This window comes from Harpia harpyja, chromosome 2 (genome assembly GCF_026419915.1).
Source record: "Harpia harpyja isolate bHarHar1 chromosome 2, bHarHar1 primary haplotype, whole genome shotgun sequence".
NCBI lineage: Eukaryota > Metazoa > Chordata > Aves > Accipitriformes > Accipitridae > Harpia > Harpia harpyja.
In genome coordinates this window covers 70,116,477-70,260,655 of record NC_068941.1, presented here as the reverse complement: position 1 = coordinate 70,260,655, position 144,179 = coordinate 70,116,477, and the positions used below count along the sequence as shown (strand labels likewise).

Sequence of the window (144,179 nt, the reverse complement as noted above, 5' to 3'; positions counted from 1 at the left end):
AATAAGCAAAAAATGAGGAAGCAGACTACTATAAGCCATCTTATTTTTCATTCTCTATTCAACCAACTTCCAAACACAAAATTGTTACGAAATTCAGTTTTATACATCCAGACATGAATAAGGGGCCGGGGGGAGAATCCCATTAGAATAGCTCTTAACTGGATCAAAAGCTTTGAATATTTGAAGATTACTTTTCAAAATTCAGACAGCAGTGGCATTGTGAAATATTCAGTATCAGAGTAATATCACTTTCCCCCTCAACGCACTGATGTGTTTTCCATTGTTCCATACAAAATAGATTGATAGTCCTAAAATCTCAGCCATGTCAACTTTAGATATCTAGTCTTTCACATATCTGAGCCTGTAAGAATGTTCTCTTAATCCTGCATTCCTCATAGCGAGCATGTATTACACCCACAAAGCAAAACAGAAGGAAATCCAAAAGCTATCATACATGCTGCACAGCACAAAGAATGCAATTGTTCTGTAGAGCTATTTAAAAGCTTACACATTATAATTATTTTTTTATTTTAGTGGGAAGAAAAACAACCAACTTTGATGTATTTATACATGACTGATCTACGGTTTTAATTAGCAATATAACCCAGTTATTTTTAAAGTATATATGAGCATTTAAGACTGTTAGAAAGGAGATGCACATTAACTTTAGAGTTTGAGCCAAAAACATGTATTCAGCTTTAAAAAGGCTAGCCAATTTAATTTACATACAGTTGTTAACTGATGCACAATTAGAATGTATAATCGAGGCGATTAGTAAAAAAAACCTCATCAAGTAATAGATTTTCTAATGCCCATAATTTTGTCTTATCCTCTGCAGGTAAGGGGCATTCAGTAGATTCCTTGGTTCCATTAAAAGCTGTTATGCAGACAGAAACATAAAAAACTTGCTTTGATAAGACACAGAGCACTAAATTCCAGGATAAACAAGAGACATTCATTATGTATTACAATAAAAACAGTGAATAAACATAAAAGAATTCATCCCATGTTGTTATATAAAATGTTCACCAAAATAAAGATTTAGAAGTCAAAACCAGGACAATAACACCTACAGTAGACAAGATAAAATAGAAATAGATACCTGGAGGATCCATAAAATCAAAGTGCACCAAATCATCTATACCAAGCTTCTTGAGCTGCAATACTACAGATCCTAAGTTAGACCTCAAAATTTCAGGGTATGTGTTGTCCTGGAGGGGAGGGAAAGAAAGAAAATTCAGAACACTTGTTCTTCCACTTTAAACTACACAAGCATTCAAATTCTGATTTTGTTTGGTAGCATGGCACTTGACTACCCGCATCGACCAGATGTTCTTATACACGCAGTCTAAAAAACGTAATCTTACCTGCATTTCAGTTTTGTAAGCCTTCTCTGTATAAAGCCTGAAGCATTTGCCTGGTCTAGTACGACCAGCACGGCCAGCTCGCTGCTGAGCAGAAGCTTTACTAATCGCAGTCACCAAGAGAGACTCCACTCTGATGCGAGGATTGTATACCTATTTGAAAGTGGAATCAGAGCAGGAAAGAAGGAAAAGAATTAGCACCGCTCATGGGTAAGACAACTATCTAAAAAAAAAACACAAACAAAAAAACCCCCAACACAACAAAAAAAACCCCCTGCTTTAAACTTATTTTCAAACACTGCTTCTGCCTAGGAAATCACAAGTTGTACGTATCTAAAAGAAGAAAAAAAATTGGCTACAAAAGCCTCTGGATCAGTGACAGAATGCTTCAAATACAACTGTCTAGAGAACCACATTTACTTTTTATTCATTTGCTAACAACTACTCTTGCCAGGCTCCCTGTCCTCCTTAAGTGTGTGTATTTTTAGATAAGATTTCCATAGCAGAAGTGTGTCCAATGTGTTCTATAGAGTGCTAAACACACTCTTGATGCTCAAATAATTCCATGAAAAAAAAGTTGTCTTGATACAATTATAAGGTTGAATAATCATGTTCTAGAGGTCAGAAAAATCTAACTTTAAGGTTGAACACAACTGTAAAAATCAGACCGATGACAAAGCAAGACTGTTTTTCAAGAGTACATGCAGACTATCACAGTACAAAATATATGCTGGAATTTACTGTAAAAATTCCATTGCAGTCATACATAAACAGCAGCCTTGCCAGCTCAATAGGGCTCATGGAAAAGAATATACTGTTAAAAAAAAATTACAAGGAGTAATCAGATAGTAGTTTCAGTTGAAGATGTTCTTTGGTCCATGTTTTAACACCATCCAGGTGTGAATAGGTATAAAACATGTACAAAAACTTTATTTCTTACTACAGAAGGTATTCTTCCAGTATAAGAACTACTTGTGGAAAAAAACTCAGCCTAAACACTGATTGAAGCTTGTGTATGAAGATGCATTGACTGTATTTACATTCTGCTGTATCTTTCATTTTGCAAAAGTTTAAAAGGCTGACAATGTGTACGAGTATTAAAGGAAAAGTCTAAGTAGCCAAAGACAGTTATAATTAGCAAAAAAACTAAATGAAGATTAAGAGATTTGTATTTTATTCTTTCTTTAGTTATTGGCTTGACTGTAGCAATTCAGTTCCTCTGAACATCCCATATGTTCCAAGAAGCACAATACAAGCACAATGACTATCTTCAGGGCTGCAAAACTACATGATAAATACTGACAAGAAACAGTACTACCCTAGGTATCATTTCTCTCTTCTCATTTTAGTGATGGAGTTTTCTATGCTAACATGACTTAAAAGAAAAGATGGCTTCTAGCACCATTTTTATTTACTTTCATATGATTTCTTGGTTTTACTTGAGCATTCTCAAGCACAGACACACAGTACAAGACCACCCTTCCTGAAGTATCTTAGGAAATCCATAGTCCAGGCTAACTCTCAAAATTCTCACATTTCAATTTCTTGAAAATAAAATTCTTCTGCACTGCACTGTTTTGGACTGCTCTAGATATCTAAAGTTTGCAGACTGAGTGCAAGCCTACAATAAGTTAGAAACAAAACAAAACCCAAAACAACCAAGGTTAAGATTTCAATTGGGAAAAGACCTATCAATGTTTAAAAAGGGAAGAGTTACCCACACAAACCAGATTCTAGTATCTTTCCTACTGTAAAGAAACAGAAAACGAAATAGTATTTACCTTCTGTTTTGCAAAGCCAGGATCAATCACAAACACAACACCATCTATTGTTAATGATGTCTCAGCAATATTAGTGGACACAACCACCTGCCGGAAAATAAAATAGTAAATATAACTACTTCGCCCTGAAGATGAAGAGCTCTGATTCTGTCTCTGCACCAAGAGTTTTCAGCAAACTTTCCTCCACTTCATCAATAACCACCAGAGCTGTGCTCCAACACTTTTACAAGACAATCTGAAATCAACCAGATTAACTTCTATTGAGATCAGAGCAGTTTTTGTCCACTGTTTCTACTCCCCTATGTCTCTATTAACAATATAACAAATGTTAGTTTTGAGAAAAAGAAACAGAAGAGCAAATATTTTCCTTACAAAACCACAATTCAAAATTTTTCTCACATTGCTGATACAAAATGACAAGTTACACTGGATCCCTTTAACATCATGTGTTAATTCCAGCTTTTTAACTTTTTTTAAAAGCCTAAACAGGGCAAACTGGTTAAATAATATTAAATCAAAGGTTATATAACTGTGCCAGCACAGTATGTTCTTTTACACTGTTTGGAATAAAGCAGTTAACGATACATTCCAGCTAAAATCCTGAACAATATGTATTTAATTTAAACTTTATCTTTTTAAATTACCAGATATTCAAACACTTTTACATATTTTTAAGGTTACATTCTTAAATTTTTATAGACTTTCTGAAGGTTAAGTCTCATGCAAAAAGGTGATATCCAAGTTCTGAGGCTTGATTCACCATCATTTAAATTTTATGTCCAGAGATGCGGTGTAACAGTCTATAGATATCATTAGCTCTCATCCCAATAGCAACCACATTAAATCACATTATTAGCAAGTTTAATCAGCTACCTCAGAAAGACCCAAAACCCATTCAAGCACTTCATCAAAACTACTTACCTTTCACTTCTTAAAATTCAGAGCAGTCTGTCATCATTGTTTTCAGTTTAACAATTAGAATTTGAGAGACCCCTAACAATTTGTTCAGAATTACAATGAAGCCAGTGGCTAGACTAGATTGATAATCCTGCTGATGACTCTTCCTCCTGGCTGATCACTTTGCCAGTCAGCTACTTATTACTCTCAGCTTGTCTCTTCTTAAGTAGACTTAAGGCCTAACTAAGCTTGCCAAAATACTGCTATATATTGAAAGTACTACTTTGGTGGAAAAAATTTGAAATTAATTTGGAATTACGGTGTTCCACCCTGAAACAACATGCTACTCTAGAACTCCTCGAACACAAAAAAAAAATTCCCCATACACCTTCCATTCACAGGTAACCTGCAGATTAGTCAGATAAAAGGCACGAACATCAGTGTAATTAACTGCTGACACAAAAGCACAATACATTTTCCTAAAAAACTTGCAATTCATTAAATATGCAAATTAAACTAGCACTCCCATGTTAAAAGGCTAGTCAATCCACATTCAGTTTGCTGTTACAGAATATACCTTATTTAAAAAGTCTCAGCTTTTTCCAGATCTACTGACATATGGATGCATCCATACACAGAATCTTCAAATACCAATTACAGAGCAGCGTCAAAAGGTTTTGGTCCCACTTTTAATCACCAGTTTCTATCAGGACACTCAATACCGTTAGTATGCTTAGTCCACAAAGGTCCGGCAACTTAATTTGTACTTGAATTTGCATAACTTGTTGTGTATGATTCAAGTACTTTCCAAAGGTAGAAGGAAAAAGTTACTTACACAGTGGATTCTGTTGTACATACAGATCTCATTTGTTAATGTCACATTGCTTAAAAGCCATAATTACTGAATGTAAACATAGACAAAATTTAAGAAAAAACCTGAGGAAGTTATGCTACACCTTTCAAGCCTAAATCAAAGTACAAAGTTACTTGGAAATCAAACAAGTGATATTAATGCTAAGCTACGTAAAATAATAAATTACACCTAATTAGCTTTAACTGCAGTTTTGCAATTACTGAAATGGTTACATTAAAAATGTTTTTAAGTATCAGATTAGGAGTTTGAGACACCAAAGAGTTTTAGAGATTAATTTGAACAAGTTACTTTGAATATTAAAATATACACAGTATCTATTTTTATAAATTTATCTATATTGCACATGTATTAACTAGTAATGCTTAAGACTCCTGAAACAGAAAATAGAACGCAGTTTGGAAAGAAGAGATAAGATAGGAAAGCAGAGTAGAAATGCTCCTTGTTAAGTCAACTTCATCTTCCTCCCCAGTATAAATGAAATACTTTGATTAACAGTAACTAGTAAAAGCATTTTTTGTCTTTAATCTTAAGCTTTCTTGCAATAATTGCTAGTCTTGCCTAGCACATCTAAGAGGACAAAAAAAGTGCTAAGTTACCAAGCTATATCAGTACTAGCTGTTACCATCATTACTACTGCAAGATGCCACGCAACTTCCAGTATCTTCCTTTCTTTCACAAAGTTAAAGCTCAGGAGATACTTATTCAGATACTGCAAGCACTTCACTTAAGTTTTTACGGCCATTAGACCCTTTGAAGTGATTCAGACCTCCTGCTAGCTCACTCTTCTCAGCAGTTCTAAAAACTAGGTTGAACTCCCACAGGACACTGTGTGAGAGCAGACATTTTGTAAGATAGTGGAGGCACAGCAACACATGATCTTACCTTACATATCTTGATCACTATGACTAACAAAAACAACATTTAAACACATTTACAATACACAGACACACTTTCACTCATTGCTAGATTTGTTATGGAGCTAAAAACCAAAATACAGAAGCCAGAACATTTCAGCCAAAGCAGGCAGAGAGGACAAGTGGTCTTTTTTTATTAAAAAAAAAAAAAACAAACAAAAAACAAAAAAACAAAAAACCACAAAACAAAAACACCCACACTACACACACCACAAGATAATGGCTTTATAGGTCTGAATCGGTTGCTTACGTGTTTTGTGCTTGCTTTTGCCTAGAGTTGATATCTTTCCAGAGTGACAATTTTTCTTGTAGTTTAATAGTTGCTACACTGAGAGTGTCTTCTTCTTAGACACTAGTACTGGGCTTTGTCAGTTCAACGTAATGAAAGCTACACACTGCATCTGTTATCCTCTTATCAAGAAAACCAGAAACCACCTATTTTGAAGTGCACAGTTTTAAACATGAATGAAAATTTAATGAAATACACAGCTATCACTTTTTTTATCACTGAACAGCAATTTCATTCATTTAAGTCATTGCTAACACAATCTAGTTGCAGCATTAGTTTCATGATTTCAGATTGAACACTTTCTGCGATCAACTTCAACAGGAAAGAGAGGATCATTTCACTAAATTTATTAAGTGATTTATTATTCCAGAACACTAGAAAGTTGTCACTAATATTCTACATGCATTGTACTGCACAATAAAGCAAATAATCAAGGAACAAACCCTGCGCAGAACAGATAGTATGATTCAGCTTTGACCTCCAAAATCTTAACTTTGCGATCACTACAGTTTCACATAGCATTAGTTTAACTTGAGGAAGCTCTATTAAGACTCCTTTGAAATGTTCAGTTTTAGAGAAATAATCACATAGTTTCTAGCGTGGTTTATGTGAACATCTGGGAATTGAACTATTAATTTTATGAAGAACATTCACTAGTGCCATTTCATGTTTTTCAGTTTCTCAATCCATTTTGCCCAATGAAAGAACCTAGATTCCTTGCTTACTACTACAGAAAACACAAACCTCTAACTTCAACATACTTGTTTTAACTTGCACCTTCTCATAAACCTTAAGAAACAGACAAAAACTGCCTGATAACATCCCTTGAAGTAGGGGGGGGGTGTTTGTTTTTTAAAAAATAGAATGGACTATGTCAGAGTAATTACTTAGAGGGAAAAATCCCATCCTTCCACATAAATCACATGGTTGTCAAATTCAGTATTTAATCTGACTTATCGTATTTCACATAACAAACTTAAATGAATGCCACTCTGTTCAGTCAAATCATTACTGAAAAATTCTGGCCTTAAGAGATGGAAGCCAGAATTTTGAACTGCACTGAGAAACAAGCTCCAAATTATCTAAAAATTTTAGTGTGACAAAATATTAAGGCTTCATCAAAAAAACCTTCTACTTGTTGCTGTCCAAATATACTTTAAACAGCTGAAACTCATACTTAATTGCCCACACAACTGTGAGTAGCTAGTTACTGAACAGCATACTATTTACCTTTCTTCCTATTGCTCCGTTTTGTTTTTTTGGTGGGGGAGGTTCAAAAATCCTTTGCTGTTGCTGTGGAGGAAGGGTGGAATACAATGGAATGATTTTGATGTCACCAACTTCAGGGCCTAAATCATCAATTTCACGTTTTATCCTCTTGCAAGCCTCATCTATCTCCTGCAAAAGAAAAATACTCGTTAAAAGAGAACTCCATGAGAGAGTGCATTTTATTTTAGAGTGCCTTATGACAATTATATTAGGTCTACACCCTGAAGAACAATTAGAATAACTTCTACTTTAAAAAAATAAAATTAAAAAAAAAAAATCAATCATGGTGCTTACTGAGTTTGCAATTGAATTTCCACAATATTTCAAGATGCTTCAGCTTCTATACTCTAATGAACAGCCTAATTTGCATTCAACATCCTTTTTCTTTTAGTCATATTTCCTAATTAATTCTCTACAATTTGTACTAAAATTGAAATCTCTCACCCTGGAATATTAAACTGCACTCATGACCTTTTCAATTTTCACAATCTAGAAGAAATTGATGTGCAAGATATTTAAAATAAGCCAATTAAGCTTTAATGTCACGTATCACTAATGCAATTATATGGAAGATTTGCTTCATTGTACCTAATGAGAACAAACACCTTTACAGTATAAACATAGATGCTCAAAACCAAACCTCTCAATCCAGTGTTTCAGATTTTACTTTAAAATTAAATGAAATCCCGTTTAAGCTTAAGAAAAGTCAGTGAAATACTCTGAAGATGAGAAAGCTTTTTCATGCCTTTTTTACCTCTATTTTCTACAGTATTTGCTAGCCTATTTTCTGACTAGCTTACCATACAAAAAAGCCCAATCATTTATAATTCCATTTAATCTTAAAACAACTACATTTAAGTCAGCTAGGTGACCTATAGTTATGACAAGATTTAATGAAAATTAAAGTGCACAGAACTTCAGGTTAATGAGTAACAATTCATTAACTTCAACTTAAAAATTACAACAGAGTCTCCACTGGTATAACTAACAGGCATGCTTACCAACTACTGATATTCCAGCTGAACCACTGATGGGAGAATGAAGTCATCATGACAAGCAACAGTAGGCAAAAGCAAAAAATGGCTACAGAGGCCAGACCTCCCTTACCACAAATAATTCACCAGCCTGAAGCTGAAGTGATGCTTAAGACCCTCGAACAAATACACAGAACAGGTTAATCTAAAAGCTCTGTAAAATTACTGCTTTAAACTGTAATTAAAAAAGCAAAAGCAGACTCCTTTTTAGAAACCATAAATTCAGATAGATCCTCGAACAAATCTGGGTCTTTTTCATTTGTTCCTAAAGAGACTTTAAGTTTTCAGCACAACTGTATTGAATATGTTTTAAAGAAGCAGAGACAATACAAAATTCATGTTCTGTATTGATCAGCATATATAATTAAGGTAAGCATGGCAAAATGAAGGCTCTTCCTCTTTGATGTCAAAGAGCTCTTTAGTAGTAAGCCTAATGCTTTCTGGTATTATCTTGCCAATTTGAATGAACGGCAGATATTTACAAAAAACCTTTTAAACAAAGGTGCACTTTGCCAACAAATCCAACACACCCTTCATAAAATGCAAGAGGCATACAAGAAACTGAGCTGGAATGCCCCCTACTGGTTTATTAACAGAGAATGAATTTCTTTACACAGATGTCAGTATCTGGTCTTCTGCTGATAAATCCCTTTAAGATTCAGTCATAGCCTCCCAGTGAAAAGGAAAAACCTAACTTAATTGACAGATCATACACAGTAGGTCAGTACGTTAATACTTTAACAGTGGTGCCTATGTAAAAAGACAACATGTTAAAAGTAAATAGTTGACTAACTAGGCAGCGACACTCCCTCTCAAACTCGTACCCATTCAAAGTCTTGACAAGCTAATACTTGGGCCTGTTAAATATTTAATACAAAATTAGATTGTATCTTTCAAAAAAACCCACAACCCACAAGCCAAATGCTAAAAGAAAAATACAGCACAGACCTTAGTTCCTGATCTGAAGGTCACTACATTGTTTCATGGAATTTGAGCAGATTACACTGTGTAACTGGGAAAGCTCTGATGCTGGACAGGATGCTTAACCTTCAACAATAAAGACTAGAGACTCCAGGACAGTTATAAAACTTAAGAGACAGTAAAATACAAGCAGTGATAAAAGAAAGCACTACACTCTTCAGGCCACCTGTTCACAGCCACCTATCATCTTTCAGAAGAGATCAAAGTGTTGTTTCTCCCTAGAGTTTCCCAATGTAGTTTCAAAGTATCCCTACTCAGGACTCATTAAAACAGTTCAACATAGAGATGACAAGTGCATATATAACCATTACTCTCTGCAGATTTGCAGAGGTAACTGCAGACCTCTCATCATAAACTGCTGAAAGAAGGATGCAAGTCACCAAGAGCCACTGCCACTCATCTAAAGACAGTAAAAGAGAATTTTTAGTATCTAAATGTTTTAATTTAAAAAAAAAAGGGGGGGGGGGGGGGGAGTAGTTTCCTTTTATTTACCACACTGGCAGAAAACAGTATCTCTACTTCAGCTGTATCCACAACCACCCTCCAATTCGAGCAGACAACTAAAACTGGTATCCCAAAGTACACAATCTAGAAGGAATATGCGTAGTAAGAATAGTTTGAAAGTATTAAGGATTCATTTAAGTGTTAAAGATTCATTTGTATCACATGAAAACATTTAAGTCTGGAGATACAAGAGATACAGTTGAAGGCACAATCCTAACTTTAATCCTCTCAAGATTCAGCAAGTCTAATTCAATAGTCCCAACTTACTACAGTATGAAAGGCCTTTTTAAAAAAAAAAAACAAACACCCCACACACTTAAATATTTGCACACCATCTACTCCAAATCCATTATAAAACCCCTTGAAGACAGATTATTCCATCAACCCACACGTAAGAAGAGGTTTTTCTTCTTGGAGGGAAAAGCAGGAAGGTAGAGTTAACTTGCCTTGTATTTAGATTATGCCTGCAAAACTCCTCAGAGCCCTGACTATCACACTAACTACTTGAGACAGCGGGTACCAGGGTACTGGAAGCAGGAACAGACACAGGATCAAGTAGCCACAGTTAGAGCCATGACTGCCCAGTGCATCAGCACAAAGACCTGCTTCAGAATTAATCAAAAGAAGAAAGTAGGCCTAACACGCAAAAAGTGTCAGGTTTGGGCAATGCTGAAGTTACTAGATTGAACCTGATCCTAGTTCCTCACAAAACTAAAGACTTCTTAGGAGTATTATTTGAGGAACATTTCTCAGTAAATTGCAGGCAATGAAATTGTCCATCGGTGCACTCATTCTAAAAAGAGCCAACTACCAAAAGGTAAATAGCAAACAGACCACAAAAAGCCAAAAGGTTACATGCTAGCTAAAATGCTCATTTATCTCAAGCTGTAAGTGCCACGTAGACTCAACACATCTATACTTCACAACACCTAGTCATAAGAATTGTCCCAGACAGTCTATTATGTACTTTAAAGTTTCCAGAAACTTCTTGCTTAATCCAATCAAAATGGATTAACAATATACATACAGTATCTATAGCTCAGCTGCAACACTATGGAAACTAGAATCAAGCAGCAGTTAAGAAGTCTATAGTAGTATGCTTTGAGTATTAATGTGGAGCCCTCAACATTCTTCTACACCCTCAACAGCATATGCCATTCTCCTTGGAAAAGCTCCAAAGACTGACAAGAATCAGCACAGAGAAAATACTTCTCTTTATGGATATACTAGTGATCAAGGATGTAATGGGGTGGTGAGTATTTTTCAACCAGGAAAAACAAAGTCATCTAAACATCCAAGTGAGAGAGTCAACAATTTGTATTTTGTACCTACAGCTAATAAAGACAGTTTACAAAAGGAAAAAAAGCAGTAACCAGGAAAATAATTTAATCAAGATTATTATTAAATCAAATTTAAGCTAATTTAAATGGTATTCCTTCCAAGAAATTGGTGTGATTAAGGCTGGTTCTACACACAATCCTGAGCAGGCTGCTTGCTTTCCAAATGACTGGTAGACAACAGGCAGGATTTAGAATACCTGTCAAATTAGGTGGATTTCATTCAGGAGCTTAAGTATCAGAAAGCAAATCTGAGACACCAAAAAGCATCATGATTTCAACAGGAACTTCCCTTGTGCCACAAATTCCAGCAAGACTTAAGTCTGTACAGGAACCGATGCTTAACAGTGTCTTGTTTAGAAAATAAAGCAAGGACAGGGTGCACAGTTTCCCTGACTTATTAGAAACAGTAGTGCAGCCATCTATATTTTCACATAACAGTAAGTAGGTTACTTATGCCTCCTGAATCTGACAGGATTTTTACTCCATCTTAACCCAGTTTTCCAAAGAAAAGGCAGGCTGATGACTAGTGCCAAAACAAAAAACAAAAAACAACCCCAAAACGCACACACACCCTTGGATGCAGTACTTTTTATTCTTCTCACTGACACTGTGTTTCTGTGCAGCTAGAAATGCAAAGATCCACCAGACCACAGGGAAACTCAAAAGTTTGAAGCCCATTGACAAAAGGAGTCAGGAATTCTCAGAATGCCAGAATTGGTGCTTATATTCCATTTTAGCATCCTCTGGATGGGAACATCTCTCTTCATATCAAGCTCAAGAAATTAAAAGCACAGTGCTTTATTTTCCCTTTCTCATGGCAGACCAATACATCTGCAAGTGAAATAACTGGTTATACTAAATGATTCATGCTGACACCGAGCATAACTTTTGCTCCAGTGAAATACAGTGAGAAAACTTCATCTAACCTTGTATAACTACACATACAAGTAGTCAAAAGCCAAAGCAGCAGTCCTGAGTCACACACACTCACTCATGAACAGTGTTAAATACTATAGTAACAGTACACAAAACATGCGCACACTTTGAAAAAGGTTACACGTCTTAAAGTATCGACAAAGAAAAGAGAGCTATAGGTGCTTTTCAGGCCTAAAGAAGGTGTATTTAATGCTTCAGGTTGTGGTCATAATTAAGTATTCCAAAGCACTTTTAACCATTCAGTGAGATAAACGTATTCAATGTCACCTGGAGATATTTCACAGCTAAAATTGTTGGACTGCAAGTGTGGAAACAGACCCGGCTGCATTTACTCTTTGTACAATGAGTATTGAATGCTGCTCTCCGGTCAACAGCCTCTTACTACTTTGCAACACTTAAACAAACCACAGAAAGCACTAGCTGCAGGTTAATTTCTTTAATGCTCAAGATTGTATTTTCACAGTCTGTCCCTTTGTCTTCCATCTCTCTCACACTGCCCAGTAATGCTTCAATCCCTCATCCCAGAACATGCAGAAAAACTACTTCAGCTAGAACAAGACAGAGGGTAGAGTTGAATTCCTATCCTTCCTCTATGTAAAACTAAACCATTTTTTCTTCTATCACCATTAATAGTGCTAAAGTTTCCTTTTTATCCCTCATTGCAGAAAGTATATATAAGATCTTCCACACTGCTCAAAGGACAGCATAGGAAGGGGACAAAAGGAAGGTTTCCCAAGAAGCCCATTTCTTTAACCTGACATAAATGATCTGGGAAGACACAATGAAAAGCTATCAGTACTTGAAACCAAGAGGGACAGAACTGATAGCTTTCCTATGGCTTAACTTCAAGAGTACCACTCACAGGACTAACGCTTAAATCCCACCCAACCTCCCCATTCTCTTTGATTTGTATTAGTAAATACTAACAAGACTGAAAATGTGAACAGGACTTAGTATTACTAAGTAATATTTAGCAATAGTCTTTTTTCTAAAATCTCACTTTTGAAAGCCTTATCATAGAAAATCTAGGTATGGCTTTTAAACATGGTCTGTGCCAGTTTAATTTAGAAACATGTTGGTTCCTCAGGCTCTGTGTCAGAGCATACAGCAAAGAAAGAGAGACTCAGAAATAAATGAACCACAAACCAATACCTCACCAGTTGCCTCCAATACCACAACTCCACGGCTTATGTTTATCATCATCTCACTACTCCAATACTTAATATTCCTAGCTCTGCATCAAAAACTAAAGTTTTGAACATATTAGCAGTTCATCTAAAAGGAGCTGTATAAAATTAACCACAGAAGAGACTAATTTTGCTTCTTATCATGCACAGCACATTTTTTCCTTTATCTGCTGTTGAAAATAGTCTTTATTACACTATTCAAACTGAATGCTCAGTAGAAATTCACTTCCATTTCTTTCCCTGATAGTATTTCTGGAGTAAAAAGGTGCTCATACTGAAAGGTTACTATTTGCAAGAATAGAAACAGAAAAGGATTATAGGAGCAGTTGCATGTATTATTGAATTAGTGCACCACATCTTTAAGAAGCAAGTCTGTGCTGAACAAATACTGTCAAGATTCTTACATAAAGAAGTTCCACTGAATGGTAGTCAAAAAAACCCAAACATAAAAAGAAACTCAGTAAGACTAGCAGAAATGAAGTTCACAGAATCACAGAACAGCAGGTTGGAAAGGACCTCAAGGATCATCTGGTCCAACCTTTCTTTGCAAAAGCAGGGTCTCAACAAGATGGCCCAGTACCCTGTCCAGCCAAATCTTAAGTGTCCATTGTTGGGGAATCCATCACTTCCCCAGGGAGATTATTCCAATGGCTGATTGTTCTCGTTGTGAAAAATTCTCCTCTTGCGTCCAATCAGAATCTCCCCAGGAGTACCCTGCATCCATTACCCCTTCTCTTTGTAATGTGACTCCTTGTAAAAAGGGAGTCTCCATCTTCTTTCTAGCCACCCTTTAAATACTGGAACATGGTGATAAGGGCTCTCCTAAGCCTTCTTTTCTCAAGGCTGAACAAACCCAGTTCTCATATGGCAAGCTTCCCAGTCCTTTGATCATCTTTGTGGCCCTAAGTTACTGCGTTAAATTGTTCCCACTAAGCTAACAATCCAATAACCTGAATTTCCTTCCCTTTTGTTTGTGTGCAGGACCCATCCCTGCTGCCATGGATAACACTTGAAATTACACTGATACTAAACAGCAGTTACCAAACAATCGACCGCAAGTTACCCTGAGCCACCAAAGTACTTGAAGTGCTGGCATTCATTCTGGCTCACAGGCCAAACTGGTATATGTAAACATCCATTTAACTTGCTGGTCAGGCTCCACTCAATCTCAAGATCTAAACTGTATCTCATTATCTTTAGAAAAAGTGTTTCTACAGAAAGATGGGGACTAGTGATGTCATTTTAAGCACATTTAATGGAACAATTCTAGCACTTGGCATGCAAAACAGAATTCAATGATTTTGTAAACATGGTCCTCGGAACATTATTTCAGAAACCCTTTCTTCAGTTGACCCTGTATTAGAAGCACTTACAAAGAATCTCAAGAGCTAAGCAAAACTTCCAAGATTGCTCCAGTTAGAACATTAAACTCTCTTAAATAGGTGATGACAAGTCTTATCTACAGCAGATCAGCTGCTACACCACACACAGTTAGACTTAGCTTCCCTTGGATAACTGAGTCAAGTAGACGTAACTGTGAAACCCTGAAGGAAACTAATGCCAAGAAAAGTATAAGGCAGTTTTATCTTGTGTAAAATGAGTACACGGGGGGGGGAAACTAAATGCATAAATAAAAAGTACTTCCCAAATCAGAAATATTTGGCAGACACCTTAACCTTCCCCCTTCTGAGTTCCTATCACAGACAGGGGCACTGCCAGCCACATCTGGCTTTGATGACCTGAACCTTCTAGAAATTTTGTCTTTGTCCTTAAAACTGCATGGAACCTCAATAATTTCCCTTTCTTGCTCCACTAATGAAAGCAAACTGCTACAAGCTAAAATGAGGAAACAACAATAAAAAGGACTGGTCCCAAGAGCTGCACCATTTCAAGAGATGTTCTGAATACAAATTCAGAGAAACAAAACTTTGTAAAATGATGTATTTGGACAAAAAAAGTCATCCATGGAACAAGTCAACACTTGACCATAACTGAGAACTGCTCTGTCAACAAGTCAAAACTGAACTTGTCTCAGCATGATTCCTGTATTCAGGATCTTTTTGAAATATTGAATATTGACATCATCTTGAATGAAGAGCAAAAAAAAAAAACTTCCTCCCTTTAGCACTTGAACACAATATTGTTACTCTTCTTTCAGTTTATGCTCCCCAACTCCTCAATACTTTACATTCTTTACACTGCAGCCCAGTACACTTACTGCCTTAACCTCACCCAGTCACTACAACCAAGACTAAAAGCGTCATCAATTTTTATTTCAATTTCCTCATAAGAAAGGAATCTGCTACTTTCCTTCACAGTTCCAAAGCTTAACCACCCTCACTGTGATGAAAAAAGCGTACCTTTAACACATATTCTCTTTTACAAAAGATTCTACCAAAAGTGTTTTGCAACTCTTTTCTACACTAACATCAGTTTTACCAATGTAACTTTAAACCTTTTTGGAACACTGACACCAGAGCTTCACAGCCACATTTTTCAGTATATTTATCTACAATCAAGAACAACAGTGCTGATCTGTACTTCAAATCTCCAGATGCAGCCTGGATTCTTCCTCCTAAATGTATACTTCCTCCTAAATGTGTAACGATGCATTTGGCTCTATGGAGAAAAGGGCATTGGGGTGACAGAGAATACACTTTGCATTTGTGCCTAGGTTACTAAAATATGCAAGTCAGATCTCTACAGTTTCTGCATTATCATTTCTGCCTCCCCCACCCCACAAGTTTCATCTGTAAGGATTTTACACCTACTTGCAGATTACTGATCTTAATGGAGTGTGAAATCTAATACTGTTCCAGCAGAACTCCAGTAGACAATAAACCAGCTACCTCCGAGATCTGCAGGTGAGCCAGTCTTGAGAAATTTAAAGTCAAGTTTAACAATTGTGTAGCTACACAACTAGACTACCAAATTTGTAATCTCAGTGACTGAGAACAAGTTTGACAAAACCTATTGTTTAAGAAAGGCATGCTGACAGAAATATAATTATACTTTTTCCTTGTGAACAGAATTCCCTGTCAGTTTCCAATTTTGCCTGTAACTGACCTCAGGCAACCTAGCTTGCATTTATCCAGGTTATCTCAGGTTATCCCTTTTTTGAATATTAGCATGAAACATGAACATTATTTCCATCTTCTGGAATCTCCCTGATATACCAGGGTAGGTTTTTTTGTTTTAAAAAATAAACAGATGAGCTTCTCCTTACAGGGACTGCAGGACAAGTCCAGTTTCAAAATGTTTATCCCTAATAAATGTTGCTTTTAAAATATCCTTTTGTTACTAATGGACTGAAAAGCAGTTCATGCAACAATCATATACTTTTGCCCCTTTCAGGATTCAGGAAGGAAGTTTTTATTGAACACTTATTTCTGCACCATTAACAACAATTTTTTCTTCATCCAGCAACAGGCTTATACAATCAAGACATTTCCAAATGTATTTAAACTTTTTATTTTGGGGCCTGACAACACAGAATCTTCCCTAGTATCTCCAGGTTCCATCACCAACGCTGTCTTAATTAATCTGTACTAATTAACTGCTATCCATCTTATTGCCCATATAGAATTACTTCAGGTTCAGTGGCAAGTGAAAGCAGTAGCCAGTAAGGACCCTCATTCTGCCTTAGACCACTGCAATTACTCCTTATTTGAAGCCTCTTAAACTCAAACCAGTTCACACTTGCATGGTTCCACTTAAAACATCTTCCCTTTATGTAACTTCATTTGGCTTTGTAAATGCGTCTTTCTGACAAGAAAATCAAATCATCATGTGCCCTGTTCATACTGTTTTCCAGAATCCAAAAGAACTACAACGCATTTTTGCCCAGCAAAAAATCAATGGCAAAACTCGAGCTACTAAGTCTACTGAACTCAAACCACATAGTGGTAGTGGTACCTAGAGCACACTCTCCAGTTCTTGAGATTACAGTAGGTCCTATCACTCTAGATTCAACAGTAACACACACATAAACTGTATCATGAGGCTCAAAAAGAGGCCCCAAAACATTATGAATCAAAATGGATATACCACTTCAAAGCTTCTCTACAGAAGCCAAACCAGACTTCAATTTCATGCTAATTAGTTAAATTCAGACTAGCTCCAGGCAGAGCCACTCCAGTGCCCCTGAACAGTATCATCCATGGGTACATGGACTGGAAAACTCTAGACAAAAAAAACCCAGAAGATGGTGGCTTACCAATGCAAGTTAAGTGATTTAGTAAGGCAATACAGGGATATTGTTAGATACATTTATGCATAATTATATCTGTACATAGGAACATGTATTATGTGCATGATTTTATTACAAATTTGTTTATAATACATTACGTTCTGTAAATTAACCCAGTGGAAATCAAAGAACCTGTTCATACAAGAGAACAGAGTACCTCTGTAGCACTGGCTGGTACTAGACCAGTTGGGTCTAGAGCCATTTGCCAAACATAAGTGGTGCTCAGAGTTGGTAGCATCTGAAGGTAGCTGTCCCATGCCACTGCCCTCCCCCACCTCCCATAATTGTTATAACAAGTTTAGAGCAATACATAGTGACTGATGTAGCAAGGACATAATTTATAATTGATTAACAAGAAGGGCAAGTATTTTTCTTCATGAAAGGTTAAAGACCAGCCTGATTTAGCATCCTGGTAGGAAAGCAGAATCTGCTGAAACAGCTGGACAGCAGTGTTCCTTTCTGTTGCCACTGGTTCATTCACCCACTTGCAACAGTTGTTTCACTGATTCTCACATTTACCTGTCAGACTAGTCTGAACTAGAACTCCTAACTAAAACGAAACAGGCAGGTTTCAAAGCCACAATCATTAAAAGTGTTTTTCCCTACCTGTACTTTGACTGACAGCAATACTCCAAACAAAGAACAAAAAACACAAAGGCCAGAGTATCTGCTTTTACAGTGACAGTCATTGTTTTGGTTTTCTAAAGGGAAGAGATGACCTGCTAGAAGACATTTTAATCAAATGTCTTTTAAAACTCATCTAAGAGGCAACACATCTTTATGACCGGCAAATCTACTCAAGAAGCCTGTGTACCTTTAGTATCACAAGTTATTTGTACCATTTCCTCCCCCTTGGCATAGCTAAGACTGTGTATGCTTAGATTAAAGACACTGAATTGCTCCACATCCTTTGAAGGCTATTTCTTCAAAAGGAGTGACTACAAGAAGAATGAATCAGAAAAACATTTTTGCTAGCTGCATTTCTCCCCTTACTAAAAATATTAATTTTAGGTTGACCCAGTCAAGTAAACTTTCACAATGCCTACAGGGGTTTTTTACCTCTTATCCATCTCAGTCTACTAATCAGGACACTCAAAAGAGCTTCAAAGCAACAGATTAGGACTAAAAAAAAAAAAACCACCCAAACAAAACAAAAAAAAACCCCCAGTTTATTTCAAGCAAAGGATTTAAGATTTCCAGAAAATCCTCATTTCCTGATGTAGTTTAGCTTAAGTGCTTTTGTACAATCCTCTTTTGCAAGACACTGAGTCCATTTCTGAGACATAACTCCCTGTATGTGGTACAGAAAGACTACAACCTAATACTCAAAGCTATTCATAAAAAACAAAACCCAAACATTTTTATTAAAACTACTACTGATAGCTAAGTAGCAGAACCAAAGTGTTATTCTTCAGTTAAGTTGTACAATACACATCCAGAAGTGCACAGAACTACATTTTCAGTAAAAACATGGATGCTACCAGGTAGCCAGCACTTTTGAGTTCACATCAGTACAAACCTAGGGTTCATACGCTAGGTTTCTATTTTTGAAGCACATGAGTAAAATGAGAATTTGCATTTTAGAGAGGGCTTGCATAGCATATGCATATTACAAATACATAGAATGACTAAGGACCTGAAGTGCATTACAGGTAGAAAACCTCAGGTCATTCAAATGATAAACTAGAACAGGAAACTAAACATTTCAGTCTACACAAGCCTCTTAAAACAGTTTCTGTACAGAACGATGGATTTAAAAAAAAAAAAGAAAGTACCTCCTGTCCAGTAAGAAAGAGTAAAAGATCTCCTTCTTCTTCTTCACACATGTGAATTTGGATCACTGTTCGAATGGCAGCCTCAAGGTAATCCCTTTCTGGTTCTGGAGTATAGAATATCTCCACAGGATGGGTGCGACCCGGGATAGTTAGAAGAGGACAGTTATCAAAATAAATCTGAAACTTGCCAGCATCTAAAGTAGCACTCATAACTATAACCTGTAGGTTTGGAGGACCAAAAAAAAAAAAGTTACTCCAAAGGTTAACAAGAACTTGTGAAATGTTACACATACAATAGGTAATAGCAAGAAACTGAACTCAGCTGTTGACTCCAATTTAAGCATGCTTTCATCAGCTGAATACAGCACCCTTGTTATGAGGGTCCAAAAAAATTCCTCATCAAATACAGAAAGGTTAAGCTACAATTATGTTGTTTCTAGTATTTTGTTCAACACAAAGTGCATTAACAATTTCCTAGGGTTATCTTTCCAATACAGATTATCATTAGATCAAAAAACAGTTGATCTACTTTAGTTGATTATAAAAATCAACTAACAGTAAGCACACAGATATCTTATTTGGTATGCCTGCAACTAGAAAGATGCTGTGGGCTTCTTCATTACTGACCTTCAAATCAGATCTTTGTCTTACAACTTCCTTCAAAACTCCCATCAAAATATCAGTAGCCAGTGTTCTTTCATGGGCCTCATCAAGAATTATAACACCATAGCGCTCCAGCAAAGGATCATTCATTGCTTCACGAAGTAACATACCATCAGTCATATACCTGAACACAAACAAAAACAATTTCAACACATTTTATTTAATAAGTCTGATACAGAATCCTCTTTGGTATCATTCACTAGGTTGCTTGAACTAAGCTTATAATCAACTTTTTAAAAATAGAAACATCAGTAAACTATTTCCAACAAGGTAACAAGCCCATTTTAAGTCTTCAAATAAAAATTACTGCGAGTGTATGTGAAATGTGGAAGTTGGGAGGGAAGCTTTTAAAAAAAAAAAAAAAAAAAAGGAAGCAGAAACAAGGTTTAGCAACATTTATAACTAATTTGTAGACTATTACTAGCAGACTTCCAGGTTACAGAGACAGGAAAAGAAAGGGAAAAACACCCTCTGAAATCCTAGAAATGGTCTTTCTGCAATTGTTTCTCCCCTCTTCTGTTTGCAGATCATCTGTTCACTTTTTGCTTTTCCTTCTCAGTTAAATTTCTTTTTCCACATTAACTTTACTCCTAGCCTTCAACAACTTGTATGAGCAAAAGAGAAGACATCTTTCAACAGAAAGCACTATTCCTTGAATCACACTATGTAGAATCCTTTTTAACTAAGCGTTCTGAATGTCATCTGCAAATGACATATTGAGTGGGCCTGGTTCCACCTACACAGCACATGAGTCTAGAACAGTTGACAACTAAAACACTATGGATTATATGTCCCAGCGTCAGGTATAGGCCAGTTTTGAAACTTTGTGGTAGTTCTTACTGAAGTAAGCCACTGAACTTCACCAGGATTACCCCGAGTAAGAAGATACCGCAGACAAAGGTCAGCTGAAAGCATAATATGAAGCGAAACTGAATGCTGAAGGGCTGTATTCTCAATAGCACCTTAATCATAAAAATACTTCTTCAGATCACCCTCTTCTTTATGGATCACTTAAAATTAATTTCCATAAGGTGCAGCAATTCCTTTAGGAGGACTGACTCATTTTCAATTCTACACCAGCCCCACACCTCAGGTTTCCCTCAGCTCACACTATAAATCCTGTCTCTCTTCTCCATTCAGACATAGAAAGTGCCTGGCCATAGATTCACTCCCCTCCTCATTACTCCGTTCATAACTTTGCTCACACCCTTTACTACCCTGTGATTCCCCCCACCCCCAAGTAGGCTGTGTTATACCTTTACCTGACAGTTGCCATACTTACTTCAAAATGGTTTTTGCACTACTGCAGTCTTCAAATCGAATTGAGTAACCAACCTCCTGGCCCAGCATGACATCCATCTCATCAGCAACCCGCTGTGCCACACTCATTGCAGCTACTCTCCTAGGCTGGGTACATGCTACTCCCCTCTTTGGTCCAGGTAATGAGCGCATGTAGTCAACACACCACTGAGGGATCTGTCAAGAATAAAATTCAGTTTTAAACACACTTCAAGTGGCCAGATGTAATCTGTAACCTTTGTATTGTATCAAATAAAGTTAGTTATAATTCCACTGAGATGCTGACTGCATGCACAAAAATATCCAAAGCATGAGAGCAGATAGACTAGTTAGTTGGACCCAATGCCACTAAATAAAGCACACTCACATTAAGCATGTACATAACTATCTTTGAAGTTATCAAGGAAATACATAGGTTCACAGTACGCTTAACCACTGTTAAATCAGTACCTTATACAGATATTTAGCAGCAGTCAACATGCTCCAAAACCACCAAAATTAAAGTTAAGACTCAGAATTTTGAGATCTGTAGCACAGTTTGCTGTTTTACAGTAAACAAATTATATTTTGTGGCTTTAAAAAGTAATGCTTGTTAATACATTAAGCAAAAAGAATTTAGTGATATAAAAATTGTCTTAGCTAGGAATCACAACAAATAAAATGAACAAATAATTAGTTATGTTCATTTGGTTAATTATTGTTCTTTTAAAATTTTATCAACCAGATATGAAACCCCTATGGTTGTTCTTTTTTTTCCTATGTTAGCACTCATTTCGTTTGTCAGTCAGCATTTTCTGCTCCTGTTAGGAATCTGGAAACAGTAAGAATCATCCAAAATAAAAAGCTTTATTCAGAAGCCTTTCTAAGGTCAGTAACAGTTTGATGAAGACAGAATATTCTTAACATGTTCTCAGTGTGACATTTTATGAGGAGGCATCTCCAGGCACAACTAGTTCCAAGTCTACAGATCAAAAAATCCACTCCTCCTTAGTAACTGCTTAAAGTAAACTTAAAGTAACTGACATAAAGGAACACTAAAACATACCCACAAGCAGACAAGTGTAGACTGTAATAAGAAACTTTTTTTTTAAGTGGAGAACATACTTCCATTATAACTACAAAAAAAAAAAGCAACAACTATGGCAATATGACAGGAGACTACTAGACTGCTGAGAAGTCGTCAAATTTCTGAAAACACTATTCAAAACTAAAATAATAGCAGTTCTTGAACGCTGATAGCATGAACCTGAAACCCTATCCTGTAACATATACACACTCCCCTAACATGCAGTGTAAAGAAAGGAATTTGCTGCCCAAGTCACTAATAAAAACTCAACTCTAAACATATTAGGTGAAGCTTCTTGACTTTCAATAGAGCAAGTCCTGAAATAAACTTTAAAACAGCAGGTGTGTTGGGCCATGAAATAAAAATAATTTAGGAGTGGTTTTCCAGTAAACAGCAAAACCTACAGCATTTGGTGTCAAATGAAAGAGAAGGGCTACATAGACTTCAACGTGTTAAGCTGATTTAGATAACCACCAGAATACTTTTCATGTCCAGCTTTAAGACATATAACACTAGGAAAATGACTGTGCCATACTACATTTTCTACTTCAGTCATGACCAGGAATATACTGAACACTTCTTATCATCTGGTTCTTATAAAACCCAACAAAGTTAACTTGACTGATTCAAAAAAACCTACGAGTCACCAAAAACCTTGACTTTCCTTAAAAAAAGCCATTTGATCAATATCAAAAGCATGAGGAATAGCTTTAGTTAGCACCCTTTAACCTCAAGGACTTTCTCAATTAAGAGAGATTTCCAAACATAACCTCCGTAAACAGGAGGAGGTAGGGACTACATATACAGTGGCCTCTAAGATCAAAGATAAATGCACTGAGGGCTGTTAAAGACTATCCCAAAGTCAAAGGAAAGCCATGTTTTTCAACGGATGCAGGGCAAGAGAGGGAACAGCACTGTCCTTCTGGCTTTTCTGAGCCACTTCAATTTATTGAAAAATTTCCCTGTTAGAAGTTATATGGTAGAATTCTCAGAATTTTCATAAGTTGAAAAGATGTCAGACTTTTACCCCCATCAATTCTTTTGTGGACTGCAAGAAGAACAGATTAAGCTATACTCTGAATCACCTTGCATCTGAACTTCACCTGCCAAGAAAACTTGCTGACAAAGTGGCATCCCTTACATTACATCAACAAACACCCTACCCTTTACAGTTAAGGCTCTCAAGTGAAAGCAGATGCTACTCTACTATTCCATCTACAGAAGAAATTTAAATTATTATACCAGCACCACATATAATCCCACACTTAAAGCGGAGCACACATTGCAATTATAGCAAGTACTTAACCCCCTTCCAAAAGAAATTCAACACACCCTTCCACCACTGACCATATTCCAAGAGCAATTAAAGAAAACAGTTAACTTAGAAGGTTAAGTTTAAATTACAAATCAAGCCATTGCAAATACTGAAGACTTGAAAATTAATGGTCTTGGCTTCCAATATACTTCTTCAGTGCTTTGGGTTTAAGGCTATGTGGAACGAGACTTTGAGAAAAGTTTTATCTCCTGTTGTTTCCATTGTCAAAGCCAAGCATTTCCAAACCTGGGTGGTCTACAAGACCAAAGGGAAAATGTGCACACAATAATCATGGAATGGACTTAACAGGCAGGAGCTTACTCTCAAAAAGATGGTCTACTACTATATAGCCTTCTACTATCACCATGAAAGGGAAGATAGGAGTTTTGGAAGAACAATTCATTATATATTTCAAACAATGCCAACTTTATACCAATAAAAGCAAGCATAAATAGTTCATGTACACCTTCAGTTTGAGAATTAGAGGGTTTCTTAACCACAGATAATTATTTATCTTGCTCTGATCAGTGAATGTAAAAAGAAAAACAACCACCCCAAACTGGTTTTAAGACAGCACTTGACCACAAAAAGGATGTGACACTATGACATGCAAAACAAGGTTTTCATTAAGTGGCAGCAGGATTATTTTCAGTGATGCGTTCCTACAGAGACACTCCCATTTTTAGGAAAGATGCCTTAGGTTTCTTAAGTCCTTTCAGAAAGTAAGGGGTAAAGTAGTAAGACAATTCAGGAAAAGCTTTATGCCCATGGAATGACATGATAGTAAGATGTATTTGAAGTTTAAGTCAGATACTAAGAACATACACCCTTTAGATCTTCAAATTCTCATATCATACAACAAGGAATTTTGTTTTCACATAGATAAATACCAAATTTTTTTTTACATGAATGTTCAGAGTACTATCTCTTCCAAGTAACTATATAATCAAACTTTTCTGAAGAATTCTATAAAATCCTGGTCTCAGCTTATACATGTTAAAAAAGCAATACAGATAATGCTATAAGGTACCTTCCAAACAAGATACTGGTTCCTACAATCTGCAGCCAGAAGGGCATATAACTTCAAATATTCAGGCACAGCTATAAAAGGTATCCAATGTACTACTATGTCCTTCACATTTTGTCAACATCCAAATTTTATTTAACAACTAAAAATTTATTTTTGTAAGACTAACTGTAAGTTAGCTATAATCCATTTTATAAAGACTAAAATATCCTTCAGTTTTTATTTTCTGCCTAGTTAAAAGGCATCTATCAGATTACAGAACAAAGACCTTTTTTACATCACTTCTCCACACAGATTTTAAACAGCAAACCAAAGGATAGATTAAAGTTTTGAGAAGTTTGTCCTTCTACAAATACAGAGTGGTATTCCTTATATCTTAGATCTTCCCTGTTCACTAGTCCCCAAAATTCTTAAGGGTTAAGGAGGCTCTGCAGATCTGTTACCAGTATTTTCAGTGCTGAGGAAGATTTTTAAAGCCACACATCTACAAAAAAAAAAAAAATGTGATTTTAACTACAGCACTGGAAAGCTGTATGACCTCTGAGAATTTTCAGTACCAAGGAAACACAAGTCTTTTCCTCTCAAGTTTGAATATCACCAAAACGTGATCCAATCATATCATGTCAGAATTCTATCTGACATTTCAATTCCCTTTAAGTTCGTATCTGTAGCAGTAAGTTTCATAAAACACTAACAAGTCTCTACTTCTGTAACATTTTTCCTACTTTCCAGCTGCTATCTACACAAACAGCTAAATAAACTATTTGGAACTATCACCTCAGTTTGTGGATTAGTACACACCTATCTAGCCATTAAAATACCTTTATCTTCCTTTACCAAAAAGGTTAGCTACCAATCATAAAGCCTAATAGAAGCAGGGGCCAGGGAACAGGACTGGACTCCAAAAGGGGAAAATGCTGAAAGATTCTTCTCACTTTTGTATTCATTAAGCAAATAAAACTTTCATCAAATTAGTTTTGCTCACAATTTGTGAGGTGTTCTTACACAATGAATTTCAAGAAACCAAAGCAAGTTTCACCCACACACCTAGCAACAGTCTCAACCTTTAAAACTGCAGCATCATATAGATAAGAACTCACCTGTGTTGTTTTACCAGACCCAGTCTCTCCAACCAGCACAAATGACTGATGCCTTATCAAAATATCCGTAAATCTTTCTTTATATTCCCAGACAGGAAGTTGTAGCCTTTTTTTCAGGATGTCATAATACCGTGGTGTATGTGGTAGATTTGTGAAAGGGTTAATACTGTGTGGGATCATTGCTGGTTTTATAGTTGGTAACCCAGCAGCCGCATAATACGTAGAGTTAGATGTAGGTCGCAAATCTTTTTCCTTGTCCCTTTCTCTGTCACGATCTCTATCTCTGTCACGATCCCTGTCACGATCTTTAGAACGGTCATCACGGTCCCTGTCCCGGTCACGATCTTTCCTAAAATGAGTTAAGAGACATAGCAGAAAATGAGATGCTTGAATATTTAAATGCAGAGCAAGAATTTAAATACAACTTTAAAGGTATCTAGTACAAAGTGGATATAAACCAAATCTTTCAAAAAGCCTTGCAAACAGCTACATGGAAGGATAAGCATCAAAGAGTAAAGGTATATGATGTGTACTGAATATTAAATATACATAGTTACACTCATTGTACACAAGCACTGTGACAGTTCCTCTCATTACAGGCAAGACTGAAGAAAGCTATCACATGAAGAGCACATCATCTTAACCCTCTTCATTTAATGACTATAAAGAATCAGCTGTACATTCTAGACTTTTCTCACAGTTCTTCCTATCCCTACTTGCTGCTGCTGCAGAAATATAAGAGAACACTAAACAGACTTCTTGCCTACCTAGCAAGGGAATTATGCTAACCTGCAAAAACTAACTCAAGATAAGCAAGCCCTGGAAGAAAAGGTTGATTTTAACATCCCACAATTACTTTGTAGCTTTTTTGTTCAAAGTCTTCCATACAATTCTGACACAATCAACTTCGACATACAGGTTGTTGAGTCTGAAACTTAGACTCAAAACCAGCCACTACAGTTCACAGAATTGTTTAGGTTGGAAAAGACCCTTAGGTTAACGGTTGGACTCAATGATCTTAACACTACGAAGTTGTACTATCTTCTCTAGTATCACCTCCTACCACACACATAGAACAACCAGAATTTATGTATTCCCATTTGTTCCAATTATTAAGTCAAAAGAAGTTCATTGCACTGCAAAAGAAAGACAGTATTATTTTCACTGTAGTTATCCACTCAAATTTCAATCTCTGGCCTCAGTCTTAGTGGCGGTTTCTGATTTTGCAAAACCACGTACTTGTTCTTGCACGTAATCCCACTCTCTCTACAAACACTGAAACACTTGCAAAGAAATACCCAGTTTGACCCAAAGAACTATAGCTACACACTTCTATTAAAAATCCCAAACTTACTCTAATTCAGCACTTTGAAATAAGACCTGCTTTAGAAAAACACCTCATCACATTTTCAACAAGTGTAAGTCAAAAGATTACTGGCATCTTTGCCTGCAAAACTGAGGATATCCTCAGCTTCAGCTTCTTTTGTGCATTATGTTAACTGAAATCCCATCAAAAGGCAAAACAATAAACTAAGTCAACACCAGCTTTATAGTAAATGCACATAGAAACATTTTTAGGAATAGTCATTAAGGGAAAACAAAACCTTGCCCTCTTCTTTACCAGCACTCGGGCATGCCTGAAAGAGTAGAGAACATTTCTGAAGAAAACTGTTGGCCAGCACTCCTCTCCACAGTTGTTGTTTTTTTTAACATGCAGCTGGCATTCAAATGTAACTGGTGCTGTAATAAGCAAATTCCTACCTACAGAGAAGGTGAAGTAACCAAGATTGTATTAGTACCAATTCTATAAATTTTAATTCAAAATGCACTGCACATCAGAAACAACCACCACTCTTGTTCTTGTATAAACAAATGTAATCTATGCAGGCTGTATTTTGCCCCACCCCACCCCCCCAATACTTCAACATATTATGGCTTTAGAGCTTGTCACAATAAGTTTTTGGTTTTTAAGAAGGCTTCTTTTAACACAGACCTACTGAAAATAAAGGATTACAAAACATTGTTTACTGTCACTTACCTAACTCACTTGGACATAGATCTTCCTAAAGCTTTGGACACTGAATTGTCTGAAAATTAAGGCCCTTTTAGATCATTTGCTTGGATCTAAGATACTATAGCTTCAACATTACTAACACAGTCAAATACTGTACAAACTACGGCAGGCAAATACTGCAGAACACAACAGGTTCATGTTCTCTGGTATGGGAAAGTTACGCCTGTTAACTGAAGGAACTAGGCTCCGTTATGCTACACTTAACAGTGGAAGAGTCTAACACCATGTATCAGACAGGAATAAAGCTTTGGACTTGTAGTTAATGAGCTATTCATAATCAGATTTTTAAGTATCTGCTGGTATTGGGATAAACAAGCACATGGTCAGACAGTAACATCATTAATAAGAACAGGAAATAGAGGTATAAACGCAATTTAAAAATGGTAAAGCCAGGGTAAAATGCAACAACCTGGTAACAGCACACGCTTCACTGAAGGGAAGAATAAGACACACTATTAATGGGGGGTTTTGGTTTGGTTTTTTTGGTGGGGTTTTTTTGTGTGTGCACACACTTCTGAAGGATTTTTATTCTTCACTGCTATCTAGTCAGAGTGTAAAAAAACCACACCAACAATACAAACTATTCCATAACCATTTACTTAAACAGTATGATGTCAGAAGCTTCTACACCACAGATCATCAAGTGTATCTTCAGGTGTGCTTCAGCCTCACATAAACCAGTGTTACTGCTAAAATGAACAGACCCACACTGTTGCCAACCCTTTCCATGCGCTGATATAAGCATGTCGACAGCCTTGTGCAGAACAAGCCCTCCCTAGACCCCCTCCACCAATGTTAATTCTAACTCGGATCAGTTCTCTGATCTAGTCTCCCAGACACTCACGTGCAGCACAAGGGAGAGAGGGCTGCACTGTTGCCTTCTGTGTCAGTAGCAATTTGTGTGGGCTTAAAGCATAGATAAAAATGCAACCTCAAGAACAAGACAGTGGATTAAATAGACTACAAATACAAACCCGAACGGTAAGTCCTGTTAATGGCCCATTTCTCAGTTTCTTCACTGAACTCTCATAGCTGTTCAATCGTACAAATAAGAAAAAAAACCTATCAAGTTCTATCTACATTTCAGAAATTAAAAACTGCTTAAAGGTTAATCGAGACAGTTGCGTCCCTCTTGCTTTAAAAAAGAAAAAGAGAAGCAGTAGCAACCAGATCTCAGCACAGAAAAACCACAACATAAAACATGCCCTCAAACTTACTCTCTAATACTTATTATTTTATAGCAGCACTTTTTTTTTTTTTTTCCCTAAAAATGTTTCCCAGTCTCCCATTATTACCGAAACTTTGCAGAAACATCCAGACTCCTTTGGTTGACAAGGGAAAGGAAGAATGACAGTTATGCTGCCGTATGAATTTACTAAACTTTCTAAAAATGCAACCTGGCAGTTCTTCATTTATAAACTGTCACATTTAAGTTACTTTTCATTATTGCACAGAGAAAACTGATCTCAAACCCAGAAACGAACAATAAGATAATCATAATTTAATCACATTTATTTTGTGCTTGAATCCCATAAGAGCCTCCATAATCAGAAGGGGGTTGGGTTTTTTTGCTTTGTTTTTCAAGTGAAGTAGTCTCATCTGCTATCTGCTTTCACTTCCTTACGTCCACACATATACACACATGGATACAAAAGAAACACTGTAGCAATCACTATATCAGAGGATGAAAAGCATATAAAAATGAAAATGGAAACAAAGGGCATAAGATAAAACCACTGATCAACACAGTGAAAGTCTAAGGACATCTAATAGAACATCAGTGTTTTTTCTCCATTACTAGACACGGCAATAGTTGATGCAAAAAGGCCAGGGCAGCTAAAGGAGGATTTCTGTTCTATACGTAAAAAAAAGTGCAATTAGTCTGAATGATACATCCCACTAACACAGTAACTGTGATGTTACACAACAACAACAGAAGTATGTTTGGAAAAACATTAACAGTTTTTAAATAGCATGCACGCAATTCACACAAACACTGTAACCAAAAGCCTTCCATACAATCCCCATTTTTCCTAAGTTTTTTACTTCATAGATGGTACTTCAAGACTGGAACAAAACAGATGTCATGCTGATGCTTAAGGTTACACCAACACTTACAAGCCTGTTGGCCTGGCATCGTTGCCATGTAGAGCCACACATACCAATACAGGCCTCAATTAAATAGGAACTAAAAACAGAGGGTAACTTGATACAACTTTCATATTTAGTCAGGTGGTCCAGTCTGAATGCAAGATAAACTACTATTCTGCACGTGAACTGGTAACCATCCAAGGAGCTAATTCAGCTTAATCCAGCTCTGAAAGCAACTAAATTGCATAAAGGCACTCTCAGCAGAGAGGAAGACGTGTACACATACATGCTATTAACAAGAATCTCTCTCTGCATCTTCCTTACAGCCTTCCATAAGCTGTAAAACCAAACTACCCTAAAAGAAATCAAGACAATGTAACACTAGTATGGCTTGTGCTACATGAATTAAGACTTCCAGTAATTTTAGAAATAATGACACTCAATATTATTATCCTTATAGTGACTTGTTCTCAGTCCTATGCCATTTAATGCTTTTATTGGCAGAGGAGGAAGGGACAAAGAAGGAGCACAAGACCACCTCCTGTATAGTTTTCAGGTGTCATAAAGGTCAAAGACTTCTGGTTAAAAAGTTTTACCACTGGTGGGAACTCATTAGAGTATATACAAAATGGTAAGACTAAGAGTTCAGAATGACAGTAGACAATCAGTAAAAACAACGGCAAATAAAACCATACCAAAACTATAAAACCCACCAACAAGGAAATACTGACCTGTGATTATCTTTACAACCAACTGTAACAGTTGTACCACATTTAAATAATGCCCAGTTTTACCATAACCATTTGAAAATTTTACAAAAATTTCTACATACAAAAACGCTGCATATGTACAACTTTTCTACATACACAGAAGAGCTATTTCAAATTCTGGCAAATCAGGCAAAAATGTAATAAAGGAGATAAATAGCTCAATACATTTATTTAAAAAAATAAGGTTACGGTGATCCTACATACAGGAAGCATGTTCAATAATAAACATTCACTTTTGTTTAGCAGAGAAAAATGCATCAAACTCTAGGGGCTAAAAACTGAAACTATACAAGCTCACCTTTAAAAAAAAAAGGCAAGTTTTGCAAAGACTGTTTTTCAGTGAACACTAACTGCTATGGTAGACTTTTAGTTAGTGCAAGTTTTGAGAACAAGATTAAGTGTTTTTCTTAGTAAATACTCTAGTCCAAAACAATGCTGTTGGACTTTAGAAATGGATTAATTCACAGAAGTCTTTTGTGCTCCAGCAAGAAGGGCAGACTACATAAACATAGTATTTATTTGTGTGCCTTTAGACTTCAGAAATTTACTTGAAAGACCCACCTGCCTTTCCCCCCCCGTCCAATTAGAGGGTAAAAGATTATGCAGAGAAGGCTCTAAAACAACTGTGTATAAAACGACAGCACCAGTGTATTGTCTGTATTCCTGCAATTTAATTAACCTTTATGAAAACCTGCTAAAGCTGTGCAATACAGTCCTAAAACTTTAACCTTTGCAAAACTAAGGAAAAAAATATAACCCCTCCCCTGATCCCTACCCCAAAACCCACCTCACCGTCGATTCTTACTTGAAGTCAAGCACATCCCTGCCGGTTACTGAGTGAAAGACGTTAACAAAGGAATAACGCTCCTACCAGGGCAGGCACTAATTATACAGGCGGAACAAACCTCATGCTGACTTCTAGCACCACGTTTGCCAGACCTCTCAAGCCAGAGAGGGGATGAAGGAAACAAACAAAAAACGAAGGAAAAAGAGAAAAAAAAAAAAGGTAAAGAACGAAAAGAGCCGCAGACAAAAGCCGGGCGCGGGGGAGTGGGCCGAGCAGCGCGCCGCCCCCGGTTCCGCCGCGACGGGAGCCCAGCCCAGCTCTCGCCCAAGCGGCTGGGCCGGCGGCTTCCTCCCCCACCTCCCCACCACCGCCACACGAGGCTCTCCCTGCCCGCTCCCTACCACCGCGCTGCCGCCATCCGCCTCCTCCGCCCCCACCGAGGGGCCCGGGCCCGACAAAAAGGCCGATCCCGGGCCTGGGCCTAGCGCTCCAGGGAGCCGCCGAGGCTCCCGGGCCTGCCCAGCCGAGGCGGCGCCGGCGCCGCCTCCGCCGAGGGTTCGGCCGCTGCAACCTCCTCCTTTCACACCGCATGGCAGCCGCCCGCTCGCCGGGGAGGCCCAGCCCCGCGAGGAGAGGCCAGAGCCGAGGATGGGGAGCGGATTGCGCGGGAGCCGCTACGATCCTGCGCCCGCCGCAGGCCGCGCTCCCCGGGCCGGGCCGCCCCTTACCCGTCGGTGGTGCGTTTCTTGCTGGAGCTGTAATCGTCCCCCAGATCTAGGCGGTGGCGCTTGGACATGATGGCGGCGGGCGGGCGGGCTGGGTGGCGAGCAGCCGGGCGATGCGGCGGCCGGTCGGTCGGCGGGCCGGCCGGGGCTGGGTGCGGCGGGCCGCGCTCTCCGCTCCTCCAGCAGCAGCGACGGCAGCGGCGCCGCGAGGCCAGGCACAGCGACTAAAATGGCGGCCGGAAGGAAGCGCCGGGGCTGCGCGAGACGCTGGCGCGCGCGGCGCGGTGGGGCGGGGAAGAGGGTGGAGCGAGCGAGCGAGCGCGCGCGCGCGGGCGGGCGGGTCCGCCTGCCAAAGCCTTCCCTTCGGCGCGCGCCCAACGGTCGGCCCAGCTCCGCGCGCTGCTGCAACGGTGGCGGCGGGGCGGGGGAAGGGGCCGCCATGATGCCGGCGCGGAGGCCCCCAGCGCTTGCGGGACGTGGGCCGCTCGGCGAAAGCGGGGCCGGGCTGCGCAGGGCCCTTCCGCGGCGAGCGGGAGCAGCCCTGTCAGGGGCTGGCAGCCTGGCCGTTACCGATGATGCCCTGCAAGAAAAAAAAAAACCCTTTCCACAGCCCTTTCTGTTCGCCCGGGCACGCGTGCGCTGGAACGGGAGTTACCACAGAGGGAGTTTAAACCAGGACAACTGTCTTGGTAAACCTCTATTTTAAGCCGTCACAGACTTCCCTGGGTATGTTAGCCTTGCCTGCGGAAAAAGGCGATCTTTCACAAGTCATCTGTAGCAGCAGAAATATTAGAAAGCCGGGGACATTAAAGCTACATGCTGTGAAAGCCCATACAGCCTTTACTCCAATGTCAACAGTAAGTATTCATGGCAGCATATTTGATGAGGAAAAAAAATTTTAACTGTCTTTCAAAGACCCAGAAACAAAGTTACTACTTTTTGCCACTTTCTCTTGGAGTTTGTCTACAGTGTCTGTGTAAGATTACCAGTACAAGGGAAGACAGTGTTCATAACACAAACTCCAGTAGACCTGTTTAGTTCTGCTACATCAAAGTCTTCTAGGTGTGAGCAGGGCTACAATGGCATTTAGTAACACAATTCCTGAAATTAAACAAGGCACATGAGTTCAAGTGCCATTTCCTCGCTACGGTTAGGTTTTGCTTGAACAGTTACAGCTGTAAGTAATTATTTTTCACACTTCTAACTGGCATAATTGCCAGCAGAAGTCTGCAAGTTTAAGCCTGGTCCAGAACAGTTGATCCTCAGAGTTGTTTCTTGTGCCCCTGAGCTGTTCCCCATCTACCACCTAGCACCTTTTAAGAACTGGGTTAACCATCCACACAAGCAACATTTGTCCTCTAACTGAAGGCACAGGTGAGCCTGGGCAGGGGAGGATGAAGATAGGCAGACAATGAGATGCCTCTAACAACCATGTCTTCAGGTCAGAAGCACACTTAGTGCTCACTGAGCAACCTCTGCTCTCGCACAACAACTTCCTTCAGCCATTTCTGCTCCCTCCCAGCACTAAGTCTCAGCAGCTGCCTTGCCTTCCAGTGCGGTCACTTGATACTTTAGCACAGCTCATAAAAGCCAGTCTCTAAGAGCTTCTGGAAAGACAAGAGGCACTGTGCTTGATACTTGTGATAGCTATTTGGAGAACATCAACCATTGGACTTTCTGTTCTCTGTTCCTCCCCTTTCCGTTCCCAGACTATTCATGCTCCTTCGCACCACTGTAGTGATTTAAATTCATATCATAGACAAGTAATTTTAAGATAAAAATTAAAAGCACTACCATCATAACGGTATCTCTCTTCATCTAGGCACATTTGTTGAAAAACATGCGCTTTGCAAGGCTTGCTCCCCGTCACTCTTCACAGCCCTTCTGCCAGAGATTACCTGAACCTTTGCTCAGCTACTTGAATGAGCACTTGATCCCTAAGCATTTTGATCAAAGGAATTGGGTTAGTTCAGATGTTTTAAATAACAAATTTTTGTTAACTCTATCTGACAGTGAGAGCAAGGGAGCATTCACATAAATGTCTCAGCTAACAAATACAAAAGAGGTCAGGAAAGATCACCTAGCAGTAGTGACCTGCTCCACAAGTACAGCCAGCTCAGCAAGTGGGTTTTTGTCAATAGCTTCATGTTCCAAAGATTTTCTGGGATTACATCGGTATAACTACTAAAATATTTAATGTAGACAAGTCCTTAGAGTACATTCTTTAATATAAGAGCATTCCTGTCCCTAATTTTAGATAATATAACGAAATGGCACCCACAGCTCAACTGGAGTTCTAGACACTAGTGTAATAAAAATAACATTATTCCACTTAGAGTTATCAACCAAAATAAATATTCCTGGAAAACTGGATTTTGAGCTTTGCCTGTGAAGCTGGAAGTAATTTTTCAAGTTGTATTATCAGAGGTTGCCAGATGATAAATGTTACAGGGCATCTCTCCCTGTCCCAAATACCAAGCTTATTTTTTGTGATGCTGTGGTAGTGTACACAGAGCTGTATTCTCAGAATGCAGCTGAGGGAAGACTTTCTACACATCTCCCCAAGTGGATTTTAAATTATGTCTGTCTGAAACAAAAGCAAATGATTACTGAAATAATGTGTTTGAATAGCACAGATTTAGCTTCTCAGAGAAGGGAGGAAAAAAAAATAGTGGCTAGGTCTCCCTGGAAAGTGGGAAAACAGGGGAAGAAGATAAAAGCATTACATGCATTAGCTGGGACAAGCAGCTACTGCTGTGCAGTTCTCAGAAGGCAACAACTGTCCAACAACAGGAGCCTGGAGAGCTCTGCAGCTATACATTCAGATCTTCATTGCTCCTCCCTATGCACAGCAGCATAAGGCTACTTATGGTCTTGCTCCAGGTTACCACATGGCCAACACCAGGGAATTTTCTGCTTTAGGATGTAGGAAAACAGGAACAGTTATCTCAGCAGGTGTGAGATCTTAGGCTGTACCTCAGCAGCAAATGCAAAAAAGAGAAGAAGATTGTGTGTTAGTTGGGGTGAGCAGCTACTTGAGTGCTATGCCCCAGACTGATATCCCACATACTAGTTCACTCTCTTAACAATACTTTGCAAACTCCTGAACTCATCCTCCACCCAACCGTGCTTTGAGCTATATGACTGCATAATAAATTATCTGGTCCCATCCCGAAGACTTTACAATGTAAGGCCTTCATCCTGCAAGCACACACATGCCTTATTTTACTAATGCAAATAATCCTTTTAACTTCAAAGGGATTACTAAGAGTAGCAAAACTAAGCATGTAGGTAAGTGTTTGCAGGATCACAGCCTAAATATAAGAAGAGACAAGAGAAAAAAAGATTGGTAAGCACAAATTGACATAATGACAAAGTGATAAGCATTACGCCAAAAGCCTAAAGGATGAAAAGAACGTCTAAAATAGGACATGTTTAAGCATATTTTCTGCCTTTTCAAAGGCATTTATTAAATAAGAGGTTTTTGTATTCCCCCCCGCCCCCAAGTCTTTTATATCCATCTACAAAAATGAAAACCTTAGATTACTGAAACAGGAGACATTTATATGAGTTGCCATTTGACTATCATCTACTCTTCTCTCTCCATTTCTTACCCTAGTTTTAAAAAGTATACTCACTGGTGTCAAAATCCTCTTAGTCAATTTCCAGCAAATATTTCTTTGCTTTTGGTATGGGCATAATACTTACTATGCTATTTGGGTTGAAAGGAGCATTAACATTTAGAACTGAATCAATGGCTTAGAGAATAACATTATCTCTAAGACATTAATTTTTTTTTCTGATTGTGCATTGCCTTCTCCCCAAAAGAATAAACATGGGTCTCAGACAAGCCATAATTCAAAGACCTACCCTGGATAAGGTGAGGTTTCTGACAGAGAAGTCTAGTGTTACAGTTTAGGATATTATTGCTTGTAGCTAATTGCTTCATCCCTTTGCTAGAGATTACCAAGTCTATAAAGGGCAGGAAAATGAGATCTATCCCGTCTAGCATCTTAGTTGAAACACACCTTCTTCACTGGCTTAAGCTAAAACAGGGGATGGTGAAGTGAAACCACAAACTGCTACTGCAATGGAAGCCATAATAATGAGCAGAGTTGTAAGACAGAGAGCTAGGAGAGGTTAAATCTGCTAAAGCTTGTGTGTTAGAGCCCTAAAACCTCTGTAGTACATATTTCTTTTATGGCTGGCTGGCTTGTGGTAGACCCTAAGCTACAGTCTACATGCTCCCAAATCTATGGCAACACTTGTACTGCCAATACTTTTTTTTTAATAGTTTGCTTTTTTAAAAAAAAGTCTAACTCCTATTTTTTATAAATCTACAAAACATGATATTAAATAATTTCCTGAAAACTAATTTAAAAATATTAAAACAAAATATTTCTGATAATTAGCATTGCAATCATTGTTTTAAAATTATATATATATATATATATATATATAGGGTAATACCCTTCAAAAATTACGCAGGAGCCTTAAATGCAAATGCTCATCACAGACAAGCTCTCATTCTATCCTCCCCCACCAAGCCCATGTGAATAAATGGATATTATCCTCATGTTCTGTCATATCATCAGAGAAAGAATACTTGAGACAAGAACCCACAATCAGAGTATGTTTAAAAATGTCAGACTTCCACATTTTTCAAATTTAAAAATATGAAGATGAATACATGAACTGATCTCAATTTCTGCAGTGAAGAAAAGAGGCAGCTTCTCTGTAATTACGGAAGCTAAACTTTGCAACACTTCAAATATATATAAATCAACACTTTGAATTGCTCTGGGAAGTACGCTGTAGGAAGCCAGCATGGCAACAGCAGTATTGCCATGACAGCAAACTTCATCAGCCATACAGACACTATCTGAATTTTGTGAATGGTTATTAAACATTATCCCATATAGAACACACCATTGTAACTGAGTCTGCAGGTCAGAAAGGTCTGAATGGTTTAGGTAAAGTTTCATAAAGAAAAAAAAAAAGAGAGAGAGAGAGATTGCAGTTTTTCTATCTACTAGAACATCAACCAGAGTGACAAATCACTTTTTAAAAGAAACCCCATTCTCTAGAAGGAAATACATTGTTGTAGACAACCACCTGCTATTCTGAGTCCCTCAGTCACTTGCTAAGGCCTTATGATCACCTTTAGTTCCCTCACAGAAACCTTGCAAGAGCAGATATTTATTATGTGCTTTGAATATAAATGGAAGAAATGGTGTAAATGCAAAACATCACCCCCAGTAAATTAGGTTGTACATCTAATGTACATTCATTATATGCAGAATTCACACATTGTTCTCGTAACTTCTAGGTCTTTGTGGTTAAAGTGGCATTGTTTTAATACCTTCTGCATTCAGAAACATCTGAAACTACAGGCTAATATGTTGTATGTGAAGGCAGTTTATCTTTTAAGCTCCCTACAATCTAACTACTTTCCATGCCAAGTCTGAAATCTTGTGAGAAGCTCCTTAAATATAAGGTGTTTTTAGCAAATAGTAACTATTTCATGGGGACCTGTTTAAAGTCAGAGAAGACCACAATTTCAAGCTTGTTGTCTGATCTTGTGCTAGAGTATTGGAAGAAGAGTAAATGCAAGTTTTTCAGTTGGCACTTCTTTTGCGAAGGTCTGATTCTTTCTTGCATTTTCATTGCAAATTTTTCACATCGGCAGAAGGAAAAAATATACTACATTGGTATATATTTTTCATTCCTTTTGTACTGAGTACAATCACCTCTTATTCACTATTGCATTAGCTCCTTAAGACTTTTTTTTAAATTCCTGTCTTTAATACAATCTTTAAAACATTCATATTCATGCCTAAGATTAGGCATGCTGGATCTTCACTCTGAGTATCTGTTTAAGTATTAGGAAATTTATTTGCTTAGTTTCTGCTATCTATATAAAGCATACACAGTTTCAACAAGCTAAGATTACAAAAAAAGCTAGTGTGCAGTGAAATAGGTGATCTAATAAGCTCCACCACATGAGCTACTAACATCTAAAGTGGTAAATACTAATCCTTATCTTCATAATAAGTTCCAGGCTACATAACAAAATAATAGCAGTAGAAAATTATACACACTAAAAATCCATCATATCCTAGAAATAGTTTGTAACAAACCATAAACATTAGCAACCATACCTTGCCCAGCTGGGCCCAATTTTTTACCAAATGGCTGCCTTTATTCTTTCCCCAGATGATCAATACTTTTTCTCCCAACCTGCTTTAGAAGTCCACTTGCAGAAAAATCCTCAGCACCCAATGAAAACACTGAAAGTGGATTTAAACTTCTGCAGCTGTGTAACTTTCCTCTTGGCAACTTATTACCATAAAGCCCCAGACTTGTAGAAGTGAGGTTATTTGTTAGTGTGTGTCATTCTATCCCCAGCTCACAGCTGGAGTAACAAAACTAGTATAAGAGTCCTAAAGGAGCTGAAAGGAGACATTGGCTAAGTTTTGGGTTTGGGTTTTTTTTTTGGGGGGGGGGGAATTAATACACTATTATATTACATTGCATACCCTGTAATGATATCCTTCTCTCTAATAAGCAAGACTGTTCCCAAAGGGAAAAGAGAGGGTGCTGGTAGAACTGCCCCTTCTTGTAAAAACAGAAGAACCGATACAATACTCTGGTGAGTGACCTTCTTTGTAGAGATAGAGCAACTTGTCTCTCAGCTGAAAACGAGGAGAATGCTATACTTGCAGCATTTTTTCTTAAATTATAACAGCCATATCTAGGTTAATATAAAGAACTGTCTCATGTGCCCTTAGGCTCATTTTTGTATTTAGAGTAGTGGTGACATTGTGTTCTACACAATTCTACCTTTATAAAGGTGAGCCATATGTATGGCCTCTTTCTTGTCTTATAACTGGGCCTGCCCTAGGCACATGGGATAGTTGATCTATACATGTGCAGGCTGGATTTATTATGTAAGTGCTGCTTTCTGCCCACATCTGGAAAGTACTGGGAAAGAGGATGGTGAGGACCATGCTGTTGCCATAGTCTTGCTCAGACTCTTTGGACCCGTACTGCAAAGCACATAACTTGTTCTGAAGGTGTCAGCTTGCTTTCAGGCTTCATTTTCTTGGGCCCCAACTTGCATCATGTCAGTGAACATTTCCTTGTTGTAGGAGATGCCTCCAGAAGAGAGAATGGCTGAGATACATCTATGCCTGTTAGGTGTTATGCAGACTTCATGGCCTAAATAAAGCAATGCTGGTACAAACTTCTTTTTGTCTTCTATGAATGTGTAATACTACTATATTGTGTATAGCATTGTGTATAGTGTTTTCATCTACTCTATGAATGTGTAATACTACTATTATATCAGTACTGTACTATTACTGTAATACTACTATAATAAGAAGGGAAGCAGAATTAAGGTTATCACAGGTAAAGTGCTTTCTTCTGCGATTTTAACATGTTTTTGAAGTACCTCCTGTTTATGCAATGGTACATTAAATATGTAACACACAGCCCAGTCTCATATTTAACATGCAGCAAGTAGTTCCTCCGGAGTAAATGAGGTTTTTCATGATTGTGCTGCAGCACTACCTAGGCAGTCCCTGACTTTCCCAATCTTAACTGCTCAGTCCTATCTCTGCAGTACCCTCTCCCTCACTATGGCATGGTTGTTTGGGTAATCATGCAGTGCATCAGACTGTGAAACCGATATGGCTAAAAAAATAGCCTAGCAACAGCAACGTAAAAGCAGTTTCTTAGCCTGTTTGGTTTCCCCACAAGGACAACAGATGGAGTAGCACGGGGACACAGACAAGCAACTGGAGACAGGACACTCTGTCAGCTGCTAGATTGCCTGAAAAAATCCATGACATAACAGCCTGACACTCCTCATAGTGAATAAAGTTCAGTACTTGAATATGTCTTTGGAGAATCAGGAGCAAAGAATTGTATATTTTCTTGTAAAAACTATTTTTAATATGCATTTTTCCATACCAGATGACTGATCCTACATTAAAGTGACATCCTGATTGATTTGGATACATTTACATGAATAATATTAGCTGTTCTTAGAAAAACACTTACTCAGCATTTTTTGCAGAAATATTCAGATATTTGACATTAGCTTTATTTTTCCATAGATTCCAGTGGATATTAATTAATACCGTGGAGAATCCTAGAGAATTTTCTTTTCTTTAAAAGAAGGCAGTGCTGCTTAGCACCTTGTGTGGGAGCGTGATGGGGTAAGGACCGAATCAGTACAAATATTCTCTGAAAAGCATTCATATTCTATGAAAAGCATGCACAGTCCTACAGTGAAGCATGTTGGTCTGTGGGAACAGTAAAGTAGGAAAAAACATCTCAAGTCCTCCAAGATGTAGTTGAAACACTGTGGACCCTGTAGAGGATGTTAAATGAAATGAGACTCTCATGTGCTCATCTTTTTAACAGTGTATCTATTTGGAGACTTAAAAATAAATCCAAAATAACCAGAACAAGACTTGGGCAGCTCTGTTGCCTGTCTATTGATAGACATTCATACAACAGAAAGCTGTAATATCCTTCCTACACATCCTTTAACTCTGAAGCTCTCCCATAGGTGTAGTTTTTATAAGCTTTCTGATCTACTTCTGTCAAATAAGCCGCATTAACAGAGAGATGATTTTTGGACTGTTTTAAGTTAACCTTTCTCATTTGGACAGAAATGAGTTAGGGAGCACTTACATAAATTGCTTTCTTGGAAGATTAGGGTAGCAGGAAAGTATTAACAGTCCAGCAGAGGGACATTGCTAGGAAGCTGAGGATAATAATGTTTTTTAATTCCTAGGATGGATCTAGGAGAGGTTTGCTGCTTTGTGCTTTAAGAATACCACTGAACAATAACCAGTACAGATTCTGCAGGTGGTCTGTGGTAGCACTATTTGTAACCACAGCATCTCCCATCTCTATTCTGATTGAGAGTAAATGTCACCCCTGGCCAATGCCGTGGTGATTAATACTATTGAATAAAAGTGTTCTCGGTAGTTAATACTAAGAAACAGCTAAGAGACATGTTCATAATCTGCTTTGTCATATCTTAACAACAAATCGCTTTTCTGTACTAACTCCACAATAGTTGAGATTGGCGTCAGTGCTTTCAAAAACACTGCTGACTTGATCTGAAAATTGTGCTATTTCATAGGGTCAGTATGAAAAACGCTAATTTATTTCAGCATGAAGTTTTCGAGATATAGTTTGACCTATGCACTCTTGCATTCACAAAATCATCCAGTTCTGCTCATGCCTATCATCTGGATGCTCCCTGGAGGAATACTACTTCTTTAGGTTTGTCTCAGTTCCAACATTGTGTTCCCCCAGGGGAAGGAAATAGAGCAGGGTGTATAAAAGATGAGAATGCCAAGGGAAAAAACAGTAGCGCTAAAGGGACAGAAGAGCACAAAAGCTGACAGTTACAAGAGAAAGTGAAGCAGAAACAGAAGAAAGATGAAGACAAATTCAGCCTTCTGAACAGACCCTCTTCTCAGATATTCTAAAGGGATGAAGTTTTAAAGTGAAGATGGAAAAGTCACTGGAAGTAAGACTGCAAGACAAATCACTTATGGAAAAGGAAGGGTATCACCTTCTTTTGGCTTAAAGTCCCTATTAAACATTTAATGTGCAAGCTTGTGTGTCTTCACCAGCACATTGGTATGAAATTGCAAACCTCAAATCTATTTCTTATCCGTTGTTTCCCCCTTTATCCTAATGTCCTAAAATACGTACAGCTTGTGGCTACACGACCCTGCTTGTCCTCAGCAGTCTTCCTCAGCAGTCTTCCTCTGTGTTGCATGCATGCACAGGCTTGCATAGAGTGTGCATGTACTCCCACACACCTACATTTACACTGTTAAATTAAAAATAATTTGCAAGTTACCAATGTTGAGAAATCAACTCTAAACTATGAAGGAGAGAGAAGCAGAGCTAATATTTCACTGGAGGAAAAAGAAGACTATAGAACAAATTAAGAGAGAAGGCTGCAGGTGAAATTTTTTTCAGGGAAAGTGCAAAGTGGCCATATGTTCTAGGCACAATGTCACAGATCTCCCAGGAGATGAGCCTACATGCTATGTAGAATGCAACTGTGATTTTGTCATTGAGGCAAGTGAGAATAAGAAAGAAAGAAGAAACAGGAAGAGAAAAATTCCTAGTGTTAAATACCACATAAGCCTAATTACACTACATTGAGTCAAGATCAGAACTAAGTGTTAGCCTAAATTCTGATCTAGCTGTTGTTCAGTGAATGCAGCTTTCAGAGTTTCATCGTATTTTCTTTCAAGACACCTGTGATGCAATACATCCCGGTCTGCACTGATGCTACTCTTAGTGCCTCTTCCTTCCTGCCCATTTCTCAATGTGGTGTGTACCAAACATGGTTATCAGCACTAGGCTGCTGCACTGTATTTTTTATTTCTTCCGTCAGCTTTCATTTTGATTCAAATAGATCTGCTGCTATTGCCAGCAGCTCTATAAACCAGGTCTGTGCTGGAATATTAACAAGGGCTTCTAATTTTGAAGCAGAGATAAGTAAGGGTTTCTTTATCACTTATTACAGTGTTCTTGTACCTTCAACATTAAGACTCCCTCCCAGTGTGTATTCTATATTTCTGGATAGGTCTTCACTGACAGAAATATGTACATATTATTATGTGGCAAAAAATTGCCACATGATTAAATTTAGCTCTTGAAACTAGCATTACAACCTGCCCTCCCCACCAAATTCCCCAAACCTCCAGCTCTTTCCCATCCCCATCAAAGATCTTATTACAGAAAACAACAGTCAAAAGACTACATTTTTTGCTTGATATTTATTTGAAATGTGCTTAAGTGATGGTCACTTGGCCTGCAAATTGACTTTGTTACCATCTCTTCTTAGTCTGGAGGAGTAGAGTCAATGTATTCATGCTACCAGATAGATTTCCTAAAGGAATGATCTTCCTGAAACCTGTAAGCAGCTCCAGTACAGTCAAGCAGCAAAGTCAAGACTGTACCAAAAGTTGTGTATTCCACAATAGTTCTCTAAGAACCAAAGGTCTTTATGGTTCAAAGTCCTAATACAGGAAAACTACTGCAAGAACTCAGCAGCCAACAGTATTAAATAACACCTGTTTTCTTAAAAGTCAGCTGTCAAGAGGGTGATTCATTCAGACACTGTTGGTGGGGTGCACTGGCCAGGGCATATCTGGAATCTGTGTCCAACTTTGAAGGGGATGTGGAGAAACTGGAGATGTTCCACCTGAGGGCCACTAAGACAGTTGGGGCATCAAGGAGGAGTGGTTGGTTGTTGGCCATCCGTGAGCAATGAGGGAGCTGGGCTTGTTCAGTCTGGCAAAGAGCTAAGCAGCAATCTATTAGCAGTCTACAATGCTTGAAGGGGAGTCACAAAGGTGATGGAGCAAAGCTCTTCTTCATCATAACAGACAACGTAACAAGGGGCAATGGGCACAAATTACAGTTAGGGAGATTTGGACTCGCTAGGAGGACAGTGCAGCACTGGAGTAGGTTCATACTGTTGTTTCCCCAGGGAGGCAGTGAAATCTCCATCCTTGGGGCTTTTCAAGACTTACATGGATAAATCCATGGCTGACCTGATCTAGCACTGGCAAGAGTCCCAAGTCACACAGGAGGTTAGACCAGATGATCTCCAAAGGTCCTTTCTGACCAATATTTTTACGACTCTCTGAACTGAAAGTAAAACAAAAAGTCAGGAGTGCTTCAAGACCAGTTCAGTCATGGCAGAGTGAATTAAGCGACATCATCAAATTATTGCTTGGCTGATGTTGCTGACATTTGAGGTGAAGTAACTATATTCGAATTGCATAATTCAGAATCTTCAATGACAGTTTCAGTAAGAGTCCTAGTAATGTAAGGTACATGGATTTTAAATCACATTACCCTTTCAACTATAGAGATGTAAATTGCTGTGGAGTACTAGTGGATAACTTACATCATAGATGTCCAGGCCAAGTTTCATTTATACATGAACTGCACTATTTCTCAGTTTTATCATGCTGGCACTTTCTTCTTAAAGCTAAACTCACTTTTAAATAAAAGCACCACACAGACTGAAAAATTTATCTCCCTCTAAAAACAAGGCTTTCCAAAGAAATTCTCCAAAAGTGAATGGAAAGGGAAAAGCAGCCAAGGGGAAAAAAAGGAAAACACTGATTAATGAGATTTGTTTGTTCTGGGGTATGATCAAACAGGCCAGCACCACAGTCAATGATAAAAGAAGGCAAAGTGCTGCGCAGACTGTTATATTCATCTGCTTAAAATTCACATGGTCTGAGTGCTAGAATAATTTGCTCCACACCATCTGGCAGACATAAGAGGTACGAATATGTAGTTGGGGGAGGGCATGAGGAAATTTTCTGCATTTCTATAGATGTAGAAATACTGTATTGGAGTTTGCAACTTAAATTGCATGTAACTGTTCAGTACATTAAATGCACAAGTAAGCTTTAAACAATCCAACAAATGCTAATTTTAAAAACACGTAGAAACAAACTTACTACATTAGTATTATCCCACTCTTTGTACTTTGTATTTGGAACCAGAATATAATACAAGCCATGAAATGCAACACAGCAAGTCAGTACAAGTATTACTCACTGGACAGTATGAATTGTATAATGTCATCCATGCCCAAACCAGAGAGGATGATTGTTGTAGCTCTCAGCTAAACCTCTTAGCCTCACTTGTAAGCTCAGGTTTTAAAAAATTCTGCTTGCAACAGTGAAAACCTCCAGTGTTGGTCAAGAAGGGAGATACCACAGAAGCAAATATTCCTAGAAGATTCAAGCTGCTGTGGGATAGAGATATGTAGGATGAACTTGCATATCTCAAGGAAATACCAAAGCCACTTTTCTAAATGTGTTTCTATGTTCTCTCTGCAGAGTGCATAGTATTCTTGTACCTTTTACTTTCATAGTTTGGTATGCAAGCTATGCAGTTTTTGCCAGTTTTGGTTAAGAACCAAACTTGCTATCTGCCAAAATGATGACTGTTTGACAAAGGTATACAAAAACTGCCCTGGATGCAGTCAGGCACATCATAGGTGGTACACAAGTCTTGAATCAGCCATGATGTCCAGGTGAGCCTGAAGGACAGAAGAGTGTCTTGTTTACACCCACAATTTATCCCTCAGTTTTGTTTTTTTTTTTTACACTGTAGAAACTATGTTATTTCTGTGTTTTTAATTATAATGATTGTGTGACTGCATACAAGTTTATTCCCATAGAATAGAATGTCACTTATTGGAGTGAGCAGTTTTCAAAGTTTGTCTTTACCTTTTGTCACTAAAGAATTCTTGGAGAGCACAGAAGCTCATATTGCATGTGGATATGTACCTATTGCTCTCAGACTGATGCTTAAGAACCTGTAGCTAATAAGACATAGAGCAGTAGCTGAGTAGCTGTTTTCTCTAATGTGAAGCTGTGGTAGTGACACCCTGACAGACAGGCTCAGGAGCATTCAGCTAGGACAGTTTCAGATGTTCCTGGTCTGCCGACTTCTCCATTCTGTCTAGGAGGCTACTCAAGTGCCTCTGTCACCCCTCTGCCCCACGTGTATTGTAACTGCTCTTTTGACTATGGCACAGACACACATCCCATCCTACTCTGCCCTTGAAAGTGTAACTACAGAAGAGTGAGGAGGGGAGCAGTCTCAAATGACTAAAACTAAGTCTCCTGAATCCCATAACAGACCCCTTTAAGAATTCCCTCTTCCATAAGTACAAAAGTTTTGACCAATAAAATACACAAATTCAATCATTATATCAATACAAGCTTATTGGCTGAGCTATATATGTGGGAGCTGATGCTGTCACGTTACAATGCCTGAGAAAGAGTTAACCATTATGCACATCTCAGTCCCAAGGGTCTTGCTCTACTACACATCTTGGATGACCAGTGTTTCCGCTTCTCCAGGCTGTTGCAAAGGATATTTAATTACAGTAATACTGCTGTTCCAGTGCTATTACAGTATTGCAAGGCAGTCATAAAGGCTGAGAAAGCATTCTCCTTCTAAGCTTCTGTTGTAGAGTGGCTTATAAAGTTTCCAAAATGTGACCTTTAGAGCTGGAATTTATTGTGCTTGCATTCTGCCCCAAACTAATTTAATTAGGAAGTTCAAAGAAAACCTGTTTACCAAGGTTTTAGTCATCTAGGTGGTAAAGAAGTATTTTTCAATTGCTAAAATAATTATTCAAATGCAGGAGAAATTTGTACAAAATTAGAATTTTTAAATTTATTTTTCACTTTAGGCATGCCACATGCTGAAGAACAATCTCACTGCATGCAACCCCTTTTCAGATTTCTCTGTGTCACTTGCAGTCAGTTTTCTCTCGCAGAACAGTCTCTGATGGTAATTTCCACATGTTGGCTGTTATTGTCTCAACTCAGTGTCTGGATCTTTACTCTTGCTAGAGCTATGACAACAGCAAGTGGTGGCCAAATAGCATTCTTACAGTGAATAGCATTCACTTCAGCTTAGGGTGTGGAAGAATGTCAATATCTTTGCAGGGTCTGCCTGTTTGTTCTTATTAGAAAGCCAGTGTAAGTTTTTCCTGTAGAGAGGGATGAAATTCCAGTGCTTAGTAAACCCCCCCTGTAACAGTTAGATCGACACGGTTATGCAAGAAACTAGTAATTCACATAACTATGCTGTGACTTTCATCACTGATCAAGTAAAATAAAGAGTTCATGGCTTTTTTGTAACATTTTACTGGCTCATGTCAGCACTGTACTGATATGGACTTGTACATTTAGCCAGTAGGAGCACTATTGCCTTCAAAGAAGGGAAAAGAGGAGGGAAAATGGGACTGGGAAGAGACTGAATTCTGCACTGTCATATGGCGTGGCCAGCTTGACACTTGGGGTGAAGGACCAAGAGGCAGATGAAGGATGTGGAACAGTAGCTCCTCATGGTCTGAACATGACAGGGTAGTGCAAATGAGCCTAAACATCACCTCTAGTGATGGACAGAAAGCCAAGGATCACAGGGAGATTTATAGGAGTGGGGTGGCTGGGAACAGATGTCCTGGAAACAAGGAACCCTGAGGGCCATGCACTGTGGAGACAGGATGAAACCTAGTCACTTACCTTATTTTAATCTGCAATTGTTATTAATAGTTTCTAGGCTAATATACTATTTCCATCAGTCTTACTATAGAATAACCCAGGGCCTGAAGAGCCTACTATGGCAAGACTTGCTTGAGACATTTACTTCTTAAATGTGGTTCTTTATCATACTACTGAGCATCTGGGGACTGGTGTACAAGCAGTGCAGGAGAAACACTCTTCTATGGGATCAGATACAGCAGGAGTTTCACCCAGTCCCTCTACGAAAGCAAATGCCAACTGGTAGATAGGCCAGCCAGAATTCTAAGACAACTGCTTGATATCTTTACCTCATGGAAGAGGATGGAGTTTGGAAAAATGAAGAAACAAGTAGGTACGTGTAGATGAAAAAAAGGAATAAGAAAACCAAGGAAAGAAAAAAGAAAGAATAAGGAAAGAATAACAAGGGAGAATTATTTTTCTATCAAGGAAAAATAGAGAATGGAAAAGGCCAAAAAAAGATAAAAGAAACTTTAAAGATGACAAAGTGGGTCAGGGAAAGAAGATGTAGAACCTCAGGCCACTGTGTTTTGTGTAGCTCTGTGTGTATGTTATGCAAATAGACTGTTTTGCATATATAAGAATAATTACAAACATCAGTTTAAAAAAGAAATTAGTATCAATTAGAAGTATTAGATAATAGCTTTTTTGAATTAAATTTTGTGTTTATCTACAAGAAAAGCTTTCCACAGATACAACTATGCCTATATTACCCCACCCCAATCTGAGAAGGATGTATCTCCTGGGGATGACTGATTTGGCCTCCAACGCTCATGCAATGTGCAGCCTCTTTGACGAACCCGCAAATTATTCCATAGTATAATAATAACATAGAATCACAGAATCATAGAATCATTTAGGTTGGAAAAGAACTTCAAGATCATCAAGTCCAACCATTAACCATGCCCCCTAAACCATGCCCTGGAGTACCCTATCCACTCGCTTTTTGAATACCTCCAGGGATGGTGACTCAACCACTTCCCTGGGCAGCCCATTCCAATGTTTGACAACCCTCTCAGTAAAAAAATTTTTCCTAATATCTAACCTAAATCTCCCTTGCCTCAACTTGAGGCCATTTCCTCTTGTCCTATCTCCAGACACCTGACAGAAGAGACCAACACCCACCTCACTACAACCCCCTTTCAGGTAGTTGTAGAGAGCGATAAGGTCTCCCCTCAGCCTCCTCTTTTCTAGACTGAACAACCCCAGATCCCTCAGCCGCTCCTCATAAGACTTGTGCTCAAGGCCCCTCACGATTTAGGGGCAGAAATTTTTCAAATACAGTGTTCCATGGATGGGTCTAATGGCTTGTGTACACAAAAACATTACTCCAGAACAAAGTATGATACAAGTTTAAATAAGGAACAACTCTTCCACAATAATTCCTAGTGTAAAAACAGCAGCTGGGGCTGAAGCAACTCCTTTTTCCAATTCTTAGTTTCATGTTCTTCCAGTGTGTTCAGCATAATGATTCCTATGTTGGTCCCTTTGCACAGAAGCTCTTGGAGATGAAATTTTAACCATTGTTCACTTGAGCTGGTTTTAGCTGGTGACCTTATAGGTGGAAAGCTCAGTGTCCAAAATGTTACACCTACCTCAGCATATGTCCCCAGCATATGTTTCCAAACATAGTTAGTTCATGAGTAAAGAGAGTAGGGAGGACCAGAAAACTGATATGAATTGAGGGAGAAAATTATACGGGATAGAGAAGGAGATGCAAGTAGCAGGTCTCAGCAGTTTCTCTGCTGAAGGTTTGCATGTTTTTCAATTGTACTAAATGATAAGGTACGTCTTGAAACTCACGTTAAATAGATGGAGGTAAATAGTGTCTTATTTCACACTGAAAGCGTATCTGGATTCCAGATATTTAAAGAAAAACCAAAAAGTGGTAAAGTACAGAAGTTACTCACACAGTGATTGCTTGGTATCTGGACTCTAATTATAAGTAGATGAAGAGAACGAACAGTTAAGGATGAAACACACAGTATGTCCTTCTGGTAACAGCACCGTAAGGTACTACATAAACAACTGTCTTAACACCCCCTACTGAGGTCTCATATTGAAGGCCATTGCATGCTTCACACCTAACTTTATATTTCCTGGAATTTACTGGTTTTCCTACAATTTTAACACTACTAGCGTGGAGCTTTGATCTTTGGAACTATTTATAATATATTTATCAAAGATTAAATTATTTTGTATTTGAATAATTTAATAACCAACATGCAGCAGGACTCAAGGTCTGTCTTTGGAATACTTTTTTAAAAGCTATTTTTAAGGGCAGAAGATGTATTTATCTATCCATCTAACGTACCAAGTAAGTATGGTTACACTATTCACAGTTTACTAGTACATTTGAAAGCATTTCATGCTATACAAGGATGTCATCCAGTTTCTTTTCAACAGAAGCCCCCCAAACTTAAATAATGATTTCTCTTTCTTCATCGTTATTAACAAATTTACTGTCTTTAGCTAGTTACAATCTTACAGCGTTGCTGGGATTTCTGTCATTCTTACTATACTTTATAAAATTATCATTCACTGTCATGGATTTTTTTCCTTGTCTTTTGCTTCTCTTATCAATTTGCTGTGCTTGTAAATTCAGTTTATTTGTATTACCACTTCCCATTTGTTATGACTCCCAATGTAATTTATTATATATGCAGCTAATATGTATGATATTTAATTGCTAAATTTATTTTATCACTGAATCAGGATGGCTTGTAGGGAAATATTTCCTTGATTGTGAAACTGATTTCTTTGGTCCAGTCCCGAAATATACACCTGTATGTAGAAGGCCAGTAGTAAATTTTAAAGAAAACCTCATTTACATCAACAAAAATATTACAAATATTTTATCCAAGACTAAATATAAGACAAATATAGTTGCCTTTTGTACGGTGTATCCACATCCTGTTGCATCAGAATGCTACAGTTAGAGAAATAAATTCATGGGTGAAAATATTTAATTGCATGTTAAATACAGTTTGTATTACTCAAAGTGTAAAATATGAAACCAAGTATTAAGAATCATTAGTGGTATGTGATAATTAACGTCTATATGTAACTGAGGATTTCTTATCTGCAAGTTTACTGTAGAGAGCTCATTGGATTTCTAAAACAAATCATCAGGGACTGGACAAATGATATTTACACTCTTTTAATTATCCAGTGAGATTAGTATTTGCAGTCTGCGTAAGTAGGTCACAAACATAGCAATGAAAATTAATTGTGCTACAGAATAGCAATGATTCATATGTTTTCTAGTCATAATTCTAGTAGTATTTTAAATACAAGCCTCCTTAAATAATTTATTTTTAAGACGATCTATTAACAACATTAAAGGATACTTTAAAAACAGAACAAAACACCACTCTCAGTGGAAGTAATTTCTCTCTGCATTTATCCAGTTTTACTTCGTGGTACAATTACTTCCATTTTCAGAGATATGCAAAGTCAGCACTCCATCACATGTGCTGTCTGTCAAAAAGGTATGTCCTCAACTGAATTTTTTTCTTTTTCAAGTATAGTGAATGGGAAGGGATAGTATGTCACCAAGAAAAGATTCTGAGCCTATTTTTTAAAGCTGTTATGCCAATTTAAATAGAAATATGCTGGACTTGACCACATTTATGTCCCCATGCATGTAATTCTTTTTCACCATGCTCCAGAGTTCATTACTTTGCGATGTTCCTGCTCTCAGACACTTCTTAGGACAGTGCTGGCACAACACAATGTTCTGCAAATGTCAGCAAAGATTCCTGCCACATGCTATAGCTGCTGACTTTTTTTTCATTACCCCCCATACACATTAGACTCAAAATCACGCCATTCTAAGGCTTTACCAACCTCCATGGGTTTATTCTTTCATTACACCCATTCGTTTTACTTATTACATTAGTTCCATTTCCACAGTCATAGTTACACTAGTGTATCAGCATTTCCCACTTCAGTTGTTTTCAGTGCATTAAAAATTAGTCATAAATATTGTTTCGTGATCAAATTTGGCATAACTTGCTTTACAGGTCAAGCAAACACATTTTTCTTTCACAGATTAAAAGCAAAATCTGTTTGATCATATTCAAGCCATTTCATTAGTTGAAAAATATTTAGGTTTGTTAATTTGGAAATACTGTGCCAAGTTCTGCTGTTATTTATACCACTGTTAATCCAGAGTAACCCAACTGTATTCAGTAGATTAGTCTGAATTTATACCTGTTTTTATAAAAATAGAAAAAAATTGGCCCCCTTTTAGCTTATATAAATAGTGAGTAGGAAAAAGGGGGGGGGAAGAGAAGAAACAGACTAATTAGAAGAAAAATTTGCCAGCTCATTGAATGGTCAAAATTAGTTCATGTATAATGCTTTGTTGCTGCAATACTTACCCCAGGAAAGAAGGCAATTGCAAATGTAATTCCCACCGATAGTTCTGTATTTCCAGTTCAGCTGGGGATTTTATTTATTTGTATTTGAATTACTGTGTAGCAAGAGGAAACCGGTGTCTCAAGGAGCAAGGCTGCCTTTCCTGAGTAAACATTAGCCTCTTTCACATATGGAAACAGTGGTTAACGTACAAAGAGAGTTTCTGCACTACGTCCAGTTGCAAACCATTTAGATCACTTGAAAACCTTGAAGATAAGTATTCTGAAACCTGATAACCTTTCACTGGTGCTAAAGGCATTTTACAAGATCAAGACCTGCCATCGAGATGTCTTCTCAAACACATCATGTTGGTTTGAGACCTCCTCTGTAGGTTTTTAATGTTGCAAATACTGAAGAGCCAATCCCAGGAAGGTCTCAGTCCACTGCACGTTACTCAAAGGATTTCAGGATTCCACAACTGTATAAATCCTTTAATTAAAATTCCTCCGTGCACGTTTTAAGGTAGGCTATGGTGTTCTTGACGTAGGTGGGTTGGTTAACTATTCTTTCCATCTCCTACTCGAAACCCCAACAGCTTTGCCAGGTGGCAGTAGCCACCTCTGCTACTGAGCTGCATTTCTTGGCACCTTTCTGAATTTCTGCAGTCATATATCTCTCTGACAAGGATATACCTGCTGCCTTCTGTGTGGTGGCTGTGCCACTGATGGATTCCTTCTCCAAAATCCAGCAAGGAAACCCTTCCAACCCAAATGAAGATCAATCGCACCTCACCTGAAGTTTTGATAAATACTTTTGATCATCCAATAATGACTAATTGCTTCAGGAGAGCACAGTAATTCTGATGACACTCATCTATCAAACAAGGGAGAAGAGAAACTTGGACCTTTATAGCAAAGTCAGCCATCCCACTTTAGCAACTATATTTTATTTTATACAGTGTAGGTCAGCAAAGAGAGCCTCTCCTACCCTGTTCAAATTAATAGGTAAGCCTCTCTGAAGCCTGAGAGTGAGCACAGTGTGAATGTTACCACAAACGATACTCTTTGTCTACACAGTCTCTGTCCTTATCAAGTTCATTTGATGTCTGAAGGAGATTATCAACATACATTAATAAGAAATGGCCAACCCACACTGTCCGTTAGAGAAATTGTTTCCACATCTGCTAATGGTGAGCTTCTCAGGCTTTTTGCTGTCTTCTGAAACCCACCTGGCTAAAATAACCATGAGTACTTCATGTTATACTCATGGGAAGATGAATCCTGATGTGTGGAATACAGAGCCAGTAGCTGAACTTCTCTCATATGCTGAAATGACTGTGTCTCAGATACAGGCCCTCTTGCCAGCTGTCCCTGACTTTGGGGGACCTTGCCAAAATAAAGCCAGAGTTCTACCTGCCTTCTGCTGGAAATGTGGGACCTACCTGCTGTTCCAGCTGGTTTTGCCACAGTGCAGGTCACCCTTCAGCTGCAGTATCCAGGCTGACCTGTGGGTGGAAGTCCTGCAGAATAAAAAAGGAGGCACAGAGGCACGTTTCTGAAACACTGAAAAACCAAGAACATTACCAAGACTCAAATATGGTGTCACTCTACAGGACGTTCTGGAGGGACTACCTTGCTGTCCTCTTCCAGTGACACATGGTAACTGTGCTGCTATCCTCTCTCAAGGTGTCAGTGAACCAGAGGGAGTGAATGAGTATCAACTGCACTCTGTGGGCTGTAGAAAATGTCTGGTACAACGTTTTGTTCCCTTAGATGCATGCAGTGGTGGCTGAAGTTAATACATCAGTCCATAAGCTACTGCTTTAGTTCATGCTCTAGATTACTGTTTCATACTGAGCTCTAGCTATGGGAGCTAAGGAGCAAATGTGCTACCTATTCTGTCAGATCCATGCAAAACGATAACTTATTTTAGAAGGCATTGCAGACTGTGGGGCGATAATCTGTTAGTTACCACAGAAAACCTGAGCAGGACTAGAGGATCAGAATCCTTGGACATAAGAAGGAATCAGTGATTGTCTCTTTGGTCAGCTCACCATTGAATTTCACGCTGTATCCTTGCACATCCTTGCACATCCTTCCAGTCAGGAAGTGACTTAGCTGGTAGCTTGTGATGGGTTAACCCTGGCTGGACGCCAGGTGCCCACCAGAGCCGTTCTATCACTCCCCCTCCTTCTCAGCTGGACAGGGGAGAGAAAATATAACACAGAGCTTGTGGGTCGAGATAAGGACAGGAGAGATCACTCACCAATTACCGTCACGGGCAAAACAGACTCAGTTTGGGGAAAAATTAACTCGATTTATTACAAATCAACCGGAGTAGGGTAATGAGAAATAAAACCAAATCTCAGAACACCTTCCCTCCACCCCTCCCTTCTTCCCGGGCACAACTTCACTCCCGGATTCTCTACCAACCCCCCAGCGGCACAGGGGGACGGGGATGGGGTTTACGGTCAGTTCATCACACGTTATTTTCTGCCGCTTCATCCTCCTCAGGGGGAGGACTCATCACACTCTTCCCCTGCTCCAGCGTGGGGTCCCACCCACGGGAGACAGTCCTCCACGAACTTCTCCAACGTGGGTCCTTCCCACGGGCTGCAGTTCTTCACGAACTGCTCCAGCATGGGTCCTTTCCACGGTGTGCAGTCCTTCAGGCACAGACTGCTCCAGCGTGGGCCCCCCACGGGGTCACAAGTCCTGCCAGAAAACCTGCTCCGTGGGCTCCTCTCTCCACAGATCCGCAGGTCCTGCCAGGAGCCTGCTCCAGCGCAGAGTTCCCACGGGGTCACAGCCTCCTTCAGGAACCCACCTGCTCCGGCGTGGGGTCCTCCACGGGCTGCAGGTGGATATCTGCTCCACTGTGGACCTCCATGGACTGCAGGGGGACAGCCTGCCTCACCATGGTCTTCACCACGGGCTGCAGGGGAATCTCTGCTCCGGCGCCTGGAGCATCTCCTCCCCCTCCTTCTTCACTGACCTTGGTGTCCGCAGGGTTGTTTCTCTTACATGTTCTCACTCCTCTCTCCGGCTGCCGAATACCGCCGTCCCAACTTTTTTTCCTTCTTAAAAATGTTATCACAGAGGCGTTACCACTATCACTGATTGGCTCGGCCTTGGCCGGCGGCGGGTCCGTCTTAGAGCCGGCTGGCATGGGCTCTCTCAAACACAGGGGAAGCTTCCAGCAGCTTCTTACAGAAGCCACCCCTGTAACCCCCCCCGCTACCAAAACCTTGCCACACAAACCCAATACATAGCTACAAGATTTCATGCTATACACAGGCATGGGTGAAATGCTCTCATTTTAGGGTGATAGCCATAGAAGTTGGAAGCCTCAGAGACAAACCTACTTTGCTTTGAAGGGAGAAAAGGTTGCACTTGACCTCTTCCTTTGCATAAAAACTGCCTCTGAAGCCAGCTCGCCATAATATCCAACACTCCATCTTCATCTAAGTAATCTCCATGGAGTTTTGAACTGCCGCCTGCACTTAGAAAATCTAAAAGTCAGATTTCAGATGCTGTGGATTGTTGTCACCCTGGAGGTCAAATGCCTAGAAGAGAGGAGCATCTATAGCAAGGATGCTGTAAAGGTGTACGCATACATCACATGCAATGCTATCTTTGTTACATCTTGATAATATATTGGCCACTTTTACTTTAAGCAGTAGGTGATGTGAACTTAACTTGTCCCAAGACAGTTCTCAAATTGAGCTCTATATACATAGGTATATAACTCACTTGTTACCATTAGCACAAGAGAGCATACTGACGAATACGTTCAGATTCCAAGACTTGGGTTTTACTTTCTAAGGTTGCTGGTTCTTATTCTGGCAAATCTTCATGGTATTAAGAACACTGCTCCTCAGAGGGCAATCCATAAAAGCCCCAACCTCATCCTTGTTAACATGGTGTTGATGCTATAGGAAGTATAGCAGGGAACAAAGAAGGAAAAAAATGCATGAATCAACATTACTGTTATAATTCCTATGTAATTCCCATCTTAATGATAGATAAATAAATAGATAATACTGATTGACCTAGCAAGCCAACAACTCTAATGGATTCTTGGTAGAATGCCAATAGCCTCATCTGCTGGCTCAGAGCAACCATGGGGTTGAGTGGCTGTTGCCTTCTTTGCAACCCCTGTTCTCTGGAGAGAGCGCGATGTTACGCACCTGGTTCTTTCCTGACCAATGTAATGATTTCTGATAAGCCAGACAGCAAGGCTGAAGAAACCAGTTAAAGATTTGGGTGAGAACATGGTCTGAGGGCTATTTTTTCTTAGGCTCTCCTTGCTTGCTGATGACAGTTTTAACTTGGAAATCAACAACTTTTACCTACCAATGGTTATCACATTATTAAGTGATTAATTCAGAATACAGGATCTAGACCACCCGGATCCTCAGATATAAGCAAATATCCTTTGTTTATGACAAATAAAATGATAATGAAAACCATTGTCCCTGTATCGTGGTTTAACCCCAGCCAGCAACTAAGCACCACACAGCTGCTCGCTCACTGCCCCCCACCCCAGTGGTGGTAAAAGTGCAAAAGAAACTCTTGGGTTGAGATAAAAACAGTTTAATGATTAAAAAAATACAATAATAATTTAAAAATGTAAGCAAAAGAGGGAAAAAATAATGAAGACAGAGCCGAACAAAACCCAAGAAAGACAAATTATGCAAATGAAAACAATTGCTCACTGCCAACTGACCAATTCCCAGCCAGTCCCCAAGCAGCAGCTCCCCTGCCAACGTCCCCTGCCCCAGTTTTATTGCTGAGCACAACTTCATATGGTGTGGAATATCCCTTTGGTCAGCTGTGTCTCCTCCCAACCCCTTGTGCCCCCCCAGCCTGCTCCCTGGTGGGGTGGGGTGAGAAGCAGAAAAGGCCTGGACTCTGTGTGAGCACTGCTCAGCCTTAACGAAAACATCCCTGTGTTATCAACACTGTTTTCAGCACAAATCCAAAACATAGCCCCATACCAGCTATTGTGAGGAAAATTAACTCTATCCCAGCCAAAACCAGTACACCCTGATGGATTTTTTAGAATCCTTCCCTTCTCCAAACTCCTACCTTATAAGCCTGCTTCATGCACATAAATGCATCAATATTTGTGCATTTCTATTACCATAAACTTGTTACAATGTGAGCTGCAACTACAAAATACAGTTTTTACAATATACAATGTCAATCTTTTTTCTTTTTTATTATAACACAACAGCACATTAGACCTGTGTTAGAGGACTGAAGTGGATGCATTTGGATACATTTCTTTGTGGTGGATGTGTTAGGAATTTGCACTGGCTGGTACTTCACTGCCTTCATTCACTGTAATCAAGTAGATATAGAAACTTTTTCTCTTCCCAAACACCTACAAACAAGAAACAAGACTTTAAACTAAGGGGAGTCTGTGAATGCTCTTTAGGTAAGATAGAAAAGTGGTTAACACTTGGCAGCTAGTTTCTTGGTTTTGTGATGTCTTTTACTAACCTTGTGCCTCCTACTCAAGAGTTTCAATGTGAAAGAGGAGGAGAAACTTTGACTAGTATCCTTCTTAAAGGGGTTACAAGTCTAAGGTACAATGGATACGTTTAGCCATGGCTGATGCTTACTATTCCAGAAGGGAGACATGCAAAGGGAGCTGACTTTAGTGAAGCAGAAGATGACAATGATGCCATTTCTTTATTCATTTGGGGTTTTGGAGGGGGTTGGGGGTTTTGTTTGTTTGGTTTGGTTTGTTTTTTAAAGTGCTGCATTTGTGTGAAAGACAAGCAGAAGTGGATTGGCTGGACCCTACCTCTTTAAAGTGCCAAACTTTTTGTCACTAGCATCATGGTAGTTTGATCCTGTTCTGGAACAGCTCCTTCCTGTTGGAGTAGCAGCTGTAGCTGTGACAAGTCTGTGCTATAATGACCAGCAGATAACAGTGGAAGGAGCTTATGAGAGAAGGAGAAGGATTTCTGAGTCTGTCAGGCTGCTAATACTAACTCCAAACAGCTAGTCTGTGGCAAGATATTATACCAGGAAGACCATGGTTCAGTACAAACCCCTGAAGAGCTGTTCATATCTCCCTCTTCCAAAGGAAAAGGACAATGTATGGACTGTGAGACACCATACCTTACAGTCTCAGTCTGTGAGGCAGTTTGCTTAGCTTTCTAGAGCTGTAAAACAGCTTGCTTGTTCTAATCTTTGCATTGTTCTTCTCAGTCTGTCCTTGTGAAGATGTCAGGCTCTTCCATGACCTTCTGATTCTGGGATTCAGGATCCAAATCCCTTGCCTCCTGTGTATGGAAGGGTTAAAAGATGGAATTTTGGTCCGTGGATGAACACTGAGTAAGAAGCAGATAACTAAAAAATGCAGTCAGCACAGGGAACAGATAGTTTATTGTCTATTGTTTGAAATGCTAACCATGGGGATAAGAAAGTAGAGCAATGTTAGGGGAGGTAGTATGTGCAATAATGGAGGAATACAAGGCACCACACATAATTTTGCTTACCTTACAAAAATCCTGCTGTTGGTTAGAGCATAGTGGACATAACTGATGGATTATGGTAATTTGCCGTGTGCACGGAGCCCATGAACCAATAGAAGGCATGGCTATGGCACGTGCAGCATGCCTGGCCAGCAAGCGCATGTGCCATAGGCTCCCTATGTTGCAATCGAGGCATGTTTTGACACTCATTGGCCACGAGTGTCAACACCTGTTCCTCCACAAATGTATAAAATACTGGGGGTTTCTGAAGAGCAGTGGGCTGCTGTACGGCAAGGTCACCGTTGCCTCCGTGGGGACGCCCATATAAAGCTGGCACCTACCGACTGCTGGACTGGGCTCGCAGCGAAAGATGGCACAAGAATGTATGGAATGTATGGATGGTTCATCTTCTTCTTCACAATCCTTGGGTTGGTATGTTAATACCCTTAACGTAACACACGTGTGTAGTTAATAAAATGCTTGCTTTTTCCCCTATAGTCAGTGTGTGTGTTTACCTTCTCGGGAATCCTCGAAACCACCCTAAAACACCTCCTCTGAAGGCATATCCTCTCTATTTTCTTAGTCTGTTCTGGTTCAAAAAACATAAAAACAACTTCAAAAAACCCACAAAAGAAGCTTTTTTTACCTGTATTTACTCTTCATATTAATATACATATTGTTCTGCCATAGCATAGGCTGTAGCTCGTGCTTCGTGATTTGTGTTTTCTGTGTGCTTGCTTCTAGTGTTTAAAAGACTCCACAATTCTCTATTTTTAATTTTCATGCTTAAACAGTCAGATTGTTTGGTAATAACCTTTCCGTTGAACAACATTTCCTGCAGGTGACAGCTCTGCATGCAGGGTTATAACATTCCTCAGTTTTTTATTTAAAACATTGTTTTAACTGTGTTAATGTCATCTTCAATGGAACCATTGGCTATTCTGGTCTCAGAGGAGAGTGTGCTTGTTATTATGTTCTTCTGATAAATATTTAAACACAACTATCAAGTTACAGCTCCGTATTTCTTACTACAAGTGGTTTGTGGCTACGCACGCGAGTTTACCCATTTTGTAGCTGCCTTTGCAAGTAATGGAACTCTGGCCAACGATGGTAATAATCCAAACTCAAAACATATTTGTCTGCAGTGCAAAGAAACAAATTCATCCCAACCTTAGACCATGGTCTTACAATTTCTGGAATTGTCCTCCCAGATTTTTCACCTATCTTTGATTTTTTTTTTTTTTAAATGTCTGTTGATCTTTTTTCTCTACTTAGGTCCATTTATCCCTGCATAGTACAGTTCTGACCTGTGGTCTAGGTTTTTCCGTATCTAGATATCCTGTGTAGTAGATGTAACATTTCTTGCTTCAAAGACTTAGGAACAATCAGTCCATTCCACTCCAACAAAGCTCCAACAAGGTTATTACAAGGATGTTACATATGTTGTATAGAACAACCAGTATCGAAAGCTGGTGTTACTTTTGGAAAGCCTCATTAGATTATGGCTTCTGGAATGACTGACCACCTCTTCCTGAAGGCTGAAAACCTCCTCTTGAACAGGGGTGCACAGGAAAGGCTGTACTGAGCCAGACTACAAGTCAAACTAGTCAGCATCCTCTGCTGATGATGGCCAGTAGCACATGAGTAAGGAGAAACTGCAAGAACAGGACAAATACAGCATCAAACATTCCTGAGAATACTCTCAAAGCTTTCTGCAATCAACAGCCTGTTTCTTGAGACAACCATAGAGCTTGCATTCTCCACTTTTTATTTTACCACGCACCATTGGAACCATATTCACAACACAATCTGATATAATCTCACAGCAGTGAGCTGTGCAGTCTTCTCTGTGCAGCATACACTCTCCAGGGCATGCAGAGTTTGTTTTTCTGCTGTTTCATTCCCCTTACCTGCAAGATTTTGTGAAACGGCTTTTTTCTTACAGGTATGGCTATGGGTGGAAGAGTGCTGCTTAGCACAGTGTGTGCCCCTACTCTGCACATAATCATTCAGCTCCTCGTGTGTTCAGAGTTTACATTTTACAGACTTTTCTTTGTAGTGCTTATTTTTGCCCAGATATTGCAAGTTTCTATGGGTTTGAGACTGTCTAATACCATCTACTGTGGCAGTCAGATTTCTCTTCAAAACTTGAAGCAAGTCTGATCACACGTTTTGCTAGCTTTTTCTAAAGACAATTTTCCTATGGCTTGGCTCTCTGATGGATGGAAGTGAACGCCTTGGAAGCAAATTTGCAAGGCATGCTCCTATGCCAAGTTCTGCCTCTTTCTCTTACAGACACAGCTAAAGACAAATAAACAATAAATCTCCATCTTGATACTTCAGGGGAATTGCTGCACTCTGAACCTCTTCAAGGGCCATGCATCCTCTCACTCACTGCTTTTTACCTATTCTGCAGCAACTCCTACTCCTGCGTTTAACATCACGTACAAATAAACAAGAACAGGAAAAAATATTCAGGAAGATATATTATACTTCAGAGTACTTTATTTTTTAAATAAAACTACGTAATCTGCCAACTCCAGACATCTCTAATGCTGACCTCTATCAACAACATTGGCTAACATTGGTATTGCTATGCAAAAACAGAAAAAGCAGCTCAGTATTGTGGTGGTGAAGTCAGCAGTACTCACAGTAGGCCAGGAAGAAAAAAGTCCTGTAACATTTATGTGCCTCAGTTTTCTATTCTGCAAAATGTGAATTGCAAAAGTGAGCACTACTTGAAAGGTAAACTATAAGCTTGAGTAATTTATCAATATTAATATGAAAAGGGAAACTGGGTACCAGTGCTACATAATTTACATTGTTATTAAAATTAGATTTCAATTATCGTATTAATTGTTGTGCTTATTCAGATAGCACCTTTAGAAGAACATCTCTGTCACACATGTCAGTATATAAATGCATAGTAAAAAGAGAGTCCAAGCCTTTCTTCCAGACCTGTTACTCACAGTTGGTTAGAGCAAGGATTAAAGAACGGTGCTCCTTGGTCCTCTCTGTCACCAGCTCCTGCTGGCCTGGGTGACAGGCTTTCCCATGAAATTCCTTTCCTCCTCCCTCCTCCTGTGCCCTTACTACAGCTCTCAATATATTTTACTGTTACTATAGTTATTCAAAAGACCAATTCTTAAGGTTCCTGTGATCCAGTTATTATGGTAAGATGTCCACTCATCTACTTACCATGGGAACATGCTGAGAACTCAATCTGCAGGATGAAAACATTTGTTTTGAGGAAGACCCTCCATGGGTGCAGTTAGAGGCAGCGAAGGCAAAAGTCAACTCCCTATGTTCTGTATTCCAATATGTAAAAGTTTAGAGAAAGAGGGTGATACACAGGAGAGAGCTATGATAAATTATCTTTAAGTTCGCACTCTTGCTCTGCATGCTGCATAGCCCTCAGGAGCATAAGTTAATGTTCCAGTAAGATGAAAAAGAGATAGAGTTTTAGGAGCTGGTGCCAGCTATATACACACTGAATATCAATGTCATTTATTTCACCTGACATGCTTACACAAATATGTTAAACTTCAAGAAAATTAACTTTTCATCTTACTCTAGAAAGCTGAATTTAAGCTTTTGAAAGAAACCACAGAGCAATTCTTTATTTGTTAGAAAGCTAGCTGCTTTCTAAAATAAGGCGCTTCTGAGAATAGATGCATTGATCAAAGTTGTTTTGATCAGGGGACTAAAGGCTTTGTTTTTGGCAGGGGTTTTCTGTTTATGTTTGTTCTTTTGGTTGTTTTCTTAGCTTGTTTTCCAACCTCCTTTTCCTTCCCCTCCCTCCCACGCAGGTTTGGTGGGGTTTTTTTAACGCTGATGGGAGATAGCAGATACTCCCCACCTTTTCCTTTCGAACCTGAGCATCAGGACAAGCCCAGCGCTGCTGTGACAGTGCTGCTCAGCCTGGTTCAGCAGGCAACACCAAGCGCTCGCTCTTCAGAGCCCGCTTGCCTTTGCCTTCCCCATGCCACTTGCCAGGACAGTTGCTAAAAGTAGCACTGAGGATTTGCAACGTGGTACTTAAGCCTCAATCTTGGACAGCTGTTTAAAGCAGGAGTAGGATCAGGTCCTTAATTCTTTTGGAACTGGACTGTGGTTTCCAGTCTGATTTAGCACAGTCCACAAAAGCCAGAAAATGGTCGGTGCCTTGCATTCTTCACTAGCCTTGGTCGTGTGACTTACAAAGGAAGCCCCAGCAGCCTTAGTCTCAGTCCCCTGGGCCACCCCATCTCCATCTAGTTGGCATTTTTAAATTTAAGCACTTTTGTTCTCAGAAGCAGGTGAGATGCAAGATTAAACAGTCATTTTACAACCACCTTTCAAATAATTGGAGAAATCTCTGGCAGTTAAGTTAATCCTCCTCTCTCTCCCCCTCACACAAACACTTTGTATGAAAGTGAATTCTGCAATTAGTTGCCTAAATCCTCTAATCCCACCTGTCGTGCTTTGAATCCTGGCAGATGGTTCGGTCGGTGCGGTCTGTGCCTGCACCTCCAGCCTGTGATGCCGGTGGCTCTCCCCGGCTTGATGAACCCCGCTCCTCGGGCTGCCGTGCACAGCATGGCTTGCAGCAAGGGAGGATTTCTGTACAGGTACAGCCTGTAAAGGTCCTGGAGAGCTGCTGCCTGGCCCCACAGGCTGTGGCAAGAAAGAAGTTCTGCTTTTGAGAAACATGCAGTTGGGTTCCCAGACGGAAATTTTGTCCCAAGCTCCCATTGCCCAGGAACAGAAATAGGATCAAAAGCCTCTGGCAGGAACAGTTGCTAGTTGGATGTGGGTTGGCACAGCTGGCATCGGGATGCGTAACTGTCCGGAAAATCAAAGCAGACCTTCCCTGGACGTGATGGAGGGCTGTTGATCAGATGTCTGCCTTCAGACACGAAGCAGTTAATACAAAGTGTTCATAATTAGACTTCATATTAGCTCTCAATTAAGGTGAATGAGGAGTGTTCACACTTCTCTCAGTGCTATTATTTCAGCCTTGCTGGCTGGCAGGCTCCACAAGACAGCAATGTATCCTTGTCATAGGGACCAGCTGTCCCTGCTTAGGTGAAACAGTCCCTTTTTTGTCATTCTGTCCCATTAAAATAATTCATCAACTCCGATACATTTTAGTAGGGGCTAATGGTGTGACCCTGTTTTCCCTTCAAATGTCCCTATTAATTACTTCTACATATTGTTGTCTGCATTATATGGTAAAATATTTTGCAACTTTTCTTTTAATTCTTGAAAATTGAGAGTAAAACAGCTGAAAAAAAATCTGCAATAAATCACACCCCTGTTTCTAACATAAACCTTTTCTGGAGGTGCTAAATCACCATTGGATTATTTTGTCTCTCCAAATACATTGCAGTTAATTGCTTTTTGGGCAGATGTCTATCACCACCCTCCACTGGATGGAGTCCAGACAATCCAGGCATATATCACAGACCCTATGTTGTGAGCACCCTGCCTCCATTTTTTTGGACAGCAGATAAAGAGGCAAAAAGGAAAGTTAGGAATCAGTAACTTCTTTAAAAAAAAAACTGTTGAGCTGAATACCACATGTTGAAAATATTGAAGCTATAGAATAAAGCTACGTAGGTAATTTGTGGAAGGGTACACAATGATACCAAAGCAGATTGTATGGAAGATTAGACAAAATTTTCAGATCACTGAAACATTTTTTTTTTTAGAAGTTAGTGAGCTAAATTTGAAGGGACAAGTTCTTTTCTGTGTCCATCTGGGAGAGATCCACAACACAGAAATTTCTACTTGTTGCTTTGAAGACCAATTACGCTACTTCCAAAGCTTGTGGTTACCTTGTGCAAAGTGACTGTCACAAAGCACGGGTTGAATCTGGCCCCTTAGATTAGAACAGCATCTTTAATTATTGCCATGAAAAGAAAAGGCATGGTTTAAAAATCCATTTGATATTTAAATATCTTCCCATTTAGAAAGATAGGAAGATCTGGAACAATATTTTTTAACCTTTTGAGGCTTTCATATCACAGGGTGAAATGGAGTCACACAATGATCGTTAGGGTCAGGGTCAGCTGCACAGCTTTGTGGCCATTCCTTCTGCCATGACTCAGGTTATGATGTGCCTCACACCAGGCTGGTGTCAGGCCAGTATGAAAGCAGCAGTCTCCTCAGGTGTTTGGAGCTGAGCCATCCTCGCTCCACGGGCAGAGCCTTCAGCAGTTGCCATCAACAGCATCAACCTTGGACGCGCCTCGGATGCGGCTCACACCTTGCTGTCAAACTCACACCCAAGGAAGGCTTAGACATCTCTGCTCTGCAGTGTGGGGGGAGAGACGGCTGACACCCATTCAGACCAGTCTGGTATCATAGCTTCTCTTTGCTGTTTCAGTAACCTTCATCCTCCCTGCATGAGGTGGTCTATACTACTAAGGTCTTAACACTTTGAAAATAAAGCCCATAAAGAACCTACATCTCTAAGTGTCATTAAATACATTTAAAGCATGGTGTTTAATGACTTTTGGAAAAAAAAAAGAAAAAAAAAAGGAAAGAAAGGGGAAAAAAAATCAAACGCAGCATGTGTTTTCATTCTTTATTACTAGAATTTCCTATCACTAATGTGGGGATGAATGAAATGAAAGTCAATATAATCAATATTAAGTTTTGTCATGGATAGGTATTTACATTGCTCTCCTCTTACTACCCTCTCCTCTCTTGGAAAGTGCCTTTCTCAAATATAAGGACCTGAAAGCTTGAGGGTAGGGAGGGTCTACAAAGAGATCTGGACAGGCTGGATCGATGGGCTGAGGCCAATTGTATGAAGTTTAACACGGCCAAGTGCCGGGTCCTGCACTTCGGTCACGGCAACCCCATGCAGCGCTACAGGCTTGGGGAAGAGTGGCTGGAAAGCTGCCCGGCAGAGAAAGACCTGGGGGTGCTGGTTGACAGCCGGCTGAATATGAGCCAGCAGTGTGCCCAGGTGGCCAAGAAGGCCAACGGCATCCTGGCCTGTATCAGGAACAGTGTGGCCAGCAGGAGCAGGGAGGTTGTTGTTCCCCTGTACTCGGCACTGGTGAGGCCGCACCTCGAGTACTGTGTTCAGTTTTGGGCCCCTCACTACAGGAAAGACATTGAGCTGCTTGAGCGTGTCCAGAGAAGGGCAACCAAGTTGGTGAGGGGCCTGGAGCACAAGTCTTATGAGGAGCGGCTGAGGGAGCTGGGGTTGTTCAGTCTAGAAAAGAGGAGGCTGAGGGGAGACCTTATCGCTCTCTACAACTACCTGAAAGGGGGTTGTAGTGAGGTGGGTGTTGGTCTCTTCTGTCAGGTGTCTGGAGATAGGACAAGAGGAAATGGCCTCAAGTTGAGGCAAGGGAGATTTAGGTTAGATATTAGGAAAAATTTTTTTACTGAGAGGGTTGTCAAACATTGGAATGGGCTGCCCAGGGAAGTGGTTGAGTCACCATCCCTGGAGGTATTCAAAAAGCGAGTGGACGGGGTACTCCAGGGCATGGTTTAGGGGGCATGGTTAATGGTTGGACTTGATGATCTTGAAGTTCTTTTCCAACCTAAATGATTCTATGATTCTATGATTCTATGAAAGATACAACCTGTGGGACATTTCCGTCATGTCAGGATTTTCAAGCAGATACACATTAAAAAAAAGGAAGCAGAATGGATTCCTTAGCCCAGGCAGCATTAATCTCTGTTGGACAAGTACCTCGGCTTTCTGTGGCATTCTTGTTGATAAAAGGGAAGCAGACATCAAGGGGCATAAGACTCACAAAGACTAAGCTTGATTTAACTGACTACCAAGGCTTCCCTCAAACCATCTTTCCTCGTAAGGCACCAGTTTCCCATCTCTGGTGGAGAGGACGGCAAATGGGACAGACGTGGCTGGGTTTCCAGCTGATTTCCTCACATCCCATATGTTTCTCGGCAAGAGGGAAGAACTGGCTCATTATTCAGAAAATTGAAAGATGCCCAGATTCATCAGTCAGTTCTTCATGAAAAGCTTTATTATCTCTGCTGCTAAGGGGGTTCAGCTCTAGCGTGATTCTTCTGTTTCTTTCAAGGGGGTTGTTCTCTCATCCTCTCTAACTCCTTTAAATTCAAATGAGTGAGTCCAGTCAGCTTGATAGCAATAAGATAATAGATCTACACCTACGAGAGGACTCTGAAATTTACCTTTCACACGACCTCTTGTGCCATGCCCCTATAAGTGTCTAATGCTAAGAAACTTTGGTGTGAAACTACACAGCTAAGATGCAGGCTCAGTGAACAAGAGCCTGGTTTTCACTCGGTAGATAAACATTCACTGAGGCTCATATCAAATTATCTCAAGTGGTACAAAATCATTAGGATTATACAAAAGAAGCTGAAAATTGAGATGGACTTCCTGAAGCGAATCACACATGTACAGAAAAAGGTAAGGAATTTTTCCTGGCATAATTATTGTCTGTTTGTCTCCAAGCTGTTTCTTCTTGGAAATCACACATGTAAATGTGTGTATCTAGTTATGTAAGCATAGACACATGCAAACATATCATATATGATTCGGATTTGTTCTTCTTTACCACAGTTTTTGTCAACTGTGAGAATGAAGCATTTTTCCATGCTTTGCATTCTTAAAATCCCAAAGGACTTTCGAAGTCGTACATTCATACCAGGGACACTGACCTTGCTCTCACTAAAGAGAACTTTCCCCATTCTCCTCATGGATAGGAAAACTGCCTTTTCCTTGATGATATTCAACTCATACACAGCCTTGTCTATTCCAATTTTTTGATTTATTTTATTTATTTGCAGGGAAAGTAATACCATTGGGGCTGGAGATTTTCTATGGTTTTAGTGAAATGCCACAGAGTCTTTAACTTCCACCTGGACAGCCATCAGAGACAAACAGAAAGGACCTTGGGTTTAATGTCTCATCTAAAGGATATTATAATGTGTTGGCCTCATTATTCACAGCAGAAAAGGCCTTTGTCATGGTCAGATGGCTTTAATGTGTTTCGTATGCTACATAAATTCAAACTTGATGGCTCATTTATTTGTTGGACTGCAGCGTTATTCAACCTAAATGAAGCCTTGGTATTTACTAATAATTTGGGCTCTGGCTGTTGTTTACTTAAGCAAGCAGTGTCCACTATCTCCTCTGTTGTCTGTATTAAGTTTGGATTCTACTAATTCAAGGAATATTATAGAGGGGGGCAAAAAATTGCAGAGAAAATAGTTTTTCATTTGTGGACAATTATTTACCTAAGTCTTGAAAGATTAGTATTCCAATATTGCAATTTCTGACATCAATTTTCTCAGGGTCAGAAACAACTTCTCAGACTTCATCTAAGCCTCAGAGTACCCCCATGAGGAAGTGAGTCATCGTTATCAACATTTTGAAGAAGGGCAAATTGGAGGTAAGAGGAGGTTAGATGGCTTATTCCATGGCAAGAGAAAGACACTGACTAAAATCCATCCAGAATCCAAATCTGCCTTTAAATCTTAGGAGGGTATTTCCTGTTATGATGTGACAATATTCTTTGATGAAGCTACATACAGCAATTATCAAATTTAGATCTAGTCAGAAACATGCGTAAATATCCATAACCAAGGCAAAAGATAGTCAGCCTTCCTGCACAAACATACAACTGGATTTTAATAAACTGAATAACCACAAGAACTCAAATTGATGAATAGCTTCAGAGTGGAACAGGATCTGTATGACTAATTCACAGCTAGGAAATGCATAAATATAGTATAATACCAAACGTTCATTTATACCTCTAATTACACCTTAAAATGATATACATGGACCCAAATTTTCCCTTTCCCTGTGGACACAAGTGAGGAATAACTTTAAAACTTAGAAAAAAATCATGGTTCTGGCACTGAACATGGGCGTTCTTGGGCCAGTTGTCCCAGTCAAGTTTCTAGTATGAAACAGCTGCTGCTTGCTGGATCTCCAGCCAGTTAATAATTTGCCACTCTACCAAATAACTTTTTGAATGATTTATTAAGCGATTAGGAGTCTGCTCACACAAATCAAGTGGACTTTATTATCACAGCAGTGGTAATTCAGCCCTGTAGCAGAAGGAAAGTTATACCTGGAAGTACAAAACAAAGTCCTTATTCAATACCTTTCATTTTCCTCTTGGAATTACAAACCACATTAGCTGTGACTTACCAATCTGTTTTCTGTTTTCCTTTCCAGTACAGGGCTATGCCAGCATCCAGCTTTGCAGGTGTACTGGGTCTGGCTGGGATGGAGTTAATTTTCTTCATAGTAGCTCACATGGTGCTGTAGTTTAGAGTTGCGACCAAAACAGTGTTGATAACACAAGGGTGTTTTCGTTCCTGCTGAGCAGTGCTCACACAGAGTCCGGGCCTTTTCTGCTTCTCACCCCACCCCACCAGGGAGCAGGCTGGGGGGGCACAAGGAGTTGGGAGGGGACACAGCCGGGACAGCTGACCCCCAGCTGACCAAAGGGATATCCCACACCATATGATGTCGTGCTTAGTAATCCATATGTCATACTCAGCAATAAACCTAGGGGCCAAAGCTTTTCCAAAGTTGCCGTTACTCAGGGACCGCTGGGCACTGGTCTGCTGGTGGCAAGTGATTGCTTTTCTGTCACGTTGTCTTTGCCACCCCTCTCCCCCCCCCATTAAACTGTCTTTATCTCAACCCGTGAGTTTTCTCACTTTTACCCTTCCAATTCTCTCTCCCATCCTGTTGGGGGTGAGTGAGCAGCTGGGTGCGCCTGAGCCGCCCACCAGGGTTAACCCACCACAGCAGGGTACAAGTCGTTACGCAAAATGCTAGAAGCTTCTGGAAATTTCTTGACTCACCTGCCTCTTAATTAAAGAGCCTGTGGAAATTACCTCCTCAGTAGCTCTTGTGTGGCCTTAGTTAGACAGGTTCATCACTGTGAGAAAATGGTGGCTCTAAGGTCAGGGTTTTTTGGTTTTGGTTTTTTTTAGCGTTGATGTTCTCTGATTTCTTGCTTCAGGTTCACTAGCTTGAGTTAGTCCCTCACTCACAAAAGCACACCAATGAACATTAAGAGAGTTAGTTATATGTCATCATAATCTCATGCCTTAGGAGCAACAAGTTTGCTTAAGGGCCTAGTGTCATGTACCAGGGATATGCAAGTTATAAAAATCTACAAAAAGTGTTAAGATATTTTCACTGTATTTAAAACTAACATTGAAGCACATACCTCATATGCTGATTTTATTTTGTTGCCTATAATGTGTGCCAGCAGTGGAAAAGGATTCTGAAGTGAACAAGGCATTGGGATATTTAGCAGTTTATGGTAGGTGAGATACTTTCTGCCATGACCACTACACTTTTTCCAGTGAAACCATTATACATCATTTGCAGTGATCCAGCTTTACACATCACAAACATGACGTATCCTTGGTGTGGTTAGAGAACTGGACCTTGCTAAAGTGCAGCTCTGTATCTGCTTCAGGATCAGATGTTTCATAACAAGCACAGCAGAGCTTCCAGTGGAATTACTCAGGCGCACTCCTGTTAACAAAATTTGGTAATCCTCTAATAAAAACATCCAATCTGTATCTGGCTTCTACCACATACTACATAACCTTATAATCCTCAGTTTTAATAACATCTGCAGGTTTTGGGAATAAAGTCTTGCAAGTGACAAAACAGATGATGACTCATGGGAGGGAAACCTGGAGGCTGAAGATGGAAGGAAGGTTTGTAACAAAATAAAAGGAAAAAGAAAAAGGATTTTTCTCTTTGGGTTTGTTTTTTTTTTCCCTGCATCTATTAGAACAATTTCTGATGCATTCAAAGGATTGCTTTTCCTTCAAGAAGGCCACAGTGAAATATTTCTGTGTTTTTATTCTTTTTTTGCAGGCATCCTTCTGACGAGAGAGTAGGAACAACCACCAACCCAAGGATTTTTCTGTGTGCCCTGGAAAACAGCTGGTTATCCTATTTGACTGGAACTGAAAGACTTCACATTCATAAAATACCCCAGCAAGACCCTTATTTTGTACAAATGCATACTAACTCCATGGGGGAAATCTGCACTAGCGTACCTCATTATATCCCATGGAATACTACTAGGAACTCCATGCTTTGAGAGTTGAAAACCTTTCTGTAAGCAGGTGGCATTCTCAGTCTTGCTTATTAATGGATACAATCAGAGCTGGTAAAAGCATAGTCCCGTCATGTGTTTTGCCTCCTATCTATCCTCTGTTATTCTAGACCCAAACACCCAGCTTCAGAGATGCTCGAATCCTTTGTGCTGCTGGGTTGGAACTAATGGGATTCACCTGGTCTCAAATTAGAATCTGCAGAACCATGCTGCATCTCTGCAGAGATCCTAAAACCTGGCACCATTTGGGGAAACTTTGTTCCACTGCACAGTTGGAAAAAAAAAAAAAAGGCAAACGCAAATATAAACAATACTAAGAGTGTCTTCTGATAGAAGTGACCACTCCTACTTGCTCTCCTTCAGGATGGCCCTGAGGTTGGGAATTCATCTTCTCAGGGAAGGAATTCAGGTGAAAATATTTACCTTGGACAGAAACTTCAGAGTGTGCAAAATATTTATGTTAAAATTCTTAAAGGTGAGTCACTTCTTAGAAATTAAAATGGTTTCATTTAATTTTCCTAAAAATGGTTCACCCATACTGTGGCCCATTCAACAGTTCAAGAAAACAATCTTAATGACTTACATTAAAATGTCAAAATGGTTTTAAACAATGTAAAAACTCTTGTGTTCCTAATCCCTGAACAGCTGATCTCCAAAACCATTCTCCACAGGGGAACTTAACTACGTGCACAGGCTTACAAAAGCTGCATGAAACTAAGAGATGTTAAGGTCAGATGAGTGGCTGGAACCTCTGAAATTTCAGATTGTAAATAGGATTTAGGATCCCGTGTTTTCACTGAGGCAACAAAACTGGATATAATTAACACACATTGTTAAACTTCATTAGTCTCCCAGGGTTTCAGTTATGCTTACAAAAATCAACCCACTAGAATAAATATGGCTAAAAAGGTGGGGAGCCACTTTACCATGAAAACAATTTTCACTCTACAAAAAAATGCATGTTGGGTTGTTTTTTTTTCTTTTTCTGCTGTTCCAAAAGATACAAATAGAATGGTTTTTACCACAAACTGCTTTGAAAAGCACTCAGAGGTTTAGGCCCTGAACTACTTGGCACACTTTTCAAAGGAGATGGGTATCCAACAGTAAGCCAGACACTTTTTTTTTTTTTAATAGTAGCATATCACAACATCCACTGTGAAACGCCCGCTTTGAGAAAGCCTCCAGGAACTCAACCTGCTGTCCTGCACCCTGCGGTGTTCAAGGACGAAGAACCTCCTGAGGAGCCTCCCAGATGCCACTGAACGCTGACTTCAGTGAAAGCCCAGGGCTGTTGCTTTTCATAGCTGCTGGTCGGTAATACCTACCTCCACATACAACATTTGCAGCTGGGCCCTTATTAGAGTAGGAACTGCTGTCTGCTGTCAAAGCCAGGTGGGCTTTTGTCTTCATAAAACACGATTGCCCTCAGTTTCTGCAGAGCTCTAGCTTGCTCTTGTGCAAAGCAGAGCCTTTGGTGCCTGCAGGTGTCAGCAAGAATTTAAGTGCTAATGGGAGGCTGCTTGTCTGTGGCATGGGAGTATCAAGCTCCTCCTGAGTTTATAAATAAAACCTCATCATTTTTCACTTTATTTAGTAACCTGACATGCACATATGACTCTACATTAAAATGCAAACTTAGGAATGGGCACAGCTTTCCTGGGTTTGGTGAGGTGTGCCTTATGGTATTGGCAATTGTAATGAAGGTGGTGGGGAACGTGGACCAACTGGGAGACTTCTACAAACAGGTGCTGCTTGCAAGAAGTAAGAGGGTCAGAAGTGTGAACCTTTGGAAATGTATGTAAGGAATTAACCTCATCTTTGCTTCCATAGCTGATGTAACATTAAAGTACAACAGGTCCCATTGACTCTTTTGGCAGAAGGGAGATACAGCCGTGTGGGGATATGCACATAAAAGGTGGTTTTTCACTAGTTTTTGGATGCCTAAGTTTTCAGACACCACTTAGTGTCAGGCAGCACTTCAAAAACACTTCGCCTCTCCCAGGGAAATAATGGTAATGCAGATACATTGACACAGGGCCAGTAAATGATTTTGGTTCCTATGAAGCCTGAGGATTCGGGGAGGATAGGTGAGGCTCAATCCAGGAGTCACAGCCTCAGAAAAACCACTAAAAGAGGCAAACTTTTTGCATTCACCTGAAAGCCAGAAAGCGAAATAAATAAAAGACATCAGGAACTTTTTATTTTCTTCCTACGAGAGAATAACAAGTCTTGCATATAGAGAAGAAGTAGGTGTTTATCTTAACTTTACTTACTTTACTAAATATCTTAACTACTATCTCACATGGCATTTTTACACACAAGCTATGGGAAAAAAAAAATGGTCTTGATCACACTCCTATAAAGCAGGTACAGAGATGGTGGGAAATCTGCACCCAGTCTGGAAACCAGTCAATTCCCAATGGGGAGGACAGCCTGCCTCGGGTGCAGAAGTTTGTCTGTGATTTGCTTTTATTCAGCCCTTCTGTTAATGACTTGGATGACAGAACAAAAAGTAAACTGATTAAATTCACAGCTGACACCAAGCTGGAAGGGCTGTAAATACACTGTGGGGAAGGATTAGAATTCAAAATGCTCATGACACGCTGGAGAAACAATAAGGGGTGGGGGAAATAAAGAAAGGGAGGTAACTCAAGACAAAGGTAAAATCCCATACTTGGCAGGAATAGCCAACTACAGAAATATAAAATGGAAACAATTGCATAGACAGCAGGTCTGCAGGAAAGGATCAGGCAAAGATCACATTATGATATAGAGAGTAATATCATCTGCAAGACAAGGGCAGTAGTAGTCCATGCTGGTCGGCTGATGCGCTGAGGTGTTTGTGCACTTCTCTTCCAGAAAGAGGTGCACAGTCCATAGGAGAAGGTGATCTACTCAGCATAGAAGCCTACAAAAATTTAGGAGGAAATCTTAAAAGAATTGGGACTGTTTATCTGAAAAGAGGGAAGGGCCATTGGTACAGAGTTAAACTCTCAAGGTTGCATGAGGCTGTTGCAAAGAGGATAATAATCTGTCCCCCGTGCCCATAGTGGATACAGCCAAAACAATGGGTTTAATCTGCAGCAAGAACCAGGCTAGAGAGCAGAAAAACCTGTAAGAGCAAGGATAGTCAAGCCATGGCTCATGGTAGATTCTTCATCAACGATGAGTTTTAAGAACGTGATAGACAAGCTTAAGTCACAATTTACATTGGTATGGTTGGGTACGGTGTCTCTAAATCCTTTTCAGACCTTAGCACAGATACAAAACAAGGAGTCATGAGTGGACACACCATCACTTTCCCAGCATTCTTTAAAACAACTTGTATTTCTTTGCACAGTTTGATTTCCTCCTCCTCTTTAACTGCACTGGGTATCCATGATAGTCCATAGCCTTTCAAATAAATTTTGGAGGTTATTTAAAGAGAAAGCTGGGTTATGTTTTGTTGAAATAAAGCAAAGTGTATCTGTATTGCAATATGTAAATCAAAAGAGTTTAAACTCTCTTATTTGAAATACTGTCTGATGCTTAAGTGAAAGCGGACCAATCCTTTACATGTAAACATAACGGAAGTTAAACTGAAATTTGTGAAGAAGGATCAGGCCAGTTTTGGGACTCAAACTTTTTGCCTGTAGAAGCATCTGTAATTCCTCTTTTCCTGCCTGCTTGCATCCCTGCTTCCTGCAGCGGCTCCTACCTGCCCTCTCTCACCTTCCTGGCATGCTCCTGAGGACAAGGATGAGCCTTGGCCAGAACTGGGCTTGTTCCTGTAGGAAGGGACCGAGCTTCCCCTTTTTGGTCCTGGAAAGTCCTGCTGTGTCCTACTCAAGTAGGAGGCCTCAAGTCTACCGCTGCCAAGGAGGACCTGGCAGCTGGCAGCACCCACAAACCCATCTCCCATCCCAGCAGTGACAACAGAACCATCGCAGCATATGCACGCAGAAGGCAGGGATTAACCTGTTATCAACAGCTGTGTCTCCTTAGTAGACTAGAAGGATGGAAATATCTGAAAATCATGCTCAGTTCATCCGCAATGATCATCAGACTTCCCAGACACCCGCTATTAAGTGTCATAAAAAGAGAGATCGTTCTGTATTTAGGTATCTGTACGTAACCGCTGCTCATATGTCTGACCTACTGGCCCAACCTCCCTGCGGCTCCTGAGATTTGACTTGAAGCTACACACATCATTAAAGTTGTCCAAATATGCACAATGTGTGCAATGCGCACTTTGAAATTAAAAAAAAAATCAAGATATTTCCATTTATGGCCATTGGACAGTGAACTTGAGAAAAGTCTTGTGTTTATTTCTTGTCTCCTCTCAAACAGCAAACCCCTCTGCAGATTAATGCTATGCAGCAGCAAAGATAAACATTTAATAAAGGAATAGGGAATTAATGCAAACACAAATAATAACGTAAATTATCTAATAATAGCTGGGTTCCATCCCTACTTTTTACATTACATATTTATATTTTATATCCACGTGTGAAGATGAAATTCTGTTAAATTAGTCTGACAGACCTAGAATGAGTTTCTGAATGCAGCTTTTTTGAAAAGTTTACTTAACTGTTTGTCTCTCCCTCACACTTATGAAATGATTTCTTCTCAAGCTATTAAAGAGGAAGAATTTCAAGAATTTTTCAAATTGGCTGATGTACACTAGTTTGACAGTTGCATGATCTTCTGTTTTCAAGAGAAATTATACCCCAGAGAGAACAGTGTTGTTTCCCTTTTGTGTATTTATTTAACTTGATTTTTTATGGGTAATGCCCTGAAAAGTTGGAAATGCATATAGCTCTTTTGCAAGAATATTATAAATGGATGCTTATCTCAGGCACTAAATATCTTTATTTCTTTAAATAGAAACACCAAGTCAAGGAACAGGAATAAGCAGGAAGAGTAAGCCTAGACCAGCGACAGATTTTCTGTCTGCTACAGCAAGATTTTTCATTTTCTTTTGGTTTTTTTCTCCCTATAGCAATTGCAAACGAGCTCCTCCACCATGATTTCTACAGGACGAGGTGCTGCTTGCCACCCGGCGCCAGCCCTGTGCTCACCACACAGGCTAAAACCGCTCAGCCCAGGACGAAGCCCCCCTCTCCTGAGCACCGGAGCCCCACTAGACATTAACAGGCTGCATTGGACAACATGACAGGCAGTAAATAGCCAAAGTCTTTGCACCTTTGCGGATGCCCTGACAGCATTTCTGCTTTCTAAATCCTGCCTGAGTCGGCAGCACCGCTCATAGCTCTACAGAAGAAAATCAACGCTGCAGGCTTTACCCACAGACCCGCTGGCAGCTGCTGGGACACACCAGACGTCACGCGAGGCTGGCGCTGGGCTCGCAGGCAATTGCTGCGCGGAGCACAGATGATACCATGCCAAACTCAACATGTGGAAGTTTTGGTGCCCTGCAGTCTCCGTACAGCAAGCCGGTAACTCCCACACACCAAGAAATGCCGGATGGCCATGCTGCTGCCTGATGACCCACCAGCGTAACTGGCTCCCTGGCTGGGACCGTGACTCAGAAATGGCAGAAATTGCCCTGAACTGAAGGAGCAGATTAGGTTCCCAAAGATCTTGACTTTGCTTCCCTCAGGCTACAAACATCCCCGTTCTTTTAGCGGCTCTCGCCTCAGCCATACGTGGAGAAAAGCAGTCAGCTCCATCACCCGCTGCAGAAGACATAAAACCTGCATTCTCTGGGTGTCATTTTTATGGAGAATCATTCTACCATAAAATCACTGAGAGCAGATCCAACTGCTGGAGACACAAAACAAGGCTACTGCTTGCTACAAAAGGATGCTCTCCTATGCAGTGTTTCTTCATCACATTTAACTCTATGCTGGACAAATCAAATTATGTTGAGCGGCAGGGTGATGCAATGGGATGATGACACCACAAAACAAACCCACCAACCAACCAACCCTGAAGGTCATAGCACAGATTGAGAACTTGTGAGCAGAGCCACGTATAAAGTCCATTGTAAAGTCCACGAGTAAAGCTAAGTCTGGGGTTTTTTATGTCGTCTAGAGAGCCTTGCAGAAGTTATTTTGACGACTCTGCCTTGTATAGCCCAGGAGACTCCAGGACATTGCATGAAATTCAGGATACAATAGATCCTGCACAACTGGGACAAAAGCAGAGGTCTATTTTTTAAACTGGGATTGTAACACAAGTACAAGTGCACAGTCAGGTCGCTGTGGGCTTTCCTCCCATTAACCGCTGTCTTCTTTAAAGGCTGTTAGCCCATTATTCAGCACCTCTTTTTAACCAGAAAACTAAAAACATAGGCAGTGGGTAACAATAGACTTTAATGATACACCTGGTTAGTACTTAGCGACTTCCCTCTTTCAGACCCAGACTCAATGCCAAATCACCCTGGCAAGTGCATTTCTTGTAGTCATCAGCCCTTCTCCTTTTTAAAATACACCTTTCTGACAGCAGCCCACAGCTAGTATTTCCTTTTCATTCTCTGAAGTGCAGAGCACTACAAATACATCATTTAGCTTTGCTGCAGTCCTTTCTGTCCCTTTGATCATCTCCTTTACACCCTTCTGCATTTTGGCTTCATTCCCGCATGTGCAGTACATCAAAAAAGAGCTTTGCAGCAACTACCTTGGGCTTTTCAGGGTGTTTTTTTCAGGGACAGAATCCCAGCTGGTGTAAAACAGCACGAATGTCACTGAAGTCAGCAGCATTATTGTATTTAAGCCAGCTAAAATTCTGACCCTAGTTCCTATTTCAAAATGCCTTATAATTCAACTAAAGCTTTAAAATTCTTTTCTTGGAGTACTGAATGCTGGCTTGGAAATTTCCTTGCAGAAGTGTTAAACTCAATTGCAGTCCATTACTTTGTGACTCAAGGAGTAAACCATGAATGATGCTCCTTGCTTCCTTCCATTCATCATATCCCCTTAAAAAATGGTTTATTATGCTAAGAAATAGTTTTTCTAATAGTACCTAGACTGGACAGTTGCTTCTTGGATTTTACAAACTTAAACCACCCTCCTTTGCATTTGGCTAGTTGTTAGCTGAACATTTTTTGCATATATTTATAAAATGTGATTATAAAAAATTTTACTTCTTTCAAATGCATTAAAACCGAGCAATTTCACAGTATTACCATGTTGCAAGTATGGATTTCCCCAGCTCAGAGACTGCCAATGAAAGAACTTGGGAAAAGGCTGCAAAGGAGGTAGTGTTAGGCTTGGGGTGATGGGCAATCCTGGCTCTTGGTCTTAAGAGTTCAGCTTCCACTGAGCACTGTATGGTTCCCATGAGCACAGTAATCTGAACAACTCATAAATACCCTGAAGAAATACTAGTTGTCCTAATTCACAGATTAGGAACTGAAACCCAGGGCTAAAGTAACACGTTCAATATCCCAAGCAGAACTTAACTCTGTATTTCCAGTCCCTGGCTAATGATCCAAGCAGTGGACACCCCTTTAGCTTTACTCTCCCTCATACGGAAAGAAAAAGAATCAGCTTTCAGATGACTGAGTATCTCAGATCTGATGTAGAATAGGATAGCAGTAAGATTAACACATACAATTTTACCATTCCAGAAGCTGACAGTCCCATTCCTTACCCAGCTGGCAGGAGACATGAACTGGGAAAAAGGATTTTCTTTGCAATTTTCTTGAGTTGAGAATTGTTCCTGAGTAATAAGAGCTACTCTTTTCTCTCTACAGAAATCTCAGCCTGTTAAATTGCTCTTGTGACGGCTGAATCCACATTTCAGCTACAACAGTGGGAAGCGCTGCAGGCAGGGCAATGCCCTCAAGAGGAGAGCATTTCTCAGTTCACGGGATGATGAAACACATGTGAACTCTGCGTGCTCCAGCCAGCTTCTGGGAAACCATTTCTCTGTGCCTCGGTCTGATGTTGCACTCACTGCCTCAGTACTGCTTACTTCTCTCTTTGGAAAAAAATCACTGCTGTCTCAAAAAAAGAAGAAGAAATTACTTCAGTGGAGCAGATAAGTTGGCCAGTGAAGTCGCAGACGGTAGCCCTAAAACTTTACAGAGAAGCATCACTGAAATGTACCTCGACATCTGACAGTTTGAATAGTGCCCTTCAGGTTTTAAAACCACAGAAACTTTGGTATACATCCATGTGGAACAGTTCATGTTTCTCAAGCACCACTTTCAATTTTGGCTAATAAAGATATAAAAAAGCAAACCAGCTCCATGACAACCAGCACGTAAGTGAGTGAACTGCCCAACTGTGCCTTAATAAAGCTCCCTCTCGCTGCACGGCATGTTGAAGGTTGCTTGTTTTAGATAAGCACATGAAGTCATCAAAAGGAAGATTAATTTAAAAGCTTGATAACTTTTTTCCTTTTTTTCGGAATGTCAGTGAGGACTGAGAGCCAGACTAACAAAGTAACTGAGAAAGGACAAAGTGTTCACCCTGCCCAAAATGAAAATGCCTACAACTTCTTCCCCCCTCCCACAGTTCTCCCGGTGACGCCTCCCCTGAGCCAGCGTTACCTAACTTTTGCACAAACACGCAGTTCCCACAAGCATCAACTTCAAACAGCTCTGGCTTTCTGTCTGATCACATCTCTGTTGAGGGGAGCAGAGGCAAAGAACTACTACTGAGGCGTTCTGCAACTCTGCAAGGTAATCAACTTGTTGCATTTTTACTTTTTGTTTGTAATGCCTAACCAATGGTTAAGTAGATTGACCAAAAAAAGCCTCTTGGCAAACTGTCTTGCTGGAATTTGTAGCAGGAGGAAAGTCTCAATACAAACTCAAAAATAGATTAAACAACACTTTGGCTTACTTGCTTCCTGCAGGGAAAAAGAAGCAGTTTTTAAGATAAAGATCTAGCATAAAATATAAAATCACTAGCATTTCTTTTAGTCATGGGTGTCAGTTGTATGTGTTTAAACATGCATATGCATTCTGATTTAGTTTCAATTCATCACATTAGACAGATTTAGAAAGCAGCAGTCGACTGGGACCATGCTCCAGCTGTTTTGCTCAGCACTGCCACAGGCTGCGTGCCTTTCTCCCCCGCCATACTGCTGAAAAAAGCCCTTAATTCTTTGTAGCTTCTTGTACCTTTTGCAGGCTCTGAATTACCAAGATGCTTCTGCTTCTTTCTCTGGTCACTGGGCTTGCCCTGTCTGCCTCTGGTGTCATGACAGCCAAAGAAACCGATCCAAGCCAAGAGTCATTTTATGACATACAGAAAAAAGTTAACGACCTCTGGCAGAATTTGCTCCACCCGGTAATGCCTGGTAATGAAACTGATGGGATGATTTACGCCACTTGTGAAATGAAACCCAGCTCCAAAATAGATGCTGACAAGCCACAAGTGACTGGACAAGTCTTATTCAGACAGCATTACTCACATGGAAGATTAGAAGCCATTTTTTACTTGGATGGGTTTCCATTGGATAATAATCAATCTGGTAGAGCTATACACATCCATGAGCTTGGGGATCTCAGCAACGGCTGTGATTCTACAGGAGGACATTATAACCCTTTCGGTGTGAATCACCCCCGTCACCCAGGGGATTTTGGCAACTTTTTTCCTAAAGAAGGCAAAATCAGAAAATACAAAACAAATCTCTTTGCCACTATGTTTGGTCCATATTCCATCATGGGCAGATCTGTTGTGATCCATGAGCAGGAAGACGACATGGGTAAGGGCAACAATAAGGCCAGTTTGGAAAATGGAAATGCTGGGAAACGTCTGGCTTGCTGTGTGATTGGGATATGCAACAAGAACTTGTGGGAAGAGAAACTGTCTGAGGTTACAGACAAGAAGAAGAGAGGGCTCAACAGACGAACATAGAACCAGGCTTATGTGAAGATCAACAAGCTGGTTACAGCCTGGGCAGCACAAAGTACCTTAGGCTGTGCCATTGGCCACTAAGATACACGGCTAAAGGATTCCCATTTCCATTTGCTTGCTCCTCTCAGAAATGCGTATCACTTTGTAGAGCCTCCTTTCTGTAAGCCCATCAATAAAAACAGCATCAACTCAACCTTGTGATGTATTTTCTTGAAAAGATTCCCTTTTATGCAGTTTGGGAGTTGAATGCATGTAAGGAAGAGTGCTAACGGAGCTGGCTGATAGTCTGTAAAGAGTCTGTGCACTGTAAGGGGCTCTTAAGGGAGCACAAGTTAGATACTAAAGGAAAAAAAAGTTAAGATGGATAAGTAAGAAACTGCTTCTCATTAGATGCTATCCTGTATTTAGCTGCAAATCTGAAAGGCAAAAAGATCTCTGTACTTTCAACAGTGTTGGGTGTTGTGTTGCAAGACCTGGATAATGGACTTCCCCTAAAAAAAGGAAAGTACAGACATTTCTGTTTTAAACTTTAGATCCATTACAGTATTCTACTTGTATTTTCAGGTTTTACTCACAAACACGTATAAGCTTCTTATCTATTTTAAATTGTCCACATGGCTAAGTCACACTGTTTACATCTGAATGCAGACTTAAAAGAAATATTCCCGTTTACCACCACTCCCCAGCAAAAATTCCCTAAAGCTTCTAGTATGTGCCTGTTAGTAACTAGGTTGTATACAGAAGTTTTAATGCTGCTTAGATGATGATAAATTTAGCAGATCAGAGATAAATATTATTTTCAAAGCCAAAAAATACTGAGTGTGTTTCTTCATAAAAAAAATGTAGGAAGTAAATCAGTCAATTTAGCCTGGGAGAAGTGACAGTGAAAAGATTTAAGTCAGATAATTTTCAGACTTAAAACTCTCACTCGATAAAGCTTTACTTTCTTAATTTAACACAACTCACTGAAAACACTAAAACGCTACCTCAGGACTATCATTCATCTGATACTGAGAAGAGAAAAGGGAACAAGCAGGTAGAACAAGCGTATCAGGAAATGTTTTTATTAAAGATGACAAAATGTGTGTTGTGCAGTGTTGTGCAGTTAATCCAGGCAGCAACAAAAAATTTCAAATAAATTAAACTGTGTAATTTAGAAAGTAAAGCTACAAAACAGAAGCTGGTAAACAAAATCCTATCTTTTAGAAATGTAGCAGACTTTCAACTTAATCTCAGTTAAGATTTTGAAATACATTCCTGAGCTCATATAGATTAAAGAAATTCCACTGTCTTTATTATACAAATTTCCATATGCTTAAAAATAGTCTCACTTAGAAAAGAAGCAGCATTCTAAAAGATGCTTCTTAATCTGTCATTTTCACACACTTATTTTACAAATTCAGTGAACATTGTTTTTCAAATAACCACAACATCGTAGTTTCAAATGAAATCCTTCTCACAGATAATACATTAATTCACTTTTAGGTGAGACAACCTCCTTAAAATCAGTTTGCGCAATGCATCTTCCCCATACCCCTGCCACAACATTCCCTTCCAAGTTTGCTTCCCCAAAGCCCAACACCAACACCACTTATATGTATGGATGCAATTCCTGCATTTCTAAAAAAACCCCCAAAACCAACCAACCAAACCCACCCCACCCCCCAAAAACCTAAAGTAGTGTTGATTCCACAACAAAACAATTAATTTACTGGGAAAAAAAATCATCATTCTAATAGCACAACAACATCAATTAAAGCAATATCCAAGGAAGATACTGACAAGAATATTCAATTAGTTAGCACATAGCGCAGCAAAGACGTCTTACTTCTACAAGTCTCCTGGCTTTGAAGTCTTGTCTTCCTGGGAAAAGGCTAAAAACATAGCTAGAATACACATTCACCAGAGCAGAAAGGAGAGGGACAGTATTGCAGCAGTGATATAGCACTAAAAATGATGTTTCCAGAGATCTAGATATTGCACTGGAATTTAATGATTGCAAAGATATAAAAATGGCATCTAAGAGGGAGAATGGTGTGAGGATAATTACCAAGATGTCCTAATTGTTGGGTTGTACATCTCTATGTTCTCACAGAAAAAAACATACTAAAAAGAATCAATGAACGAGGCACTAAAAAGCTGTTGGTCCAGCACTGCTTCTACCTGCTCGAATTTTTGCACCAAGCTCTTCATTAATTAATAGCATTAACTGGCTGTTAAGGGACCAGGAGCAAAATGCTAACTCACACAACTGTGGGTCAGGAAAGACACAGGACAGGGAAACAATATAACACCCTCAACACTTCTGAGCTCAGCTACATGAAATCTTGACCTTCTTATTTGCTTGCCTCAGTTCTCACTGCATTGATATTTAGCTCTGCGCAGGATTAGTCTGTGAAAGATGGAAAAGAATACATCTTCAATAAAATGCTACTTCATGTGACATTCACGCATTAAAGGAAAAAATCCTGCCACATTCTCCTGGAGATTTCAGTTTCTGCAGCTATTTCTCTTCTGACTTGTCAGTACTGTCATATAAATGAGTCAATAATGCAGTCAGTTACAATTAATGGGAACAGCATAACAATCTTTCAAATACTTAAGCTCTTCTTGGTTTTTCAGGTGATGAGGAACTTAAGTGGTGATCAGGATAATGAAAGAAAAACTTTTTACTGCTTCATGTCCCTAATACGCTTAAATATACAGATGGTTTTTGTTCCTAAGGGCTGCTGCTTAGTTCAGTGAAATGCTGCAATGTCAAATTACCTTTAAAAAGAAAGGAAACATCTTTGAAGAGCAGTGTGAGCATGGCTTTATTGCCTGCAGACAGACACGGAAAGGGTTACACAAATGCACCTGCTAGGGAAAACACGAGAACAGAGACAAGCCACATTTTTCACCTTCCCACTATCATTCCTTATATTTATATGTAATAATTTACATGTAGCTTTTCTTCTGCCGAATACAAACTGTTCATGGACTCTGACACCTTGATTATGGCAGCACCTGCTAGCTCATCTTCCATATACAGAAGAGTTTGTCAGTATTGCTAATATAAACTCTGTTTATTCAGTAGCTGACAAGTGGGCTGTAAAAATTTGCAGCTGGCAGTTATTTGTCAAAGAAGGACTCAATCTGGGAGGGATTTTCCTTTTTATTAGTAGTATTTTATTAAATTTGGTTTAATTCTCTCTGATTGGTTTCAAGTTCTAGGAGTGAGAAATGAACATTTACAGACAATTAGGTCCCAAGCCAGCAGAAAAATTGCCTTGACGGCTGCTGGCCCATAGAAGCTCCGCAGCTGCAGAGACTATTCCTTATGCTACAAACAGGAGAGCAAAGACATGCCTCTCCTTCTCCAACAGCTGCTAACTTCAACATGAAGTATTCCCTTGTTGCTGCCTTCCTAGGAGCAGAGTGGCACAGCTCCAGCATTAGGAGCGAGCTAGGGAATGACACAGCAGCCTCCCTTTTCCCCAGTTATTATAGGAGTGTTTTCCTATGACTAAACATCAACAAGGGAAGAAGTTTAAGAAAGCGGCAACAATGCAAATAAACCTTCTACCACACCACAGACTGGTGAAATGAGGAGGAAAGGAACAGTTATCCTTAATTCCAAAACATAAGAAAATAAAAAAAGACAGAGATTCCTTTAAAAAGGAGGGCACAGATGGAGTAGGCTGAAATCTACCACCCGATACTCAGCCCGAGGGCTGTTCCAGCTCCTGTAAGTTGAGGAATGCAATTCCAGTAACTGAGAGAGCCAAGTAGGTGGACAGCGCATCACTGGTTCTCCTCTTGCTGTTCTCCTTGCTTTGGAACAGCATTGCCGTTTCTCACAGAAAGACTTCTGGCTTCTCTGATGATGTTTCCTTCAGAGCTTCATTAAATTGGGTTCTCAGTGTCTGGTGAAATAACTCCCTGCATTTTCATGAGATGAGCTGGGAGAGGGAAGGAAAAATTTTGTACAGTTGAGAAGATATAAAGGTTTGTAATGAGAGAACTATATACATGCAAGGATGGTTTTCAGAAACTTCCTATAAGGGAATAGTGATTTTATTTTAAGGATGTACTTACAGTCACTATATGTAAAGAGAAACTGAACACAGTCTGAGAAACAAGCAAAAGCTTGCAGCCTTAAGATGCTTCTCAATTTATCGTTCCAAATTTTTCATCCTTGGAAGACACTTCTAACCATTAAAACACAGTCCAGCACTAGGACCACACATGTTACAGAAGCCTAGTGATAACATGATAAATCATTATCATTGGTTTCTTTGCTACACTAATGTAAATTACATCAATCTATGTAGAAACTTCAAATCATTACAAAAAACCAACACAATTAAACCTCATCACTAATTCCCTCCCTTAGATAATTTACATTTTTGGTACACTATAGCCAAAACTAACAGAAAAACACCTTTATTAGACAAATATTAACAGTTCAATGTAAAAATCAGCCCTACGGCACACTGTTTCACTGATCATACTCGCAGCAGCACAGACACTGCAAAAGGATTACAGTGAGATGCTCGAGGGCCTGGATTTCATACCTCAAGCCAAACTGTTATCCAAATATTCACAGTTTTCAGCAGGATCAGATGGTTTCTTGTTTTCAGATTCAGGGAGCTCCTCAAAGCTGTTATCTGTGTGTGCAGTTGTAACACTGAGCCCTCCATGCCTTCCATGGTCCTCAGTATGCACCTCATCCACAGTGCTGCTATTTCGATCCCCTCTTTCATTTGGAATTTCACAATCGCTCTCTGAGGTTTCGTCATTGTCTTTCAGGGCCTCAGTTTCAGCTGTTCGTTCACTCTCTGAGTTTGAGGGATCTGTGGGGTTGGATGGGTCAGGGCTGGAAAGTGGGAACTCTCCCTCAGATGAACCATTAAGCTCTGCTCCAACCACCCTCTTCTGCTCCCCTGCAGAAGTACCTGCTCTTTTCCCTTCCAGTTCTGCAACTGCCTGCTCTGTCAGCTTAATTATCTGACTTCCAAGCTTGTTTATTTCTTCTTCCTCAGAAGGTAGTTGGGGTAATGAAGGATAAAAATGTTTAGTTTGGTTTCTGTTATTTAAGTTTGTTCCCTCTGGAGCCAGGGACGCACTTGCAACAGCACAAGTTTCAGCATGTTCTCCCTTCTGTTCTGCTGAAAGAGAAATGGAATAGCAAGATGCTCTAGTGAGTCACAGGTATTTATGATATATCTCACCTGAAGACCATCACCACCAGTGCCAGACCACAGAGAAATTCACCTCAGTAAGTAATTTCTAAGAGTGATTCCCTACCGCATCCCAGGCCCGTTTCTTAGACGATAAGCAATCAACACTAAGTTTCTTGCTGGATCTGGCCCTGTTTTGGAGCCTAACACCAACAACTCTAACTAACAGTCATAGTGGATACCGTACTGTAGAACAGCAGGGTCATTTTTTCAGAGGAATATAAACTCTAAGCAATGCACTTAGCTACAGAAATTTCTGGCACACCTTAACATTAATCCCCACATCGCTACCACCTTCAGGGGTTAACACAAGCTCCATTTATTTGGAGCTTTTCACAGGCTTTCCTCTAATAATGAAGTTTCATTATTGGTCCTGCAACATTTTTCCTAACATAAAAGATTATTCTTATTTGGGCAACAGCATAAAACAAAGCAGCAGTGGAAGGATTTTAAATATACGATTATACCAAAAGGCAAACACTGAACAAAGTGTCAGAATAGAGAAAACAGCAATGTGTAAACACACAGCTTTGTCAAAGAGAGAGAATTTGTCCTCACCTCAGTTAAGGACAAAAAGCCTCATTGAAAATAAGCTTGTGAAGTCAAGTAAGAAAAATTAGGAAATGCCAGAAGTACAGCTGCATTGACAGCTTAAAACGACTCTTGTCATGCAGATGCATTATCTTTTAGTATGTGAGCATTTACACTATTTCTCCCGCAGGAATCCTGCCTCATGCAATGCACAGGACAGCCTGGCTGCAGGGACGGACCAGAGCTACACAATACAGGAGCCTACTGTCTCTATCAGACCCGCCTCATTTGTAATTTGGGAGCTACCGACTGAGTGAGACAAGGGTTGGTTGGCATGAAGGGAACAGACACTCCTACTACCATTAAGGAAGCTAGGAATGCTACTTTGAAGAGCTGGAATTTAAGTATGTGGAAAAGGCAGGGATAAATTAATTTTCAAAAGGTGATCACCCACTGGATCTAATCCTCATTATCTGAGCACTCAGCTGGAAACCTAGGAGCTTGTTTTGCAGTACTGCTCTGCTCCTGTTGTATATCTGAACACACATACTCAAAGTGCTCCAAAAAGAGCCAAAACTTATGTACCTCAAATTGGCACTTGAAATTAGCAGGGACTCTACCTTACTCTTTGTGTACCTCAGTTTCCTCCCTCTGCAGTGGGATAACACCATCCCATCACCTTGCTGCAATTTTCTGAAGATAAGTTGTTTCAAAGCACTATATCACCAGAGAAAAGTTCATGGAAAAACAGTACTTTTGTCTTCAGGGAATGCTTGAAATAGCGCACAGGCAATACAGCAGGAACAATGCATTCGACAATGAAGAGGGAAAAAACCTGAATAGCTGTTCATTAGCAGCTGTGATACTCAAGTACAATCTATCCCACTACACTATCCATCCTGTGCATTGGATAAAATGAGATTTGGTGGCAGAAGACAGTCTTTAATTCATATGATTGCACTATGTCATTATGCATTTTAACACAGGAACTGCACAGTATATCCTACAGACTTCTACCGTCCAGCTTAACTGAAACAATGATAACAAGTACAGACTAAAACAGGCCTTGATGAGACCAGGATAAGCAGATAGATTAGATAAAAAAAGCCTGAAAAAGTCCTCTGATTACCTGTAGATCTAGCTAGAGCAACATTTGATGTATAACAGAAAGTTCTGATAAAGAATGTATGTTAGTGCAAAAGCTAAAAACATTTCCTGGGCCAAACAGGCACCAAATATCAATGGTACTATTTAAAGGACTATACCTGACCAACATGACGTCAGGCCTAGTATTTAAAGATACTGTCCTAGTTTCAGCTGGGATAGAGTTAATTGTCTTCCTAGTAGCTGGTATAGTGTTATGTTTTGAGTTAGGTATGAGAAGAATGTTGATAACACACTGATGTTTTCAGTTGTTGCTAAGTAATGTTTAGACTAAGTCAAGGATTTTTCAGCTTCTCATGCCCAGCCAGCAAGAAGGCTGGAGGAGCACAAGAAGTTGGCACAGGACACAGCCAGGGCAGCTGACCCAAACTGGCCAACGGGGTATTCCATACCGTGTGACGTCACATCTAGTATATAAACCGGGGGGAGTGGGGTTGGGGGATCGCTGCTCGGGGACTAACTGGGCATCAGTCAGCAGGTGGTGAGCAATTGCACTGTGCACCACTTGTATATTCCAATCCTTTTATTATTACTATTGTAACTTTTTTAGTGTTATCATTATCATTATTGGTTTTTTCTTTTCTGTTCTATTAAACTGTTCTTATCTCAAGCCACGAGTTCTACCTCTTTTCCTGATCCTCTCCCCCATCCCACTGGGTGGGGGGGGAAGCAAGTGAGTGGCTGCGTGGTGCTTAGTTGCTGGTTGGGGTTAAACCACGACAGATATGTAAGAATTTCATTGCTATTCTGCTTATCAACTGTTTTCACTCAAGTGATCATTCAACTAACAGGAAAAGAAAGTGGTTTTGTTTTTATTTCTGGAATACTTTTAAACCAAGGGCATACTCGCTTGGTAAATGAAGGCAGGTGAACACATTCCTATGTTCTTCCCAGCTGCCAAGCTCCCCCAGATTTTGAAGGTACACTGTATAGATGAAAAATTGCAATATGCATCAAGCTTCTAAAACTCAACAGCAGACAGTCATTCTCTATTCAGAGTGGCACAAAAGGTGACTCAGTGTATCACTCCCATATAGCTGCCGACTGCAGAGAAGCTGTGTGACTCCAAGCACAGGGACATGCCCTACAGCTGAAAACACACTGCTTCCTTTCCAGGCTTTGAAGGAAGATGGCAGCCCCAAACATCCTCCAGAAAAAGAAGAAGTTACTGTTGCTCCACCTACTGCTAGAAGCTATGGTGTTCCCTGCACAGCTGGTAGTATATATGTGCTCATCTATGTCACTGAAAAGTTGGCCCAGTTTATTTAAACTATCACAGAGGTGAGTTTTGTCTGAGTTCTCACTGCAGGTTGTCAGGTATACTGGACCACATGCAACAGGAAAAATCAAGCTGTTTGTGCAGGCAGAACAGTAACTTCTTAATCTACTCCAGTTTAATGACAGGATTTCTGTGATTGATCTTGGCTCTTTTACAGTTATGGGATGGGGAGGAGGAAAGAGGGTGAAGACCTCCTGGGAGCTGATTCTTCCCATGACTGCCATAGGCCTAATCCTTGTCTGCCTTCTCCCCTCCAAGGCTGTTTTCTTCTACTCTTCCCCTGCCTAGCTCTCCTTTCAATCTTTTTTATCACACCTTGCTTTCACTGTCAGCATTTTGATTCCTTGCTCCTGTGCTCTGACCTCTGCTCAGCCAGATGCAGGTCCCCCCTCACTCAGACTTCCTTCAACTCTGTCAATCCCCACCTACTCTAGTCTTCCCATCACTTGAGATTCCTGATCTCAGCCTTCCTTTCCTCTCTGCTCCAAGTTTTGTTCCCTCTAGATGGTGCAGGCAGAGTTTTAGCAGCGTTGGTGGCACAAAGCAAGCTTAACAGAATCATTGGTTTGGTTTTTGTTGTTTTTAGCAGATGAGATTTGAAATTGAATGGTTTAGAATGGGGTGGAAACACCAGCCTGTTTTCTCAGGGTGGAAACCTTTTCCCCAGATTTCAAATTCCTTTCAATTATACATATACTAAATGCTTGCATGTTTTAAAAAAAAAAAAAACCACCACCAAAAGCAAAGGAAAAAACCCACAAAAAACACACGGTCATCAGAATTTAACACAAAAAACTGACTTGGCTGACATTACAAAAATCAGCTGAAGTAGAAAACACAGCATGGAAAGCTTCAGCCCAGAGCTAAAGTTTGGCAGTGTTACAAAGCAACAGAAACAGGGTCTGATGAGATTTGACAGGCAGCTTTAATCAAAACTGTAATACCAACCTCACCTAGGACAAATAAGTAAAAGAAAGAGCAAAATGCCACCAAGTAAATACTGTTAGTAACTGCAGATTTAATTAAAAAACAATGATTAAGCAGGCAAAAAATGAATATTTATGAGTTATTATTACTCATCGGAGAACTATTCACTATAGTTTCACTACTTATTTTTAGCAAAAATATCAGCTGATCAAGATTATAAAAAACGATCAGTCTGGCTGTCAAGTTTTATCAGATGATGACATGGATAATAAAGTAAAAATTAAGCCACAATCTATTTAGTTTTAGGACTAACAAATAAATAGTTTATGATGTTTCATGGTTAGCTGAGTAAGATCTGGGCATACCAAAAATGTTATGCCCATTAAAGAGCTTATCCAAATGCTGATAGGCAAGCATAATAATCCATCTCCCATCCATTATGAAAAACTAAGGAAAAAAAATTAAGGTTATCAGCAAAGCACTATCTCCTGCTACTGTCAAATAAAGTTAAGCTTGACTTTGGAGAGATGTTAAAGCTTGCTATTGGGGAAGGACTTTTAACAAAACACATGCAAGACTATAAAAAAAGCAGTCAATTTCTCTGGGAAAACGAGTCAGGTATTTCAATTTACTGGGTGCAATCAGGAAGCCTTTCATCTAGGTATCAGCTATAATGCAGGAAAGTGCTAAGCCAGTTCCACAGACTGCTCTCCTACTGTGCATTTTAACTGAGGGAAAAAGAGCAGGAGGCAGTTAACTGTAACATAGATGGCATGAATAACTTCTCACAGTATCAAGTTATCTGGCAGGAAAATTCTTTGAGGTGTTAAGACCTGATCTCTAGCCCTGTGCAATCTATTCAACAGTCATTTTTCAGTCGTTTCTTTGCTATTTGTACTGGGACCATCTATCCATTTTACTTGTGGATGATTTATTCAATCTCTGTGACCACTGAAACTTTGGCTTCTGCTGTGCCAGCATGAAAATTTATTACTTTTTATTTGGAAAGAAATGAGTGCTCAGCTCTCATCATGTTCCTTATGTGCCAGGTGCTCACCTTGTACTTCAGTTTTCTGTGGCTTATCAGTAAACGCTAACAACGGTGACCTGGACTGCTGTATAACAGGCAAGGTTGGGTCACTGAATGTTATGGTATCCTTTCCACCTGAAACAATCAAAGTGTTAGAACCATTAATTCACCAATTACATCCATTGTGGACTAAGGATATTCAAAAATCCTACAACTGTTTTGCAATGTTATTGAAAAGTACAGAACAGGAAAAGCATCTCAAATGATCCTTCTACAGCATGGAAAAAAATACTCTGTACTGGAGCTGGAATATGCAAGTCAAATACAGAAAAGGTGTATGTTTTTACCTGCAGTACTGAGTAAAGGACAGATTTTGAAAGAAGACCAGGCGCTGTATGCAGCAAATTGTATTAGCAATTAGCATTCAATTCAGAATATTAATAATCAGATCATACCAAAAGTTTTACAAAGAGTAATGGATCATTTGCATGCTATTAGCAGCAAGTGTTCAGCACTGACTCTTTACTCTCTTATTACTCTGCCTCAATGATGAGCCAGCTCGTATCACATATATAGTTTTACAGTACAGACTCACACACATATTATCCTACAATGCTCCCTTTAAAAAAAATATTAAAAGCTTAGCATAACTAAGAACCGATGGAGCAAACAAGTATACTTGGCTAGGGAACAGGAGGGATTTTAATCTGAAAATTCCAAAAACATTTCTGAGCATTTTCGTTTTAAACCAAATGGAAAAGGGCAATTTTCCAGCTCTTTTGCAGACAGAATAGTGCAAGAAACTCTTCAGCTGAGGACTCTGCTGTAGATGCCTAGTCTTTACATATACTAGCCATACAGAAAGCAACACCTGCAGATCCTTTAGGAAGTCCTCCACTATTCAGGATGCTCGTGTTTTTAGTGACTGACACTACCTTAAACCTAGAGGGGAAATGGCAGGAAATGTGCAAGATCAGCTAAGCGTGGTGTTTGTGTGGCCTCCAGAACAACTGCCAACTGATAAGTAATGGCTGGGGAGGCGGCAAGCTACTGCTCTATTTATCTCCATAAGAATGGACATTTATGTAACAACCACTTCTCCCCTCTAAATCTGTTTGTACGTTTCACCTTAAGGCAACATCCTAAATCTAATCACCCATCCCAGACAAAGACTTTCAAAAGAGCACCAGGTCAGGAGATCCATGGAATAAATCCAGCTCTGAGAAAGTTCTGGTACCTAGTAAGAAATAATGAAAGTCAAGCTGTTCCCATGGAGTCTAACTGGACTACCCCAATCCCTAACTACTTTTGAAAGCAGTGGCTATAAATACCTTGATCCTGAAGGTATTAATGACATTTTTATATCCTTAACATGTTGGGGTATATACTGCAGCAATATGAATGCAATTAATGCTTTTGAAACATGGATCTTGCCAAGCTTTGATCCCCTGTCAAGTATGCATCAGAATTCTTCCTTCACCATAGCAAGTAATAAAAAATGATATTAACCAAAGCAAAGTGGAGAATCCCCCCAGTGTAAGGCAAAATTAATTAAAATGGGGGGGGGGAAAGGCAAAACAAATCCAATGGCTATTTCAAAATGCAAAAGCGCCTGGACAAATGCACTTTCCTGTTAACAATGAAGGAATTTTGTGTTGGAAGAAGAACTAAATCATACAGGGAACTAGTGGTATGAAAACATCCAATAGATATTCATACACATTCAAAAGTAACCACATATCCAAAAAGAATCCAACAGATGAAGTAAAATTGAAAAAGATGATGACTAAAAGAATTGGGCAAGGGAGCTTTAACAGAGAAAGCAGAGTCTTCTTCTTTTGGAATAAAAGAGTAAAGCCTGAGCTAAAGTCCCTGAAGATTGCAAGACAAGCTTCAAAAAAGAAACTTCTTGACTTCCAGCCAGCATTTACACAGTAAACACATTTACTTTCACATTTTTCTCTGAAAACCAACTTGGTTACTGAAAATAAAGCTAAGCTCAGTATCCACACATCTAAGCAACAGATGTGGCCCAAAGAGTCCGATGCATATTTATTTATTAACAGCGACTCACATCCATTCATGAAGGAGGGGCATGGGGGTATTGCTGCACTATATTCTGTGAATCATGATCTGAAGTTGGATTACACACAGGGAGTTTCAATTAGCTGCCATGTAAGCTCAATTTCATAACTTACATAGCTTTGTGTTCCTCTATTCAATGAAATTTTCAAGGACTTTAGTGAAAAGTACACAGATCTCAAAATAAGCAGACAGATAAGTTTTCAGTAGTAGTAAATTCGTCATTTTTTTCTCCAGGGATGGGTATCCCTTTATAACCTCTGCTGCACCCTACACCACTCTAACTGGCTATACCCACAGCAGCTGCTGAGACCATTAATTCTACCTTGCCTCTGCTCCACGCTGATTACTGCAGAGCAAGAGGCAGCACCAAAACTTTCTTATCATCCCAGACAGAAAAAGGCTGAGTCATAGTCAGCTCTTTTCTTAGGCTCTTTTTCAGTGGAAATCTGGAATTTTCAGGAAATGATAGGTTTTTTTAAAAATATGGAATTACTTATCTGAATGTCTAGTGACATCAAACTGTGAGAGGAATAAGGTGGTGTTTACTATGTACTATTGCTGAATACACTTATCATATAATGCATGCATATTTGAACCACAATGTACCTAAGACAAAGCAAAGAAATGCTTCTGCGAACATCACATTCTCTGCTTTCTTCTCAAGGCAAGTAGGCTCATAAAAAGAAAATCAGAGCCAAACCTATGCCCATGCTTGCTTTCTTTTCAGCGATGAACCTTGCAAGAGATTCGTCTAATTAAAGCCCATTTTCCAAACAGGGGAAGCTAAAGTTTGTGGTGAGCAGAACTTCTACAGAAAATGAACTATACTACCAGTTTCACCATTTCAAATATTAAATACACACTTCCTTTTGATTTAGCTTCCCCATAGTTCATTCATGCATTGCTTCAAAAGCAGATGACAAATACGTCACCTAACAAAAAATCAGAAGTGGTCAAGCTCTTTCTTCAATAGGGTAAAGTTTATTAACATCATTTATTAACACCATTTGGAAGATATTAATACCATGGTGACAGTGGATGTTATAAATGTTATATGGACAATGATGCCTAAGTAGGAACGTTAACTTCAGATTAAAAACCTGCAATTTATAATGTGCGTTTCTTTCAGTGCTAGACTGAACATCAGCTTTCATCTGCATATTTTTTCCAATGACAAAAAGTTCAACTCAACCAAATAATAATTTGTTCTCTCTGGATTTAAGACTGACTAGATGAGATACTCTCCATATTCTGCCCCTCACCCAAGCCAACACTGAGCTGCAGAGTGCACTGTGGTAGTTCCCACACTATTTGTTACATGCTGCTGTTTTATGGAGCGGAAGCTTTCCACGCTCTGAAAACTGGTGACCCACCAGGTGTTGCAAGGCTGTTTCTGACCACCTTGGGACTAGAGTGTACTTGGAAACAAAAGTGCACTCTTGATTTAAAAGGCAAGCAGCAAATCAACAAACCTTGGGGCTCAACAGGACTCGCAATCCAGTGTAAAATTCCTTTACAACTATTTAAGATCATCCTTTCTTACTATTTTCCTCAATTTAAAGGAACTGTCTTGTAGAGCAGCCTTCCTCTCTCTTGTGGTCATCTAACTCACTTCACTGAACATCTTAATCTGCCCAATATAAAAATGTTCAGATAACATTTGTGTTTGTTTACATGCAGTGACAATATTTAACGTACTGCTAAAATCAGTTACTAAAAATATATGTTAAGCAGAACCTACTCCCAAATCCCACTGAGACATTGTAGCTCAGGCCTTCAGGCAGCAAAAGAAAGGAAGGAAAGAGACAGTTGTTATTGTATAAACATTAATTTGATGTCTTACCTACGCAGACCAACAATGGTGCAAGAAGTTCCCACTGTTCCATTTTTTTTAATACATTTTGCAAAGATTAGAAACACTGCATTTATTAGGGTATGAATTTCATGGAACACTATTTTTGAAAAAAAAAAAAAAAAAGCCAAACCAAACAACCCTACAGTACCTTAAACTGGTGAGTTTATGATACACATCTGTACTAATGTACAGAACTGCATTACCAGGGTCTTAGACAAATATTTCACCTGCATGTTTTGGAAAATGTGGGGAGGGACAAATGCACTAATGTTAGGTGACTAAATGAAGAGTAATCCATGGAAACAAATGTGCGACCTTCAGTTCTGGAAAGTGTCAAGACGAGAGCCAGTTCCAGAAAGGTGATTGAGAATGCCTACAACGGCCAAGCTAAAGTGGAAATATACCACATCAGGCCAAATGGTTGAACAGCATAGGTTTGTCACAAGGTCTTTTCAGCTTTGTCAAATGTTTTCTTCTAGATAGAAAGGTTAGGTGGAAAAAACACAGAGACAAAAAACTAGAAGCCTAAACCACACTTATCTCCCACCCCCAGTAGCACCGATAGGAAGCCGTAAACAACAAAGCCTAATGATGCAAACACCAACAATGGAGCAGCATAATTTACAGTGGTTAAAGAAGACACAATTAGGTGTAATGAGAAGAAAAGAAGCAAAAAGTAAATGTAAATTAAATATTGCACATTTTCCTAACAGCGAGGTCTATTAGGACGCAGATTAATCTCCCATTACTTGAGTAATTCAAACCCAAATACAATACTTAAGATGCTACAGGGAATAAGCCTGTTCTGGAGAGATGAACTAGAAAATTTAAGATCATTTACATTTCCAATTTCTCAGAGTTTATGATTCTACAGAAAAACATTAAAAATACAGCAATAAAATTCATGGAAGTTACAAGAAGTACAAAATTAATAAATAAAATTTGTTGAAAAACATAATGGTCAATATCCTGTGTATCATTTTATATAACTGTTTAAATAAAATAGTTCCCTTTTTTTTGCCTGCAGACTATGGAGACAATTTGATTATTTCCAGTATTTAAAACTTTTTTTTTTCAGTATACATATTTGAATCAGAGTTTAAAGAGTCTAGTGATTTTTGGTTTCAACTTAACATTTATTAGAAGTTTCTAATTTTGCAAATGTGCTGAACAGCACATTCGTAAAATAACTGTCATTAAAAAAATTATAGCCAAGCTTTTCGTAAATGCAAATATACCCTTGAAAACTAAATAATGCAAGCTGTTCTCTTGAATTTTTACTAACCTGGAAGACTCCACAAGCCAGCGATTTCCAAAGTTCTTAATTTCTTTTCTAGTTCTGCCACTCGATTCCCTAGAATTCTTCAGAAAAAGAAACAAAAACAAAAGCCAGGGACAGTCAGCCGAGATGAGATTCCTTGTTACACTAAGGTAACCAAAGCCCAATTGCTTACATGACTACAGTTGAATTTTTAAATTGTTACTTAACTAGTGCAGTAAACCTGTATACAGTCATCTCTTTTCACTAATGGCTTTGGACAACCTCCCCCAGAGTTAAAAGAAAATGAAATATAGTTGTCTAATCTATCCCATGGTTTTTTAAAAAAAAAAAAAAAAGTCTAGGATGTACTGAACATTCAGCCTTGGCCCTTCAGTAAAGACAAAGAATACCAACTCACAATATTTCTACTTCCTTGCCCGCAAATGTCTCTTCCCAGTTACTCTTACTTTCTCTACAGCTAAAACCAGAAGGTAAAAGCTATGCAGACAAAATATGGAAAACTCAAGGCAGCATCTAGATTGATTCTGAAGTTCTAAGGCACAATTTTGGGCTAGCCCTTTATTCACAGAGGTTTCTCTATTACTAAGATTGCTTAAAATGGCAAGGAATATCTTTTCCACTACATCTTTTCTTTTAGTGCTGAATTCTGTTTTCTACTTTACTAAAAAGCTTCAAGCTCTTTAGTGCCTTTATCACCCACTCTTAGTTTTCACTGCATTTCTTGGGTCATCTCTTCTTTTGTATCTGATTCCTACACAAATACTATTTGCAGTTAGCCCTCCTGCAGGATTTACCTTTTAGTCTTAATTCTCTCCCCAGATCAAATGAGAGATTTCTATCTTGTAAAGAAAGCCCTTTTTTCCAATGAATTTTTGAAAGTGTTTCTCTCACAGGCACAGCAAGTCTCCTGGAAGTCTGAGTAAATCCCAAACAATACTCAATAGAGTGAGAAACCTAGATGAAGCAGCAATTCTAAACATGACAGCAGAGAAAATGGACAGCAAGTTTTACTCATCAAATTACAGCAACAGGGTAAGTCAGTTAAATTTGAACTGAATGCTGAGAAAAGCAGGATATCACAACACAGCAAGGCAACAGGACCTTCCCATGCTCACCAGAGCTGTGTAATACTGCACTGCGTGCTCTCCAGTGAGGGTTTTATGCTGCAGACATTTGAGCATACTGGGAATGTCACTACTGACAAGATGGCAGAATCTGGGAAGGGCGTGAAGAATAGCAACCTCAGCAAATATCAAAGGGGCTAGAAAAATTGATTAACAAGGACTAAGTATTTTTGAAATTTCTACTGTGAGGGCTCTGCAATGACACTATAAAAGCCTGTAAGTAGTTTAAAGATTACAAAAAGAGAAAGAGAAAGCTTATAACAAGTATCAAAGAAAGCACTGAAAGGTACAGGGGTGTGTATCAGCTAAAAAGCAAACAGTCCATCACATTTACAAGCAGAGGAGAGAAGACATTTGGGAGCAGTTACGTTTGTTTCCCCATTGAAACTCAGTAATCAAATAGGTTACCCAGGTTATGATGGATCTATTACTGTCTTCTCCAATTACAATCAAAATTGTTCAAGTCTAGATTTCACTTTCGGAATGCTTCCATCTGGTAGGAGAGACTCACCCTGAATACCTCTGTTTTCATATCCCAGTGTACAGCCCAATGCCCAGCAACTGCACTCTGCAGTACAAAGCAACAGGTGATGGATAAAGGCACAAGAGCAACTTTCAAGAAGCTCTGCCTTGCACACAGGCAGCCTGCTCGCTCCCATCTCCCTGTCTAAGGCCCCACCAAGGGTCAGCTGAAGGACATAGAGTTCCACTGGCTTAGAGGGGCAGGGAACAGACAGAGATGATGCAAGACTTCTTCTGTGTTATGTTAGCTCAGCCAGGGAGCTGACAAAACAACGTTGATTTGGCTAATGATTGTCACCACAAACAGGTCACAAGCTTAGAGCACTTCTGCCAGGAGAAGAAAAAATCCTTATTATTTTCATAAGTAGTTCACCAGTAGTTCCAGGGCAGAAAAGGGGGGAAAGATACTACCCTTCCTGTCAGCTAGCTGTGTCACAGAAGGAAACTCAAGCCTCTGCATCAAGTTCAGTTATTTCTACTGCTCTTGTTATTCAGACAACAATAGCAAAGTCACTTTTCTCTTGCTTCTCTTAAATTTTATAGTTCACTTATCAGCTGTAGCACACTATTTCTAAAGGTTTTGGAACAAATATATCTTGGTAATTCCTACTGGATCCTGAGAAGAGACACTGAGATATTTTTTAACCTTTGTTGCAGGTTCTCACATAGAAGGATCATTCTGCAGCTCTGAACAACAGTTGGCAAAAAGAGAGGACAATACTTAACCCTGCTCCTTTCATTCAGGAAGACAGCAAAATACAGGGATGTGTATGATTCTAGTTTGCTTCAAACCACAATATCTGAAGACAGGTATGGGAGGAACGAACCCCACATAAAGCTGCAAGTTCTTATAGAAACATCTTTTGAAAAATAAAATGTGTAAGCAATCCTGAACACAGCGTGGTTTATCCATTCCTTCCTTTCCCTTGTGACCTCCAGATAATTTGCCACATCCATGTGTGCTGTGGGAAGACTGAGTTGTGGTGGCCTTGAACAGTAGGTATTTTTAAAGAGGCTGCATGGGTTGGTAGCCACAAATTCTGATCTATTTTTTTTATCTCTAGCCACAGTGGACTAGATCCTTCGACTGAAACAGAAGGATCATGTCATGGACAAAGGTGCTGATAGCTACTTCCATTGTCCTCTGGTCATGTGTCTAATGCAACAAGGGAGTTAGCCTAAACCTCTCTTCAGGATAAGGTTTTACAAAAATCTGTTGTTCATGTAACAGCAGCAATGCTCCTACCTGAATTCTGAAGCTCCCTTCTGGATCTCCCATGCTTCCTAACATACGTGGCCATAATCTGTAGGGAGCTGTGCTGATTTACTGCACCTGAGCTCCATTCACCTCACTTTCAATTTAGATCTTGCTACAGAAGACATATACCCTCATACAGATACAATCACCCAAATGTCTGTAAATAGGGTCTGTCACGGTCACATATCTAGTTCTATATATCACATGGAAACATTTACCCAGTTACAGACTGACACAATTCTTTTTGTAATTTTGGTCCTGACCAAGCTTGCCCAAGTTAGAAATGTTAAAATTAGTGCAACATGTCTAAGCAGCAGAGCAGCTTCTACACTAATCTGGCTTGCATGGGTGCTGCCAATTTCAGGAACAAATTGCCCTAAAAAGAACATCTAATAAATGGTTTATTTCTGGCAGAAGAAAAAAAAGATTTTTATCCACTTTCTAGGCAGGGTTAGGACTGTTTATTTTTGCATTTATGTAACTATTTAATTTTGAAACACATTACTGCATACAGAATTCATTTACAACTGCTTTTTCAAATTAAAAGCTAATGCGCTTCTGAAGAAAAACATACAACATTACTTAAACTTAGCAGTAATAGCCACCAATCACCTAGGGAAAATGACCTGTTTTCTTCTCAAACAAGTTCTTTTTTTCTTAAAAGTGGGACTAAAAAAATAAAGGCTGGATTTAGCCTACTTGTTCCTAGGCACATACTCCCACAGCTCCTTTGATCATGCCACATATTTAGAAAAGCAGCAATAATAATAGTGTGTCTGTTCCAAGAGCAAGTGGCAACGGATGTTTTCAACAACAGTGTAACAGCAGAAAGTCAACTTCAACAGCAGACCCACATTCTAATCTACATTAAAAAATCCACTGTCTTGTTATTGCTTCAGTTAATCAGAAAGCAAATCTACCATTCTGCTATTGTAAACTTACATACCCATACCTTAATCTGCAAACAACAGAAGAGGTTTTGACTTTAAAGTAGGTTAACTGTTTGGAGGAAAATAAGTTCATATGGTCTGAAAAGTCTCATTTACTGGTAACAGAATCACTAATAAGTCAATCATCTATCAAATATCAAAAGCAGAACTTCTTCCCTGAATGAAACCACCACCTCAAAATCTCAAGTTCTTTACCCAATAAATCTCACTTTCTTCAAACAACCACCTCAAAGAATAACTGTGTCCTCCAAACATGGTCTTTCTGCAGGAAAAGCCAGGCAAACAGGACAGAGGGGTGAAGGAGAAGACTACCTTCTGATTTATGACCTTTTGCCATTACAATTCTCTCTAGCCCCACATCCTTCTCATCTTCCTACTTTGAATGGAGAAATGTCTTCAACAAAAGAATGCATCTTCTACTAGTACCAGTCTATGAACCTGTCTGTTTTACTTGTGCACTGATGTCATTCTCACCTCTAACCTTCTCTAACAGGTGGGCAGTTTCTTCCCCATTTCCAGAAGTTAGCAGCCTTTACTTGTAACTTTTTACTTGGCAAATAAGTGCCCTCAAAAACCAGCTAATGCACCTCAAATAAAGGATGTTTCTCTGTGATGTCCTACCTGCATTTCCCTTTTTCACTTTAATTCTTGTATCTTAGGTGTTTCTACTTGAAGTAGTTCCCATTCCTCCTAGCTCCTTAAAAGCTTCTTTAATCCCACTAACGCCAAAGGTGACAAAAAGAATGAGCATACCACACAGGAGTGTTGCTGAGGCTCTTCACTCAACTTGCCCAGGATTTATCTATCTTTTTTTTTTTTTTTTTCCCCATGAAGCATCCTGAACTGAATACAACACTACAGCTCTGAGCACAGTCCTGACCTGGGAGAGATGTGGACTGTCACCTCTAAGACCTGATCTTCTATTGGGCATAGAATACTAGTTTGTGCACACATCCAATCTCTACTCCCGTGGCTACATATGAGCAGTTGGGCATGCATATAAAAAGAATCATATCTTCTTGTGAAGACTTATCTCAACAAAACCCGTACTCAATAGTTGAAAGCAGAGACAGTGGTATCAGAAAGTAAAGCCATCATTGCAATGGTACATTTGAAAGATGCAAGAGACTGCACGTGATCAGAGAGAGATACAAAATTAAGAAGTTTTCTATAGTTATGGGCAAGAGTACGCAAACTAGAACATGAGGTAATGATACAGTATCATGATATAAAAGGCAAAGATTGGTTATACCTGGAATAACAAAAATTGTTCTCTGGATGTTTTCCTTCTGATGTTACATTAGCGGTAAGAAGGGAGCAAGGTGTAGCCCTTCACTAGCACTGCTCAGTGCAGGAATTCCTCTTGCATTACGGGACACACTTATAGACATGAATTAACTGAGCTGCCGTCAGTTAGATCTGGGCTACATTTTCACTGCTTTAGTCTCCCTTTAGCTGATTAGGCATTTGCCTTCTCAAGAGTATTAAGAGTGGCTATAAACTGCTCCTCCACTTCTGTTTCCACATCACTAAGAATTATGCAATGGAGTCTACCTAGTATCAGAGTTATCAATTTTCAAAATGAATCATCTATTCTAGTGCAATACAGTTTACTTCAGTACTACTCATTCCTTTCATGAAAGATGTCTGCCTGTTTCTGGCATCTGGTCCTGATGTGCTTTTGAGAAGCCTGAATAACCTCTGATTACCAGTAGTGACTCGGTGTTAAAAAAAAAAAAAAAAAAAAAGGAAAAAAAAAATGAGCACAGAATCAAGGAACACTTCCTAGCTGTGATTTTCATACACTGTAAAAGGACAATAATATCAGAATGTCAGAAAATGTGTCAAAAATTATTATATTCTGCAATGATAGGAGCTGTACAAGACACAAAGAATTCTACTGATGAGTAGAACAGCTAAGAGTAAACAAATCCTCCTTGAAAGTTCAGTTCAGATTTTTAAAAAAATCATATAGTAGCAATCCAACTGTGTTTATCTCCTACAACTCTTGGCAAAGTAACTATAGGAGCAACAGCTATCATTTGTACAACACATAGGCAGCTAGCCTGTGACAAATGTTACCCTAAAACTTTTCAGATCCTTTCCTAGGTGCAACATTTACTACTCCCACCAGTGTTCATTAGCAAATTCCTACATTAATAACCAATTATCCCATATCTTCTCCTCCAGTTCAAGGGTGTCCTTCCTCCCAGCAGCTTTTCTTTAGCTCTCCCTACAAACTACTTGCTACAAGTTCCCTCTGTGTTATTATGGTTTGTCCCAAACCTGAGCAGCAAACCAATCCTTGCCTAGCAGAGGCAGACAGGTCTCTCTCAACCCCAGACTTTACTTTGAAAATGTAATTTTTCTCTAAACACATACCTGATCTTAAAAACTAAAAAACCCACCAGTTAACAATGACAATGAATTTTTTGTGAAAATGGACCTTCCTTCCCATTTCCCTGAAAATCCCCCAAAACCATGACTTTTCCATAGCTTGGTAAGTTCTGTTTTACTTATAAGTCATGCTACCTACTTGTTGGTTTGCCTTTGGTGTTGTATGACCATGTTTTTTTCATGGATAGTTTCCAGCAATGCAGTGGCCAGTGATTTGAGATCTGAAATGGACTGTGGTGTGGCTGGTAGGCTACATCCATGATCCTCCGACAACAGCTCTTGGACTATAATGTTAAAAACACAAATGAGTTTTGGCTTCTCATGCACAGAGATGTGACACAAACATTTACTTAGCATTAAAGAACTATTCTCATTACTTAAATGAATACTTTTTTTTTTCTTCAATTAACAAAGCCAAAAGACCACAAATACAATCTCCAGCTGGCATGAAGATGGTGGCTTTCTACGCTCATCATTATTCCACAGCAATTGCCAGAATAAGTATAGGCAGACACATCTTATGTTAACTTAATTCTGCTTTTGGAAAATTACTTTTGTTCAGAAGGAAACAAACTCATTCTTCTACAGGCCTACAGACTGGTTAAAATCGGTCATTTCTCTCCCACTTACATTAAAACATAAGCCCACAAGGAAGTCTTTGTATTACTTTTTAGAACTATTATATACTTCAGGTTATTTAAGACTGATGTGAAAATACAGTCACTCGAACTCTTCCTCTGCAGCTTAGAGCTTGCACCTTTCAACCACATCAGGAAGTTCACTAGTATCATTAGCTTCTGTAACTAGAATCTGACTCTGCTTCTTTTTTTATATATCTATATATATATATATGTATGCAAGTAAGTGGAGAAGAGGACAGAAGAGAAGTCAAAAACAGAAAAGCGAGTTTCAACCTACCATGACAAATACTACTGATCTCATGTGTGTGTATGAATACACCTAAACAGTAGGGTGCCAGGTATACTGTTTCGCTCAAAGAATTTTTACTTCCCCTTTCTTTCCTAATCTTGATATTTTCTTTGAAGGGGGAAAAAGAGATTACTCCATTTTGCTGCCCATGAAGAAACATGGGACAAAAGGATTTTTTGCAAAACACCTGAATGTAAAAGCTTCCAAGGACAGTAGCAGAAAACCTGACTTAAGGCCCCTCCTCTACCACCCAGTCTATTTTTCATTGGAATATGAATTGTGATTGCCATTGTTAGCAGAGCAAAGAGATGAATAAAGAAGTGATGTGTCAGGGTCAAAGTTGCTGAGGGGTTTAGAGAGTGGGAAAAAAAAAAAAAAAAAGATAAAACTGACAGGGGAGAGAATGAATGGCAGAAGAGTAACAAAAGGAGAAGCAGTACTCAAGAGGCAAATCTTATCTTGTCAAGTCAACTGAGAAAAGGACAAAAATTAGCACATAATAATAAACAGGAAAGAGAAGAAAGATTTTGATTTGGTTGGTGAGGAAAGGGTTACTGAAATTAAGAGGTAAGATGGAAGGAATTCAATGAGATATGCAACACCACGCTGCATTTATGTAATACCTTGCTTTGCAGACAGGACTCCAGTCAGAGCACTGCTACTGGATCTACTATGAGTCTTTGAATTTTTTCGTCTCTCTAGTGCATTCTAAGGAAACAACAAATACCTTATTCAGAAAAACAGTAGCTAACAAATCCTTTCATTAGGAGTAAAGAATCTGGAACTTTGGATTTTGGTCTCTGAACAACTGCAGGGCCTGCAGCTTACACCCATAGTAACCTATGGGAGGGTGACTCTCGTGGAGTATTATTCTCCAGCCAAAACAGTCTTTGCAAAGTCTGTTACAAAGACTCATTCTCATTGCAATCACTTTATTGTAGTCTCTCCCACTCACTCCCCCCAGTGCATTTTTAAGACTTGCCTATTTTTTAATCATTTGCTGAGTGCCAGTGAATATACTCCAGTATCCTGTAGAGAATATCAGTTGGGAACAAAATCAGACTTTTCTCAGTATTTCTTTGGATAGGCTTCAAAGGGAAAGCTCAAACTTCTCTATCAGAGTTTCTAGAAGCCCTTTTAGTAGCAAATACTGACTTTCAGGAATTAGCAGCAGAATGATCCTGCTGCAGAAGTCCAGCTCTTCCAAAACAATTACAGTTCTGTGAAACCCACCAGACCACCAAGATGCTCAGTTCTCACCGATAAACTAACTCACACTCTGAGAGCCCCAAGTCATAAGTGTGAACAGAAACTCAAATGAACCTGCTACTTTGAGAAACTTTGCCTATGGACAAAAAGCAATTAGTGCTGTGACTGCTTCATAGTGACCTAAATGGTTAAAAATTCCTACTGACAGTCCTAAGACAACCCTTCTCATGCCCTGACAAGCAGCCCTCCCCTCCCACACCCCAAAACCACTTGCAGAAATAAATAGAGTGCTTGACTTCAGGGAAGAGCAAGAATATTTTGCCCTCAGGTTTCAGTCCTGAAGGTTTCATGCAAAACAGCATATATGTCAACCCAGGAACAGAAGAACAAAGACGACTTAGCAATCATTAAGACACATGAAGAAATAGTGTGGCCATTAGGGAACAGGGAGACAAGACCGGCTTGTGACAGCAACACAGTTGCAGTCGTTCACCACACACTGCGTGACCTGCTACTCTTCACCTACAAGCAGCCTGGAAAGCTGATCACCGCCCCCCCAAGCAGGAGTTCCCCACAGAACTTAAAAAAAGGTACTAAAATTCATTTTTCAAAATACTTTTAATGGTTATCCCTTTGTACTACATCAGCTAAGAAGCCTACAAAGAAGACTGAGCATGTAGTTAAGTACACATACTAATACTTTTTGAATGTTAATGGTGGACTTTTCTTTAAGGACACAATTTTGTTCTTTAAATGCATACAAACATGAGAATGAACAATAACCTCCACGAACAACGAAGCACAGTTTAGATGATACACTGAGAGGATCTTACCTTATATTTAGTAATATTAGACTTAAGAAGGTTGACTTCCTCTTGAAGTTGTTTTAATCTCTCTTGAAGATACCTGAAAAAGAAATGTAATCCTTTACTTCGTGTTACCTTCAAGTACTGCCTCAAGTGCTTCTCTACTATTTGGCATGTCCTCTCTTTGAACTACTGAGAGTTCTTTTCCCTCTGCAGTTCTGTGAGGGATAAAATAACAAAATCTTACTGCTCTTGACCCCATAAAACTTTAAGTAGGGAAACAAATTGCATCAGAAAAGGAGGCTGCTCTTCTGTTAGATTTGCCAAGCATGCTGCACAACCATTTTGTATCGGTCCTCAGGTTTTTGGGGAGGGAAGCTAAAAGGATATATTTATGTCTAGAGGAAATAGTCAGGAAGCATTTACTCATATCCTCTGTACTTGAAGGGTTGTGAGATGGACACATGAAGATTTGTATACATGTCAACACAAGACTCAACTATGCAGAACTTTTGCATTGCAATATCCATCACTTACATGGCACTTCTCATTACAAAGCAATCACAAAGTAGAAAATTCAACAGTATAGTTGAAAAATGGTATACAGTTAACTGAAACAGTACAGTTCTTCCTAATAGAGTTTATGCACTTGGATTAGATGGCTATTTCCACATAGGAAAATATCTTTTTCATGTATAAAGGGTTTATAAAATATCCTCTTTCATGTAGTGCAACTGCAGCTGTATTAGGGTTTGTGACAATTTAACTATTTTAGAGAAAAAAAATCATATTGCTGTCGGGGAGCAGGGGGCTTAAATTGATACAGAACTCTGTAGGCCACACAAAACAGAAAAAAACCCTGGAGTTGCTGGGAGGAAGTAATGCCTTTGGTATTACACTTTCCTACCTGAAGCATAAGTCTCTGTAAATGGAAAGTGTCCTACAAGATCTATTTCACTTTAAGGTAATTGTTGACATTAAGGGAGGTACCTGCTATGGCTCTGTCAGTGACTCCTCTCTGTTGTCCTTAGCAGAGACCATAAAACACATTCTTTTCCCATGGAAGTGGCAAGAATATCTGCATGGGTGATTTCACCAGCAACTTTTGTTGGCAAATCACTCCATGTTGACAACCTATCCCTGTGGTGAGAATTATGTCCGAAACTGTTAACTCAGGGTACTCAAAGTCCCTGTTTCCAATCCAAGATTAGCCCATTACAGCTCACGATGAGTTTCTGAAGACACTGATTTTTAATATTCTTGCTTTTGGTGCCGTACAGTGATGGGAATAAAAAGGTCTGCACTTCTCTTCCTTTTCCTCATTAGCTCTATTTGGGAATATCACTGACATCTCTGTAGCCAAATAAAACATTGGTAATTTCCTGCAGCCTAACTTTCTCAATATTATTTGATGATTAGCTACAGTACAAGCAAAACAAATTACCAAAATCTCTTAGCTTTTATTCTTGGATATATTTTCTTTAAATTTCTGTTGTGACCGACTTCCTGATGCTCCTGTTAAAGCAATACACTGCTTGTTCTAGGCAAACAGTAAGGTTTGCAATGCACTCACCTGTTCTCCATACATAAAGCATCTACGTCGATGATACGGTTTTCATGCCCTCCTAAGACATGATTAAGTTCTTGGTTTAGTCTGTCAGACTTATCTTGGTAAAAAGAGCGTTCCTCTTTCACATCCTGTAACTCATCCAGTGCAGCCTGAAGATCGTATCTCAGAGTCTCGATCTGAGAAGAAAGGAAAGCTGTATGACTATTTTGAAGTTTAAACAAAAGATCACATAGCGCCCAAACTGAAAACCGCAACAAGCACTGCATGTCTGAACAGGTTTGATTTTGGGCAGTCAAAAGTCTTTACAAAGCTCATAACCCCTGGTACTTTTACTCTGTTTTGGTATTATTTCATTGATTTGAAGTTAAGTAACTTCAGCAGTTAGACCTATTTTACAGAATTTCTGGAAAACAACTAAAATGTAACAGTGAAAGAAACCTTAATCCATATTATAATTCTGCTACAAACATATTAAGCTGGTTTTAGCATATAATTTCTAGGACTCCAGGAATGAACTCAACTGAATAACAATCTGGCAAATTTGGAGGATGAAGAAAAAGCCTGTAAGGGGGAATTTATACTAATTACGGGACTTTCAGCAATGAAATTCCACAGAATAGGAAGAAGAACTGAGGAAAGTAAAAAATAAGCCAGCATGGAGTTGACAGGGTAAACTTTGCTATTAAGCAAAAGGGTGAAGGAGTCCAGTATGGAAGATACTCAAGGACAAAGAGCTTCAAACTTCCAAGGAGAGGAAACAGAGAGCACGAGAAAAGTCTGCAATGAGTTGAGGAGTCTCCACTGGCACCTCAGAAAACACTGATAAGCCAGGAAGGACAACAAATGACTGTAAAAAGAGGCCAGGTGATAAACAGAGAGAGCGCAAGCTTGGGAACAGAGATACCAGAGAGAATCACATTGGAAGAAGACCAAGTACAGTCAGCAGTCTTTCTGGTAAGCTAAAGTAGCCTGCACTTGAGTGAAGACTGAAACCCAAGAAATATGCACCTCCTCCTGGATCACAGAACAGCTCATTCAGGGTGGAACTGACATTGGTATGAATGAGTGTGGGAACAACAGAGAACACAAACCCCCAAAATTGTCCAGAAAGCTATATAGATGAATTGGATGCTGCATGGTACATAGTATTAATATAGACTTGAGGTAGGCAAAAGAGGTCTGATGCAAGAATTTTTCAAAAGATGGGAAGAAATAGCTAAGAGGCAGAAGGAATAGAAGACTAACAACACTTCTACAGAAAATTTGATTCAGAGAATATCTTTAGGAGATGCATCAACCACCACATATAGTGTTGAATACTTTTAACAGCTTTCACTGAGGAGTCTCTTTCATTGACAATATTCAATTGTCACAAGTTGTTGCTTCACATTATAAAAAGAGGAGAAACAGTAATCTAGAGAAGGAATTCCTGAGATTAGGAAACTCACTCTAACCACATATGCATGTTTAAATTAGTGCTCAATAACAACTATTTCAGTAAAAATCCCAACACCTTCACCACTATTTGCAATGTTAATCAGCTACCAGCCCTCCAAACACAACAGAAGCTATCATTCACCTGCTACTGCACTAGCTCTGTAAAACATGACAGTATATGCCCATTTAGTTATTACTTGCTCTCGAGCTGTCTCCAATTGTTGAACAAGGTCCTCCCGTTCATGTGCTGCAAAGTGGCGAGCCCCAACTTCATCATCTCCAAGTCTTTGCTTTGCTATTGTCATTCGAAGGAGCTGCGATTACAAAATCAGATTCGGTAAGCAAGAGAACACAGGCTGTAGCATCAGAGTACATCTGCATTAGAAAGAGTAAAGCTGTCATAGATTTCATCTTTCAGGCCAAACAGCTGGTATTATTTAAACCAGAGGGAATTTTCTGAGCTGAGGGCTCAATCCTGTTCTCAGTGAAAAATTCCAGTCAAACACTCAAAGCATCAACAGGAGCTGAATTAGACCTGCAACAATAGTCACCAGAGTATGCAAATTATGAAAGACTAAGTAAATACAGACACATGGTCAATGTTTTTTTTAGCAGTCTCAGGAACTAATTCTGGCCAGACTAAAACTAGAGAATTCTCAGAAAGCCATTTTCATATGTAAATCTTAAAATTCTCTGCAGCAGAGAACTCTTCCTAGTTAAGAATAAAAAGGCACGAAGTGGCTTGTCCAGCTTCATTTTACTGATTCCACTTAAAATCCCACTGCACTACATCAGTGCAGAATCTGCATTAACAGCTGCTAATACATTTGCTTGTGCATTATTTTTTTCATCTACTCACTCAGTTAATTCATGTTAAAAACAAAAAAATGGGCCAACAACAAAAGGACTTGGCCAAAATGCTTAAAGAGCTGATGAACTCATGAGCTTTGTGACTGCTGAAAACAGTCTGACTTGAATTAATACACAGTTATATTCAATATCCAAAGCAAAAAGCAACTGCCTTTCAAGAATCATGGCATATTAAAATAACAGTCTATAAGGCACTCAGCATTTACAGTTGTTTATACTGAGTACAACTAGGCAAAAGTATTGCCTCCCCATGGCCTCATTTGTAGGAGCTCCACAGAGACTAGAGAAACCCACCAAAATAACCAGCCTGACTTTCCCTGTGTCTCTGACTGCACCAAGGAATTAATGTACATCATTATATTGCAGAGTTAGAAAAAAATCAATCTTCTGAAGTAGAAGATTGTACATTAAAATCTATCTTTGGTATTTATGGGATGCCAGTCACCATAGCTGCAATGTGCCAATTAAAATCCTGCTGATGCAAGACAGACTACCAAAATCATCCTCCCCACTTATTTCAGCTCCAGTTCAGTGCAAGTCACTGAAGCTAGTACAACTTGTTCTGATAAGCAGCTCACTTGTTCAGGGGAAGCTGTGCCCCCAAAAGTAACTGGTTTTGGCAAACTACATTGCCCTATCCCCACAGGGAAAGTACAAACCACTGCACAGTTAGTAAGGCTGAATGGATCCTAGGAGATATAATTCCTATTAATTTCTTTATCAAAACAAGTAAGTCAAAAAGGCAACTAGCAAATCCTGGAATGGCTTCATAGCTATGGGACTGGTTTTTTTAAATACTAAAAGGCTCATGAACAAAAGGTATGGTAACGTGATTTAATTCAGTTAGATTAATTTAATTTCTAGAATCTCTCGCTAGTGAGAAAGGCAGTAAGAAACAAACATGGTAACATTTTGAGGACTCAATCTTGCTCACAAAAAACTGGAAACGGGAAGGGGAATCACATTTTACCAATGCCTCCAATGCCTGCAGCAGAGCAAAACTTCTGCATAATGCTCGGCACCAGGCTGGGAACTGGATCTGAGCTGTGACTCATGCACTATGACCAACTCTCCTCCAGCCCAGGATGGGGTAAGGCATAAGATGCAATTATAACTGCAAGCAATTATTACTTGCAAGGTCAAACAGTCTGCCAGTAAAAGGAAAACTATTTACTACTAATTTTGAGGCGAAAAAAAATATGTATTAAGTCTTACAAAAAGAATGCTTCAGAAATCCAAATTCAGCCAGTAAAAGCAGCATTATAAACATACATAAAATAAAGTAAAATACCAATCCATAAAATGACAGAGTGCTTCTTCCACACAGTTGGCCAATCAGAGAGTTGACAGGGCAGAACAGGCCAAGTCCTTTAATTCTGCATTGCGAATGTCTCATGAGGCAGCACCACCTGCTATAAAATTCTTCCTTGAAAATGCTGTGACCCAAAGAGACACTAAGTGTTATGCCAGAGGGTTAAGGGTTTACTGCATATATTAGTGCTTTGTTATAAACTTTATACACCTGCCCTCTGGCTGCTGTATTTTTATTTCTGTCATTCAGAAATCACGGAGGAAAGGACGGCTTAACTTCATTTTGCAGCTAGAGAATAGGTTAATGCTACCCCTCAGGATTCTGAGCATCCACAGCAAAGTGGATTTAAATTAATGGCACCTAACCAGAGAGAGCTCCTGTTTGTCAAGAACCCGTAGATTGGTAACCAAAATAATCCAATGCTGCAAGCCACTGTCTTTCTTATATTAATATCACAGCTTTTTCCTAATCAGTGTCAGCTAAAATAATTATTTATAAAGTAGCAACTCTGTAGCAGCCCCACAATGCCCCAAACAGGCTTCACTGTGATAGCTGCTGTGCACGCTAGGAGTCCACAGACAATGCCTGCACCAATGTTGTACATTCCTGATTCTCGATAAAACATGCAAAAGGAAAAAGGCAACAAGCACAACCAGTAAATTCTTCATGGAAGGCAGAAACCATCATGTTCAGCCACAGACACTGACAGCAATTGTCTTCACCACATTGCCTACAAAATCTTAAAAAGTGGACCAGAACTATGCAAATTTGCTACCTTAAGTCCCAGTTCTGCCAAAACATGCACCACATTTAACATTTCGCACTGTTGCTGCATGAACGATTGTCTGCCTTATAATAACAAACTGTCAGTAATACCACAGCCATTGTTTTCCATGCATTTTCCTCTCGCTTAGCACTGCCCTTGACAGCTTACAAAACCATTTCTTTGCGTGGGTAGGAATTCAAGTGAAGGCAACTGAGTCATCTAGTGTTCCAGAAGTCTACAGTTTCTCTTATGCTTTCCATTTTCACCCTTTTACAAGAGAGAATTAGATTTCCTAACTATCCTCTTCTAAGTTTCAGTAATTGTTCTCCAAGCATTGCTGCCAGAACGTTAGGAAGGAAAGAGATTTACAAATAACTATCACAAACATAGAGTAGTTTTCATGTGTCAGGGCTGATAAGAGATTGTGATCAATCATAAAAATAAATAGTCTTAGATATCTGTTGCTGGAGCACTGCAGTCTAACTATTGCTGTATTTCTCAAACTGCAGCAACAAATTCTTCCAGAGACTGCCTGAAGAAGTTTTATTATTTGTGCCAACAGAATTCTAGCTGAAATTAAAGGAAAAAATTAGTCCAGTTAAACCAAATGCAAGTAATTTGTTATTGCCTAACTGATGATGTATTTAAAATTATTTCAACAAGTAAAATGTCACCAGTTTAAAGTATTCTTGCTAATCTGAGTGACTGCATCTTACTAGTAGCAAACATTAAAATGGTGAAAAACAAGTCAGGCTATCAAAACAATTCTTTATCAATAGAGCTAATGTGTGATATTTAAAGAGTTTTTTTCTTTTTCAGTCCTACAAAGCTCTTGCCACTCAGTGACAAAGCCTGCATGAGTCACCCCTGCTGAAACACAGGCAGAATTGTTCATCCATAAGCAGCTTCACTTGCTGCAAAAGCAGCTGTTTGTTCATCTCTTGCCAGAAGTAAGGTTGACGTAGACCAGCTGGGCAGGATGCCCTCCCTCACTTTGGAAAAAGCAGAGAGAGGAATGCAGGGGAAAAACGTAAGAACAAGCAAATTATTATAGTTCTTTGTTTTTGTATATACTATGCATTATCTGGACTCCAGTGCCTAAAGTAACCCAGCTGCCAGTACAGGAGAACTGATGAACAGAACAGAATGGCTTCAGGAACAAGCTGCTTTTATCACCAAAGCTAGGAGGGAGCAAAATCTGACACAGGAAGAGAGTGTTAAATCCCTCAGAGAGATGGCAATGCTTTTTTAGGCACTTCAAAAAACAGCAACCTGACTCTAAAATAAGCTCTATTTCTCATTTACCAGGAAAGTGAAGAATGTGTTCCAAAAATGAAAATCCTAGTCTAAATTAATCCCTAGCTGATGCAGTTCTTTCCTCCCTCTATTTAGTGATGCAATACTTTGCATCTTTTGGAGAGGGGCATGGTGGGCAGAATAACTCTTTTTGTGTTTTTCCATTCGTTATAAGGATCATGAATTTAAATTCATGCTGGGAATACAGATGTCACAAAGATGACCAGCTAATACCAAGTTAACCCGCAAATGTAAACAAAGCCAGTTCAAGCACAAAGAAGTAGGCTCTGTGTTACCAAGATCATATTGTTATAAGGAATTAGAATAGGTACATAACCTTGATATTTAAATATGTTGTAGTTTTACTACCTTTGTGTTCTGTTTGTACTTACAAACCCTTTTTATCTGGTCAGGACTGGCTTGGAAAAGGCTGTATGGCATAATATTAGAACTGGAGAACTGCAAGGCACAGTCTTCTACACTGTAATATAGTTCAAACAATAACATACAAAAGAAGAGAAACACTGGGAAAGCTGGTCTTTGAAGACTTGAGCAAGTTACACTGAATGCTATGCATACTACAAATTCAGGTCTCACTTGACCCTCTCCCAGCTCCCTGCACATCTTCAAGCAAGTTCTTTAAGACAGACAAGAAATAAAACTGCATTATCACAATATACTTATGTTTAAAATAAAATAAATAAAATAAAATGAACTTAAATGGAAAGAAAAAAACCCACCTGAATAATTAAAAGCCACATCATTTTTATTCACATTTTTAAATCCTGTAACTTTAAAACTGTAGTTGAGGGAGGGAAGTTATCATTCATTATTTGTTTAATTTTTACTTTGTTAACCACCTCGACTCTCCAATTCAACCTCTCACTAGTTTGATCTCTGAATGTACTTTTGCATACCGCTCCAGCTGTGAATGTTACACACATTTGACTTGAGTTTAAATATTTCAATTAACAGAGACAACAGGAGTTTGATTAATACCAAATGGCAGATTTTGAGCAATGTTCCATATAACTTGCTAAATTTAGCAAAGAAATAAATTGGTTATGTAAGGGTAATAGGATGAGGGCTTAATACAAAGCTCACTAGATCTATATTTGTCAACAACCGCTCCATATTTTTGAAGGGAAACATTATGTCTCCCCCAGTTTTGTCATCTACCAAAATTTTGCATTTTCATTGCAAAAAAAAAAGAAAATTATCACTTGATGAAGAAGACATGCTTATCTGTACTTATTTCTAAGAGGAAATACCACTAATAAAATATATTTAAAAAAAAAGAAAGCAAGAAAGAAAGTCTGAGATCATTAAAGCAAGGCTAGGTGCAAAATACATAGTTAAGGACAACAGAGCAAAAGCAGCATACAAAAATATATAATAAGCTGCACTTACTGGTATCCTGTACAAGCTTCTTTTGTTCTACTGGTTTGAGCATTTATTGTAATCAAAGTATTCTAGAAGTTCTGTAACCCATTGTTTTATTTGTTTTCCTAAGAAGTAAATGCAAAACTCCAGCCCAGTTTACACATTCCATGCCACTTACTGATAACAAAAGTTTATAATACCTTATTGTCCCCTTGTACTTCTCCCAGTCTCTGTTGAAGCTCTCTAATCTCTTCTCCAAGATGTTTATTTCGATCTTGCGCCTCACTCAGTAGCTGAGCAAGATTTGCCTAGAAAAGGAGTAAATATCAGTCAGAAGTTAGTGCCTATGGAGAGAAGTGTAAGTGGTGACTTAAAAGAAACCCTAGAGTTACTCCTCATCTGCCAACAATCTTTACTTTTATTGTTGTTGGTACCCAGACTTCATGCTTCATTAGAGAGATAACAAAAAAAAAAAAGTCATCAGGGTTCCTTTATCTTTAATAGTAGGAAATACATACAGCATGTGTGCATCCACACTCCCAGAACAGTGCTCAAACCCCAAACAAGACAAAGTGAAAACATCTACGCTAGTTCTGGTATCTTGGCTGGTGGGAAGAGCAAAATGCAGAGTACTTTGATAATATTTGCACAAAGTTGCCAAAATAATAGTTTTAAACTTGCATATAATTAGACAAAAGGCACAGCTGAGAAATAATTATGATATAATTATATTCCCTAATACTGTGTAGAGCAGATTCCTAGCCAGTAAAGATGATGCCGGCCAGAGTCCCTGCCCCCACACGGAGCTGTACCATGGATATCTAGTAGCACAAAACTTCAAACATGACCTGACTTGTGTTGTTAGCTAGTATGTAGACTTCTAGAAAAATAGAGGTGAAAGCTAGAGATTAAAAACAAACACCCCACCCCCAAATAATCCAGGTCAAAAGCTGTCATTCACATTAACCTACTAAGTTAGCAGGGTGAGCAGTCTGGTCTATAATTTTACAATTAAATTCTATCAGCTTGATCACTAACCAAAAAATAATGCAATCCCCTTCTTTCCTATCTACGATATCTGAAAATGAGCAAATACTACAGATAAATTTATTATATTTTTACCCTAAAAATATCTCACGAATACACAAACATTGACCCAGCACAGGAAAAGCCTACCAATGACATCTCTTCTAAGAGAGTTATAATCATAGTGGCTAAAGTACAACCTTTCAAGACATTGCCTATGGACAGCTAGGTGTGTCATTCATTGCCATAAATTAGAAAAGTATAAAAACAAATGAAAAAAGAATTTTCATATCTTCTAAGCAAGACTTGGTAAAGCCCCATGAGTCAGTATTTCTAAGCTACACTTACACGTACTGCCTGGGTTTGAGGCCAATGCATCAACTGACTGTTCCTAGTTCTCTCTCAGTATGTTAGGTTTAGTTTTAGATTCCCTACTTGCTGTGCTTCTCTTTCAGCTCCCCCATTTCTCTATTTGGTATCTTTCTTTTTCAGTCCTGCTCTTTTACTCAGTCATTCTCACCAGCACTTGATAGTCTCATAGGAAGTTTTTCTGAGTTTTATCTTTAAAACTCATACACTATCAAACCAACAAGGTGTCCGATAGCCATTCCTGCAATCTTTCCCCTTATTTACTAACAACTGCTATTTCCACATGTCCTGTTTTATATTTAAGAGAACTACTAACATGAATATCAACATGAATATAGCTATTCATGCATCTGACCATTTGCGGGATTAGACTATCAAACTATTGTCAACTGGAACTTTTGTATGCTACTGTATGAAGAAGATGGCTCCAAATTCCAATTGGTCTAAAAGAGCAATAGGTTCAAACTTTTAAACAGGAAAAACAACTTGAGAAACTGATACATCATACTTGATGAACAACAAGCCTAATTCACTGCTACAGCTTCTGTACTGCTGGTGCTCTGAGATCAAAGGTTCAGAAGAAAGTAAGGTAAGTTTCCCCCAGTTTTGGAAGACAGTAAAGTATTTTTTAAACTACTGATAAACCTGAAGACTGCAAATAAAGAATTTGGGAAAAGAGTGTAATAGCAAAAAACATAAATAGCCAATTATAGGGCCAAAATTAAGCTGCCTCTAACTTTAAAGACAGCAACCATTCAAGCAATGCAAAAAGTTCCTCAAGTATGCTTTGACAGAATGATTTTTTTTCTGCATGTTAAACAAATGCGTAATAGTCATTCATATATTGAATGAACCAAGGCACTTCAGAACACATTCAGTCAATGGTTTTTGAGAGGTACTTCTTAATGGCTGTTCAAAAGAAAGAAAACAAAGAACCCATGTTTGCAAGAAATTGTATTTAAATGGAAATATCTATGGCTACTGCTCAGATACAATTTTTTTTTTTCGAAGAAAGCTGACTTTCAATAAAGACCATCCAACCACCAGACTGAGTTAGTTAAAAGGAACACGATTTGCACAAACCTCTCTGAAACACTTCTATTTATAAAGTCCCTTTTTACGAGGAATTTGAACAACTCCTAACACTGCAATAGCACATGTAATTTCAATACAATCTCACTAATCAGTGTTTACAGCCACAACACCAGGATTCTAGCAGTCTGTAGTCAAAACCTGGCTCCCAGTAACTGCAGGAAAGGCATTACCATGCCTATACTAAATCTTCTGGCTCAGATTTATTTCCTTTAAAACCATTTCTCTGATGCTGAATTTTATTTGTCAGTCATATAAATGACTTAACATGACAAAAACCTTTATACTCGAGACAGGTATTTTGGAAGAAACTTTAAACGAAGAATTTTAGACACCAAAATAAGACAGCCTCGATAAAGCATGCTAAGAGCATTACAATGAGCTAAGTATAGACTTGCTCCTTAATGCAAAGCTTCTATTACACTTCTGTTAAACTAGAACAACCAAGCTATGTCACAGAAGTAGTCTCCAGCAATTATTCATTTCCCTGGCTTAGGGGTTCCATACAACATATGATTTTGATTGTTCCAAGTTTTAAAGGTTTTGGCAAGACCTCATTAAAGCTCTCTGTTAAATGTGGATAGAAGGAGAAATATTTGATTTTCACAAGTGCTCTACTGGGCTTAAAGAGAGCCAGCCAAGAGGATATGTTGAACGACACCTGGACTTGCTACCATTTCTTTGGCATATATAAGAAAACATACCATATGGTTGAAAGATGATAAAACTAACAATGGAAGACAGGCTTCATGAACATGTATTTTTTAAAGAAAGAGGAGAAATCTATGCAAGGAGAAAGGTGATTCATTTTCCACCTGGCAAATTCTTTTCAATATTCATAGAACAAACACAGAATTCACTTAGAAATTCAGGACAAGTTACTTCAGCAGACAATAAAGCTCGTACCATTTACCTGTGCAACAGAGAACAACTCTCTGAGAATTAGCCAAATTCAGCTTCTCTAGACTCAATTTCTTCAGCAGCTTCTTTTGATTCTATGTGAAGCCTTAAAAAGACTCCTGTAACTGTCAGAGACTTTACTTCTTTCACTCGCGCTATTCAAAACTAACTCCAAAGTACTGATGAAGAGAGATTTCTGAGCCATGGGTAATGGGAGGGAAAGACGCAGAGGTCTATACCTTTCTGCTGCCTCGTCTTGTCTTGCCTCTGCAACAACCCGCAGCAGTGGAAAAACTGTTTCTCCCACCCTCTCTCAGTGCAACTGTTTGTAATACTAAATAACAGATAGTCCTTCATTCAAGTCTCTGATTAACTGCCCACTGTCAATCTTTCTAGAGCTCTGTGCACCTCTGGCGATGTTCAGTTTCCAGCACGTATTCTTGAGCCTCTGCAGCATGACAAGCTATTTGTTTTACATCCATCTGTCACAGGAAGCTTGCATGTATCATAGAATATCTCAGGTTGGAAGGGACCCATAAGGATCATCAAGTCCAACTCCCTGCTCCTCACAGGACTATCTAAAACTAAACCAGATGACTAAGAGCATCGTCCAGATGCTCCTTCAACTCTGACAGGCTTGGTGCCGTGTCCACTTCCCTGGGGAGCCTGTTCCAGTGACCGACCACCCTCTCAGTGAAGTATGATTTGAGTGTAGTCCAAACCCCCGCTGAAGTACTAGACATAAGAAACTGTCCCCATATTCCTTTTTCCTCTGACCAAAAGCAAGCGCAACCATAGCCAATGATCCCAACAGAAGCTAGGAAGAAAGGAGGAAAAGACTAATATGAGAGTGCCGAGTGGGAAGTGCCTACCTTTATTACATAGGGGAAAAGAAGCACCATAAATCAGAACAGACCAGAGAGTGAAAGATTCAATGGGATGGGATCACAGACCTCACCCTTTTCTACTTAGACTTTGTTAAAATTTGAAAGAACATTTTTGGGATAGGAGGTGGAAGAGAACCTTACTTTTAGCTACAGAGGAGCATCTGAAACTACTGATGAAAATACCTATCAATATTTATTTACATAAGCCAGTAAATACCTGTCAGACAGCAACAGATCTTTGCTCACTACTGACCAATGACCCAAGAAGAAGCGGGGGGGGGTGGGGCGGGGGTGTGGATGGGACAGACGGACAGACAGAAAAAGTAACTCCAACATCCCTGGCATTATGCACTATACTTGAATTTGGCTCCTTTAACAATTTTGCAAATCTAGCCACACATACACACAGTGTTATTTTTCTTCACACCACTTTAAAAATGATGGATAGTAACACAGTCTTTAATATAGCTCTCAATTCTCTTGCACATAAATCTTATCTGACACTTAAAAAAAAAAAAAGGAATTTAAAAAAAGGACTTTCTGCCTTTACATACTGCCTGAAAAAGTCATTTGGCAACGGGGAAGAGGGGGAAACTTCCAACATACCTTTCCAGTTTAAAAATATTTTTAAATACAAACAAGCATTTCTATACTGCAGTTTACAGTCTTTTATCTTTCTTTCAGCCACACCTTCAAATAAAGAAGAACACTGAATTATAGGGCTGACAGAAAAAAAAACAACTTTGATGAAACATTAAGCACACTTGATGGGTGTGACTGATAGCAAATTTAATTGCAGTTTCTCCTCCAATGCATTTATATGATTGCGATGGCTGAATTAATACAGAAAAACCTGCTTTGCTTACCAACTATCACTCTTCGCTCCAAGGCAGAAGAACTGACGACGTCCCCTAGCACTAGCTTCCTTATGATAAAAAGCAAAAATTATTGTATTTTTCTCTTTATGTTGAAAAACCATGTAGAGAAGACTTCTGAAATTATAGGTCCTGGGCATACTAAACAAAATATACTTAATACGGGTCATATATCCCCACAGAAAAACAACAGCAAAAAATTAAAGCCTTGCCAAGCAGCCACTTGACATAAAACAAGAGAAGAAGAAAATCCTCTCCTCCTGTGAGTACCTGCCGCTCTGAGAACCAGGCAGAAATCCCACCACAGAAACACACCAGTCAAAACTTGACAAGGCTCTGCAAAACAAGAAACTTGCTCACGCTGACACACCTTCAAGACACTCAGCAATCGGAATTTTTATAGACCTAATAGAACCAAAAAACCATTTTAGCAGTAGACAAATAAAATGAATACTTTTTCTCTCCTTTTCAACCAGTCTTCTGTGTGTTAGTTTAGTATAGTGTTGTACAGGACCAAACACCACCAAGCCAGACCTAGAGCATTTGCCAAAGGCTGACAAACAAATAAGGTTAGCATCAGCTACGGACTCCTTTATGAGGCCAGTTTTTGCAAAGCAACTTGTTAACATATATCATAAGCAACAACCAAGGGTGTCAGTATGAACAACCAGTACCGTGAGAAGTTACTTGAAAGAAATTCCTTCATTGTGAAGGTTCAATAAAGTACTTCAGTCCCCCCATACTTCATATAGGCACCAAGTTTTTGTTGACAGCAGATGAACGTAGTCAAAGAGAAATGATTAATTTGTACTTTTACAAAGACTACTATACTAGGATAGAAGGAAAGATTGTTTCATTGGCTTGTTTTACCAGAAATATTTTAGCTACTTTGAGATCTTGAGGACAACTTAAACTGCTGAGATAATGCACAAAAAGAATCAAAATCCCTTAAACATTTTGAGTGTTGTGACTAATTAACAGAATATTTATCGAGAGTATTCAGGTGCAGGGGTGTGAACAAGTGTCTCTCTATTCCATTAAGGTAAGACACAGCAACCAGAGGAGAGCCTGTTGTACACATCAGGTCTGAACAGCGCTCCAAATTTTAAAGAGGGACTATCACATCTATTAGAATCAGCATTTCTTCTCTCCTAGCCTCATGTTTACTGCAGAACCTACGTGTTGAAGAAACAAGTGTCACTTCACAAAGCATGACTCCTAGTGTGGCTAGGTTTTGCTTACTGCCACCTGCTCCTATCAATAGAACAGCAAATTTCAGTGTGCAGAAACCAAAGTCTCTCTACCGGCTATGCTCTCAGAGCAGGCACATTTTGAAATCCACGGGAATATTGCTCTCTGACGCATTGCAAGGGCAAATGATCTCACTGTTTTCCATCTGCTACTCCACATCATAGGAGTCAAACACATGCACATACAAACCAGAATAAAGCATGCAGGTCTAAGTTTGGCACATGCGTAATGTTCTTCATCTTCAAATCATCTGAAGAGAGAAGGAAATCACATTAATCTTCACAGCACCCTTGTGAGATAAATACAAGATGATTGCTTACCCTCTAGTACATTATATCTGAAGATTTTATCTCATAGAACTCTGAATGCAGCTTTTGCACCTGAGCACAAGACTAGCAAAACTTCTCGAATTCATTAATTAACAAGAAATAGTCACACTAGTCATTTTTTCTGATGATGTCAGAAACAGTCATAACATAATCCCTGAAGTTTGTTTCAAAAGTGAATTGTGACAGCTGAGTACATTAAGCTAGAAGCTGGAAGTGGGAGGTATCAAAATGGGTCCATTTGTGGTATGTCACAAAATACTCCTGTCTGGAACCTCAGGTCCTTCTAATGTTCTGCTTGCCCCAAATGCCATGCTCGTGAACTTATTCACCAGCAGAAGTCAAGCTGTCTGACCAACATCTTGGTGAGTGGGTAGTATGCTGCTGTGATGTCAGTGATCGCTGAAGCAGTCAGAGTCTTGGTTTGAATGAATCACCTTGGGACACCTACAGATAACTATAACAGAGTTAAGGACCACAACCTTCAGGAAAGATGCACAGAGGTTCTCTGATGAGACTTTTTGCCTGGCAAAAAGAGTAGCTATCAAGCTGTGCTCTATACTAGGACTATGTCATCATTATTTTATGAGGCTCATTATTAGGAGCCTCAAAGAGGGTTCTATGACCATGGGACCCTCTCTAAGGCTCAACAGCTGCTTGGAAGACACAAGATCCATTTGACTACATGAGGCAAAAGTATCTTTTCCAATAGGCTGGTCAACTTCATAAGGAGAGCTCTAAACTAGAAGTTATGGCGGAGAGAATAAGAAGGCTTGGGATAGGGTAGGCAAGCCAAGAGCCTGGGACGATGGCAAGAGAAGGGACATAGCAATTCACAAAGCAACTGAGCTGAAGTGTAATTCCTTTGAGCACAGGCATGTAAAGAAGGAAATGCCCGTAAGAACAGCCTTATGGGGAAAGCTCTCAAGCCTGTGCTGCGGAACCGGCACACTTGGATGCCCCTCAGAGGTCTCTACTCTTAACACGTGCAGCACAGGGAAGAGTTCAAAGTCTGTGTGCAGTTACAGGGCTACAATCTCACTGGGATCATGCAGAAACAGTGGGACAGCTCACACAGCTGGAGTGCTGTGATGGAGGGATACAGGCTCTTTAGGAAGGACAGCAGGAAGGTGAGGAGGGGTGTTGCCCTTTATGTGAGAGAGTAGCTGGAATGCATGGAGCTCTGCCTTGGGACAGGTCAGGAGTCAGCTGAGAGCTTCTGCGTCAAGATTAGTGGGCAGATCAACATGTGTGCTGTTCTATCAGATATCTGCTATAGACCTCCTGATCAGGAAGAAGCAGCAGATAAGGCCTTCTTCACATAACTGGAAGAAGCTTCATGCTCACAGGCCCTGGTCCACACGAGGGACTTCAGCCACCCCAATACCTGTAGGTATCTGAACACCACCCCCTCCCCCATTTTTACTGTGGGAGTGGTCAAATGCTGGAACAGGTTGTCCAGAGAGGCTGTGGATCCTCCATCCTTACAGATATTCGAAACCTGACTGGACAGGGTCCTGGGAAACCTGCTCTAGGTGGCCCTGCTTGAGCAGGGGGATTGGACTAGTCGATCTCAAGAGCTGCCTTCCTGCCTCAACCGTTCTGTGATCCTGTGATGTTTAGCTCCATTTAATTTGATTCCTCATAGATTTAAAATATAAATAGAAGCCCTCACAAGTGAACATATGCATTGCAGCTTTATTCTTGACACACAGCCCCGTTATCTCCAACTGAGTAGTCTCCCTGAGATCAAATTAAACAAAGCGTATTTAGGACTGTGGCCCAGCACAGTCATTTTCCTAACCATGCATTTTACTTCACCTTTGTTTAATCAAGGGATCTCATTTGTATTAAAAGAACTTCCATTTCATACAGAAGGTCAAAGGATTCACTCATCTGTTATCTCAACAACAAAGCTTCTCCCAAACTGAAGTCATACTGAAAATTTAAGCAACATAGACCAAAATAATAGTCAGTGTAAATCAAGCTAGAAATCCCATCTATGTTTTTTTCTTTAAGTTTCCCAGCATGGCAACACTGTCCAACAGATATCCAGTATTTGTTTGCCAATGTCATAAAAATGTTTTGTATCACAGCACATGCATATAAACATACACCACTGTAGAATGGTAGAATTTCTATTCATATAGGATGCACAACAGAGGCTCTGTAGACAAAGCAACATTTTAAAATGCCTTTCAAAATGGGGAGTGTCTATTGATTACCATCTCTGGTGAATTTTAACATCAAAATCAACTCTTCATTATTCCTATCCTCCTGAAACACTTCACCCCTCCATGACTTATCCAAAAATTACCGTACACCTGACACCACAAGACATTATAAAACTACCTTCAACTGCACCATTTAATTGTGAATGTTTGGTAAGAGGGGCCAGGAAAGCACTGACAGCTCACAGGCTGCGATAACAAGACTAATGGTAAAACACCTACTGCAGGAAAAGAGATTTCAGTAGCACAGTTTCTCATTTCCTGCTTTTGTTGGTTGGCAGGTGATACACATGAACCAATCTTTGGATTATGTTAGAGATGTGTACCACTACACACGCAGCCTTGAGAGGGAAAATCCTGCAGACCACTGCATGTTAAGATACCTTTAAGTAACACCAATTTTACAAAAACACATTCTGAATTAACTGCTTGCTGATAGAAATTACCTGGTTACATGATACTTCCAAACAAAACATGAAAATTCTGTGTTGAAGAACAGGGAGAGAAGGCACAGTGTGGAAAACACACGATTTTAAGAAGTCACAAAGCGTAATTGATAATAAAGGTGAAAAATGAAGAGATGAAGGAGAAGAAAGTAGCAATCCCAACCCACCTATTACATTTAAGATTCTAGATTGTGATTTCAACAATAATTTCTCAGTTGCGGTAAAGAAACGTAACAGATAGCAAGTTGTTCAACACATCATGCTTTCATCTCATTTCTGACCATGAGAACAGCATGCACTTTTGTGTCACACAAAATTCATTATAGGATCAGGGTCCCTGATGTGACTGAAGTCACAAACTTCTCTGAGCAGGCTTCCAGGCAAAAAGAGAAAGGGAAAAGTGCAGGAGAGCACAGAGAAGTTTGCCCTTTCTTAGATGAGAAAATGCTAAGAAATGTACATACAATAATAATGGGAAAATATTCATAATTTTATTCTATTATTCTTAATGCATTTCTCAAAGCAAAACTATACTCTTCTTCAGAAAGGTTGCCCTAATTACTCCAGATTATCCACCCTGTATGCTACAGACACACTTCTCAGGAAAATGAAAATTCAGGAAGTACACTAACAGCCTATTACTGTACAACCTAAAGTATATATTGTCCTTGGGGGAGACCTATAAATGACCCCATTTGAGAACAAGATTTTCTTTCTTTCACTGTTACCTAGCACGAATACATAACTTCCTCAGAAAAAAAGACTCCTAGCTAGATTATTAAAGGGCTTTCCAGCCACTTACTAGGGTAAGATTTGCCAAACTTAATATAATCGCAGCTTCTGAATTTAGACTAAATTTTGCTAGTTTTTTTAGAAACAAGTGTCAGATTTATTTGTTTTGAAAGATGGAAGATCAATTAGAACACCATCCATGGGATGGCAAATCTCCCTTCCTACTTATCTCTGTAATGACCCATACACTGCATTGGTTTTTTTTCTTTTAATTGTATATCCTTGAGCTCCAATTTCAGTAGTCAGAATGCACTAACATATACCTGGCCATAAACTTTTATTGGAACTCTGTTGAAATAACAGAATTTCAAATAAATTATGCTAAATAATGAGGACCTGAAATGATTCTACACTGAGCCACTGACTTCTTGGCAGCTATTTGTTTAAGTGCCTGAAGGAGTAATTATATTGCCTCTGAAAGTTTAGTTTAAAACAACTAAAACCCTAAACCCCTAAAATTTTAAGAAAATAGCAAGAACTACATGCAAACTTCCAGGGAAAGGATGATGAGTAAAACTTCTGATCCATTAAGAGAATGCAATAACCATGTTTTAAACATGGTTAAAAGACTTTCAGGACTAGCAATTACAGTAACAATTTTTGTTCTTTTGGGTTGTCCTCCTCTCCCTGCTCACACATTGTGTTTTGGGTGCCATTTTTCTCTAAAAATTAAGATAATTCTAAGATGTGACAACCAACACTCCACAACAGGGACACACTACGTAGATCTCTGGGAACAAAAAAAAAGCGAGCAGGCAAAAAGTTTTTCAGGGGAACCATAAAATGCAATTACCATTGTTCTTACCATTTATAACTCATAGAGCCCAAGCGACCTGGGAGAGTACCTAATGGAAAACAGTACTCGCAACAATAAATTAACAATTATGGAACACAGACAATGCATTCCCAGATTGCTTTTAAGTATGAGAAGTCCTGTCACAAAACCATTTTAGGACTCAATACAAGAAGGATAAACAACAAGGAGAACAATCTCAAGTCTCCATACACTGACCAATTTCAGTCTCAGGTGAACATAAAAGCAACAGCCATATATTCTAATTAATGATAGTTCAGATATCTCAGAGTGAAACATGTTTAAACAAAAGCACAAGAAGCCACAGTTTAAAGACTGAGCTTTTCAACAGACAGAAATGCTTGCTTCTTACCAGATTTCTTAGTTAATATATTCACACTTTTGCAAAGTACTTCTGTAGCAGATAAATAATGTCAACTGAAAAATAAATCCTACCTGTTTCCTCTTTTCAGGCGGAAGGGATGGATCCCCATCCTACAAAAAAATGGAAGTATTTTACTGGCAACTTATTTCTGAAGCCAGCAACTATATTAACTTCGTGGATCAAATTTTGAAACATGTATTTTAAATAAATGTTATCAAAATTGTTTCTAAAATACTGCATCTTGATTAATACCAGTAATATTAATTTCAACTCAAAAAATTGTCTATGGCTGAAGATTTGTTTACATTTCTAGAACAGCAGGTCATTACAAATTTATGTTGCATTATTTTTCATAACGGTACATTAAGTTGCTGTGGAATAATAATACCGCAGTCAGTTTTTAAATGGAATTATGACTGAAACTAATTTCCTCTGAGCACGCACTGTCTTTCTGTGTCTTATATAACAGGCACTACCTCATCAATGCAGAACAAATGAGTAATAATATGATCACGGCTGTACAACTGCAGGACTACTGTAAACAAGTACCTAAACATTTTTACAGCAGTCATTATGGACTTCTTTCCAGTTTTTTTGAGGTTCACCCTTGTCCCCCAGTTATACAGTATTCATAAAGAACAACCTACAATCAGCTCCCGATACTTCTTTTTCAGAGACTGGTGTCGTTCCCGCAACTGGTTGGCCATAAGCTTGTACTGGTCTCTTTCTTGTTGACAGGTGTCCAGCTCTTTCGAAAGGATTAGCAATGCCTCCTTTTTACTTTCGAGCTTCCTTTTGCACACCAGATACTGCAGAAGAGAAAAAAAACGTAATTGTAACAAGCCGTTTCTACCACAGCCAGTACTGGATTCAAGAGGCTGAAGTTTTTCTCCAAAAAGATGGAGGAGGACTGCATGAGATCAAAGTCTGCCACAAGTCGTCTTAACTTATTAATAACAATGACAGGAAAGAAATCTGTTGTATCAGAAGCCTGAAATCCATTTGTAAGGCCGCACGCTCACCTGACCACCATGAGTTAGAAAAAATCAGCAATTCAAGCTTCTCCTCTTTTTCCTCATATGCAATAGTATGAGGAACCTCACAATTTGACTGGCAGCCCTGGGAAGGCTGCTGGAAGGAAGAAGCCTTTGCAAACTCCCTTTTCTACTTGCGTCCACAATACCCAGCTCTCAGTTAGCAACCAGCATTTCCCACCTCATTCCCCCTTCCCTCCTCCTCCTCCTCCCTGCTACCAGCAATGTCCTCTGGGCTTAGCCTCCCACCTGGACAGTGAAACAGGACCACATTAGAGCAGAAGGGGTAGCGTGAGTGGCAACCAAAATTTACCTTGAGTCTGAAACAATTACAGTGTGATACCCTATCGGCACAGGTAAAAGAAACTAATTCAGCTCTGATACTATATGCACATGCTTGTTGAGTCAAAAGAATGGGAAATAATGCAGGAATATTGCAAACACCCGAATGGGGAGGGAAGGCAGAGGTGAGCCTTCCCCTCCAGCCACCGCCTCTTACGTGTAGGGCTCATGCACAAAGCAAAGCAGAACTTGCAAATCTTAGCTGTTCTGCTTCATTGCCTTTCCCCACTGAGAGGAAGAGAGAGTAACATGTATGTCATCCTTTCCTGCAGTGGTTGAATGTTACCTATCAGAAGTTTCAGGCAACTTTTTTCAATCAGCAGATTCTTCTCAACCATCACTTGACACTCCTCATGCTAAAGCATATATTTCTATTTCTGATATTACTCACATAAGACATGGCACTAAATACTTTCTGAATGTGCTCTGCAAGAGACCAAGTATCACAGCAGTCATGAAAACAATTTATAGTTTCATTATATACTCTGACAAGAATACTTTGTCATTATGGGCTCCTGCACAAAGCAAGAGCATCAGCACTTCCATACTGTTCAAGTCAGTGCTGTTCTTTGGGACAAAAATCATTACTTGTATGTACTACTTGCTTGGAATTGACTTTGTTAACCTTAATTTCAAGTCAATGAGTAAGGGAAAAGTAAGTTTGGTATATTAGTATGGCTAACGTTTTCCAGAAATGGTAAACGCTTAGTTGCAAAAAAGCAGGAAGGGAATGAGAAAAGCAATTCCGAGAAGGATTTGAACTCTCAAAAAGGACACTTCCACCTTGGATTAATTTTATTTCTGGCAATACTGAAGTTGAAATCCTGCCATAAATTTTCTGGATTATGATGCCTTGGCATCAACAAAGGCAAGCGTACCTATGTACTTATGTCCTTACTGATACCTTACACAAATGTCAAGTCCCCTGATAAAGCACTGAAAGGTATCAGAAGCTAAACTTTAATATTGTCAGCAAGTGATTATAGCGACATGGTAAACTGCTTCAAACTTGATAAAATAATTCCTTCCCTTACAGTGAAATATATGCCTCTCACAATCTCTCTCCTTTTTTTCCAGTTTCATCTCAAGTCTTAGTCAATTCTAAAATATGCCTTCACTAAATTGTTTTTAAATACTAACAATCTGATACAGGAATGCGAATAAAAATGAGTAAAAGCAAACCTCGCAATCACTTTAAAAAAACCCAACAGCCCAAATCCCTGAACCAAGTAGCCTGTCCTGTTCCTTTAACCACCAGGAAGGACGGATCTGGCCCATCCAGCCAACGCCTATGTGGAGCCGAACAGCCTACACAAAGTACACGGCGGGAGGGGAGCAAAGCTAAACATTGTGCCTTAGGACACCCACACCACCAGCGGGTGCCTCCCAGCCTTGCCATGAGTGCTGGTATACGAAACAGTGTACGAAAGGGTCGGAAGCTAACTGGAGCATGTGGATAAGACTATAAAAAAATAACACTTGATCAGGCAGGAAATGCAGACCTAGCGCTAAACACACTTCTGCCATGAGTCACAGCTCTCCACAAAGGACACACTCAAAGCATAAAAGAAGGCTTCACCTTTCACAGCAGCACTGGTGGGGGCAAGGGAATTCTCCATTATCTATTAGGTTGAGGATAATGAACCATAAACAGATTGTGGGGACTGTTGTGTTCAGGGTCTAAATGAGAAGGAATAATGATCTCCTCCTTGTTTAAAGTGTATTTTAACTTGATGAATTATATACTGATGATGTGCCATACAGAAGGAAGGGGTTGGCATCTCTCATCAATGTACTGTTTGGATTTCACTATAAAAATGACCACCTAGAAGACTTTTTGAGGCCATTTTTGCCTTTTGCATATATTGACTTTCCCAAATAAATGGGATAAAAATAGTAATAATATACAGTAATTTGTTTCCATGGGCTTATGGTACAAGAAACAATAAAGCCACAGCATTTTTTGTGGATTTTGATTATCCAAAGGAGCTATGTTTCCAATTCGCATTACCATTTTTGAAGGAAAAACAAATTATACAAAGACAGACCTCAAAGAGGTTATTCAATATATATGCTTCTGAATGTTAAAAAAAAAAAAGTACTAATAACGGCCATAAACTGACCTAACAACTGTACACCAGAAATGATTCTACTGAGGGAAACAACTGAATCTCACCAACAATTTCCCATATATGGACAAATGAGTGCAGCAAAATTGGTATGCTGTCAAAGGAACATAGGAGTTTAACAGTCTTTTTAGAGCAATGCAAGCAATAAGGAAAATTTTCTCATATAGTCTGAGAAAAAGCATTCAATAGATGCTTCTGGCATTCATATAGAGATTTCTTCCTCTGCAACTGAAGGAAAGCCCATGTCTCACACACAGTCTATCAGCGAGACAAACAAGTGAAGTTATGCACTATAGTTACTACAAAATATTCTTATTGTCTTTTGTTTCTTTTTAATTGATGTTCCAAAATAATCTTTTGAGTTTAAAAAACAAAGTTAACCAAGAACCAGCTGCTATACTTTCAATTTAAAAGCTACAACGTACAACTCTTCATATCTGTCTAGTGACTTTTATCTACCAATTCACTGTTATCTGCAATAAAGCAAATTATAATTGCTACAAGGAAGATCATAATAATTAAAGGAATATATATGACATCCTACATTACTGCCTGAACTGCTTTACAGCCAGATAACTACTTTAGTAAAATTGAGTAAAAAGAGACTGACATTACAGGAGAGTGTAACTGCTCCAAGGTGACCCTCTACATTGAACACTTACTATTTGTCCATTGCTATTTTTAGTGACAAATCTGGATAGATCTCATTAACGACACCGTAGACATGGTCTAATAATCTGATGAACCTGGGACACTGTCAAGGTTTTAGACTTTCTTTTTTTAAACCAACAAACACATCGAATTCATATCACAAAATAATTTCTTTTAAATTGGAGCTAATTACTGGCCTATACTTGGGTATTTAATGGGAATTAGTGCCAAGAAGGAAAAGATCTAATTTTCTGAGGGTAAAAGCAGAGATACTATCTCCAAACTGTGCTTTGGAATCACTGTGGATCACATTCTGTGTTCTCTCAACACTCCAGGACTTAGTGTCCTCCTAAATGCCGATGGGCCACCACATCGTACGTGGGCCTGAAAACCTATTGTCCACCATGCTCTCAGAGAGACCATGAACTCTACTCACTATCCTTTGGGCAAGAGATCCAACTGCTATTGAACTGCCTGAAGTTTTATCCAATTTCTCCTCACTGTACTCTCAGAGGCAATTTTGTTGTGGAAATGACAAACTGAAGAGTCCCAAAATGCATTGCAATGTCACTATTCAGGGTGTTTGTTGACTGTGTTTCAGTAATGTTGCTCCCCTTGACTTCAAATTAAACTGTTCAACTTATCTGAAAGAGTCAAGCACTCAAACTCAGAGAAATACACAATTACTGGCTATTTGCCTGCCATCTCATTTCATGTCCTCATCTCTGATAAAACCTGAGACAATGCAGTGTCCTTGGTTTTATCCCACAACATCAGTTCTGCTTTTCCTGCTGCCTAACGCTTGCTTCACTAGCTACCTCCTGACTGCTGAAACACAAAGCAGGCTGGTATCATTCACTGATGATATAAGTGACATAAGCAGCTCCCCAGAACACCACATATTACACCACATCATCTTCACTGGTCTTTTAGGAATGACCATCATTTGATATGATTAGTCAAAATAACACTATTTTGCAATGTGGCCCAGCCCTTAAAAGTTTTCTATGCTGTGCATCGGATTACATTATTAATTTCTCCGTGTTTGTTCCTCAACATCCCTGTGGGTGTCTTAGTCCAACCTGGAACATGGAAACATGAGAAGCAAACACTTGTTTTGTTGCCTGAAAGCCCAGCAGGCAGGTCCCCATAGCAGCTCTCCCATAGCTCCCGAGAACTTTGGAGAGCAGTAAGTCACAGTGTCAGCTCTTCTAGTCTTTCCACTTCCTTTCCCAAATGACAAAGCCGTTATGATGCCAACCCAATCACCTAGGGACCTCAGAACATCCACTCTGCTTTGTTCTTCCCTACAGTCACTGGCATTTGCCCGTGTTTAGAAAAGCTCTGAAATTAGTGGCTCCAAAGCCTGTTGTGTCCCCTCATATAAGTTTGGTGAATTACATTTCACTCTCTGTTTGAAAAGGCAGTGTGACAGAAAGTTAGAGAGATATTATAAACGTGAAAATCTCACTAAGTTTCCTTCCTCTTCTCTCTTGTCCACATAAAAAAAATTGTGCAACCAATGGGAAAGGTATGCTCTGCCAATTACATGCAGGTTAGGTTTCTCACTCATTCAGAATTCATGTCTGGAACATTTAGCTATTTCAGCTAGAACTACTGCTCAGTAGTTGCGCCTTTGATAAATAATTCCCCAAAACTCTTTCTCCAAGTTTTAAGTTGGCAATTACTAGGCAAGGGAGTGCAAGAGCAGAAGCATACCACTTCCCTCTGTGGTGCCGAAGACCACACACAGTTAATAATCAAGAAATAGCCTCTCGAGAATGACAAATTAAATGAAGACTAAATTTCTTCAAACTAATTTTAGGAGCCACAGTCACATATGAGTAGCTGTAAATAGCATACAGTAAATGCTCTGATGTGTGGGAGGTGACAAGGAAAAGAGAAGCACTTTACCACTGGATTTAATTCTAGAAGTTGGCAAATCCGAGGGAGAAGCTAGCAGAAAGGACAGAGGACAACCACTCTAGTCTTACGCGTTTCCTAGGAAACCTTTCTTGCTTCCAGTGGAAAACACCGCCAAAAGTACATGTTGTCCAAGCAATATTAAATTAGGACTAGTGCCAACTCTCAATGAAGCGAATAGAAGCACACTTGCCCACCTCAGCAGAAAGGGGACCACACTTGTAGAAGTCAGCTCTCTAAAGCAAGGACAGACATGGTCTTGCAGATCATGTAGAAGTGTGTTTTCCCTACTGCACATGATCTCCCAGTTCTGTTCAACTCATCCCACCAACCCAAGATCATGCTACCACCTACTCCTTTCTCCATCACTGATTCTGTCATTATCCTTAGATCAAATGATTCCAAGACAGTTTACATGGAATTCAGGCAAAAACTGAAATCACACCCTTCTCCACAGCAGAACACACAGAGTTGGAAGCTTCTACAACCTTTCAAAATGAAGCCCCCAACTACCCTCAAACAAAGTTCATATATGGTGTCTTTCATTCATATTCATGGAATTTAGTTATGTTCCATGTCCCTTATAGAGACAGGAAAACTAAGCCACTAAGGAGTTGACTCACATGAGTTTGTGTAAGTAAACAGCTTAGCATATCTATAAACATGGCTGTCAGGCTAAGGAGTAAGTATGGACATTTGAAAACACTTAAAACCAAACAAACAGAACTCTGCAACCAAGATATTGGTGACCAAAATTATTTTCAAGAATTCTGTTCTCTTCAGTGAAGAGTACAGTATAACCACCTTTCCATGACTGCTTTCTAGCAGTGCACTCAAAGCAACTAATAACTTTCACACTTTCCTCTTTTCAACCTCTTCCAGATGGGAAAGGTACTTTGTTTGCACCAAGGATTGGTTTGGTTTTTTTTTTTTAAATAAGAAACATTCAAAGGCGTGTTCAAAGGAATGGGCTGTACTCTTGGGATAGTATTTTGAGATTTATGAAGATCACTTGTTTCCAGAGGACTTAGGCCACCATCTCAGTCCAGCCAGCAAGAAAGTTCTTGCTACGGCTCAGTTTCATTTGTGTCAAACAAGCAGTTATTGACCAGGTCTTCATCCTACAGCTCTACACAGGCTTTTAAATATCCTAAACATGGGTCATTCAGTGAGGCAAATGTTAGACAAAAGCCCAGACTCCAAGCAAAAATCATGTGGTAACCCAACAGAGTACTTTATATATATTTGTCTACCATCAGTACTTGAACTCAGCTAAAGAATGAGCAAAATTTACGTGGATTCTCATTCCTGAAGCTTGTTCTTTTGCATTCCGTTTGTGAGATTATCAACGGAAATAATGACTCTTTCTACCCCTTCAGTATTTGCTAAGTTGGCTTTGTCCCAGTGTTCCTTCCTACGTCATCCTATTCAGGGTTAGTTTAAAGAATGTTCAAGGTACATGTGGTGCAAAGATTGTTTAGAGTACCAAGTGCACACTAGACCTGAAATGCATGTGGCTGTAGAGTAAGTGAAAAAATACATAAACACGGAGGCAAAAGAACAAGCAACCAGTTGGTGATGAGCATAATAAAAGCAGAGAAAGATACATGAAAGGATACAGAGCAAAAGGCACTGAAATGGAACAAAAGTCGAAAGGAAAAAAAAAAGAGTAAATACAGAAAAAGACTGGAACACACAAAAAACCCCAAGCATCCTTTTTATCTAATGAAGAATGAAAAGCCAAACAACAAAAATATACAGATGTGTGTACAAGTGTACAAGGCCCAAAAATACATCCTACCACTTTTCTCAACACCTGCAATACCAGACTTTTAAAAATACTACAGTTGCTTTGACAAGTATTTCAATTACTCCTAGCTTTCAAATTTGGAGGACTGACCTCGTGGAAATGAAAAAGAATGTGACCATGGATCTGAACCCACCAGCTTCTGGTCTTTTATACCAAGATTTTGAACCCCATTCTATGATTTAACTGTCCAGCATCAGCAATGTGAGAATGTTTGTTTAGAACTACCATGTCTTTTCCTGCCTGTGTTTTCTTATATTTTGAAAGCACTTCAAAATGTTTACAAAACACATAAGGAACAAAACTTAAACTACCTAGCAGACACTGAAGCTAAGAGGCCTGGAGAAGCTCTGTACCACTGTGGGATACAATAAACTGGAAAAACTTATTGCAAGTTACTTCAGAAGTTAGAGCCACTTTCTCACAGACCCATTAGGATGTTGGAGTTGATGGGTAAATTGCACGAAGTTAATCACAACAGCCAAAGGAAGAGGAAGGCAAAAGAGGGCATCCTATACCCTGACAGAATGTGCTACAGACTTCATGCAGAAAAACAGGCTGTAAGCCTGCTGTGGGAACAGAGAGAAATGAAGGAAAAATGGAATATAAATCACTAGGCCTCTAATTGTTCCTGAATAAAAAGGAATTAGATGTATGGTTAAGTATTTGCAAGAATGTAGCTTAGCACAGTCATTAAACTTCACCACAATCAAGAAGCCCCTAAACCAGAAGTAAGTTTTCAATTTCAGGATTGAGTTTTTAGGTTAAATAATAGCAAAAGTAAAAAAGTTCCAAAGTAATTCTAAATTACTTTCTAAAGCCAAGAACAGGGACTTTTCCTTTGAACACACCTCATGAATTGTCTCTCTCTCTTACCCTTCCCTGCTATGTGACACCACCCTCACCCCCAAATAAAACTCCATTTGGGAAATGAGATGTCAGATGCAACACTGCACAATCAGGATACTACTAAAAGTACACTTTTCACTTTTTTCTGGATTATTTTGTGCATAGGTAGACTCCAATTCTGAATGTACTGTACTAGCACAGATCTGGGCCACACACACACTCCTGCTGAAATCACGGGGAGAAGTGACAGGTTCAGGACCCTGAACTCATGCGTCTTTTTGACAGGTCAGGGCCTTAAGCCATGCCTACATAATATAACAGAGGCAAAGCCCTCCTGAAATCAGAGGAATTCACTTATGTGCATCGTACTCTAGGACAGTAGTCTCAGTCAGGTTGATCTAGGCCCATGCCATTTGCACAGAAGTTTCGTCTGCTAGCTGTAAACGTGAATATACTATTTTTATAGTTATGCAAAATTAATGCGATACAAAGTGCAATGCAAAAATTAGCATGCCAACCTACTTCAAAACTTCGTGGTTCTGCCTATTAAACAGGCGTGACTTTGATGCTATTACTTTAAATTACATTGACCTCAAGTTGTTTTGAGTCTGGTAACTTACCCTACATGAAAATGTGTACCCATAAACGCTGTGGATCTTCTGATGCGGACGTAGCAAATAACAAAATTTCCTACTCTTGTATTCTGAAAATCCTCCACCTGTTGAAGCTCATGGCCACTGTGCTATCACAGACTTTTCTCCCATTTTATAAATGACACCACGGGTCTCGAAACCCTTCCGTTTGCGATTCGGGTGAAGTAAGAACACAGGGCGTACGCCCGAGGAGCGAACCCCCGGGAGCAGGCCCGTCACCCGCGCTGGCTGCCGCGGCAGGGCCGCACTGCTGCCGGACCTCCCTCCCAGCGGGCAGCAGCGCCAGGCCCGAGGCCTCAGCCCCACAGGCCACCGCCACAGGTGAGTCCCTGGCGACCTCAAACCAAGAGCAGGCTCAGTGCCTAAAAGCCCCGTTTCTGGCAGCCACGCGGCATTTAATACACGCGACAGGTTCGCAAACACGCGTCCCCGGTACTCGGCAGCCGCCCAGGGGTTCGGGGCCGGCGGCGTGAGGGCGGTTCGTGGCAGGGCTGTGCCACAGGGCAGACGGGGCCGTACAGCTCAGCCTTGCCGGCCTGCAGTTCGATGTGTGCCCCCCCCACCCCGCGCCGGCTCCACCTGCTGCCGCCCCAGTCGCGGGGGTCGGGGCCCCCCTGGGCCCCGGGTGCCCTCCCGCCGGCTCTGGCCCCGGCAGTCTCCCCAAGAGGCGGGGCGGCAGCCGGGCGCCGCGGCGGGGCCGGCCCGTCCGCCCCTCTCCCCCCCCCCCCCGGCGGCCCCAGGAGGTGCCTGGCGCTGCCCTCGCCCCGCCGCCTCACCTCGCTCACCAGCCCCTGCCAGTCGCTCTCGCTGCGGTGGGAGCTCATGGCTCCGGCGGGCCCCGGCGGCATGCGGCTGCGCCCGCCCCGGCCTTCCGCCGAGGAGCCTGCGGGGAGAGGCGGGGCCTGCGGCCGCCTCTTGCCTGCCGGCCGGCCGGCCGGGGCCGCCCAGCGGCGTCCCGGGCACGGGCCTGCCGGAGCCGGGCCTGCGGCGGCGCCTCACCGCCCGCGGCCTAGCGCGGCCCTGCCCGCGGAGCGGTGCCGTGACCCAGGTCCGCCTCTAGACGGCGAAGTGCCCCGACAGAGTCGGGCAGGGCCGCGGTGCCCGGGCAGGAGGGCTCGTCTGCTGAGGAGAGCGTGGGTCGCACCACAGACGCCCGCTCAGGGCCGTGCAGAAGCGTCTGAGATGCGTTGCCCAGAGAAGGGCCCTCCTCTCCTCACATCCTCCTCCTAAATAACAGCAGGGCTCTGCTGCCATCCCAGGCACTGAACAGCCAGGCGTACCCTTAGAGTGGCCGATGAGGGGACAGGCATCGGGATACGGCACCGCAGTAGAGGCTTTGATACCAAATCATAGAATGGTTTGGGTTGGAGGGAACCTTTAAAGGTCATCTAGTACGACCCCCTTGCAGCAGATAGGGACACCTTCCACCAGACCAGGTTGCTCAAAGCCCCATCCAACCTGGCCACGAACACTGCCAGGGATGGGGCATCCACAACTTCTCTGGGCAACCTATTCCAGTGCCTCACCACCCTCATTGTAAAAAATTTCTTCCGTAAGTCCAGGCTAAATCTACCCTCTTCCAGTTTGAAACTGCTGCCCCTTGTCCTGTCAATACAGGCCTTGGTAAAAAGTCTCCCTCCATCTTCCTTATAAGCGCCCTTTATATATTGAAAGGCTGCAATAAGGTCTCCCCGGAGCCTTCTCTTCTGAACAACCCCAACTCTCTCAGCCTGTCCTCATAGGAGAGGTGTTCCAGCCCCCTGATCATCTTCGTGGCCCTCCTCTGGACTCGCTCCAACAGGTCCATGTCCTTCTTATGTTGGGGGCCCCAGAGCTGAATGCAGTACTCCAGGTGGGGTCTCACCAGAGCGGAGTAGAGGGGGAGAATCACCTCCCTCGACCTGCTGGTCATGCTTCTTTTGATGCAGCCCAGGATACAGTTGGCTTTCTGGGCTGCAAGCGCACGTTGCCAGCTCATATCCAATTTGTCATCGACCACAGATATTATTTGTCTGTAAGGAAACCCTGCAAATTAGGTACACACTCACATTGTATGTGTAAAGTAAGACACAGCAGGAGGACAAAGAGGTAGAAAGCCATCTTCTCAAAACATGATACTGTTACACTGCCCAGTTTGGGCACAGATCTCTGTTGTCACTCAGTTCACGAAAGTGTAAATAATGTAACGACCCAGGAATTGGTCTGGCTTCTTTTTCTCCCTGCTTGTGCAGACTCCTCCATCAGCACTGAAACCGAAACACACTAGCCACACGGCACTCCACACCCTTCCAGGTACCTCCATGGCTCAGCCTCACCTTCCGCAGCCCTGTGGCCACAGCTGCTGCACGGCATGTCCGCATTGACCAGGTCTACCTTGAGGCACACCATGTGCAATCTTTGTTGTACTCCTAACATAGCGAGTGCTCCCCAGACTTAACGATTTCCACTCAGAGTCCAAGTGTAATTGCATGGAGTATTCAAGCAGTTTAACCCACAATTACTCTTTGTTTTAAATAACACAACAAACAGAGCAAGACAACACAATAAAATATGCGTGCCTCATTCCTTACTACAATTTCCCCACTGTTCAGATTTGTTTGTAGATTGGCATCTAGGCACAGCGTCCTTCTGGTCTCTAAAATGGCTGAGAGTGCCTCCTTTGACAACTTCACATCCCTTCAAGCAGGTGATGCCTCAGCCTCGCCACTGACAACATTTCTGTTCCAGGTGCTTAATTAACAGCTTATATGGGAAGAAACAGGCCTCATCTAAACCCAGCAGGAGCTCTCTTTGAATGCAAGATTATCAAGTTTAATAAATGCCTGTAGTTATCTCCATATAAAAAAAAAGTCCAGCTAGCTTTAGTATTGAACTTTAGTTTGATAAATACAGAGTTCATACATTTTACCTGCAAATTACAAATCAAACTTATACATTTTCTCCAAATTATAGCCCATTTTCTCCTAAATTAGCTGTTGCTCATCTCTAGGCATTCTGTAACTTTAGTGCTCTAGAGGGTACATTTGTCTTTCCTCTTTGTTCATATTTTTCTGTGGTTTACATTGTCATGTGTGTGATACATCACAATCCTGCATGTCCTCGCAGGCTTCTTGGCAAACCATTGCTGAAAACAGCATCTTGTTTGCACAGGCAAATAGCAAATAATGCAAATTAAGTGAACAAGAACCATAATTTAAACCCACTGATTAAAAGAATTGTTAATGATATTAGAAACTCCATCATTTTCATAGCATTGTTAATAGTTAAAGCTATACAACTGCTACCGTAGATGAACCAAACAGAAGCTTTTTCCCAGTTCTGCTTCTCTTTTGCAGAATTTCTCTCCTCCATTTTCTTGGTCTTGTAGCACTCCAGACTTGGAATGCTCTTGCAGAGAGAGCTCTGCCTGTAAGAAAGATAACCCTCTAATAGCCCTCATTTTTGAGGGTTGTCACTCATTTTAATCCCAAAGTTGCTCGCGCTCCCCACAAACATAAGGTTTTAATTTTTATTGATGATAATTATTCAAATGAGAAGTAAATATTCATGAAAGAGAGGTTATTAAAACAAAAGGAACTCTCAATGTTTCCAGCTCTTATGATTTTATCAAAAGTCTGATGAGAGCTCGTGTTTTTCAGAAAGCCCAAGCTCCTGGATGAGAATAACCACTTTCTTTTGAAGTAAAAGAAAGATTCAAGGGAATAAATAAAAAATAAGCTGAAATGTGCCTTGAGTACACTTGATAGGATTAGAAAGGAAATAAAAGAATCCAAATATGTATTTTTAAGTAATCACTTTTAGTGCCTGATATCAAGCTTTTTGGCAGCTTTCCTGATCCTCTCTGCCTTACTTACCAGTGGTTACTGCGACACTCCTGTGTAATGGTCCCTGTTGGGGCCAGGTTACTCTGCTAGCCTCTAGGCAGACATGCACTGAGATACGGTTCCTGTCTTAACTCAGACAAACAAGTCGAGAAGAAGATGATAGAAAAGAAGTACTATCAATCACCCTAGTTTATAAATAGGAAAGAGAGAGAAGTATTGCCTTGCCTGAGAAAACCAAAGTTTCAAACATAACCAGGAAGCGAAACTGCAGGTTTCAGGAGTACCAGTCTGCTGTTTTAATTGCAAAACTAACAAGGTGTCTTGATTCTTCTCCTACCTGCTGCAGTAACTGCTTTTGCACCGTCACCTTGCCAACATCAGAAGAATACAGTATTGTCGTTGAACGTCTGAGAAAAAAAATCATCTCTCAACCTTCCTCTTCAGCTACCATCCCATTGTCTTTGTCTCTAGATCTGTTATTGTCTTTGCTTTCTTCCTCTACACATTCACTAGATAAACTTATCTGCTTCTAGTGTTTCATCTCCCTTCTCTGCAATTCTGCTTTGTGATCAATCTTTCCCTCGGTATCTTGAGTTCATCTGTCTTTTCACCAGATTACCCTCCACTTGTCTATGCATTTTCTACATTTCATTAAGAAGGCTGCAGACTTTCTAAAAAACTTTTTCACCTGGACAAATTACACATTCGGAATCAGATCCAAGTGACTGTGGCTCTTTGATGCAACTACTCAGGTAAACATATGTAGGAGATTTAACCAATGGTTTTCACTTGTAGGAGATTTAATCAACAGTTCTAAAACACGGCTTTCAGAAATCAGTGTCTTTGTCAGACATTAAGAAAGGAAACAACCCTTTTTTTTTTTTATCCATAGGTAAGCCAATGAATGGATCGCTTCAAATTTTGCTGCTTATTCTTGTCAACATTTGTCTACTGCACTAACATTATCATTACATCCATGTCCAACTCTAAAGAAATATACGATTAAAAAACCAGCGTAAATCCTTAAGATCTGGACAGGCTACATAATTGAAATGTAATGAAAACATGTAGTGCTTGTGCCCTGAAGGATGATTCAGTCTGACTTTCCACAGGTGTTTCAGGGTTCCATTTAATCAGGGTTTAAATACCTCTGAATGAGGATATAACCTATCATAGATAAAACATCCATTTTAGTACTTTTGGTAATTTATATCGGCATTATTCTATTTCATGTTCTTGCTAATCTGATGAAAGATAAGTACACGCTCAACCCCTCATGCGCACATTTTGGAGGAAGCATCCTATGTTTGTGGGGGATACTATTACTTCTGGCATTTATCTGTTCCCCTATTTATTTTCTTTCCTTTGCTTTTGCCTTTCCTTTTTGGAATCTGCTTTTTGTCCATTTATATTCCAGCTGCGCCTTCTCAATTTTCTCAGGTTCATTGCTGGTTTCACTATCCTGTATCAGCTTTTCTACTTCACATGCATGATCTGTCAGCAGGACAATATGATCTGCAGATCAGAAGCAGTTTAGCAGTTATTCATTTTATGTTGAATCCTTTTGTGCCCAGTCAGGTCTGTGAAGGACACATCTTAGGCAAACAACAAAGATCTTTAAAGTGATGGTGTTTCTTTTTTCCTCTTCAACAGTTTTGGGCCTTCAATGTATTGTATTTCTTTGCATATTAGATGCTGCATGTATCAAATACATGCAGACATGTAATTGGAGACAGTCTTTTTTTTTTTTAAGCTACTGTATGACTGTTAGCTGGTGCGACTGAATACTGGAGTATTCAGAGTAAAGTAGCTCTCTCCTCCAGAGACAGAGTGGAAAAAAGAGAATTTGGGGAAAGAGACAGGAACAGACTGTGATCTGCACAAACCAGCTCTGGGAGGGAGCTGCCGAGGTCGGTGGTGAGGTCTGCCAAAGGAGAGGGAAAAATGACACAAAGCAGCAGCCAAGAGGGAGGAGTGTAGGTAGTGGGTGGGATGCTCATGGAAAGAACTGAGGGGAAAGCTGTAAGGTGGTGGGGCAGAGGAGAGACTGCAAGCTTGAAAACAAACTGATTTTGAAAATTAATAAACACATATAAGCAAGAAAACTATCCTAACTCTGAGGTTTTCTGAGTGATTGAAAATCCAAAGTCAAGAGTATTCTGTTGTGTAGATTTTCTAGGAGTATTGTATTATGTATAACTTCATATGCAAGTGCTTTGCACAATTTTGTTTTAAAGGCTGGTTTCTCCAAAGCCCTGTGATGTTGCAGCATCTAACTCTTAGGCACACTTCTGTCTAGAGAAATCTTCAGCCTCAGGTAATACAGAATGTTGCATTGGAAAACAGCTGGTTGGATGCTTCCTAACTTGCTATGGCTGAAATGCTCAAAAAATGGCTAGGGTGGTGGGCACAGGTGTTTGAACAGGTCACCAGACCTTAGATATTGCTAGTAAACAGCCATTATACAGAACCGTTAAGTTCAAACACTCTCTTTTGTGGACATAGCCTGACACCAAGCATGGACTTCAGTGAAGTCCTGCAGGCACACCAGGCTGTGGATGAGGCTCTGGAAGATGCTGGATGCAGTTCAAATCCAACTCAGACAAGAAGGCTGTAAGTAAGTTCTTTAAAAGCATCTGTAAAATTAATTGGTTTGATTTGATCTAGGATGTATTGGAAAAGTTTAGCACTGTTGTTTCTGCTAGTGATAGTAGATAACTGTGTAGGGATTATGAATAAGTTATTTTATGTTCACCAGCAGAATTCGTGGCTCTTCTTCCCCTCACCCTAAGAATAAGGAAAGCTCAATAGGAACTAGAACAGAGCAGTAAAAAAAAAGTACCAAATCTCAGAGCCTGTTTTAAGGCCTTGTCATTACAATTGCATATAGAGTTAATGTAAATGAATTCTGTTTTCCCAGAGGCATCGAACTCCTCCTGTCAAGACAGTCTCTCAGGAGAAACTGGAAAGTCTCTCACTGCCCTCCTTCTGCATTATTATTATTTCCCTTAAAATATCTTGCTATTGATGTAACTAAAAATGAAATATATGATCAGAGAAAATATTTTGTCAAGTGACTCAGACAGGCACAACTGATGGGTACCAAGGAAACGTGTACTGCATGTTATGTTCCTCTGAGTGTGTTAGAAAAATATAAGAAATAGTTCATTTTACTAAGAAATCCAGGTGGGGAATTCAAACTACTTTCTGTTACTATGAATTGAAGAGTGACCTACTACTGTCATCAGATCTGACATATGAGTGGCTTTTCAGACTTGTAAGTTCATTTTTCAACTGGTGGGGTATATCAAATCCCTGAAAGCTGTCTAACCATTGCAGAGACATTTATTGCTGTGACCACACCAGACTCTCTGGCACAAAGTCCATCACTTCACATACGTGGTCAATACTCAGCAGACTGTAACCAAAGAACAAGGTGGAGAATACGAAGGACAACCAGCCTGATAGTGTGCTTCCTAGTCAATTTAGAGGGAATAAAGGAAGAAAGTTCACTTACTGAGAGCAGAAAAAATAAAGTGAAACATTTTTTGTTGAGAATATCACAGCAAAATAATTTTGCATTTGAAAATGTCTATCTGGAAAAAACAAAAAGTATCTGCTTTGGTACGCAGTTTTTCTGGATTAATGAGGAAATTTCACATCAAACCCTGACTGCACGCCTTAGAATGGGCAACGGCACCATACAGAGACACTGAGCTGAAGTTTGCCTGTTTCACATTCAAATTGTGCAGACCTTTGAACTCCAACTTCAGTCACTTCTAAGTGAAGTTTGGTGAGCATTCTTTTATCTCCATGGAAGCTTCTCCAGTTCATAAAAGCAGTTAAATTTTAATTGCATCAAGGAGCTGAAGCTTGCGTTTCATAACTGGCAGGATATAACCTCCCTCCCTTCACATAAATACTTAGTTATGAAAGTGCAACAGCTTTAACAGAAGAAATTAGGAGATCTGTTTCTATGCTCCAGGTTTGAATCAGATGGAAAGAAATTAAACTCCATTATTCCTTTATCACAGGAGCCGTTGGAGTAGATGCTGTTTTAGAGTCACCGTCTCTTTTCTTTGCCTCTGCCGCTTTCTTGTATTGGTGACAATTTTACTGATGAGATTATGATCCTATTAAATTACTATTCCAGTGAAAGTGGATCTATACCTTTAATTTATTCATTGCTGCTTGCTTTACCTTTGAATTTCATATCTTTTTCTTTTTATTCTCAGTTCCTAACTGTTTATTTTTAAAATAAACTCTTTCACCAAGAAAGGGTTTTTTTCTTCATGCTTGTTGGTCACTGAATCAATTTAAAATATAATCTCCTAGTCCTAGTGAGAGGTCATATGTTGATGGTATGTTTATTTATTTACTCTGACAAATGGTGAAGGCACCAAGCAGTCAGTACCAAGCAGAACCCCATAAAACTAGATAAGATAAGAGCTGAGGGCTCTGACTTGTATTCAGCAGTGGGCAGAAATCACAGACTGAAGTGGGTACTCTCCCTGGCCTTTGTCTTGCCCTCCAGAGGCAGTTTGTATGGACAAATGAAAATTATGAAACAGCTTCTGAATCACAATTTTAAACCAAGCGTACTGAAATGAATGAAAATGGATTTCAAATAATTCATATATGCCACGTGTATCTATGGTACTTTCTTTAGCCATCTGTTTTATATCATCTGCCTTCTTTTGCTAGTGAGATTCCTGAAATCTACCAACAGGGCACAAGGGGTGGTTGTGAGGTTGTGTACTAGCAATTTGGTGTGGTTAGCTGTATGCAGAGCTAAGGAGCCAAAGACATTCAGACCTCTGCTGAATAGGTCAGACCCTACGTGGTTTTGCAAGAACTATTTTCTCCGTAAAGGGTTTTCTCCATCATGGACTTAAAAATTTTGTATCTTCACTGAAAGGGTTGTCAAGCACTGGAGCAGGCTGCCCAGGGAAGTGGTTGAGTCACCATCCCTGGAGGTATTTAAAAGACGTGTAGATGTGACACTCAGGGACATGGTTTAGTGGCGGACTTGGCAGTGTTAGGTTTTACAGTTGGAGTTGATGGTCTTAGGGTCTTTTCCAACCTAAATGATTCTATGATTCCATGGTTCTATGATTCTATAATTCTATATCAAGATTCCTGTTAAGTAGAAGCATCTTTGCTTTACAGAAATACGTACATTGAAAGGCTGGAATAAATAAAATTAACTAGTCCTTTCACCACTGGAGGTGGTGTCCAAGAGGACCACACTCTTTAAGAAACTTCAGGGCTAGAAGATGTGGAGACACCCGTGGTGGAACTTCACATGCTACGAGGAGCCTAATTCCCATCCAAACTTTAAGACATCTGGCCTTCCTTTCTGCTTTAAAAGAAGCAATAACACTATCGTCTAACGGAGTGTACTGAGTAATATGGCCCCTTGGTGTTTCTGTATTTGAGTAGGATGGCAGCCAATTTGTGTACACAAGGAATAAGACTTTGGTGGAACATTGCCAGTTTTTAGGACCCTCCTATGAGCTTGCTGTGCTCAGTCATAGTTGTTCTCAGTTCTAGACTGTTCTCAGTCTATTCCTAAAATAGAGAAAAAATCCACACAGTAAGAAAAAAGAAGTCAAAGCCTTGTTAAGGCACTTCCTTGGACATTTTGCTGATGGAGAGTGCACTCTGCACTCTCCAGACCTCCAATTCTGCACTGTTCATGGGTTTCACTAAGGGCACAATGTCATTTTTCTTAACTTTAGTGGTTGGGCAGATTCTGACACACCAGGAAAATGTATCTGTTTCAATTTGGTATTTAACAAGGTGCACAGATGGTGTTAAAAAGCAGGTAGAAGTGGTTAATCACCTGTGAATTTCAGGCATTTTTCTGCTGACCACAGGGGACTTTAGAAGTGCATTTACTGCATGGGTTTCTCCACAATGATTTGCATTTTCATGGTTGTTTTCAATCAATCACCCCAGAGAGGTTTGCAAATCTTTTCATTCCAAAGCAGTGAAGACCTGCCCATGTCCACATTCCTAGCGCAACAAATTATTTGGGATCTGAATCATGTGGTATTCAGTATTCGCGTTCAGGCATATCCGTACCTCATCGCACCCTGAATTGTTTCATTTTACTGACACCATCTGTTTCTTGTGCCTAAACCAATTTGTAGTCCATTTCAAGAGTTGTC

The 144,179-nt window shown here is 39.7% G+C and overlaps 3 protein-coding genes across 9 annotated transcripts in view; 1 reads left to right on the top strand and 2 right to left on the bottom strand.

Moving 5' to 3' along the window:
* Positions 1–32,517, bottom strand: part of DHX15 (DEAH-box helicase 15) — a 47,448-nt gene extending 14,931 nt beyond the window's left edge. The window contains exons 1-9 of the mRNA XM_052780339.1: positions 32,315–32,517; positions 25,865–26,213; positions 21,340–21,533; positions 20,022–20,181; positions 19,395–19,613; positions 7,350–7,517; positions 3,146–3,232; positions 1,368–1,517; positions 1,103–1,211 (exon numbers count right to left, since the gene is read on the bottom strand). Coding sequence (XP_052636299.1) covers positions 1,103–1,211; positions 1,368–1,517; positions 3,146–3,232; positions 7,350–7,517; positions 19,395–19,613; positions 20,022–20,181; positions 21,340–21,533; positions 25,865–26,213; positions 32,315–32,382 — 1,504 coding nt within the window. The 5' untranslated portion in view covers positions 32,383–32,517. The remainder of the gene's footprint in view (positions 1–1,102; positions 1,212–1,367; positions 1,518–3,145; positions 3,233–7,349; positions 7,518–19,394; positions 19,614–20,021; positions 20,182–21,339; positions 21,534–25,864; positions 26,214–32,314) is intronic.
* Positions 32,518–78,885: 46,368 nt separating this feature from the next.
* SOD3 (superoxide dismutase 3) lies at positions 78,886–80,409 on the top strand. Of its 2 annotated transcripts, none has more exons than XM_052780337.1 (2): positions 78,886–79,033; positions 79,487–80,409. In XM_052780337.1, the coding sequence occupies exon 2, from the start codon at positions 79,503–79,505 to the stop codon at positions 80,214–80,216; it is 714 nt and encodes a 237-aa protein (XP_052636297.1). In that variant the 5' UTR covers positions 78,886–79,033; positions 79,487–79,502; the 3' UTR covers positions 80,217–80,409. The 2 variants fall into 2 exon arrangements, with proteins under 2 accessions (XP_052636297.1, XP_052636298.1); XM_052780338.1 differs by having other exon boundaries at positions 78,903–79,033; positions 79,468–80,409.
* Positions 80,410–83,012: 2,603 nt separating this feature from the next.
* Positions 83,013–135,208, bottom strand: CCDC149 (coiled-coil domain containing 149). 6 transcript variants are annotated; one of them, XM_052780336.1, is made up of 14 exons: positions 134,959–135,208; positions 125,442–125,603; positions 124,866–124,904; positions 113,622–113,729; positions 107,992–108,108; positions 106,361–106,533; positions 104,815–104,887; positions 103,396–103,480; positions 101,982–102,126; positions 95,595–95,671; positions 94,196–94,228; positions 90,397–90,504; positions 84,773–85,051; positions 83,013–84,157 (listed from the first exon to the last, which is right to left on the bottom strand). In XM_052780336.1, exons 1-13 carry the CDS (start codon positions 135,028–135,030, stop codon positions 84,774–84,776), a joined length of 1,470 nt encoding a protein of 489 aa, XP_052636296.1. In that variant the 5' UTR covers positions 135,031–135,208; the 3' UTR covers positions 83,013–84,157; position 84,773. The 6 variants fall into 6 exon arrangements, with proteins under 6 accessions (XP_052636296.1, XP_052636292.1, XP_052636291.1 ...); XM_052780332.1 differs by having other exon boundaries at positions 84,773–85,363; positions 134,959–135,198; XM_052780331.1 differs by having other exon boundaries at positions 84,773–85,366; positions 134,959–135,197.
* Between the last annotated feature and the right edge of the window lie 8,971 nt (positions 135,209–144,179).

Excerpts from the sequence above, each read along its gene's own strand:
- SOD3 (XM_052780337.1), top strand. The coding sequence starts at position 79,503 with ATGCTTCTGCTTCTTTCTCTGGTCACTGGGCTTGCCCTGTCTGCCTCT.
- CCDC149 (XM_052780331.1), bottom strand. The coding sequence starts at position 135,030 with ATGCCGCCGGGGCCCGCCGGAGCCATGAGCTCCCACCGCAGCGAGAGC. Across the intron at positions 106,534-107,991 it reads TGGAGACAGCTCGAGAGCAA|ATCGAGACTCTGAGATACGA; the intron begins GTAATAACTAAA and ends CTTTCTTCTCAG. Across the intron at positions 90,505-94,195 it reads TGTCTCAGTGGGATTTGGGA|GTGGAAAGGATACCATAACA; the intron begins GTAGGTTCTGCT and ends TGATTGTTTCAG.